This window comes from Drosophila kikkawai, chromosome 2L, assembly GCF_030179895.1.
Source record: "Drosophila kikkawai strain 14028-0561.14 chromosome 2L, DkikHiC1v2, whole genome shotgun sequence".
Lineage (NCBI taxonomy): Eukaryota > Metazoa > Arthropoda > Insecta > Diptera > Drosophilidae > Drosophila > Drosophila kikkawai.
The window spans coordinates 28399126-28525232 of NC_091728.1; the positions used below are offsets into that span (position 1 = coordinate 28399126).

Here is a 126107-nt window from a genome sequence, read left to right on the forward strand (position 1 = left end):
GACTATATGCAAAGTTTTATTCAGATAGCTTTAAAACTGAGGGACTAGTTTGCGTAGAAACAGACAGACGGACAGACGGACAGATGGACAGACGGACATGGCTAGATCGACTCGGCTGTGGATGCTGATCAAGAATATATACACTTTATAAGGTCGGTAATGTCTCCTTCACTGCGTTGCAAACTTCTGACGGAAATTATAATACCCTGCAAAAAAGCTTTACCTCTCCTCCTGCCTTCTGCATAACATAAACTTTATCACTCTCTCGCTCTATTTGCATAGCTGCCCTTGGCCGTCCGCTAACTGCAGCAAAAATTATTTTCTCAGTTCGTCTTCGTTTGTCTTCGCCTATGCTTGATAGCGATCAACTCAAATATTTGCCTATAACTATTTTCGGACCAATTCGGGTCATAAATATCCGCAGCGGCAATTCGGCTCGCCTGCGCTGATAAATAATAGAAACTTCGTGGCTTAATAAATATTGCATTTAATTTATAACGTTTAAAACAAGTGCGTATTTTTGGGTCAAAAGAAATTGGACAATTCGACAGCTATTGAAAAAGCTCAGTAGCTCAACATTTGGTGACCCCGACGTGATTGGCTATTAAAAACATTAAACATTTCGGTTTAACAATTGTGCCAAGCGCGTAAACAATTTCGTTTAGTGCATTGCTTGTGACTGTACTTTGCCGCGCCGCGCTAGGCAAACGTACATACATATATATATATGCACCGGTACTTTGGCGTGTACTCTTTGCTCTCGTTCGCCTGCTTGCTGTTCATTTGCCGTCGGCAACAGCTATTCGAATTCGCTTCCCGCTTATTTTGTGCAGTAACTCTGACAAAATAATTTCGTTTGTGTGCGGGCATTGTTGCGGTACAAAGAAAAAATCTGCAGTGCATGTCAAACTGTTGACTGCAGTTTCTATTGTGAAGTAATAAAATAAAAATGTCGACTCCAGAAACTCCTCAGTCGCCCAATCGAGTTACGTTTTTTAAGCGTAAGGCAAACGCAATAGCTGCCCATGCTAAAAAAATTGCTTCTGGCCTTACTGCCGATAGGGTTAAGGCCGTTCCTGAGGAGGAGCTCACACTGAAACTTGAGCTTATAAATAAAACCGAAGCCTCTTTCTCATTGGCTCATGATTCGTTGGAGGAACTCGATTATGAGGAAATTGGCAGCAAAGCGCGGGACGACTTCGAGGAGTTGGTGTTCTCCATGAGATCGTTGGTGCTGCAAGAGCTGGGGAAGCGCAAATTCCCAGGAGTTCCGTGTTCAACCATGCATCCAAAGGTGGCCATGGAGGCCGCTGCGCCTGCTCCAAGAAGATCGTGCCTTCCTGAGCTTAAGTTGCCAACCGTCAGCGGCGGCTACACTGAGTACGCCGATTTTATTTCGATGTTCCTGACAATCATTGATAGGAATAGTGATCTGGCTCCAATTGAGAAGCTGCAGCACCTGAAATCATGCCTGAAAGGTCCAGCTTTAGATGCCGTTCGTTCGCTGGAGATCACTGACTCTAACTATGGAGTAGCTCTGGAATTACTTGACAATCGCTTCAATAATAAACGCCTTATTTTTCAGGCTCACATAACAGATATTTATACCCTTGCAGGGTATTATAATTTCAGTCAGAAGTTTGCAACGCAGTGAAGGAGACCTTTCCGACCCTATAAAGTATATATATTCTTGATCAGCATCAACAGCCGAGTCGATCTAGCCATGTCCGTCTGTCCGTCTGTCCGTCCGTCTGTCCGTCCGTCTGTCCGTTTCTACGCAAACTAGTCTCTCAGTTTTAAAGCTATCTGAATGAAACTTTGCATATAGTCTTCTATATACTCTCACTGCTATATATGTCGGAACGGGCCGGATCGGACGACTATATCATATAGCTCCCATACAAATGATCGATAAATTTTTAGAAAAAAAATTATAACTTGGCTGTTTATCAACATTTTTGCACAATTTTTTTGATATGGTCATTTTATATTATTTCTGAATCTTTTGTAAAAGTTTTATGAAAATCGGACGACTATATCATATAGCTGCCATAGGAACGATCGGGAAATTAATAGAAAAAACATTATAACTTCGTTGTTTTTCAACCTATTTTTATCTACTCTGAGATATAAGCTTATTTTATTAGTTCAGAATTTTGGTATAAATTTTGTGAAAATCGGACAACTATATAATATAGCTGCCGTATAAACCGATCGGTAGATGTAGAGAAAATGTAAAACTGGGAATGTAAAACTGTAACTGTCAAACTCTAAACAATAAGTATAGGTAAAATTTAATGAAATAATATCTGCAAGGGTATACAAACTTCGGCGTGCCGAAGTTAGCTTCCTTTCTTGTTTTGGTTTGTCAAAGGTGGAAAGTGCATCAGCTGTGAAGCTTCGGGAGCTCTCCGACAAGCTCAATGCCAATCTTCGAGCGCTTCAGAGCTTGGGTACCTTGGAGGAGATAGCTGGATGCATTCTTGTTCATACGCTGCTGCAAAAGGTTGACCCGACTACCCAGGCTAAATGGGAAGAGTCTGCCTCGCTGGACAAAATACCCACCTGCACAGAATTTACTAAATTTCTGGAGAAGCGATGCCAGAAACTTGAAAATGTGGAGCATGCTGCTGTATACAATGGTGGCAATCCGCAAGCGTCAAGGACCAGGAGGTTCAGCAGTCATGGGAGAAGTTCGTTCGTCGCCACTAGCATCACAGCCTCGACCAGATCGTGCGTTATGTGCCAGGGTGCAAATCATGGCATTTATAATTGCGCTTAATTCGCCAGCCTTTCTCCTCACGCTCGTCTGCGTGAAGCTAAACGGCTAGCCTTATGCCTAAACTGTCTCAAATCTGGACATCAAATGAGGAATTGTAGTTCGGGCTCCTGTCGAGAATGTGGATCTAAACATCATAGCCTTCTACACTTTCCCGCACCGCCTGTAACAGCGCCCCAACAACCTGCTCCACCTAACGTGCCATCTTCGTCAAATGCTGTTCCAAATGGATCGTCAAAATCTTCGCTCGCTTCGTCGTCATCGCAATCCGCTGCTTTGGTCGCTCAGAATCTTGATACGGATTGTCTTTTGCTTGCCACTGCAGTCATCAGTGTGCAAAATCGCTCTGGTTCGTGGGTTCCTTGCCGCGCCCTGCTCGACTCGGGATCTCAATTGCATATCATTACTTCTCGCCTCGCACACTCGCTTCAGTTGTCGAAAGTCAAATCCACGGCCACTGTATCTGGACTTGGGGACTCTAAATTTTGCTCGGATGGTTTTTCGGTAAATATTACTCTAAAGTCTCAAGCTTCAGATTTCGTCTCCAGTATCTCGGCTATGATTGCGCCTGCCATCACGGACGACCAGCCTAGCTTCACCGTCAGCCCAGAGGACTGGAACATACCCTCCAACATTCGCCTGGCCGATCAACAGTTCTTCAGATCGCAAAGAATTGACTTATTAATTGGAGCAAGCTGTTATGTGTTGGCCAAATTAAGTTGTCTGATGGGCTCTCTCTGTTGCAAAAAACCCGACTGGGATGGGTTGTCACTGGCGGAGGATCAGCGCCACGCCAGTCAGCGGCCTTGGCTCTCCAATCTATTGCAGGGACGTTAGTCGGAGATGACGCTGGTCTGGAGAGCGTTGTGCGGAAGTTTTGGGAAGTGGAAAACGTTGGAGAGTCTGGATCTCAACGTACCAAAGAGGAACTCGATTGTGAAGCTCATTTCAACGACAGCTTTACTCGGCTGCCGTCAGGAGAATACTCGGTTCGCCTGCCAACTAAGCATAGTGTTGAAATCCTGGGAGATTCATATCAACAAGCTTATCGTCGTTTCGTCAACCTGGAGAACAAACTTGATCGTCATCCTCATCTCAAAGCGCAGTACTCGGCATTTATTCGTGAGTACCTCGATCTGAATCATATGTCTCTTGTGGATTTAGACTCACGGAATTTATGCAAGTTTTATTTGCCACATTACTGCGTCATTAAAGAGGATAGCACAACTACTAAGCTGCGTGTTGTTATTGATGGGTCTGCCAAATCGTCGTCTGGATACTCATTGAATGAGGTGCTCATGTCGCTCTAACCGGCGATATTTGCAAAATGTATAAATGCGTTCGGATTGCTGAGCCGGATAGCTACTTGCAATGCATTTTGTGGCGTGACTCACGGCAAGAGGAAATTCGTGTTTATAGGATGGACACTGTCACCTATGGAACTAAACCTGCCTCGTTTCTGTCAGTTCGAGCCATGCATCAGTTGGCATAGGATGAGAAGGCATCGTTTCCCCTTGGCGCCAAAATACTTTTGCGAGACTTCTACGTGGATGATCTCATCACAGGAGGCAACTCGACACAAGACGTCTTGGAGATCATGCGGCAGACCACTGGACTTCTCGAAAGGGGCAATTTCAAGTTGAGAAAATGGTGCTCAAACGATCCTGCGTTGCTGCAACAAATCTCAGAGGCCGAAAGGGATTCATTCTTGAAGTTCGACGATGGCAGCGACATTACAAAAATGCTTGGACTTGTTTGGGATTCGTCGTCTGACGTTTTGCTGTTCTTGTCTACGATCGCTTGCTTTTATGATCCTCTAGGTCTTATTTGTCCTGTAATTACTAAAGCCAAAATATTTTTACAGAAGATCTGGAGAAAGAGACTCGACTGGGACGAAAGCTTGCCGGCAGCGCTAAATTCTTCGTGGCTAAGTTTGTCGGCCAATATTTGTGAGACGCAAAAGCTCCAGTTTCCTTGGCTAGCACTGAACCCAAACAACGTGATCGAAGTCCACGGATTCAGTGATGCCAGTATTGACGCATACGGAGGCTGCATTTACGTCGTTTCCATGAAGGATGACCGAAGGATTGCCCATCTCCTCTGCGCTAAATCTCGTGTGGCGCCACTGAAGGCTCTCACGGTTCCTAAGTTGGAGTTGTCTGCTGCCGTGCTGCTGGCTCAACTCATTCAAGAAGTACAACGAATGGGGTTATTCTCGTGCTCCTACTACTGCTGGTCGGATTCTGCAGTTGTTTTGTCCTGGATTAGAGATGAGTCGTCACGTTTTCAAATATTTACTGCTAACCGAATCTCTTTAATTCAGTCGATTACAAACAGAATGGAGTGGCGCTACGTCCCTACGATCTGCAATCCCGCAGATATCCTGTCAAGAGGTGCTCTTCCCAGTGAACTGGTAGCTTCTAACCTATGGGCTCATGGACCTGACTATCTTCGAAAGGAAAAATCTCAATGGCAAGAGTTTGCCACATCGCGGCAATCATTAATTCTCGTCCTTTAGTCTCACTTTCAGAACACCCTGGCGATCTTGATGTGTTGACACCGTCGCATTTCTTGGGTACTGCTCTTCTGGCTTTGTTTCCTGAGCCTGACTACACTAACTTGAACCTCAATCGGTTGGATCGCTGGCAGAAAATTTCGTTCTACCAGCAACTGTTCTGGTCCCGCTGGAAAAAGGAGTACCTGACGCTCCTTCAACAGCGCTCCAAGTGGCGCACACAGAAGACGGATATTCAACTCGGTGATGTCGTTCTGGTTAAGGACGAAAACCTGCCCTCCCTCAAGTGGCCACTAGGTCGAGTGGTCAACCTCGTCGCTGGATCCGACAATGTGGCTCGAGTCGCTGTGCTGAAGACCGCCACTGGCCTCATCAATCGCGCAGTTGCTAAGCTGTGTGTGCTGCCGAAGCAGGATGAAGTTGAAAGCCCGTGTCTTCCAACGGGGGGAGAATGTCTGGTTATGCAGCCCGCACCTGATGACCTAGCGGCCAAACGACAACAATAAATTTGCTCTGCGTAGCAAAGCTTTACCTCTCCTCCTGCCTTCTGCATAACATAAACTTTATCACTCTCTCGCTGCCCTTGGCCGTCCGCTAACTGCAGCAAGAACTCTTTTCTCAGTTCGACTTCGTTTGTCTTCGCCTATGCTTGATAGCGATCAACTCAAATATTTGCCTATAACTATTTTCGGACCAATTCGGGTCATAAATATCCGCAGCGGCAATTCGGCTCGCCTGCGCTGATAAATAATAGAAACTTCGTGGCTTAATTAACGTTTAAAACAAGTGCGTATTTTTGGGTCAAAAGAAATTGGACAATTCGACAGCTATTGAAAAAGCTCAGAAGCTCAACAGAAACCTTGTTGCGATGCTGCCGAAAGTTTGCTGCCCGCGCTAGATGCCCAATTTGAAAAGGCGGTAATTTGAATTTGTTTAGCGTTGTATAACAGTGAAATTGTTTTGACCAACACTAAATTAGTATTGTAAAACACCTTTTTTTGCGAGAATGAGACCGCTATATATGTAAGCGTCACTTTGTGAATTGAAGAGCGGCAAACCACAAGTGTAAGATCAGAGAAAATGTAAAACTTCTTTATTTTTTAACAAGATTAAATAAAGATTTCAGCGCTGTTGCTATCAGTATACTACAACCAGGCGCTTGTTGTACGTGGTGAAACCCGGGACCCAGGGGCGTCCCAACAATCTCAAATACTTTGCCATCCGGAATTCTGTGCCAAGGATGCACAGCGTCTGGAAAGCGCTCCTTACCAAGGGTGTGAAGGAGTGAGGAGAAGTATACAGGATAGCTTCAATTGGAGTCCAGATTCGGACGTTTGTAGCCAGTGAATCGCACAAGGGTTGCGATTTTCTGGCCTGTGGAGAGTGACGTCATGGATGACGTAATGGATCGCGAGAGTGGCGATCAGAATGCCGAAGCTATGGGCATTGAGGACGGTTCTGTTGGAAGCTCTAATTGTAGCTTCACAGGACCATTTGCGGGCTTCTACGATGAAAGCTCGACTGCACAGACCGTGATGGGGTCGAATCGGTGTGTGCCACTTCGAAGTGCGAGCACGCCGATCAGTGTGAACCAAGCGAGTCACGACATGTTGCAACCAAATGCTGCTACACAGTCTTCTGCGCAGCAAATGAACACAGTGAACACAGATGGCTGCACGTGGTCCAATCTTGCCGTCTGTTCCCTATGCACGAGTCCAAGGGAACAACGTAGCCCAAGCCGCACCGCCACACGGCGCGTGGCCGGTTCCACAACGAAATGAGGTTGGATTCATGGCAAATAATGGAGCACAGGCCGCACCACCAATGGGCGCGGCAGGATTCATACCAAACAGAGCAGAGCAACCAGTACTGCCAGGAAATGCTGCTGGATTCATGGCGAATAACGCAGCCATGTTTGGATTCCAAGGCGGTTCGGCGGGATTTGCCCCGCCATTCAGTGGAGTGGGTTTCATGCCACAATGTAACCTCAACATGGCGAACTTTTCCCAGCCCTACAATTCTGGAGTTAATGCCGGTGGAGCAGGTGGATATATGCCGCAGTTTGCCAGCACAGAGTTCCAGCAGGCAGGGAACAATGCAGTTATGCTGACGCCGACTCAGATAGCTGCGCGTCAACTCATATCGAGAGAATTACCTGTTTTCTCCGGTAAGCCCGAGGCTGTTATTCATAAGCAACTATGAGCAGTCAACAGAAAGATGCGGATTCAGCAACGAGGAGAATCTCATCCGACTTCAGAAGTGCCTTAGAGGATCAGCTTTAGATGCTGTACGAGGTAAGCTTATGGTTCCAGCTATGGTTCCATATGCTATTGGAACGTTGAGAATGCTATATGGACGTTCGGAAATAGTGCACGCTAGTCTGCAGCGTAAACTAAAGGAGGAACCAGCAATCAAACCGAACCATTTGGAGTCCGTAATTCGTTTGGCACTTGCGGTGCAGAATTATGTCGCGACCATGTTGTCGATGGGTCTACATGATTACCTAAACGATTCAGCCCTGCTAAGTGATTTAGTAGCTAAGCTGTCGAGCGATTTGAAGCTAGATTGGGGCAGACATCGTTTGGCAGCAGGCGGCGGAAATTTGCCCGCCTTTGATAATTGGCTATTTGGCGTAGCTATGTGCGCTACGATGGTGACACCGTATGATTATCAACCAACAGAGAAAGAAAAAGGTGGCAGACACGTGAAGGAACGCCTATTAGTCCACAATACGGTGGATTCTGCAGGATGTACAAGAATCATCGTGCCCAGGATGTGACGGTAACCATGAACTTGTAAAATGCAAAGTATTTTTGGCCATCAAGTCTAGATTTGACATAATTAAGGCAAAACGACTATGCTTCTGTTGCTTTGGGAAGCATTTTGCTCGAAACTGTAAAGTAAAGAAGACTTGCAATGTCAATGGATGCAAGTTACATCACAATAAGCTTATACACTTTGAGCGAATTGTGAACGAGGACGAGATTGAATCAGAGAAGAAAACCAGCGATATAATAACGAGTGAGTTAACTGTTTTCTTCCATGATAAGTCGACAAAGAAGGCACTGTTTCGATATATACCGGTAACTTTGCACAATGGATCAAGAGCCGTAGATGTCTTGGCCCTTATCGACGAGGGATCATCCTGTACGCTAATGGAGCGCAAGTTAGCTGATGAGCTGGGCTTAGATGGACCAGAAGAGGAGCTCTGTTTGAAGTGGACCGGCGATATGACGCAGACTGAAGCCAAATCCAAGCTCGTCTGTATCAATGCTTCCGCTGCCGGTTGCCTTGATATGAAATATGTACTGAAAGGAGTGCGCACTGTGAGCAAATTGGATCTGCCATAGCAATGTATTGATGATCAAATGCTTAATCATCACAATCACCTAAGATCCGTTCCTGTCTCAAATGCTATAGCCCAATTGGACGAAGCCATGCCGCCACGTGTGCTGCATGTTTGCCAGTGCACTCAACGAGGCTGTGAAGGCGCATTTTTCGTTGGAAGCTATTGGTGTGAGCTGAAGATTATGAACCAAACTACGAAGTACATTTCCAATGACAGTCGATGGGAAACTGGATTATTGTGGAGATACGAGAATGTTGAGCTGCCTGATTCCTATCACATGACTCTTAGACGCCTCAAATGTCTCGAGTCAAAAATGCTTAAGGATCCGGAGCTGAATGAGTATCTGACTGATACCATGCCGAACTACGAGAAGAAGGGTTACATTCGAAAACTGCAAAAACGAGAGCGTACTCATAACAAACGTTCTTGGTATCTGCCTGTTTTTGTAGTGGAAAACCCCAAGAAAAGAAAGAAACGTTTGGTCTGTGACGCCGCAGCACAGGTCGATGGCGTGTCTTTGAACGATACACTTTTAAAAGGACCGGATTTGTTGGTATAATTGATGGGAGTACTGCTGCGCTTCCGCGAGCGACCTGTGGCTGTAACAGGTGACATACGAGAGATGTTTCACCAGATTAAAGTTAGCGCCTCTGATCAATCTTCGCAGAAGTTCTTATGGGGAAATGGAGAAATTGATCGTCCGCCGGATACATATGTAATGCAAATGATGACCTTTGGCGCTTCTTGTTCGCCGTCGCTTGCCAACTTCGTATTGAGGCGCAATGCGGAGCAATTCGGCGAGAAACATCCATGCGCGATAAAGGCGATCTTCCGAAACACGTTTGTTGACGACTGGCTGGAGTCGGTAGATACGGAAGATCAGATGATTGAACTGGCAACAAATGTGAAAGATATCCACACCAAAGGACGATTTGAAATGAGGAATTGGCTTTCAAACTGGAAAAGCGTCCTTCAATCCCTGAATAACTCACGGGAGGCTTCACCGAAATATCTTGGCGTGGAGCAAGAACTCCAGGAGAAAGTTTTAGGCAGGTGGTGGCTACCGGAGTCAGACATGCTAACGTTCGTCATCAGGCCCGAGTTGTTGCAGAGGTCGGCAACTCACACAAAGCGTCGAGTGTTGAGTATTGTAATGTCCATATTTGATCCGCTTGGGATACTTGGATTTTTCAACATCCGCCCAAAAATCATCCTGCAAAATATATGGAGATCAGGAGTGACCTGGGATGACGCCATTAAAGAACCGGATGAGAATGACTGGATGGCATGGAAGGCTTTACTGATCAAACTAGGAGATCTCCGTCAAAGGGGTGCAGTTGCATGTATTTGTCGATGCCAGCCTGGATGCCTATGCTGCAGTAGCATACCTGCGTGTTGAACATGGCGGCGAGATCCGATGATCTTTGGTGGCGTCGAAAAATAGAGTAGCTCCATTAAAACCAATATCAGTGCCTCGAATGGAATTGATGGCAGCTGTTTTAGGTCTGCGCCTGGCCAAATTTTTGGAATCGGAGCTGTCAATAAAAATTGAGAAGCGTATATTTTGGACTGATGCGCGAGACGTTCTGTACTGGATAAAATCCGACGCCCGTAAGTACCCTCAATTCGTGGCCTTACGTATTGGAGAGATTCTTGAAGGATCTGAGATTGAAGATTGGCGCTGGGTACCTTCGGAACAGAATGTGGCGGATGAAGGGACAAAATGGACCAAGAAATGCGAAATAAACAGCTCAGCAAGATGGTTTACTGGCCCGGAATTTTTATTGCAAGGCGAGTCGCAGTGGCCATCGCGAGCAGGAGTTGACATTAGCAGCGAGTGTGAACTAATGTACCATGATGAGGAAACGCGGGTGAACAAGTCACCCATTGATTCGATTATGCCGGATCTTGAGCGTATGCGTGCTGCCCAAAAACGAGTACTGGATTTCCTACGCTATATATGCAAGGAACCGCGTGGGCCTGAACTGGTGAGACTATTCAAACTAAAATGCTATGTGGAAATGGATACTGTCTTTTTACGAGCATGCCAAGAAGAAGCCTTTGCTGATGAAATACGTTCTCTAAAGAAAGGAGACTGCGTAACTAACCGGAAAAGTACAATTCTGGCGCATGCCGGACTGCGAGAAGAAGTACTACGAGCGGCGCTGGCTGATGCCGAATGTACGTTAAATTCCAGACCTTTAACGTATATTCCGTTGGAATCTGAGAACTCCGAAGCTCTGACTCCAAACCATTTTTTGGTCAGTAATTCGAGTGGACTACGCGAACGAGGCACGATGGAGAGCACTGGACTTGGATTGACTAAAAACTTCCGGATAGCTGGCCAATTAGCGGATCGCTTCTGGAAAAGATGGGTTCGAGAGTATCTACCGACACTTACGAGAAGGACCAAATGGTTCCAGCCGAACCCAAAACCAATTGCTGTGAACGACGTGGTCATCGTCGTGGATGAGACGAGCACGCGGAACTCCTGGCCGAAAGGAATCGTTGCTGAGGTTCATTGCGGAAAGGATGGGCAAGTAAGGAGCGCTGTAGTACGAACAACTGAAGAATTCGTAACTTACCCTGCGATTAAGTTGGCTAAATTGAACATCGTCATGGATGGTAATAGTCAGCGTAGCCACGCAGAAGAATTACAAGGTGGGGAATGTCGCGATGCTGGCGAAGGTTCGCTGGCCGCGCTAGATGCCCAAGAAAAGGCGGTAATTTCAATTTGTTTAACGTTGTATAACACCGAAACTGTTCTGACCAACACCGAATTAGTATTATAAAACACCTTTTTTTGCGAGAACGAGACCGCTATATATGTAAGCGTTACCTTTCGAATTGAAGAGCGGCAAACCACAAGTGTAAGATCAGAGAAAATGTAAAACTTCTTTATTTTTTAACAAGATTAAATAAAGATTTCAGCGCTTGTTGTACGTGGTGAAACCCGGGACCCAGGGGCGTCCCAACAAGCCTCTTAGAAAGAAGTTATAACACATTGAGTTAAATGATTATTTTATGAGTCAGTAAAACTCACAAATTAATAATTAAAGGTGGTTTAATATATAAAAATCTAGAGTTCAGCAATTATCTTGAAAGAGCATCGAAATTGTACCCGATTGGTATAATTCGTTATTTTTTTTCCCTGTTTGAAACATATAAAAAAAAAGACAGGGCAGCTGCGAGACTAAACCTTACTTTAAAAACCTAGGAACCAAATCAAATCAGAATTACCTAGTGATACCTAACTTAAACCTAACATAGGTTAGGTTGAACCGGACGGCCCCCATGGGGAAAGGCATAGGTCATTATGGCCCTTAGTTTTCCGGGAAATATAGTCCTAGAGACTATGCGAGTTTCGAGGTCCTTGAAGATCAAGATGTTTTTTGTAAAGAAAAGGAGTTCGCCTGGCTTCCTCCTGCAAGCATCATAAAGAGATGCCAGAACCGTGAGCCTTGGTATCTCATCCTTGCCCTCGATAGGGCCGGACATTTGCAAATGAGATGCTCCAAGGTTTCGGACACATGAAGTACACGCTTTAGTTATTAACAACACCACAAAAAGTCACGTTCCTTATTATTGTATATAAAAACATAGATTAAGAATAAAAACAAACAACGAAAACAAACAAACAACACTAAACGACCAGATTCAAAGTATGGCGGGCGCGGGAAAAGAGAAGAAGTAGGGGCACACTGGCACCAGGTAGCAACGCCAACCGAATCATGGTGCACCCAACCCTGAACAGCTGACAATAATCGAGTGGATACGGTCGTTCTGGCAACGCTCTGCCTATCGACCATAAGGGAGTTATCGATTATCGATCAGGGGAAAACTGCTGTCGGCCGGCTATATAAAGCGACGCACCGGCCAGTGCGAGTTCACTTTTGCGGAGCATCCGAACAGACAACTGGTAAGTGAATAAATAATACTAACCCTAGATCAAGCAATAGAACAAGGTTTGGCCCTGGCGGCGAACCTTAATAGCAAAGAGATATATGAAAAGGTATAGGTAGCAGTAGGACTAGGTCTGGCCCCTGCAGGCGGATCTAATGAAGTAGACGGGAGGAGCGGAGTCTGGCCCTAGTCGGCGGGCTTCGCATAGCTAGTCAGGTGTGGGACGAGGTCTTGCCCTTGCTGGCAGATCCCGCGGAAACAGGGTGTCGAGTGCGGTCCGTATGACCACACCGTACGGATAATCTAGATGTAGGTTCTGATCTGGCCCTTGGATGGCGGATCAGGACTAGGGGAGGGCGTCGAGAGAGGTTCACCACATTCGCAAAGCAAGCGTAGGAGGGGAGAAGATCTGGCCCTTGCCGGCGGATTTTGATGACTATAGGGTAGCAGGAAAGCGTTAGGAACGGTGCGAGCTTAGGCACGACGGTCGCTCACTTCGAGAGACGTCACCCGGACCCACCTACCGTGACCACGAGAGCGGCCCCCGAACAGGGTATCAACAAGTCGACTACAAGACAGTCGCATCACCCAAATAGGGTATTCTTAAGCCGACTCACCGCACACTCGTAGCGGAGTCGCACCACTCAAACAGAGTGCCGTCAAGCCGATCACCGACGATCGCGTCACCCGAACAGGGTATCAACAAGTCGACTACAAGACAGTCGCATCACCCGAATAGGGTATTCTCAAGCCGACTCACCGCACACTCGTCGCGGAGTCGCAACACTCAGCCAGAGAATCCCCAAGCCGACTATCGACAGTCGCATCGCCCGAACGGGGTAACTTCAAGTCGACCCACTGTACACTCGTCGCAGTGTCGCATCACCCACCACAGGGTGCCATCATCAGCCAGCCGGCTGATCTTCAACGAAGACCGGGACACGGATCTACCCGCAACCAGGGTAGCAACAAAACATCACAACAACAGCAACAACACTGTATTCTTTCCCACAGGTTTCTCTATATCATAATCAATAAAGACTGTATTAAATTACCGTATTCTCTTCCCTATTTACTGGTTATTTGGGACACGAGGGACTCGGACATTACAAATTTCTGTACGAATCCCAACTCCGGCAAGCTAGGCCGAGCACCCCAAAAGAGGGTCGTTACAGCGTGCTTGGCGATTTTGAAGAATTCTTTGAGTTTGTTGCGTCGGAGTGAAAGGTCCTTATTCCACCATGGTGGCCTGGTTCTCTTTCTCGAGTCCGATGTTGGGCATGATGCGTGGTACGCATCTAGCAGTTCTTTGGAGAGGGTCTCTAGGGACTTTTCTATGTCTTATTGTACTTATGATCTGAGAAGGATGTTCTCTCAAGGACTCTCCATTCTGATACCAAAGTACCTTGTCCCCTTACAAGAGTAAGATCTAGCACGTTCGAGGAGGTAGAACCTACAAAGGCGTGGGCTCCCCAATACGCAGTGGTGCGCGCCATCAGTCCGGCGATGGCATTGCCTGAGGCGATCCATGGCTCCTGGACCAAAGCTATCTATCCATGAAAGCTATCCGTCCTCTCCTTCATCGGACTCATTCAGCGTCATTCCCTGGGCGGCATCCACGATGGTTTCCACATCTAGGTCCTTCTGGGATAGAGGATCTCTTCTGCCTCCTTGTTTATCTGAAGGACTTCACTTTGCCCCCCTCCTTTGGTGATGGGTTCGCAACGTGCAGAACCTTCCAGTCCGCGTCTTCCAGTACAGCTTCAGCGCCCGTTCCGCTTGGATTGCGATGGGGAAGAGTACCTTCGCCTTTGGAATGGATGGAATTAGCTCCCTGTCCAGCACCTCCAGCTCCTCCTCCCACAGCGCCTCCAACTGGCAGACATCTTGTGTCAGCTACTTTCTAGTCGGGTTATCCATGCACTTCAGGATATTGACCCCATTTAGCCACCTGGCACCATCAAAGGTGGGCATGGGAGCGTCCTCCATCTGTGCATACAATGACTTAACGAGCCGCGCATGCACCATCTTCCACCGTGCCTCGATCATCTTGACGGCTTCATCTCTTCTGTCAATGAGTGCCACGATCAAATGTTGTTTGCTCACCTCACTGACTTTTTCAGTCTTGATGGGCTATTTCGCCATTTGGGGAGGGCCTGCCTCTTTAGGCCCGCTTTGCCGCTATATATATACATATATACATATATACAAATATACATATATACATATATACATATATACATATATACATATATACATATATACATATATACATATATACATATATACATATATACATATATACATATATACATATATACATATATACATATATACATATATACATATATACATATATACATATATACATATATACATATATACATATATACATATATACATATATACATATATACATATATACATATATACATATATACATATATACATATATACATATATACATATATACATATATACATATATACATATATACATATATACATATATACATATATACATATATACATATATACATATATACATATATACATATATACATATATACATATATACATATATACATATATACATATATACATATATACATATATACATATATACATATATACATATATACATATCTACATATATACATATATACATATATACATATATACATATATACATATATACATATATACATATATACATATATACATATATACATATATACATATATACATATATACATATATACATATATACATATATACATATATACATATATACATATATACATATATACATATATACATATATACAGATATACATATATACATATATACATATATACATATATACATATATACATATATACATATATACATATATACATATATACATATATACATATATACATATATACATATATACATATATACATATATACATATATACATATATACATATATACATATATACATATATACATATATACATATATACATATATACATATATACATATATACATATATACATATATACATATATACATATATACATATATACATATATACATATATACATATATACATATATACATATATACATATATACATATATACATATATACATATATACATATATACATATATACATATATACATTTATATATACATATATACATACATTTATATGTACATAAAGAATGTGTCAACGAAAAAAGTATTATTTTTAAAGACATGTATTTATCCGTACACGCTAATGAATATATAAATGTATGTATGTATGCATGTACATATGTTAAACACATTTGTATGTACATCCATGCTTATACAAGATTTTGTGTTACGCAAGCTTTTTATCTATACATGTACATATGTATGTAAGTCTGTATATTGTAGCCATTTACATACGAACATACATATTTACATACATATGTATACACATAGACGAACATACTCTATACAACAAATGTTAGGCACTCTAGTTTTGACATCGATTCAGCAATTTAATGAATGTCGGGTTTACTTTTTCTATTTTAATTTTTTTTGTTTTTTTTTTTTGACGCTTTTCCAAGCTTTTGTAAGTTAACCGACTCCGACGTCTGTTGGAGTTGCTCTGAGATCTTGATCAAGTTGGCTGCTGCAATTTCTTGCGCTCTTTCAGCCATGGCATGATTCATTCAGCTATTCCTTTCATTAAGTTGTTCGTAAGCTTGTTTTGCAGTAACTTTTCTGTTTTAAAGATTTTATATAGCCAAACATACGCAGATACGGCTTCAGTTTGGTGCCTTAACGCGGTGCGCGTACTTCAAACCGCTTTTACCTATTCAGCTGAACTTTCGCTTCTTATATACATACATACATACATATGTGCATATAGCCATATGTGCATATATATAACATACTTACATATATAAACGATATTTCTACGGTTTTAGGACCTATTCTTATTGTCCTTCTATTGAACCAAGCAATACATACATACATATTCTTCCAAATTTTGTATTGCGTTAGGGCTGTGTAGTAGTTCGAATAATTAAATAACATTTAAATATTACGTTGTGCCATGGAGAGGAAAGGATTTCACAAAAATATTATATTTTCCCTGGCTATAATAACTTTCTTGGATTGTCGTGAAGTTCATGGAGTACGTATTAAAGGTAAGAAAACACTTAATGATACATATAAAATATATATATAAATATATATGTATATATATATGTATATATATATGTATATATATACATATTTGTATAATTACATTTACAAATACATATACATATACTCCATGTGACCTTTCCTAATAAAAAAGATTGTACTTTCATATGATGTACATACATACATACATTTTAATTTCAGTAAAAAATATATGTACATACATATGTCCGCATTTACTTACATACATTTACATATACATATGTATGTATTGTATGTATATGTATGTATGTACATCGGCTGTGCTGACATACATATGTATGTTTATATGTATAAATGTATTTATGAGAATACCAATATATAATAAATTAAATTAAATACATATATACATATAAACAGTTATGTACATACATATTTACATATATACAAATGTATAAATTTAAAGAATGCGAAATTAAGACTGGCTGACAACAAAATAACCGGTACCTACATATGTACATATGTACATACATACGTATGAACATATAAATATACATAGATACAAACATATGTATGTACATAAATACATACATACAAACATGCATAGTTACGAATCACGTTAAGCAATGGGACATCATAAGATTAATGAACCCTCAACACCCTAACTGTTCCATTTACATGTACATACATATGTACATACAAACGTATGTATGTCAAAATGGCAATACTGTAAATTTTTTATTTTTGATTTATAAATTTGCTCTATTATCGCATACATGGATGTATACATATGTACATATGTAAATAAAGACATACAAATATAGGTGTTTGAGTACATACATAAGTATAACTCAAACGCACACATTGTATGTACATATGTACATACATATATGTACATACATATCACTATTAAGACTTAAAACCGGTACAACTCTAAGCGAACATATGTATATATGTATGTACATATGTATGTATGTACATGTGTCTGGTGCATGTGCTTGCAAGCTCACATCCGCTGATTAACAAGTGTGCAATTTTTATGCACTGCTACTAATACGAGACTAAGTGGTAACTTTCATTATACATACATATGTACTATGTATGTATTCTTAGGTGCATAAGTTATGAACTAGATTCCATTTGGCAAATACCAAACAACTTTTTGCTGTTCTGTTTTACTGGTCTACTGTATAAATATTAATGTATAAGAAACATTAATTTAAAAAAAAATGTAGACATCCGTATGCATATTTCTTAGATTGATCGGGTTTAAAACCGGTCCGTAACTGGTATGTATAAAATGGTCCAGTTAAAAAAAAAAAAAAAACATTCAAGGCAATTCAGTCGCACAGCATCTAAATAAAAACTAAAACAAACTAAATAGAATTGAACGCATTTATTAATTTTTAAAAGTATTATTTAAAATACATATATAAATACATACATACATACACATACATGTATGTACATACATACATATGTATGTACACATAATTACGCTGCATTGTTTTTTAATTCCAAACCATTCTAAGAACATAAATTACTTTCATACATGCATATGTATGTATGTATGTATGTATGTACATATCGACGCATTTCCGCGAAAGTATCTTATGTTGATTTTCTTCGAAATGGAGATTTTAATGCAAAATTGTTAGCCACCTAATGTCTCACTACCCTGTGAAATATTATAACTGAAAACCCTATAGTTCCGATAAAAATTAAGTTTCAATTTTATCGTATGTTCAGTGCTTCCTAAGAGATTAAATAAAAAAAAGCTTCTTCTGTCAAATGGGATTTTTCAACATACGATACATTCGCGGAAATGCGTCGATAGGTAAGGGGTAAGGTTAATTCGGTGCAAAACCGGCCACTTTTCAAAAATTTATTGCGGCGAAACTTCTAAAGTTTGTTTAATGAATTAAAAATCGTATATTAACACAACTTTTGAAAAGTTTTTGATAAATTTTGTATTGAAAAATATTTAGAGGTAGAGGAGTTATTGGAAATCTCCCGAGTCGCCTCCAAAAAAAGTTGGTTTGCGGTGTACATCCTAACTGTCCAGAGATCCGATAAAAAAATTAAACCTCATTCGTTAAAGAATAAATGTCCCGAGGTATTCACGAAGCGTTTTTATTTTTAAAATTTTTTTCCCGATTTTGTATCCAAATTTGAAGTCAAAACCCCGATTTTTGACTAAAAAATTTGTTAATTTGTTAAATAAAAAATATAATAAAATTTAAAATTTAAAATTTAAAAAAAGCTCGACGTGAGTACCTGTAGAATTATCTGAAGAAGTTATGTTCAAAATTTCAGTAGATTTTGAGTTATCGTGTACACCGATTTTCAAAATGGCATTTTTCAGGAGAGCGCTTTAAACTTTGTGACTATAGTCATACCAAGGTTTTGTCAAAATAATTGCGCCGACAAGTGTACATATGTATTCACGTTCCCGACATTAGTGTTTAATTTGCTTCAGTGGCCTAGTTCGAATCCATGCCCGGGATCAAGAAATGGAAGTTGCTTTTATATACTGATTTAAGTTATTTAACCATTTATAGCTTTATAATTACAAAATTAACAAAAAAAAATTATTTTACAATTTTTAAGAAAAATCAAAACCTAATTTTATAATGTTTGGTATTAACAATGTTTAGTAGTTACTAAGGTTGGTCATAATAAGACTAAAATTTTTTTTTTAGAAAAATTAAGAATTAATCAAAAATTGTTGAGATTACATCTTGACTCTTTTAAATCTTTAACTAGGTTGAAAAAATTCTTGAATAAAGAACAAAATACAAAATTGTCACGATTTTATGACTAAATTCTTTTTTTTTATTAGTGTGTAGGGTTTTTATATGTTTGTATTTTTTGAGACATGACATTCTGTAGGGAGGAGTCGTTGGATTGCAGAGTGAATTTGCAGGTTATTTTTCTACAAATGTGCAAATGCTTGCACTTTTTGCTTAAAAGAGGAGTATTATCGTTAAGTAATGTCGTTAAGTAGTGGGTATAGGATAAGTTTCTTAAATTATTCCCATAGTTTATTTGATGTCGTCAACGTAATCAATTTTTTTTGAGCTAAGCTAGTATTTTGTTTAGTTGGTTAAAAGCAATTTTAAAGAGTATCACGGACAAGAGAGATCTTTGCGGTATTCTGTTGTATGGTGGTTGTAAGTTGAAGTTGTTGGGCTTGGAAAGTGCAGTTCAGTTTATTAGTATATGTTTAATGTCTATGGTTGCAATGTCGCAGAAAGGGCAGGTGTTTTGGGGTGATTTAGGTGTGGCCTAATCGTAGGTTATTTATAATTATTTGTTGTTGTCTGTTGAGGGTTGTGCTTTTAAGTTAGTAGTTTGTCGGGGTATTTTGTAGGATCTGTTTGTACCATTGGGTGGTTTGGTCTTGCATTTCTTTTTGTATATTTTAGGTGTTGTGTGATGTCATTGGTATTGTTGTTTACAGTGTAAATGTGTGTGTATTTTTCTGTTTCCCTGGCTGCAGTGCACTATGGGGAATTTGACCATTTTTATGGTATTTACTCATTTTATCAAACTTTTAATATATGATTTTTTTTATGTAAACATCTTAAATATATATGGCTCTATAAAATGTAGTACCAGAAATGTTAATGTTTTAAGTCTATCCACTGTTAAAGTCGGTTGTTGTAGCCAAAATGCACGTGCTTGAAAATAGCTATTTTTTATTCGGTTACTTTAAAAGTGAAAAACTTAAAAGTAGAACCAATTTTTGATTAAAGTTTTGTTGGAGACCAATCGTATGGGTAATTATTATGTGTTGTGTGTACTAATATATTGATCTGTACGTGTCTTAATGATATATTGCCATTTTTCTAAGTGTTCCTCTAATTCTTTATTTTTTTTCAAGTTAATTACGTATAAATATTATTGTTTCAAATCATTTTAGCTATAAAAAAGGGCAAAATCTAATTGCTTTGCAATAATGTTAGTGTCAAATGGAAGTTATTAGCGAATTTGAAGGCCTGGACCTCTTTTATGAAGAAATTGAATATGATAACGACGTTTTTTACTTTATATCTGACGAAGAGCTTGAAAATGAAGACAATGTATTTTTTTATTATGTTTATAAAATATATTGTTTAAAAAAAAATCACCTTATAGACTTAAAAAAAAAGAAAATAAAAACTCGTCAAGCGAGGGCGGAACCACGCCCATTTTTTCAAAAAAACTTTCTTGTGGAGTCCAAAACTATAATAAAAAAACCGTTTCGAAATATATTTCTTAGTTTAAAAATACCATAAAAATTGCCAAATTCCCCATAGTGCAGTGTCCGCTTTTTCGTTACCCTTTATGCCGATGTTGCTTGGGATCCACATTAGTTTGATTTTAGGAAAGTAGTTGGTGACTAGATTTCCTATTGCTGTGTTGGAGTTATTGTTGTTCTTAATTTTATAGAGGATTGGAAAACGAAGCATATAGGACGTTTGTCTAATGTTTAAGAGCACATTTGTATGGCTTCGTGAATAGCTATAATTTCGCTTGAGAGGACGGAGGAGTGCTGTGGTAGGAGAAGCTAGAATAAGCTAAAATTAAAAAAAACAAGAAAGGAAGCTAACTTCGGCACACCGAAGTTTGTATAAAATAATTAAATTAATTAAAATTAATTAAATAATTAACAAAAAAATAAAATATTTAAAGTTGTATATTTATATATAGCATAATGAAATGCTGAAAACACACACAAAACAAAGTTTCATAACATTTTACTTATACTTATTATGTTTACAGTTAGACAGTTACAGTTTTACATTCCCAGCTTAACATTTTCTCTACATCTACCGATCGCTTCTATTGCAGCTATATGATATAGTTGTCTGATTTTCATAAAATGTATACCAAAATTCTGAAATAATTAAATAAGCTCGTATCTGAGAGTAGATGAAAATACGTTGAAAAACAACAAAATTATATATTTTTTTTATTAATTTCCCGATCATTCCTATGGCAGCTATAAGATATAGTCGTCCGATTTTCATAAAATTAAAACCGAAAATCTGAAATAATATAATTTGGCCATATCTCAAAAATTGAAATATTGAAAATATATATTCCTATAAGCATAAAGTATTTTCCAGGCAAGGTGTACGGCAACATTTCTCACTCCAAATGATTGGTGGTAACACTTCAGACAACATATTGTAAACCCCTAAATTTTCATATGGCGCGCCCTAGTGTGACCAACCATTGTATAGTTATCGATAAGAAACCGATCATAGATTTAAGTTGGATTTTGTAAAAGAGAAAGAACGGTCACTTTTGATCTGGGCTAAAAGCGACGACAACGTGATTCAGATCTACAATTTGAAAATCATTTAAAATAAAAGCAATCCGTTGGTAATATTATTCAAAAAGAACCTAGGAGTTTACAAATCAGGTGTGGGGTTCGCCCAAAACATTATTTCGTCAAGAAATATGCCGACATACTCAACCTGACGATGGAGGAGTTATCTAAACGGCTTTCTGGGAAGCACGTGCCGCTGACCGGGAAGGAGACCATTCACCAGTTGCGGGGAATGGTAAAGACTGTGGTCGACCAGGATGATGCCGCCTTGATGGAAGTCCGAGAGCTGAACGACGACATTGGCGTGGCGGAGAGCGCTGCGAATAGCGTGGTAGAGAGCAGAGCGGAGAGCGTCGTGGGAAGAGAGTGCGAGCAGGAGGATCGAGGGCCAAACGAGATGGCCGAAATCCTGAGGCAGATGGCGCTGTATGCAGCACGAAAGGATCTTGCGGAGCTAAAGGCGAAGGTTGCTGCCTTGGAAGGCAACTCGCTGGACGGCAGGCCCGTTGTTGATGCCAGGGACCTTGAGACTAGTTTGCGCAAATTTTCTGGAGACGATAACATGTCTGTGCACGTTTGGATTCGTGACCTCGAGCTTGCTGCAGTTATGCACGGATTAAGCAACTCCCAACTTTGGCTGTTGGGCAACCGAATGCTGGAGGGCTCGGCCCGCTCGTACGTGATGCTCGAGAAGCCCGCTACTTCGAAGGAGCTATGCGAAAGCCTACTAAAAACCTTCGGATTCCGGATGACCAATCACCAGGTGGCAAAGCAGTTACAGAGTCGTTCAATTCTGGAGAACGAATCGTTGTTACAGTATTTTATTGCGATGCGTCACATTGCGGAGCAAGGAACCTTTGAGGAAACAGACATCATAAAATACATTGTGGATGGTCTGCAGGACAAATCCGGATGCGCAGCGCCATTGTATTATTGCGTTTCCCTAGACGAGCTGCGCGAGAAGATGATGCGTTACCAGATGGTACACCCGGAGGACAGGCAGAAGACATCGGAAGTGGTACGTCCAGTTGCACCTTTGCGGCAGGTGCCTGCAACAAAACCTACACATGCCGGAGGAGACGTCGAAAACGTAAGGTGCTTTAATTGCCGAGCGATGGGGCACTTCAGCAGCCAGTGCGAAAAACCGAAGCGACCGGAGGGAGCTTGTTTTCATTGTTTCGAGACTGGACACCACTATCGGCGGTGCCCTAAGCGTGTGCGAACAGCCGCCCTCAGTGCTGGCGACGGGCAAGACGAGAAGGAAGACGACGACGACGCCAGGGATGGAAACCCATACATTCAATTAGTAAGCCTAAGAATACTTAGTGAAGAGGGATGCATTGATGTTGATAACATTTTTGCGTTACTAGATACCGGAAGCCCCGTGAGTTTTGTTAGTAAAGGAGTTATTCCACAAGCAATAAAGAATGAACACCTAGTAAAGAGTAGATTTCGCGGCCTAAGCGGCCAAAATATTTTGACATTTGGAAAAATTAAGATAGTCCTTTTGTTTCAAGAAGAATATTACAGTATTGAAGCTTTTGTTATTCCTAATTTTATTTTACCTACGCCGATACTTCTAGGCAGAGATGTACTAAAACTTTTATCGCTTAAATTAGTCAAACGCAAAAATGTTATAAAAACAGATCTTAATAAGTTATCATTAAACAAAACTATTGCATTATCTACCGATTTAATTTGTGCATCCCTATTTACTAGTACATATAATTTAGATAACAACATAATGACAAGTAGAGAAAATTATTTACGTGTAAACGCACCTGCAACCCCGGCAAAGCCTCAGATCTTTCAGGAATGGATGCAAGATTTTGCGAATTGTAGGGTACCGAATGAAGATGACGTAGTTAATGTAGGCAGTGAGTTTGGTGGTGCCTCAATGCGAGAGTGTCGTGAAATAATTTATAAACAATACATTGGTTTTCTAAAAGCTATGGTGTACCAAAATGCAAAATGTGCATTCGACTTATTGATTCTACACCATTTTATTGTGCCCCTAGAAGGTTGTCATATCGTGAGAGAGAAATAGTTTCCGAAACAGTTAGTGATCTTTTGGCTAATAGAATCATCCGACCTAGTAATTCGCCATATGCTTCAGCCGTGGTTTTAGTTAAGAAAAAAGATGGAAATGTGAGGATGTGTGTTGATTATCGTGGATTGAATAAGAAGACCGCTAGAGATAATTTTCCGCTACCCCTTATTGAAGACTGTCTAGAATATCTGGAAGGTAAATCGGTGTTCTCCGTCATTGACCTTAAGAGTGGCTTTCACCATATAGGTGTTGAAGAAGAATCTGTGAAATACACCGCCTTCGTGACTCCGGACGGGCAGTTCGAATACTTGAGGATGCCTTTTGGACTTAAAAATGGGCCCGCTGTTTTCCAAAGATTTATTTCCGACGCCTTGAGAGACTTTGTAAGAAACCGACAGATTGTTGTTTATATGGATGATATTATTTTAGCATCGTATTCCGTAGAAGAGCATAAAAAGGTATTATCTAGGTTGTTAGATCGACTTGTGGAGTTTAACCTTGAGATAAATTTTAAGAAAAGTAGTTTCCTGCGGCAGCGAATAGATTACCTAGGTTATGATGTTAGTGTTCCAGGAATTTTGCCTAATGATACGCATTTAACTGATATAAAACAATATCCGGAACCAATTAATAGCAAGACGTTACATTCCTGTCTTGGTTTATTTTCCTATTTTAGGAAGTTCGTCCCCAATTTTTCGCGTGTAGCAAAGCCTTTGACCGACCTTCTTAAAAAAGGGGGACCGTTTCCCATGTCGGATTCCGAAAAAGGAGCATTCCTGCAGCTAAGGACAGCGTTGTCGAGTCCCCCTGTGCTGTCTATCTTCAATCCGCAGTATGAAACCGAATTGCACACGGACGCAAGCTCTCACGGGTTTGGTGCTGTTTTGATGCAGCGACAGCCGGATAAGAAACTGCACCCTGTTTTCTTCTACTCGAGAAAGGCCACTGCAGCCGAGTCTCGCTATCACAGTTTTGAACTCGAAACCTTGGCAATCATATACGCCTTGCGTCGTTTCCGAATATACTTAGAGCATAAACCCTTTTTAATAGTAACTGACTGTAGTTCCTTGGTCCAAACCTTAAGTAAAAAGTCTATAAATCCTCGTATTGCCCGTTGGTCCCTTGAGTTAGAAAGTTTCAATTATTCGATAGCCCATAGGCCAGGGTCAAACATGGCCCATGTAGATGCGCTTAGTAGGCAAACAGAGATGCTGAGAGAAGTGGAAGGAATTTCTGATCCGTGTCCTAGTTCGTCAAGAGATGTTCCACCTCTTCGACCTTGTAGCCCTATTCAATCTCGTGTTTTCTCTGAGTCTTGTGATCCTAGTGCACCTTGTGTAGTTTCCGAACCCGTAAAATCGTGTGAGCCGTGTGAAACTTTTAAATCTCGTAGATCTACTGATTCTTGTGAATCTAGGGAACATGATGTACCCTGTGGTCCTGAGAAACGAGTTAAATCCGTTAGGTTTTCCCCTGAGGTTGAAGAGATTGTTGGAATTGTAGGTGCATCCCCATATGATGTTGATTTACTTTTGCAGACCGAACAGATAAGAGATCCGGAAATCCGTCGAGTGCGAGAGAAGTTAGAGATTGGTGAAATGGAAAATTTCGTGTTGTTAGATGGGATAGTGTATAGAGCGAAGGATAGTGAGAAACTGTGTATGTATGTCCCGAGCCGAATGCAGGAAGATCTAATTAGAAAATTCCACGAGAAGTTGGGCCATTTTGCAACAGATAAGTGTGTGAATAAACTGAGAGAAAAATATTGGTTTCCTGGTATGAGGAGTAAGGTCGATCTATTTATAAAGAACTGCTTACCGTGTATCCTACATTCAGTTCCGAGAAGTATTCACAATAGGACGCTTCATAGTATCCCTAAAGCCCCGGTCCCGTTTGATACAATCCATATCGACCATCTAGGTCCCCTTCCGTCTATTAGCTCGAAGAGAAAGCACATGTTGGTAGTCATTGATGCGTTCACCAAATTCGTTAAGTTATATCCCGTCAATTCAACCAGTACTAAGGAAGTTAATTGCTCTCTAGAAAAATATTTCGAATATTATAGCCGGCCTCGTAGAATCATCTCCGATAGAGGCACCTGTTTTACTTCTTTTGAGTTTAAAGAATTCCTCGAGTGTAGAAATATTGATCATATTAAAGTGGCCACGGCGGCCCCGCAGGCAAATGGACAAGTCGAGCGTGTGAACCGGGTACTGACACCGATGTTGGGAAAGCTATCAGAGCCTTTGAACCAGGCTGATTGGTATAAATTGCTTAGCCGTGTTGAATTCGCCATAAACAACTCCGTTCAGTGTAGTACCGGGAAGACCCCCAGTTCTTTGTTATTTGGTTGTGAACAACGTGGTCCAGTGGTGGATGAGCTCACCGAGTATTTGGAAGAAAAATTTGATCAGGAGAAACCGCGATGTTTGGATACAGTAAGGGACGAAGCACTTGAGAATATATGTCAGTCACAGGTCCGAAATGAAACCGCATACGGCTTGAAGCATAAGGCACCTACGTTGTACCAGGTCGATGATTTTGTTGCTATTCGTAACGTTGATGTTACCCCAGGGCATTGTAAGAAGCACCCAAGTATCGTGGCCCATATAGAGTAAACCGTGTTTTCCCGAACGACCGTTATGAGATTACAGATATAGACAATTGTCAGCTTACGCAACTCCCATATAAGGGAATCCTTGAGGCTGCTAGGCTAAAACCGTGGTTGCAAGTGTGTAATAAAACCATAGGAATGTGTATATGATCGAGGTCGATCAAATGTCAGGTTGCCCGAATGTAAACCCCTAAATTTTCATATGGCGCGCCCTAGTGTGACCAACCATTGTATAGTTATCGATAAGAAACCGATCATAGATTTAAGTTGGATTTTGTAAAAGAGAAAGAACGGTCACTTTTGATCTGGGCTAAAAGCGACGACAACGTGATTCAGATCTACAATTTGAAAATCATTTAAAATAAAAGCAATCCGTTGGAAATATTATTCAAAAAGAACCTAGGAGTTTACAATATAGATCTTCGATGACACTATCAATTAGAAATTAATTCACGATCATACGAAATTATATGAACAAGCTCCGGTATTTTCATGCCATAAAGTATTTTTTTTCTTACAAAACAAACCTTTGATGTCGTAAATATATTTAAAGCTAGAATATGCTAGATGAATTTTAAAATAAGCTATATTTCAAGCTATAAGCCTAGTACCCTGACGAGAAAAGCCCGCTGTCTAAATTAGGCAAATCGCTGTTTATATCGCTACCGAGCTTGTGTGACCAAAAAAAATTAAGGAAAATCCTGAAACGCCATGAAAATGTACTTTTTATGGCGTTTAAGGATTTTCTTTGGTCACACTGGACTGCTGTTTGTAAACAAATATTCAAAAAAAAAATATTAATAAATATGGCATTAAAATGTCCTTTGTGGGTTAAATTCCATATTATGGGCTTTCCCTTGACAGCCCCTATCAATGCCACCTTTTTCCTTCAACTTTCCCTCCATTAGGGGTGTCTAAATAAATCAAATGAATTATTTAGACAGCGCGATATCAGCTGTTTACTATCTTGATCTGGCAACGCCATTCAATTTTCGCAGGCTTCATTTTCGTCGTCAGAGTACCGGAAAAAACGACGTGGCTAAAAGTTCTTCTTCTTCTTTTTTCGACACCGTTTTTTTTATATGGAGTTTGGCCGCTGTCTAAATTTATACAGCGGATTTTTCTCGTCAGAGTATTAGGCTTTAAGCTAAGTGAAAATTTTACAAGCTTTACCAGTTTCAAATATGCTAGAACTAGCTTACATTAAGGGGTTATCCGGGTTTAGAACCACAAAAAAAGGCCTGTTTTCCAGAATTTTTTTAAAAGATCCTATGACAATTTTGCAAATTTCATTTATTCTACATTAATACATAAGGTTTGAACTAAATTCTGTAAAATTTTGAACAAAAAATATTCACAAATGAGCCGTTGAGGGAGGGTTGAACTTAACCCTAAAAAAAATTATGTCCTTGCGGTAGGCAGGATTTCTCCGTCAATTTTTATTTGAAATCAAAAAACCAAAATTTTTCTGTTAGCTTATGTGTCTGGCTTGTCTCTGAACGAAGGATTTTTTTAAAAATTAAAAATTGAATTTTTGGGAGCGTTTTTCATGAAAAATTACACTTTTTACGTCAATTTTGGCCATATTTGGGGTTATAAAATCGGTTCTAATTAAAGATATAAAAAATCCTTCGTTCAGAGACAAGAAAAACATGTCTAGAAGAAGTGTGGAAAATCTTAAGTCGATCGGTCTATTAGTTTTCGAGAAATCTTGACTACCGACTTCAAGAAAGTGGTTTTGAGAAAAACATGTTTAAAGTTTTAATTGCCAGTTGTGACTCATACGACGCGCAGGGCTTTAAATTTCTCCCATTCCTACAGTTTTGCTTCGATCGACTTGAAATTTTCGGACAACATTTCTGACACTTTGTACTATTATATAAAAAAGTTTGAAAAAAATGAATTTTTTGAAATTTCAAAACCCGGATAACCCCTTAAGCTAAACTGGCAATACTGTTTGAGTCATCTGTGTGTAGGTGGTTATGCAGGCGGTTTTTTTATTTTATTTATTGTAGTCTATCCGTCGTTTTTTGTGGCTTTAAGGATTATTTCAGGGCTGTTTTTTTTGTTAAGTTGTTTTTAGCCGGGGAGTATGGAATTGATAAGGTTTTGAAGGAGTCGATAATTCTGTCTGTCGTGCCAGTATTTTTCCTATTTGGGAAACCTGGGACAGGATTAATAGTTAACTCCATCCTCATCTCAAAAATCGATTACTGTCTGTCTACCCATTTACAGAAAAGCTTCCATAATTCGGTACAAATCGGTACAAAACTCTACAATAAGAGCAGCCCTTATAGCTAAAGCTGAAATCAAAATTAACTCTTATAGGGTCTTCCCACACACCGTCAAAGCGCATCTACCGTCCGTTGAACAAACGGTCCATAAGGTTTTGCCGTTCCGAATTTTCTCAATTGGACCTGCATCAAAGCGCATCAAAATGTAACGACCGTTTGTTTGGCGATAGTTAGGCGATAGTTTTTCGGTGCAACTCTGAAAATTTGACCATCACTACGAAAGTGTATACACACTTGGCGAGAAACAAATGAGATATGGAATTTAAAAAGTGGCGCCAAAGCTACAAGCATGCCCAAAATAGTTGTTGGCGTTTTTTCTGTATATTCTTGCCCCAATATGTCCCCAATTGTTATTATTTAATATAAACCGCCTACCTCTACCTTATTTTGAAGATTTTGGAGGCCTATACCACCTATAGACACTCTTCGGGGAATTTGCTCTTTGTTAGAGAAAAATCATTAGAAAAACTAAAATTCCTTGTCATTGAATTCATTTAAATTTAGTGCGGATAAATTCTGACGCAATCTGTGCCTTTTCCTGTTGTACAACAGCCAAAATAGTTGGTAAATGCTTTATTTCAAATTTGCAACTGCCAATTCGACAGTCTTTGTTTACGTTGTCATGAGCCACAGCTGATCGATCAGCTGTTCGGATGCCAGATGCACTTTGACGCTCTGTTGGAACACGAGTTTCGCATCTGCGAAAAATCCCAAACGTTCCCCACGAATGCGCTGTGTGGGAAGGCCGTATTAGAAAACAGATGAAAACTTGTAACAGTCGCCATCGCATCCTGTTAGAAGTTTTTATTTGTTTTCTTATGATTTTCTTATACCCTTGCAGGGTATTGCAATTTCAGTCCGAAGTTTGTAACGCAGTGAAGGAGACATTTCCGACCCTATAAAGTATATATTCTTGATCAGCATCAACAGCCGAGTCGATCTACCCATGCACACCCCATTTGACCTATTTTTGTGGCATTAATTAATAGCTCGGTTAGATTTAGAGATATCGACATGAAACTTTACCTATCGTCCTTATTTGTCCTTAGGCACATATACTATGAAAATCGTTCGGATCAGGAAACTATATCCTATAGCTCCCATAGAAACGATCGGGTAAAACTTTAGATACGATACAGCAATTTTGAACTAATTTAGACAACACTTTCCCTAGGAACTAAAATAACTAAAAGACTGGAATTCAGTGTTTTTCCATACAAACAGCAACCAAATTGGAGTTGGAGACAGTTAGGTTATCTAAGAAAAATTCAAATTGCACCAATAGTGCGCAAATGTGCAAAATAAGACTAACACATTTTTTTCTTAGAATTGACCACGCTTCAACATACACTTGGACTTGAAAACTAATGCAAACTTCTATTTCAAAACTCTTCCCAAATTCGAAATTTGTTCCTCAAAAGTCAGCTTAAGGTGCAAAATGACAAAATGTCAGTATAAACAAGCACATTTTAAACAATTAATACATTTAAAATGTAGTTTAAACCTGTGAAATTAGTGCAAATTAGTTTTTTCCTTTTCAAATGGTATCATACACGAATAGATTAATTTCATTAGAATAATGCATTAGCTACTTCATTGCCGCGATAATCGATAGATCTACATAAAATATACCAGATACTCGATAACAAAATACGGGTTTAATGAAGAAAATTGTAATTGAAAAATGTTAGCCAGCTCATTGACAGTATGGTCTCACAATGAGAAGTTTATTTTTATATCATTTCGCTGGTTTTTGAACTGAAAAAATATTAGAAAATTAGCAAAAATAATATGTTTTGCGGTAGCAAGGTTCTTGTGCTGTAAAATTAATTAAAATTATTTTTTTTTTTGTAATAATTAAAAAAATTTTAAGCATTATAGATTAAAAACATAAATTTAAAGGATTCTGCATTTATTTATGCAAGAATACTTCGACGAGGAATTCAGAAATTCATAGTAACACGCCGCAAATAGCGGCCGTTTTTTTTTTGTTTACCTTTTACGGTCGGTGTGACCGTAGTCGTATTACCAAAATATTCCAAGCAAAATGACACATTTAGTGGACTTTTTCAAGGTTCTAATGTAGTAGCTAATTAATGATAACTGCATTAGAGTATCATATGGCTATAATTATCAACTTGTAGAGTATGAGGCATAATAGTTGTTAGTACAATCCCACTATTTTTTTTTAATTAGACCATTTTTATAAAATGACTGAATGCCACATAAAGCGGTCAAAAACCCCATAGTGCCATGTCCGTCTGTCCGTCCTTCTGTGCGTTTCTATGCAAACTTGCCCTCAGTTTCAAAGCTATCTAAACGAAATTTTGCATATAGTATAGTATTTTAGAAAATAAATTAAAATTTACTTGTTTTCCAAAAATTTTGAGATATGGTCATATTTTATTAGTTCAGAATTTCGTTTTCGATTTTATGAAAATCGGACGACTATATCTTAGCTGCCATAGGAATGATCGGAAAGGTATTAGAAAACAAGAAAGGAAGCTAACTTCGGCACGCCGAAGTTTGTATACCCTTGCAGATATTATTTCATTACATTTTACCTATACTTATTATGTTTACAGTTTGACAGTTACAGTTTTACATTCCCAACTTTACATTTTCTCTACATTTACGGATCGTTTATATTGCAGCTATATGATATAGTTGTCTGATTTCTATGAAATTTATACCAAAATTCTAGAATAATAAAATAAGCTTATATCTCAGAGTAGATAAAAATACGTTGAAAAACAACGAATCTATAATTTTTTTTCTATTAATTTCCAGATCGTTCCTATGGCAGCTATATGATATAGTCGTCCGATTTAAATAAAATTTTTAACAAAATTCTGAAATATAATATAAAATGGACATATCTGAAAAATAGTGCAAAAATGTTGAAAAACAGCAACGTTATAATTTTTTTTATAGGAATATATCGAACATTTGTATGGCAGCTATATGATATAGTCGTGCGATCCGGCCCGTTCCGACATATGTATATAGCAGTGAGAGCATAAAGAAGACTATATGCAAAGTTTCATTCAGATAGCTTTAAAACTGAGGGACTAGTTTGCGTAGAAACAGACAGACAGACAGACGGACAGACAGACAGACAGACAGACAGACAGACAGACGGACAGACGGACAGACGGACATGGCTAGATCGACTCGGCTGTTGATGCTGATCAAGAATATATATACTTTATAGGGTCGGAAACGTCTCCTTCACTGCGTTGCAAACTTCTGACTGAAATTATAATACCCTGCAAGGGTATAAAAATTATAACTTCGGTGTTTTTCAACCTATTTTCATCATTTTAGAGATATGAGCTTTTTTTATTATTTCAGAAATTTTGTATAAATTTTATGAAAGTCGGACAACTATATCATATAGCTGCAATAGAAACGATCGATAGATGTAGAGAAAATGTAGAGCTGGGAATGTAAAACTATAATGTCAAAATGTAAGCATAATTAGTATTGGTAAAATGTAATGAAACTCTCTTCTGAGTGTGTTTTCAACATTTAAATTTATAATATAAATTTTAAAACCAAGTTATTATATGCTATGTATATATGTATATTCAACTTTTATATATTTCCTTTAATTTTTTTTTCATTTAACCAGAATGGCTCGATTCTTAATGATACAATTGCAATCTGCAAGGGTATACAAACTTCGGCGTGCCGAAGTTAGCTTCCTTTCTTGTTTTATTAAATTTTATTAAAACTAAATTGTTATATGCTATGTATAAATATAAAACTTTTATATATTTCCTATTATTTTTTTCTTAATGATCCAATTGCATACTTGAAGGGTATACACAACTCGGCGGACTTTTAAATGATATATCGTAGTAAATTGCAAGGGTTTACAAACTTTAAGGCACGATACAATTGTAATTGTATCCTGCTGTAAGGTATTTCTTTTTTTTTTTGTCGTTTTTTTTTTGCGTATTATTAAGGCTCAATATGTAAAGAATATTTAGGCCTGCTCCGGTTTTCGTTTTTGAAATCAAAAAATCGTTGCTCCGGTTTTCGAAATCGTAAGATTTTCGATTGGTAAAACGGGCACCTTTGTCTGGCTGGAATGAAAAGTAAATGGCTTTTTTTATATGAAATCAGATCTTATTTACAAAAGAAAAAAAATAGTTTACTCAGTGGTCTATTGAGGTTTGTTCCACACCACCACAAGATCATTCTGTCAGGTAGTTATTTTATAAAAAATGTATTTTTGACCCCACCTCAGATTTTTCAACAAAATTTTTGCCGTGTTCAACAAGTTTTCTCGTTTCAGCGATAAAGCCTAGTACTCTGACGACGAAAATCCGCTGTAACGCGTGTTATAGCGGCCAAACTCCATATAAAAAAAACGGTGTGAAAAAAGGAAGAAGAAGAAATTTGTGCCTCGTCGATTTTGCCGGCACTCTGACGACGAAAATGAGTCCTGCGCAAATTGAATGGCGTTGCCAGATCAAGATAGTAAACAGCTGATCTCGGGGTGTAACAATAATTCATTTGATTTTTTCTTACACCCAAAAGATGGATCGAAATTGAAAAAAAAAGTATAATTGTCGGACCGACAAATTTTCTGCCCGCGAGGATAAAGTGACATTAATAAGTGCGGTCAAGGCGAAGTCCATAATATGAGATTTTACCCACAAAGGGCATTTTAATGTCATATTCCTTAACAATGCCTGGGAGGCTGTTGCCGCGGAGTTACAGAAAGTTAAAAAAGTTTCTCCTAAGCAAGTAATCGTTTGTATGGGGGCGACGACCAGTTTTTTTTTTCCTTCAGCTCTTTAGCGGCGAAATACATTAAGAACACACCTAAATCCAATCCGTTTGAATTCATCTTTATTTGTTTAAGCCTAGTACTCGGACGACAAAAATCCGTTGTAACATGTAATACAGCGGCCAAACTCCATATAAAACAAGAAAGGAAGCTAACTTCGGCACGCCGAAGTTTGTATACCCTTGCAGATTGGTTTCGATGTTTATATTATAGATTTAAATGCTGAAAACACTCACAAAACTGAGTTTCATTACATTTTACCTATACTTATTATGTTTACAGTTTGACAGTTACAGTTTTACATTCCCAGTTTTACATTTTCTCTACATCTACCGATCGGTTTATATGGCAGCTATATGATATAGTTGTCCGATTTGTATGAAATTTATACCATAATTCTAGAATAATAAAAAAAAGCTTATATCTCAGAGTAGATAAACATACGTTGAAAAACAAGGAAACTATAATTTTTTTTCCTATTTATTTCTCGACCGTTCCTATGGCAGCTATATCATATAGTCGTCCGATTTTCATACAATTTTTACAGAAATTCTAAAATAATATAAAATGGCCATATCTAAAAAATGGTGCAAAAATGTTGAAAAACAGCAAAGTTATAATTTTGTTCTACAAATATATCGAACATTTGTATGGCAGCTATATGATATAGTCGTCCGATCCGGCCCGTTCCGACATATATAGCAGTGAGAGTATATAGAAGACTAAATGCAAAGTTTCATTCAGATAGCTTTAAAACTGAGGGACTAGTTTGCGTAGAAACGGACAGACGGACGGACAGACGGACAGACGGACATGGCTAAATCGACTCGGCTGTTGATGCTGATCAAGAATATATATACTTTATAGGGTCGGAAAGGTCTCCTTCACTGCGTTGCAAACTTCTGACTGAAATTATAATACCCTGCAAGGGTATAAAAACGGTGTCGAAAAAGCAAGAAGAACTTTTTGCCTCGTCGTTTTTGCTAGTACTCTGACGACGAAAATGATACCTGCGAAAATTGAATGGCGTTGGCAGATCAAAAAAAATTCATTTGATTTATTTTTACACCCCTAATGGAGGGAAAGTTGAAGAAAATAGTGGCAATGATAGGGGCTGTCAAGGCGAAGCACATAATATGGAATTTAACCCACAAAGGACATTTTAATGCCATATTTATTAATATTTTAAATATTTTTTTTTAATATTTGTTTACAAACAGCTGTCCAGTGTGACCAAAGAAAAGCCTTAAACGCCATAGAAGGTACATTTTCATGGCGCTTCATGGCTTTTCCTTTATTTTTGGTCACACTGGTTACCGAGCCAAATAAACAGCGATTCCTCTGTATTACGTGTTACAGCGGATTTTGGTCATATTTTATTAGTTCAGAATTTCGTTTTCGATTTTATGAAAATCGGACGACTATATCTTAGCTGCCATAGGAATGATCGGAAAGGTATTAGAAAACAAGAAAGGAAGCTAACTTCGGCACGCCGAAGTTTGTATACCCTTGCAGATATTATTTCATTACATTTTACCTATACTTATTATGTTTACAGTTTGACAGTTACAGTTTTACATTCCCAACTTTACATTTTCTCTACATTTACGGATCGTTTATATTGCAGCTATATGATATAGTTGTCTGATTTCTATGAAATTTATACCAAAATTCTAGAATAATAAAATAAGCTTATATCTCAGAGTAGATAAAAATACGTTGAAAAACAACGAATCTATAATTTTTTTTCTATTAATTTCCAGATCGTTCCTATGGCAGCTATATGATATAGTCGTCCGATTTAAATAAAATTTTTAACAAAATTCTGAAATATAATATAAAATGGACATATCTGAAAAATAGTGCAAAAATGTTGAAAAACAGCAACGTTATAATTTTTTTTATAGGAATATATCGAACATTTGTATGGCAGCTATATGATATAGTCGTGCGATCCGGCCCGTTCCGACATATGTATATAGCAGTGAGAGCATAAAGAAGACTATATGCAAAGTTTCATTCAGATAGCTTTAAAACTGAGGGACTAGTTTGCGTAGAAACAGACAGACAGACAGACGGACAGACAGACAGACAGACAGGCAGACAGACAGACGGACAGACGGACAGACGGACATGGCTAGATCGACTCGGCTGTTGATGCTGATCAAGAATATATATACTTTATAGGGTCGGAAACGTCTCCTTCACTGCGTTGCAAACTTCTGACTGAAATTATAATACCCTGCAAGGGTATAAAAATTATAACTTCGGTGTTTTTCAACCTATTTTCATCATTTTAGAGATATGAGCTTTTTTTATTATTTCAGAAATTTTGTATAAATTTTATGAAAGTCGGACAACTATATCATATAGCTGCAATAGAAACGATCGATAGATGTAGAGAAAATGTAGAGCTGGGAATGTAAAACTATAATGTCAAAATGTAAGCATAATTAGTATTGGTAAAATGTAATGAAACTCTCTTCTGAGTGTGTTTTCAACATTTAAATTTATAATATAAATTTTAAAACCAAGTTATTATATGCTATGTATATATGTATATTCAACTTTTATATATTTCCTTTAATTTTTTTTTCATTTAACCAGAATGGCTCGATTCTTAATGATACAATTGCAATCTGCAAGGGTATACAAACTTCGGCGTGCCGAAGTTAGCTTCCTTTCTTGTTTTATTAAATTTTATTAAAACTAAATTGTTATATGCTATGTATAAATATAAAACTTTTATATATTTCCTATTATTTTTTTCTTAATGATCCAATTGCATACTTGAAGGGTATACACAACTCGGCGGACTTTTAAATGATATATCGTAGTAAATTGCAAGGGTTTACAAACTTTAAGGCACGATACAATTGTAATTGTATCATGCTGTAAGGTATTTCTTTTTTTTTTTTGTCGTTTTTTTTTTGCGTATTATTAAGGCTCAATATGTAAAGAATATTTAGGCCTGCTCCGGTTTTCGTTTTTGAAATCAAAAAATCGTTGCTCCGGTTTTCGAAATCGTAAGATTTTCGATTGGTAAAACGGGCACCTTTGTCTGGCTGGAATGAAAAGTAAATGGCTTCTTTTATATGAAATCAGATCTTATTTACAAAAGAAAAAAAATAGTTTACTCAGTGGTCTATTGAGGTTTGTTCCACACCACCACAAGATCATTCTGTCAGGTAGTTATTTTATAAAAAATGTATTTTTGACCCCACCTCAGATTTTTCAACAAAATTTTTGCCGTGTTCAACAAGTTTTCTCGTTTCAGCGATAAAGCCTAGTACTCTGACGACGAAAATCCGCTGTAACGCGTGTTATAGCGGCCAAACTCCATATAAAAACAAGAAAGGAAGCTAACTTCGGCACGCCGAAGTTTGTATACCCTTGCAGATTGGTTTTCATATTTATATTATAAATTATAATGCCGAAAACAGACACTAAACGGAGTTTCATAACATTTTACCTATACTTAATATGTTTACAGTTTGACAGTTACAGTTATACATTCCCAGCTTTACATTTTCTCTACATCTACGGATCACTTATATGGCAGCTATATTATATAGTTCTCCGATTTTCATAATATTGTTACCAAAATTCTGAAAAAATACTAAAAGCTCATGTCTCAAAGTAGATGAAAATACGTTGAAAAACAACGAAGTTATAATTTTTTCTATCGCTTTCCCTATCGTTCCTATGGCAGCTATAAGATATAGTCGTCCGATTTTCATTAAATTTATACCAAAATTTTGAAATAATACCAGAAGCTCATGTCTCAAAGTAGATGAAAATACGTTGAAAAAGAACGAAGTTATAATTTTTTCTATTACCTTCCCTATCGTTCCTATGGCAGCTATAAGATATAGTGGTCCGATTTTCATAAAATTTTTACCAAAATTCAAAAGTAATATATAATGGCCATGTCTTAAAAATTGTGCAAAAATGTTAAAAAACATCCAAGTTATAATTTTTTTTCTAAAAATTTATCGAACATTTGTATGACAGCTATATGATATAGTCGTCCGATCCGGCCCGTTCCGACATATATAGCAGTGAGAGTATATAGAAGACTATATGTAAAGTTTCATTCAGATAGCTTTAAAACTGAGGGACTAGTTTGCGTAGAAACGGACAGACGGACAGACGGACAGACGGACGGACAGACGGACAGACGGACGGACAGACGGACATGGCTAGATCGACTCGGCTGGTGATGCTGATCAATAATATATATACTTTATAGGGTCGGAAACGTCTCCTTCACTGCGTTGCAAACTTCTGACTGAAATTATAATACCCTGCAAGGGTATAAAAACGGTGTGAAAAAAGGAAGAAGAAGAAATTTGTGCCTCGTCGATTTTGCCGGCACTCTGACGACGAAAATGAGTCCTGCGCAAATTGAATGGCGTTGCCAGATCAAGATAGTAAACAGCTGATCTCGGGGTGTAACAATAATTCATTTGATTTTTTCTTACACCCAAAAGATGGATCGAAATTGAAAAAAAAAGTATAATTGTCGGACCGACAAATTTTCTGCCCGCGAGGATAAAGTGACATTAATAAGTGCGGTCAAGGCGAAGTCCATAATATGAGATTTTACCCACAAAGGGCATTTTAATGTCATATTCCTTAACAATGCCTGGGAGGCTGTTGCCGCGGAGTTACAGAAAGTTAAAAAAGTTTCTCCTAAGCAAGTAATCGTTTGTATGGGGGCGACGACCAGTTTTTTTTTTCCTTCAGCTCTTTAGCGGCGAAATACATTAAGAACACACCTAAATCCAATCCGTTTGAATTCATCTTTATTTGTTTAAGCCTAGTACTCGGACGACAAAAATCCGTTGTAACATGTAATACAGCGGCCAAACTCCATATAAAACAAGAAAGGAAGCTAACTTCGGCACGCCGAAGTTTGTATACCCTTGCAGATTGGTTTCGATGTTTATATTATAGATTTAAATGCTGAAAACACTCACAAAACTGAGTTTCATTACATTTTACCTATACTTATTATGTTTACAGTTTGACAGTTACAGTTTTACATTCCCAGTTTTACATTTTCTCTACATCTACCGATCGGTTTATATGGCAGCTATATGATATAGTTGTCCGATTTGTATGAAATTTATACCATAATTCTAGAATAATAAAAAAAGCTTATATCTCAGAGTAGATAAACATACGTTGAAAAACAAGGAAACTATAATTTTTGTTCCTATTTATTTCTCGACCGTTCCTATGGCAGCTATATCATATAGTCGTCCGATTTTCATACAATTTTTACAGAAATTCTAAAATAATATAAAATGGCCATATCTAAAAAATGGTGCAAAAATGTTGAAAAACAGCAAAGTTATAATTTTGTTCTACAAATATATCGAACATTTGTATGGCAGCTATATGATATAGTCGTCCGATCCGGCCCGTTCCGACATATATAGCAGTGAGAGTATATAGAAGACTAAATGCAAAGTTTCATTCAGATAGCTTTAAAACTGAGGGACTAGTTTGCGTAGAAACGGACAGACGGACGGACAGACGGACAGACGGACATGGCTAAATCGACTCGGCTGTTGATGCTGATCAAGAATATATATACTTTATAGGGTCGGAAAGGTCTCCTTCACTGCGTTGCAAACTTCTGACTGAAATTATAATACCCTGCAATGGTATAAAAACGGTGTCGAAAAAGCAAGAAGAACTTTTTGCCTCGTCGTTTTTGCTAGTACTCTGACGACGAAAATGATACCTGCGAAAATTGAATGGCGTTGGCAGATCAAAAAAAATTCATTTGATTTATTTTTACACCCCTAATGGAGGGAAAGTTGAAGAAAATAGTGGCAATGATAGGGGCTGTCAAGGCGAAGCACATAATATGGAATTTAACCCACAAAGGACATTTTAATGCCATATTTATTAATATTTTAAATATTTTTTTTTAATATTTGTTTACAAACAGCTGTCCAGTGTGACCAAAGAAAAGCCTTAAACGCCATAGAAGGTACATTTTCATGGCGCTTCATGGCTTTTCCTTTATTTTTGGTCACACTGGTTACCGAGCCAAATAAACAGCGATTCCTCTGTATTACGTGTTACAGCGGATTTTCGTCGTCAGAGTACTAGGCTTAAGTCGATAAGTCCATCGCAACAAGTTATCGCCAAGGTTGCCATATTGTTGGTGGAACAAACCAGCCAGTTAAAAATACTTATAAAATATAAATGAATACATTAATAACCAAAATTGTTGTTTATAAATAATGCTATTTAATTTGATTACTTAAATGGTCAAAATTAACCAAAAATCTTTGAGGGCACTGGAATAAAAATTGTGAAAAGTGTGGCAGCATCTTAGATGCCTACATTTGCTTAACTCCAGCATTTTTTCCTTTTCCTGGCTTCGAAATAAGCAATTGTAAATTATTGCTTATTACCAAAAAATAAAGTCAATTGCTTGAGCAGTAAGAAACGATGAGAAAACGATGAGAAAAACATACGGATAGCAAAAATTTGTCGAAAACCGGAGCAGCTAAAAACGAATACGAACGATTTCGCCCATAACAAAAAAATTTTACGATTACCGGAGCAGGCCTGAATGTGTTTAAGTTTTACATCGATCATAACAAAATTGACGAAGTTATACTTACTCTTCAGTTCCAAAATACCTTTTCCGTCCGATTCCTCGCGGCATGGTCGGGAAACAAAAACAAACTACACGGGTCTCGTTCAGCGAAGTTCGAAACAAAATAGCCGAAACAAATTCTACCTACGTTTGGCTACTGCCGAATGATTCGCGAAGTTCGGATTTCATATTTGTTGTTTTCGATCTGCGTTCGGAGCAGCGGTTGCGAGAGTTCGTAAATTAGAGAGATGGAGATGGAAGAAAGGGAGGAAAAAAATTGGTGTCAAAAAGAGGCGCTACTGTGCCACGTCAGAGTGACCTTTTTAAAATAAGTTGGATTATTTAAAAATATTTAAGATTAGCCTAAACGGACAAATTTTTTTTTTGAGAAGTGCAGCGTTTTGCGACATAAGTCCGACTATCTCCGCCCGGCGTTTTCAAGCGACATATCTCTGCCGAACTAATATATATTTCATATAATTTCACAAGTAGCCGTAACATACACATGGGCATTTTCTTTCTTGATTTCTTTTTTTTAACATAGTTACATTATGTAATGTTCCAATTGATCGAATTGGAAAGACTAGCATATTCAGTTTTATTAACCTTATGAATACGAACTCAGAAACTGTTCTGATATATGTCGTTTGAAAACGACATAACTCGGAGAGGAGATATGTCGCTTGAAAAGACATAACTCATTCATTCACAACAAGAAAAGAAATTAACTTCGGCCCGCCGAACTTGGTATACCCTTGCAGTTTGCAAGGAAAAGATTAACTAACAGAAAACTATTTACATTTATATATAGCATATAACTATTTGTTTTTAAAAAAATTTCGAAAGCACATTTTTTAAGTCGTATAAAATAACATATTTTAAATTTGAAATATTTAATATAACAAAAATTATAAATGTTTATGTTGAAAAATATAATCAAAGTAATATCAACATTCATTACATTTACATTTACATATTACAGTTTTGCAATGTTATAAGCTTTTCTATATTAAAATATGTGTGCTAAGTCTAGTATGAAATATACAATTTGGGTTTTACGTAATATGTTCCTAGTAATATGTCTCCTAATATGTCTCCTAACTTTTTTCAACACTGATTAAAAGAAGTTTGCCATATGCTTTGGGTATTTCCCAGAGGATTATACTCAACTGCAGCTTTCCTACTGGTGAAACTTATAAGCAATTCACTTATTTGTTTTAAGCACGCAATCCAATTAATATCTACATGCATATACATACATATCTTAATTGTAAGTTCATAAGTTAAATGACAAGACGCAAATGTATGTATAAACTGTTGTGAAACTTGCAACACTAATGCTTTGTTTTTATTTTTGGCACAACAAACTTGACTGTCAACGGATCCAGTCCCTTTGATTAAGTCAGTAAAAAGAAATTTAGATTGCAACGAAACAGTCAAAATAAGCAGACCGTAACGATTTTCCCCTTAAGGCTGGTAATAACATAAATAAAATTAATTTGCTTTCGAAATATTACGAGCGAAATTGCTATATATTTTGATCGGGAAACAGTATGACCAATTAATTTAAGGAAAAGGCTGAAAAGGGGTTACACTGGCACGTATGTATATAATCAAACTGTTATTTGTAAACAGCAGAACTTTGCAAATTCAAACTTTTTAAAGCAAAATGAAAATGGGTTTCAACCAATGAAATGTTGGAATATTATTTATTGATGTATTCGCCGCTGTGATGGTGAAGGATAATATCCGGAAGCACCAAAGCCGTCGCCTCCCAAAAACGGATTATTTTTTTGCTCATTTAAAATGTATTTTGTGAACTAGATATCATATAATGGACCTTATCATTATGACATTTATTATATTAACCTTTTCCTGCCAGCTAGACAAGGGTTCCATGCGATCAATTGCTAATTTTTTTATTTCCCTACATAAAAGCTTTTATAATAATGCAATTATGCAAAATCACAGCTGTTTGTTTAGATATGTTGCTATCGCAACATGTTAGTAAAAGCCATATGACACTCTAATGCAGTTTTCATTAATTAGCTACTTCATTAGAACCTTAAAAGAGTCCACTATATGTGTCATTTTGCTTGGATTATTTTGGTAATACGACTACGGTCACACCGACTGTAAAAGGTAAACAAAAAAAACGGCCTCCATTCGCGGCGTATTATTATGAATTTCTGAATTCTTCGTCGAAGTATTATTGCATAAATAAATGCAGAATCCTTTAAATTTATGTTTTTAACCTACAATGCTTAACATTTTTTGAATTATTACAAAAAAAAAAAATTTTAATTAATTTTACAGCACAAGAACCTTGCTACCGCAAAACATATTATTTTTGCTAATTTTCTAATATTTTTTCAGTTCAAAAACCAGCGAAATGATATAAAAATAAACTTCTCATTGTGAGACCATACTGTCAATGAGCTGGCTAACATTTTTCAATTACAATTTTCTTCATTAAACCCGTATTTTGTTATCGAGTATCTGGTATATTTTATGTAGATCTATCGATTATCGCGGCAATGAAGTAGCTAATGCATTATTCTAATGCATTAGAGCGCCATATAGTCGTCTTGCTCGCACATGTGTAAAACGCTACAGCGCTGTCAAATCTTTAATGAAGTCTCTAATACTGGCATGACACTGCCGCATTAATTAGAGACTTCATTAAAGATTTGACAGCGCTATAGCGTTTTACACAAGTGCGAGCAAGACGACTATATGGCGCTCTAATGCATTAGAATAATGCATTAGCTACTTCATTGACGCGATAATCGATAGATCTACATATTATATACTAGATACTCGATAACAAAATACGGGTTTAATGAAGAAAATTGTAATTGAAAAATGTATTAGCCAGCTCATTGACAGTATGGTCTCACAATGAGAATTTTATTTTTATATCATTTCGCTGGTTTTTTGAACTGAAAAAATATTAAAAAATTAGGAAAAATAATATGTTTTGCGAGGGCAAGGTTCTTACGCTGTAAAATTAATTTAAACATTTTTTTTGGTAATAATTAAAAAAAATTTAAGCATTATACGTTAAAAACATAAATTTAAAGGATTCTGCATTTATTTATGCAAGAATACTTCGACGAGGAATTCAGAAATTCATAGTAATACGCCTCGAATGGCGGCCGTTTTTTTTTGTTTACCTTTTACGGTCGGTGTGACCGTAGTCGTATTACCAAAATAATCCAAGCAAAATTCAAGCCAAATTACACAAAATTACACATATAGTGGTCTCTTTCAAGGTTCTAATGAAGTAGCTAATTAATGAAAACTGCATTAGTGTATCATATGGGCATAATTAATGCGCCTGTGTCATATGGCTATAACCGGGAAAGCTAAAACTCATACTGTTCTTTTTTCTCTCTTTTTGCTGGTTTTGTTTGTACGGAGCTTTGCTGCTTTCAGAAAATTTAACTTATGTTAGGACTAAGCTTACAGTTAAAGACGCCATTTTCTTCTATTGTTTTAATAGTTTATACAAAAACTGCAAGCGTTATAAATAGAATCAAATCTTCAGTAGAATATAGGGGCAGATAAAGTTGGCAGATACATTCGAAAAAGTCTTTAAAACAATGAAGAAAATAAAGTCACTTTTAAAAAAGGAAAAAAACCTTTTTAAATTGCAAGGTGATTTTTCTGAAACTAAAAAAATACCACACAAGTACCCCTTATTATAAACCAGCTTTTTTCCTAAAATAAAACCACATACATATATAAAGAAAATGTTTTCTTTTTTCTGTTTGTTTTTTCCCTAGGTGTACACTTTGTCAAATATTCCGAATACAAAATTACTTATTTAAATAAAAAATTTATTTTAGTTCGAAATTAGGTAATTGTTTGCGTTATTCGTTTGTATGCAAGCTAGCTATTCCTTTCCACAAACGGTAATGAGTATACTGAACGACGAATTAAATTTTGTGAACGTAATACTAATGGCACGTTTTAGAAAAGTGAAAGGTCCATTGAGGTTCAATCTCTTTGAACCTGTTTGCCTAATAAGTCAACATACATATAATTGTAAGCATGTGTGTCAGACATAATTTAACCTTGAACAAAAGTATTTCAGTTGGGAAAGCTTACATCCTATAAAACATACATAAGTAACGCATACATACATATAAGTAGATTTTTTAAAATTATTTTTAATTAAAATCTTTTAAAAGGACATAAAGTATTCCGATTGAATATTTTATTTACTTTGAACTTCAATAAAGGTTCATTGTAGTTCACACCTTTGATGATGTGATGGAGACTTTTCGTCGTATTATCAAAGTATAGAGCAAGATCTTTCAGTATCAGTCGCGTTTTGTCTTCGGATTAAAAAGTTCAAGTTTTGTCGACGTTTGAAATTGACTGGATATTCTCTTGTTTCGGCGATAGTTAGCTGTTATTTTTAATTGAAACGAGCTGTTTCCATAGAAACTGCTGAAAATATCGGTGAATTATCGCGATACTTTTGTCGATATACTCTGTAAGGCTGCAAACATTGTGCGCGCTAAGACGAAGATGAAGATGAAGACGATGCTGAAGACGAATTGCTTGCGATGGGACTTAGCTAAATGGTTGCATAGTGCAAGACGAATTTGTTGCGATTTTGTGATATTAGTCGAAATGGATTTCTCATCAGATGAGAACCTGCTGTTAGAGGAAAGTTAATTTTTTGAATTAACAAAAAACAAAAAACTGAACTGAAGATTCACCCATTTAATTTGGAAAGAAATGTGGCAAATCACAACTAAATTGCAGTGTTGCCAGATGAAAAATTGACTCTCCCCCTAAAAAATCTCAAAATAGCAAGCGATTCGTCTTCAAAAACAGTACTGCACCGTTTGAAGGGCGCGCTATGTTTGCGGGCGAGCGAATTCATATGAATTGTTCTGCACTGTTTTTCGTCTTCAGCTTCGTCTTCATCTTCATCTTCGTTTCAGCGCGCACTATGTTTGCAGCCTAATTCAGTCATTTAGTCGTAAAGGGAATACCCAGTGTAATTTAAAAATGTATTGGAGGTCATATTATAGGTCGAATAGTAATAATGGTATCACAGTACGACATTTTTTTTTTTGCTGGTTTCTTGCAATTAACTGAAAAATAACTTAACTAAAAAATAATTTGTTTTTGATGGTTTCGAGGCTTCTGCGCTGCAAATTTAACAAATTCATTTTTTGGGTGTTAATTTTAAAATTTGTATGCTTTAGAAGGTTACAAAAAGTATTTAAAGATAATTGCAGGATTATATTTTTATATCGGATATTGGATATTCGTTGTAGTCGCATAACAAAATAAATTTGGTAACAAGAAAGGAACCTAACTTCGACACGCCGAAGTTTGTATACCCTTGCAGATTGCAATTGGATCATTAAGAATCGGGCCATTCTGGCTAAATAATTAAAAAGAAAATATATAAAATCTATATATTTATACATAGCATAAATAAAATGCTGAAAACACAAACAAAACAGAGTTTCAAAACATTTTACCTATACTTATTATGTTTACAGTTTGACAGTTAAAGTTTTACATTCCTAGCTTTACATTTTCTCTACATTTACCAATCGCTTGTATGGCAGCTATATGATGCTGATCAAGAATATATATACTTTATAGGGTCGGAAACGTCTCCTTCACTGCGTTGCAAACTTCTGACTGAAATTATAATACCCTGCAAGGGTATAATGATGTAAAACTGTTGAAAAACAATTATAATTTTTTTTTTTTAATTTATCGGATATTTGTATGGCAGCTATATGAGACCTTTCCGACCCTATAAAGTATATATATTCTTGATCAGCATCAACAGCCGAGTCGATCTAGCCAAGTCCGTCTGTCCGTCTCTCCGTTTCTACGCAAACTAGTCCCTCAGTTTTAAAGCTATCTGAATGAAACTTTGCATATAGTCTTCTATATACTCTCACTGCTATACATGTCGGAACGGGCCGGATCGGACGACTATATCATATATCTGCCAAGCAAATGTTCGATTCATTTTTAGAAAAAAAATTTAACTTGGCTGTTTATCAACATTTTTGCACAATTTTTTAGATATAGCCATTTTATATTATTTCAGAATTTCGGTAAAAATTTCATGAAAATCGGACGTCTATATCTTATAGTTGCCATAGGAACGATCGGGAAATTAACAGAAAAAAATTATAACTTCGTTGTTTTTCAACGTATTTTCATCTACTCTGAGATATGCGCTTTTGTAAATATTTCAGAATTTTGGTATAAATTTTATGAAAATCGGAAAACTATATCATGTAGCTGCCATATAAACCGATCGGTAGATCGGTAAAATGTAAAGCAGGTATATGCAACTGTAGCTGTCAAAAGTAAAATGTTATGAAACTCTGTTTTGTATGTGTTTTCAGCATTAAAATTTTGAATATAAATATCAAAACCAATCTGCAAGGGTATACAAACTTCGGCGTGCCGAAGTATCGATAAAAATCCATCAGTGATCATGTTCTGCTAAACGCAACCAATAACTATTCTATTCCTTCAGTTGAACGGATTTGTGTAGAATTTGCCTATAAAACCACCGGTGTTTATTAATATTTTTGTACTCCACTTTGTGCCTTCTGCGTTTGTTGTTTGCGACGTCGCGACTGTTTAATTACTGCTTAATCCTTCGCTCTGCCGCTCTTTTTCACCATCGGCTGTGTGACAACATAGTGCTAGTATTACACGATGAAGATCCAAACTACGGGAGCTTTCTTTAAAAATAAGACTGAAGATAGCAAGATTATGTCTGATTTTATCGGTTGAGGGAGAGTAGGTAGTTTTAAAAAACTCACCAAAAAGATCGGCAATGGCGATGTAGTTTTATTAAATATAAAGCGTGGAAGAACTATTTCGGCTCCTACGTGAACTGAACCCTACAGCGAGTTAAATCTTGATTCTTTAAAATAGTCCCCGTATCGATGGTCACTTCGAAAGTAAGATGGTAAGGGTCTTTAGATAGCATTAATGGATCAACTCTAGTAAAGTATATACCTACAGGATCGGATGGGTTACTGGGGTTCACCCAGTGGTTGCCGACCAGAAGCTGATTGTTTACGCTTTGGCAACTCATTTAACATTCCGTTGCCCGGTTTTCGAGGTCTTTGAACATCACGTGTTTTTCGCAAAGGCAATTAGGTCGCCTGGCTTACTCCTGAAAGCATCTTCTAGGGATGCCAGAACCGGAGAGCCTAGGTATCATATCCTTGCCCTCGTTTGGGTAGGCCATTTGCATATGAGATGCTCCTAGGTTTTGTTTGCCTCGGATTCATCACATTTCCGGCATTTGCCGTTGCTGGGTATCACCCAGCTTGATTGCTATGCTGCAGAATTCCCACTAACATTCTGCAATCCTTTCGTGGAATATGCAGCACTTAGTGACTGAGTTGAGCTCTTTGCACATGATTTTTGATATTTTGCAGGTTGTGGAATTACTCCTCTTACGGCTTTTTGCGCTTGCTTCAGCCCGTATCTCTAGCTCGCTTTGGAGCGTTCTTAGGGAGACAGGAACGCTTTCCATTCTTTCACTCGCCAGTCAGGCCTCGTTACCATCTATGCCCTGGAACCTAGTAGATCCTCACTGACTTAGTCGTGTTTAGTATATCTGGGAAAAAATCGATTCTCAGCAAATCGGTTTTTTTTTCGATTTTTTAGAAAATAAAATCGATTAAATCGAAAACCAAATTTTTTTATTTCTTACTTCAAATAAATTCAGAGAAAAACCAAAACTTAAATTTATTTACATAATCATTCATAAAACAATGAACCAAAAATGTGTTCATAATAAATCAAATAGGCATTCGTAATTGCAGGCTTGAGGACTCAGTCGGCTTCGATTTTATAAAAATCAAAGGCTCGACTATAGCTAAAAACAACGGGTCCGGGCAGTAGACAAAATTGCGGAATCCCGCGTCTTCCATAATCCTAAAAGGCTGAAGATCAGTAGCGATCATGCTTATCAAAGCCTTATCCAGCGTAGTTTTTAGCGATGAGCCACTTTCATAGGATTTCGCCTGTTTAGTTTCGAAAACTGTTTCAATGTTTCGTACGGCATTAGGAACGCTAAGTACAGTTGGATGAAATCGCTTCAATTAAGTAAGTAAGTAAGTTAGTTTGTCGTGTTTCCACACGTTTTGTAAATTTGGCCGCAGATAAGGACTCGCCAGGTCTAAAATTTTGCCAAACGTTGGACCTTGCACATTTTCGCTTGGGCTCATTAAGTTCGCCCGAATCCCAATGGTTTCCTACAAATTGAAAATAATAATAAATAATATGTATATATGTATAAACTTTACAACACATGTATGTACTAGACTTCTGCATGAATGCATCAAAAACGACAAATGAATAGCTTATTCTAGAAACGGGCACACTCTTTTTTCTGCACAGTATACTTGGGTGTGAGGGAGTAGGGTAGTATTGTCTGTTTTGACAGACAGTGTTCTCACTCATTCCATAGTTGTACAGCTGTTTATGAGTACAGCAAAAATTGTGTGCAGTAGTCAAGGCACTGTACAGTGTTTTGGTGTGCAGTTGACTTATTGTACAGTGAGTGAAACTTCATGACTTGTACATGCACACATATAGAGTTCTCGTGTGTACTATGTATTTCTTATAAAGAATTTTATTTTATTAAAGAATTTATATTTAATTATTATTCATTTCACGAGCGTCGTTTTCTTTGCAATCCATTTTTATGCACTTATTAAAGAATACTGAACTCATCTGCACAGTTGTACACAGACAACTAACAAGCTGTACAACTGTTTAAAAAAAGGACAAATATAGTACTCACTCCCGAAGAGTACAACCATATACTGCACTCACTCAAAGTGGGCACACTAAAATTGTTGTGCTATCTTCTTCTGGCCTATAAAGTATACTGTACAGTAAAGAACGGGTGCAGTATTTTTAAGAACTCTACACTACTGTACAGATCTGTTATGCTACAAATGAGTACACTCATGCAGAAGTCTAGTATGTACTATGTACGTATTGGCAAACATGTGAAATGAAAAACTTGAGCTTCGCGAAACACGTGTCTAAAACTAAACGTAAGAATATTTACCTGAGAGTCGCAAAAGCTTGTTCATTTTGCTCCAATTCACAGATCCACCAACACACACAATCCTAACGAAATCTAAAAAAATGTATTAAAAATTAGAATTTTAACTCAATTACTCTTATGTTCACGTCCTCTTCTTGCTAAACCGAATGCATCGATGCATCGACCAAAAAGAACGAATCGATGTTGTCATCGATTTTTTCCCAGCTCTAGGATATAGCCCGTGCTTTGGCAAGGTGTATATATTGCGTAGAGCCATGGGGTGATCACTTCTTTCGTTACTTGTAAAATAGCTGTCAATATTCCATCTAGTCCCGGTGCTATTATCCCCGGAAAGGAGTCTGTAGCCCAGTTGATTCTACTAATATATCTTTTGGGAGATGCTCTTCTCCAGTTGCTAGGTCCTGCTGATTATTCGCATCGGTTACCTCAGTGCATCCTGGGAAATGCGCGTGCATTAGTGCTGTTAGGGCCTCTTCGCTGCGCTCAGTCCACTGTCCGTCGTCGCGTTTGAGCTGGCTCTGTATGGTTGGCTGCTTCGATAGCAGCTTCCGGAGTCTAGCCGTTTCCGGGGCAGTCTCTATATTGGAGTATTTCCTTCTTTTAGTCCCTTAGTAGGACTAAAAGGTGAAAGGTCCTTATTCCACCAGAGTGGCCTGTTCCTCTTTCTCGTGTCCAATATAGGGCATGATGCGTGGTACGCATCTAGCAGTTCTTTCGAGAGGGTCTCTAGGGACTTTTCTATGTCTCCCGCGAATTCTACTATGCCCGGAGAGATCCCGAGCCGTGTCGCGATAGTCTTCTTGAACTTTCCCCAGTTAGTATTCCGGGGGTTCCTGAAGACTGATTGTTTTGGGGGGTGTTCGAATGCGTATTGGAACCGTATGTACTTATGATCTGAGAAGGATGGTCTCTCAAGGACTCTCCATTCTGATACCAAAGTACCTTGTCTTCTTACAAGAGTTATATATAGCACGTTTGAGGAGACGGGACCTACAAAGGTGTGTTCCTCCCCCACGTTTGCTATACTTAATTTGGTTGAGAGTATAAAGTCTAAGTGTGACTGTCGTTTAAGTCGGGGCTCCCCCACACGCAGTGGTGCGCGTTGGCGTCTGCACCCACGAGTAGTTCCTAGTCTTTCGGTCTGGTTTCGCCATCTTCCCGTATCTGGGCTAGATGATGTCCTCTGCTTCCTTGCTTATCTGGAAGACTGCACTTTGGCACCCCTCCTTGGGTAACGCAGAACCTTCCAGTCCGCGGTTGGTATGTCAGTCACCTTGGATTACGATGGGGAAGAGTACCTTCGCCTATGGAATGGATGGGATTAGCTCTCTGTCCACCACCTCTAGCTTGGCCCTCTCCCACAGCGCCTCCAACTGGCAAACCGCTTACCAAACCATTTAGCCACCTATCACTATCAATGGTGTGCTTGGGAGCCTCGGGCCTTCCTCCATCCGTGTAAACATAGACTCAACGAGCCGCGCATTCACCATCGTCCACCGCGCCTCGGTCATCTTGCCGGTCTCATCGCTTTTGTCAATGAATGCCAGGATCAAATGTCGTTTGGTCACCTTACTGTTTTTTGCGGTTTTGATGGACTTCTTCGCTTTTTGGGTAGGGCCTGCCTCCTTAGGCCCGCGTTGCAGCTTGCTCTCCGGTGCGTCCTTACAGGCGCTCTCGGCTGAGCCTTTTGTTGACAAGCATCTGCTCCACCTTGTTGGCGAAACCGCCTGACGAGGTCGTATGGGGGAATTTGGCGAAGTGAAGCCTGCCCTCAGCGGTCCTTTCACCGGCCCAGGTAAGCTTTACCTTCTCATCTGGGGATAGGGCGGCTTTTTCTGGATCCGACTCTGAATGCGAAGGGCAGCCTTGTACTGCGCGTTAGCCTTCATTCCCTGGCTTGAACATTTTGGTCCGTCCCTACGCGGGGAGCTGGTGCTTGGTTTCGCCGAGCGGCTTAGGCTTTCCTCCTCCTCTGTGGAGAGCTGGACGTTCTTCAGATCCGAGTCTGTGTCGACTATGGCACCCAGCCACCCTAATTAATGACTCTTTTGAAAGGACCCACGATTTTAGAAATATTTACAAAGAGAACTAATGCCTAACAACATTCCGTAAGCAAAGTAATTTCAATTATATATTAAAATTATTTTTTTTTCAGAAAATCATCCGGATTTAACACCATCGAGCTCTTTTTGGCAACAACATGTGGCCAATCCTAGTAGTTCAACACCCTTCGAACCGCCCTTCTATTCGGCAACACATGGCCTTGTCCAGACACACCCCTCTTTAAATGGGAATAATGTAGGCCCCGTGCCGCTTAATAGCAACATCCTTGGAAGTGGATCGTCTGCGTCAGGCACAGTAAATAGTAAATCATCTTTAACCGCTGGAAGTGGCTATCTAAATTCACGCGGAAGTCTGCCGAGTTCTGCACGTTATCCAGCTAATAAGATAACAGGCACCGTAGTCGAGCCTAATCCAAAATCACCATTCCGTCACTTGGATTTCTCAACTAGTGCAACTGCGGAATTGAGACGCAATCCTGCTCTGTCTGCCCCAGATGAATGTGCACGCGCTTGCCGGGAAGGCGAGCCGCCAAGAATTTGCTATTATCATTTTACCTTGGAATACTATACCGTGCTAGGCGCGTAAGTATAATATAAATATATATATATATGTATATTAAAAATCGTAGCTACTGGTTACATATTGTTGATAGCAATGTACCAGAACAGATAGAAAACTCCTTTATCGGGATGGACCCCACTTAAAACGACTTAACCTTGCGTTCATCGCATGCACTAGGATCTTTTGGATACGTCAAGTAATTCAATCATTCACGAAAATATCTCATCGCCAAATAAAAGTAACAACGACAACACATTCAACAGACAGCGTTAAACTGTAGTTATAGTCACTCTAAAGCCTCTTCGTACAGTGTGTTTTCCCAGCTGCAGTTCTTTGTCATTGGATCCCATATGAGTGTGTTGACAAAGCCCAAAGTCGTTTATATATTAATATATATAGATTATATATTTTGCATAACTATTGACAGCCTCGAAAGAATAACAACGCAGCCACAAAACAAATATAAATCCGGAGTATCACTTTTCTTCACTCCAAACTTCTGGGCCTCTTCAGGTGGGATTTTGTTTTGTTGCTTCCCAAAATGTTTAGTTAAAATTCTCAACAAGAAGGTACAAGAATCAACGTTCCACTGCCTTTGCGATTTATAATCAGAGAGCTTTGTCTTCAGTTTGAATTGTAGTTTTTGGGGTCTGAGAAGTTTTTACTCTAGTCTATACGCATATATACAAAACATATATATATTTATAAAACCTTTATTAATGCAAAATTAAACGAAAAGTGAATAATTAGTAAAAACAGAGTCAAATCAGTATAGATTACATCTATCTGAAAGTTTTTCGGCAGCCCCTTATAATAAAGAAACTGAGCTCCAAAATATTGGTTGTAATTGATCTTCGCTTAAGAGGGGATATACATGTAATCGGTCAAAATTTTGCAATTTTTTGTGAATTTTTTTTATAGGAAATAGTCAAGCAATCGTCGTGAAACTTTGGGAATAGTTAAATGTAGAATCGGAGATGATAAAAAAAATTAGTTATAAACAATATTTTACAAAATGGCGGACCTATGGAACATATGCCGCAGCGCCTCGAGCTTTAAGTTGCCCTGCTATGGACACGATGGAGCTCGTAATTTGTGTCGGAAATCCGCCAACAAAAATTTTTTTTTTTTTTTTTTAAAACCAAAAAGAAATTGTGACAAAAAAATTAAATTTTGTTTTGAATGAAAAAATGCCATTTTTAGTTAATCAGATTTCACTTCCCACCCTCTTAAAAAATACTAATACTAATTTTTATTACCCCCATTTTGATTCACTCCGATATGTTACATAGTTTTTTGTGAATAGTGTCCAAAGCATAGGTAAATATGCAAATATTGAAAGCTGAGAAAAATACGTATTACGTTTTGGATGCGCCCATTTTAACACTTCCCAAAAAATTTTGGTTTTATGTATATCCCCCTTAATAAATGCATGTTGACATGGAGAAATAATTGACTTACACAGGTGCTGAAAATGAGGAACAGTTTTGGGATGGCCGACAACTTAGAGATTTCTCTATACTTGTTGGCCTTCAATTTGCTACCTTTTTTATGGAGAGGAATAACAAATGATTTCTTCCAAATAAGGGCGAAGTGGGAGGTTTCTAAGGATAAAGTAAACAATTTTAGAAAGGAATTGAAAAGGCGTCGGCACAATACGGAAGCCCACAGCCAGGTATTCCTTCGGGACCTGGTAAAAACCTGGCTTAACACGATGAAGATCTAAAAGAAGAGAGCTTTCGTTTAAGGGAGGACTGAAGATTTGGTTCGATTTGGGGATGATGTAAGAATAAGCCTGATTTGAGTCTATTAAGTTGTAGTAAGTGGTTTGAAAAAACTGAGCAAATAGATCGGCTATTGCCTAATCATTATCTGTTGTTCTATTTTCAAAAGAGAGCGAGGAAGGATGAGTGGGTTTACGTCTAGTCTTAACAAAATTATAAAACCGTTTTGGGTCCTCGGAAAACTGGGCCCTGCAACGAGTCAAATAATTATTGTAACACTGCGTTATGCACGGTAAAAGTGAACCGAGCTTATAAATAACTAGATATGACAGTTCGAGAACCGGTACGTTTAAATTTAGCATACAGATTTGATTTTATATTTTTGAGTCGGGTCAACTCTTTGGTAAACCAAGGAGGCTTATTTGATGTTGACGGATAGTATAACGGAACACGTTTAATAAAAATGAATTCATAGCACTGTAAAAAATATCCAAGGCTTCCGCCATGTCAGTGCATATGTATAGATCGGACCAATTATGATAAATTATGAAATTATTCAGCCGTATGAAGTCCGTTTTGAAGAAAGAATAGGAAGTAGATCGGGCGCAGGTCATTTTTGTATGCATACATTTATTATGGGTGTCCAAAAAGACAACCTAAACAAGAAAGTATAGGTAAATTGTTATGAAACTCTGTTTGTGTGAGTTTTCAGCATTTTATTTAGGTTGACTTAGTCCGGACAGCCCTCGAGGGGCCACACATAGGCCAATATGGCCCATAGCTATCCGGGAAATTCCTGGATGGACCTAGAGACTATTTATACGGGTTTCGAGATCCTTGAATATCAAGGTGTTTTTCGCAAAGGCAAGGAGTTCGCCTGGTTTCCTCCTGGAGGCATCTTCTAGCGATGCCAGAACTGGAGAGCCTAGGAATGTCATTCCCTCGTTAGGGCCGGACATTTGCAAATGAGATGTTTCAATGTTTCGGTTGCCTCGGATTCATCACATTTCCGGCATTTGGCGTTGTCGGTAATACCAGGCTTGACTGCATGTGCAGCAGACAGGCAGTGACCTGTAAGAATACCCACTAATATTCTGCAGTCCTTCCGCGGAAGATGCAGCACGTAGTGGGTGAGTTTCTCGTTGTGTTCTTTGAACATGATTTTTGATATTCTGCAGGTTGCGGAATTACTCCTCCACCTGCTTTTTGCGCTTGCGTCAGCCCGTCTCTTTAGCTCGCTTTGGAGCGTTCTTAGGGAGATAGGGACGTTTTCTGTTCTTTCACTCGCCAGTCCAACGCCTTCCTTTGCAAGTTCGTCCGCGGTTTCGTTACCGTCTATGCCTTGGTGGCTGAGAACCCAGTAGATCCTCACTGACTTAGTCGTGCTTAGGCTATCTAGTGACTCCCTGCTTTCCAGTACATTTTTGGAACTGACCGCTGATGATTGCATGGATCTTATCGCCGCTTGACTGTCTTCGAACAAATTGACCGCCTCATGTGGACGGTTTATGCTCTGCGCAAACTCTGCTGCTTTCCTGATGGCGAATACTTCTGCCTGGAATATACTGCAGTAGCTTGGTAGCTTATACGACAGCCTTGTTTCAGGGTCTGAACAGTATATGCCCGCTCCAACTCCTCCATCCATCTTGGAGCCGTCGGTGTATATATTAAGGTGTTGAGCAGAGTCCTGGCCTGACTTCCAGTCATTTGGTCCCATGAATACTGTTGTGTTTACATCCGAGCACGTTCTGGGTATCATGTAGTCAGATGTACTGCTCGTCTCGACCAATTGAACTGTGCCCGAATCCTTGTAGCGACCAGTTTCCTGATGCAACCAGACGTTGTGCCGCCTTTCCTGCTGTCAGTTGCGCTTGGATATCTAGGGGATATATACCGATTATGGTTTCGAGTGCTTTGGTGGGGGTTGACCTCAGCGCCCCTGATATGCAGAGCAGTGCCTGCCGCTGGGTTCTCTCCATAAGCTTATTATACGTTTTCTTCTCCGTGGCTTGCCACCACACTAAGACTCCATACAGCAGAGTAGGACGCACCACCGATATGTAGACCCAATGCATTAGAGCGGGTGAGAGGCCCCATGTGCTGCTAAGCATCTTCTTGGATGCATATAGCGCTATGGTGGCCTTTTTTTACCCTCTCTACTACATTGGCCTTCCACGTCAGCTTGCTGTCAAGTACAATGCCGGGGTATTTTACTTGTGTTTTCGGGGTCAGCCTGGTTTTGTTAATTTTTGGGGGGATCCATTGCGGCACCTTGTATCTCTTGATGAAGAGAATAAGGTCCGTCTTATCCGCATTGATATTGAGTCCTACCTTCTCCGCCCACTCACATATCTCCCTGAGCGTTGTTTTCATGATCGAGCTGAGGGTCGATGGACAGACTCCCGTGATAATTATGCTTACGTCATCCGCATAAGCTGTTATCTTTGGTGCTTTCCTCTCGAATTTTTTGATTAGGTCGTCTACCACCAGATTCCATAGGAGGGGCGACAGAACCCCACCTTGCGGCGTGTCTCTGTGCGCTCGTGTCACCATGGAAGCGGTGCCCCAATCTGATTGTACCCGCCGGCAACTTAGAAGATTCCTTTTCCACAAGTTGATGGCGGGGGACGAGGTGGTCCCTTCTAGGCGATCCATTATTGCGTCCGTGCTAACGTTGTTAAATGCCCCGGATATGTCATATACATGCATATTCCTTATTGTTTAGGGCTCTCTCAATGGTGGCAACGAATGTAGTGCCGTCTCCAATGATTTCCCCTTCGTGTAGGCGTGATGGTTGGTCGACAGTTGTTTCCCTACATCGTTCCTGATGTATAGGTCCAGCAGCTTTTCCAGCGTTTTAAGTAGGAATGAGGTGAGGCTTATCGGTCTGTAATCCTTGGGGCTCATGTGGCTGCACTTTCCTGCTTTGGGCAGGAAGACAATCCGAGAGGTCCTCCATTGGATAGGGATAGTCCGTGCTTAAACAAGCTGTATATATTGCATGGAGCCATGGGGTGAACACTTCCTTGGTCACCTGCAGCATGGTTGGGAATATTCCATCTAGTCCTGGTGCTTTTATCGTCGCAAAGGAGTCTATAGCCCAGTGGATTCCACTAGAGGATATTAGATATTTTGGTAAATGCTGTTCTCTAGTTGCTAGGTCCTGGCGCTTATTCGCATCGGGTACAGTGCACCCTGAGAAATGCGCATGCATTAGTGCTGTTAGAGCCTCTTTGATGCCCTCAGTCTACTGTCCGTCGTCGCGTTTGAGCTGGCTCTGTATGGTTGGCTGCTTCGATAGCAGCTTCCGGAGTCTAGCCGTTTCCGGGGCAGTCTTTATATTGGAACAGAAGTTTCTCAATAAGTTTCTCTGCGCCTTGCGTATTTCCTCCTTGTAGTCCCTTAGTAGAACTTTGTATTCCTCATTGATGATATCCTCTTTCGCCTGCTTGGCGATTTTGAAGAATTCTTTGACTTTGTTGCGTCGGAGTGAAAGGTCCTTATTCCACCAGAGTGGCCTGTTTCTCTTTCTCGTGTCCGGTATAGGGCTTGATGCGTGGTTCGCATCTAGCAGTTCTTTCGAGAGGGTCTCTAGGGACTTTTCTATGTCTTCCGCGGATTCTACTATGCCCGGAGAGATCCCGAGCCGTGTCGCGATAGAGTTCTTGAACTTTCCCCAGTTAGTATTCCGGGGGTTCCTGAAGACTGATTGTTTTGGGGAGTGTTCGAATGCGTATTGGAACCGTATGTACTTATGATCTGAGATGGATGGGCTCTCAAGGACTCTCCATTCTGATACCAAAGTACCTTGTCCCCTTACAAGAGTAATATCTAGCACGTTTGAGGAGGTTGGTTCTACAAAGGTATGTTCCTCCCCCACGTTTGCTTTACTCAGGTTGGTTGAGAGTATAAAGTCTAAGAGGGACTCACCTCTGTCGTTTTTGTCGAGCTTCCCCATACGCAGTGGTGCGCGTTGGCGTCTGCACCCACGAGCAGTTGCTGGTCCTTCGGGCTGGCTTCTACCAAGCTCATGAGTTCTTCTGGTGGGCCCGTCCTGTCGTGTGCCATGTAGGAGGAAGATACCAAAAGGCGCTTTTTCCCGCTCTCTAGCATCACCACGGTCAGATCATCAGAGCTGTAATAAGACATAAGGTTAGCGTGTAGACCCTTCCGTACAAGTTTGGCGGTTCTATTCCTGCTTACCGTTGATGGAGGGAGCAAATTGTAATTTGGGGGCTTCAGTCCGGCGATGTCATTGCCTGAGGCGATCCATGGCTCCTGGACCAAAGCTATGTCGGCGGATCCTTGCTCCATGTCTATGAGGAGTTCCGCCGACGCGACCTTGCTCTTATGGTGGTTGAGCTGCAGCAGCCTGAGTGTCATGGGTACTGGCCTCACCTCCATACGACGGGTTGACTACTACGGTCAGGTCACCGTCCTCTCCTTCGTCGGACTCATCCAGCGTCATTTCCCGGTCGGCATCCACGATGGTTTCCAGACCTAGGTCCTTCTCCACCACATCTGCCTTCAGGGTGTGAGCAACCTTATCCCCGGGGTGGCGCTTTTTGAGGCGCAGGTATACGCTACCCATTCCCCACGCCATCTTACCGTATCTGCGATAAAGGATGTCCTCTGCCTCCTTGTTTATCTGGAGGACTGCACTTTGCCCCCCCTCCTTGGGTGATTGGGCCGCAAAGTGCAGAACCTTCCAGTCCGCGGTTGGGATATCCGGGTTCTGACGCTGCAGCAGCTTCAGCGCCCGGTCCGCTTGGATTGCGATGGGGAAGAGTACCTTCGCTTTTGGAGTGGATGGAATTAGCTCCCGGTCCACCACCTCTAGCTTGGCTCCCTCCCACAGCGCCTCCAACTGGCAGACCGCTTGCGTCAGCCACTTTCTCGTCGGGTCATCCATGCACTTTAGGATTTTGACCCCATTTAGCCACTCAGCGCCATCGAAGGTGGGCATGGGAGCTTCGGGTTCATCCTCCATCCGTGCGTACAATGATTTAACGAGCCGCGCATGCACCATCTTCCACTGCGCCTCGGTCATTTTGCCGGCTTCATCGCTTCTGTCAATGAGGGCCACGATCAGGTGTCGTTTGGTCGCCTCACTGACTTTTGCGGTGTCTTTGGGCTTTTTCGCCATTTGAGGAGGGCCTGCCTCCTTAGGCCCGCGTTGCCGCTTGCTCCCCGGTGCGTCCATAGAGGCGTTTTCGGTTGAGCGTTGCCTTTTGTTGGCAAGCGTCTCCTCCACTTTGTTGGCGCCAGTCGAACTCATGTGGGGGAATTTGGCGAAGTGAAGCCTCCCCTCAGCGATCTTCTCCTCACCCAGGTAAGCTTTGCCTTCTCCTCTGGGGATATGGCGGCTTTTCCTGGAGCCGATCCTGGATGCGGAGGGCAGCCTTGTACAGCGCCTTGGCCTTCATCCCCTCGCTTGACCGTTTTGGCCCATCCCTGCGCTGGGAGCTGGTGCCTGGTTCCGGTGAGTGGAGAAGCTGCACGCTCTCAAGGTCCGAGTCTGTATCGACTATGGCACGTGAGCGGCTCAACACCTCCCCTGCGCAGTTTTTTCGGCAGTAGCGTTGCAACTGACATGACCTGCTCCCGTCACATCAGAGGTGTAACCGCTGCCGACACGCAGAGAGGATTGCTCCCCCCCGTGCCCGCCGGTGGTAGCGGTCACGCCTTCCGACATTTGGGCTGACATCCGAGCTCTGGTTTCTTCCTTTAAACCCTCCAGAATGATTTCTTTTTCAGGGGTACCACCCACTTGCGTTTTATGCCTTCCGCCAGGCACCTCCACCCATGGCTAACGGCTCACTTTCTTAGGCTTTTTAGGGCAGAAGGAGTTGAGCCGTGACCTTTGCTAGACACTGTATTATCGCGGACGGGGCAAGCAGCGATGCATTACCCGTGTCCGGGCTAATATATAGTGCCCATTCCCAGCCGGCTCCCTCTGGGAGGGTTCAGATGAAGGATTTTTGTCAGGCCAAACGAATAAGAACGTCAGCTATGAATTTTTATGCGTACCGATTGATGATTCGACTAGATGTTGACAATCATCTGTTAAGATACCGCCGTTTGTTTCAACAGTACTGTGTCGACATGTACGTCAAAGTAGAAACGGAACGTCTCAATGTCATTCGTTTTAATCAGTCGAAGTTGCGCTCAGACGAGTACATCCACAGCTGAAGGACACGCGGCCAACATCGGTTGTTTGACCATTCTCCCAGCTACTTATGTTGGAAGCCCGCGCCATATGCATGAGTACTCGCAAGATGCGATGACGTATGTCCGGAATTACGGGCGCCCGGATTTATTCATCATGTTCACATGCAATCCGAGATTATGCAAAGGTACGCGGTTGCCCGTTAAGAAACTAATGAACAACGTGATTTAAGCGACGATCATCAAGGGCAAATTTAAAGGAGAGGAAGTTCTTATGCCACGAATTCCGATTATTCCAACAGATCTTCCATTCCAATTCAAGAGGATTCAGTTCCCAGTTCGATTGGCATTTGCGATGTCAATCAATAAATCGCAAGGCAAGTCTGCGGGATAAATCTGGACTTAAAATATTTTTCACATGGGCAGTTTATACGTAGCCTGTTCTAGTGTTGTAAAGCCATCATTATTTATTTTTGCACCGGATAAAAAAAAAATATTGTTTATCACATCGCTCTCCACTGATTTCGAGTCGAAAAAATTCCACAACAAATTTAAATTTCCAGTGTTCTGTTATTACTCTGGGGTTATATAAAGTCGTGAAATTGGGGTGAGACAAAGTTCGCCGGGTCCTCTAGTAGTATATATAATAGATCGCCATTCAGATCCAAATCAGAGCATTAAATAATATTTCATATAATTGGTTAGGAAATTAATGAATGAATGAAAATATAAAGCTATATATATAAAGTTCTTTTTTCTAATATTCAAGAGCTGCCAGGATCTAACATATTCCGCGCATTTTTGAATGATACACGTACATGTAAGAGTCAATTTCAGATGACTTCGTTTGGGGCGAAAGACGTTGGAAAGGGAAATTAGTTTTTTCCCGTGCCCAGTACCGAGACGGGACGTTAATGTATATATATTCTTGATCACCATTAACCGTTGAGTCAATCTAGCCACGTTTCTCTGCCGGACTGTTAACTGATTGATTTCTTCCACACGACATACTTTCAATTTTGTTTTTTTTTTATATATGTATGTATTGTGTAATAGAGGTTTACGCCGATGGTTAAAGGCATCGGCGGCGGCGTAAAGGTCAAAATGACTCGGCGGCGGCGGCGGCGTAGTAGTCAGAAAGAACCGGCGGAGGCGGCGCGTCAACTAAGGCAAAAATCGGCGGCGTGGCGGCGGCGTATATGTCTATTCTAGAGATGGGACATAGGGATATGTGAGATGAGACAATCTCAACGATTAATCGATTATTTATATGAGTATTTGGCCATTTTAATGAGTTATTTATTTTTTTTAAAGTTTTATAAAGAATAATAACACCGCAGGCCGCGCCGGTGCCGCACCAGCGGCGCGCCGTTATTTTCATAATTTGGCGGCGGCGCGTCAAATAAGGCAAAAATCGGCGGCGGCGGCGGCGTGGCGCGGCGCGGCGGCGTATATGTCTATTGTGTATACATTGCGCAATATCAGAAATATTTTATTTTTGAACCATCCTTTGTTCTTACATTTTAGTGCCTGTCAGGTGTGCACTCCGAACGCTACTAATACTGTTTGGAGTCATTGTCAGTGTGTTTTAGCTGATGGAGTTGAACGGGGAATTCTGACCGCAAATCGAATGATACCTGGACCCAGCATCCAGGTTTGCGAAAATGACAAGGTTGTTATTGACGTGGAAAACCATATGGAGGGAATGGAAGTAACCATACACTGGCACGGTATTTGGCAGAGGGGTTCGCAGTACTACGATGGAGTTCCCTTTGTTACCCAGTGTCCTATTCAACAGGGTAACACTTTTCGTTACCAATGGACAGGAAACGCCGGCACTCACTTTTGGCATGCCCATACTGGCCTTCAGAAACTAGATGGACTTTACGGAAGCGTTGTTGTTCGTCAACCACCGTCAAGAGATCCTAATTCTCATTTATATGACTTTGATTTGACCACCCATATAATGCTTATTAGTGACTGGTTGCATGAAGATGCTGCAGAGCGCTATCCAGGGCGTCTAGCAGTAAACACCGGCCAAGACCCTGAATCAATGCTGATCAACGGCAAAGGCCAATTCCGCGATCCTAATACTGGATTTATGACAAATACGCCATTAGAAATTTTTACAATTACACCTGGACGCCGATACCGATTCCGCATGATAAATGCATTCGCTTCCGTCTGCCCTGCACAAGTAACCATAGAGGGCCACGGAATGACGGTAATTGCAACTGATGGAGAGCCCGTGCATCCTGTCAATGTCAACACAATAATCTCATTTTCAGGTATGTCGCTAAAAGATTATTTTATATATATATATATATATTAAACACCAAATATGACATTTTATGGTTTTTGCCTTGTTCAAGGTAATAATATTTTAAAAATACAACTTTAAACTTCCAGAATACCTAGGGCTTAAACATTGCTGTTGAAAAATATATTGTCCTACATATGAGAACTTTCGATCTGCTTAAACCAATAAGATCTATATATGTCAGAGAGCTGCATTGAGTATGATCGGTCCGGATCGATCAACAACGCTCAAGCCGATCTCAACTCAGCACAGAAGATCGCCACAACATGTTCGATCGATCTTCGCGCACAATACGAACGATCTCGTTCAGTTAGCTTGATTGCTCTGCTTCCTGATTAAAACGGTTTTTTTGGTACCGGTATGATGATCGGAACTGATTGTGCAGAAAAAGAACGATCAAGTCCAACGATTCAAAAGAGCTCAGGCTTCACTCATGTTGCGCATGATTTGATTGTGAATGATGCAATCAGATTGAGAATTGCCTTGCGAAATGTGTTAAATTTTTTTTTTAACATATGTACATATATAATTATTTAAATGTTTTAAAGGAAACAAGTTGCGTTTCAACTAACTGATACAAATGACTTCAGTTATTTCTTCATAATTTACTCGTATAACTAAAATTTATGTAATGCAGAAAAAACTTAATATTTATAATTAATAATTTATAATTAATAAACAAACAGTTTGCGTCCGAGATTCTGCTAAATTTCGTCAGACTGAACCGAACCACTCGGCATGAGCAAATCAAAACCGGTGTGACCGAACGGTATGATTGCGATCGGCCTGAATGGAAGCAGCCGGTCTCGATCATTCTTTGTTGCTCATACAACGCGTACGATCAAAAAAAATCATTCCGAACCAAGTCAAGAGTGATCGGAACTGAATGTTCGCTTCGATCACGCTCGCTAACGATCATTCAATTTTGTTGATGCAAAGTTTTACGTCACAAAAAATCCGAGTCAATGATTGGGTATGATCGAAAAAAGTTTGATTGTTGCAGCTCTCTGATATATGTATACCTCCGTGTCTCCTTGCTGTTAAAACTACCTTGACATTTGAAGATGGTTTTTTGCAGAAATGCTCCTCAGATAAACGAGAAAACTGCAGACAAGAAATTCAATTGGATAATATAATTTATAATTTATTTTAAATTTATTTCCTCACCTTGGTTCAAAACACTGATTTATATGAATTGATTTATATGTCGTGACTACACCTGGCAGTTTCGCTTGGATTTCAAAATTAATAACATGCATATAAATCTATCTATCTATCGTAACCATTCACGCTTTCTTAAGTTCTGAATATGTTATGAAAATCAATTTATCTATCAGGGGAGCATTTCTTCAAAAATTGTTTGGTACAGCGATCAATCCGTTATTATTATTTTTATTTATTTACATATTTATTTTTTTCGCGCTTCCACCTCTCACCGCCCAACCGACCGAGGGGCGCAGCCGTGTGACGTACGGCACGAATCGCGAACTAAATAGACGCGTTAGAATGAAAGATGAAATTAACGAGGAAAGATTAGGAGAGAACAAAAAAATATAACAAAAAATATATAATATTATATAAATATACAAATAAATAAAAACACATGCAAAATTAGGAGAGAATAATATAAATATAAAAACAAGAAATGAAGATAACTTCGGCACGCCGAAGTTTGTATACCCTTGCAGATTGGTTTTGATATTTATATTATAAATTTAAATGCTGAAGACACACACAAAACAGAGTTTCATTATATTTTACCTATACTTATTATGTTTACAGTTTGACAGTTACAGTTTCACATTCCCAGCATTACATTTTCTCTGCATTTACCGATCGCGTCTATTGCAGCTATATGATATAATTGTCCGATTTTCAAAATATTTATACCAAAATTCTGAAATAATAACAGAAGCTCATATCTCAGAGTAGATGAAAATACGTTGAAAAAACGAAAATATAATTTTTTTCCTATTAATTTCCCGATCGTTCCTATGGCAGCTATATGATATAGTCGTCTGATTTTCATAAAATTTTTACCAAAATTCTGGAATAATATAAAATGGCCATATCCCAAAAATGATGCAATAATTTTGAAAAACAGTCAAGTTATAATTTTTTTCTAAAAATTTATCAAACATTTGTATGGCAGGTATATGATATAGTCGTCCGATCCGGCCCGTTCCGACATATATAGCAGTGAGAGAGAAGACTATATGCAAAGTTTCATTCAGATAGCTTTAAAACTGAGGGACTAGTTTGCGTAGAAACGGACAGACGGACAGACGGACGGACGGACAGACGGACATGGCTAGATCGACTCGACTGTTTATGCTGATCAAGAATATATATACTTTATAGGGTCGGAAAGGTCTCCTTCTCTGCGTTGCAAACTTCTGACTGAAATTATAATACCCTGCAAGGGTATAAAAATATAATATAATATAAATATATAAATAAATAAAAACGCATGCAAAATTAGACTACGGTGCTACACTACGAGCTAACTCTAGATATATTAAAGTTTTTAGTATAGAAGGGTTATCACTGCGAATAATAATATCAGAGAGGCGGTTGTAATCCCTACATAAAACCCGAAATAGTTCATGTGCTTCAAACTCCCGCCTACAGTGATTTATTACTAAGGGGATATGGGTTCTAGATGCTTATTAACCATGCACGAAATATGTTCAGAGAACGAAAGTTTAGGGTCTAAGCGAACACCCAAATCATGAACAAGAGATATTCTTTCCAGAGCGCAATCCTTAAGGGGGGGGGGGGTTGGGTTTTTATTTTTTTTTTTCGTAAATTTTTTTTTATTTTTTATTTTTAAAGTTCAACATCTTAAGAATGTGACCAAGTTTTAAATCGATCAGAGTAAAATTGACGAAGCTATGCGGAGTTGAACGAAGGTCGGTTGGTGTTCAATGCATGAGAATCACAAAGTTTAAAGCGCTCTCCTGAAAAATTCAATTCAATGGCCTTTTTTGCACCGAATTTACCTTACCCCCCCCCCCCCCCCCCCCCCTTAAGCGTATAAGTGGCAAACTGTGGAGTGACACGTGAAAATGTCATCAGCTTGCATTTGGAGCTATTGAGATGAATTAAATTAGCAAGACACCATGCTTGAAAGTTATTAAAATCCGATTGCAGGTCTGACTGGCAAGAGCTGTCCCTATACTGTAAGCATAGTTTAAAGTCATCAGCATACATAAGTATGGTGCAAAACTGTAACATTTGACTTTTTTTACATTTGGCTTAAGCATATGTTTCTCCCTCTATCAAATGACTTCAAATTTTTATGAAACATAGGGTATACGCATACCAACAAAAATTAGAACAGAAGATACAGACCTTTGAATTTCGAGTATTGAACTCGTGTTACAGTTTTGCTCGTCAGTGTAAGTACTCTGGAGTTAGTCAAAACTTTGTGCAGATCGTTGATAATGACTCCCTTACGGAACGCCAGATGTAAACCTAAGAAGTCCTGCCATTCAGATAACAAGATCCAATTAAGAAGATCAATCGAAAATCCCATTAAGTCCAGTTTCCGAACAAGAAGAGAATGATTAACAGCGTCGAATGCTTTCTGAAAGTTATTTCGGTACCTCCTTATAACAAAGGAAATGAGCTCCAATAGGTTGGTTGTTATTGATCTTCGCTTAATAAAACCATGTTGACATGGATAAATAATTGACCTACACAGGTGCTGCAAATGAGAAGTAATGACATTTTCGAACAGTTTTGGAATGACCGACAACTTAGAGATTCCTGTATAGTTGTTGGCCTCCAATTTGCTACCTTTTTTATGGAGGGGAATAACAAATGATTCCTTCCAAATAAGAAGAAAGTGGGATGTTTCTAAAATAAAGTAAACAATTTTAGAAGGGGATTACACAATATCTAAGCACACAGCCTGGTATACCTTCGGGACCTGGCAAAAAAACTGGCTTAACACGATAAAGGTCTAAAATAAGATAGCTCTCTACCTATCTGTGTATGTAAAACTGTAGGTGTACACTGTATATACAATATGTGAAATGTTAGTTAATGAAAGTTAACACTTGTTTTTAAGCATATATATTTTTAATTGCAAACTGCAGGGGTATAATAATTTCGGCGTGCCGAATTTAGCTTCCATTCGCGTTTTAAATTCGGTCCGTCAACTCGTCTCGATTATAACATGCTCCCATTCTATAGCGGACATCCTTCAAACAAAATTAAGCCTTCTTTATGCATCTAGTCGCTAATTTAAATTTTAAAAGTTGCCCTCTAAACTGGTCGCCAAATATCGAATGACAAAATGTCTCTCGTCATTGCTGTCGTGATCATACACGATCGAAAATTAACATGATCTTAATCAAATTTAACAAACTTCTACAAGCTGGTATGCAACCCTAACATACAGTGGCGAGCACAACTGAGTGTATGTTCACGATTCTGACTTTGGCCATCAATAAAAACCAAACCACACAAGCAAATCCAACAATTTTTTTGTATAATGTTTCTTAATTAATTTTTAGTTATTTTAAGAAAGAAACAGCAACTTATCAAATAAATTCAAATTCTTAGAATAAAAAAACGAAATAAACTCACATAAACTCAATTTTGCACGTTTTACCTACTTGTACCATTTTTCGCTTTCCATATCTTTTATAAACTAAATTTTATGTTTTTTGTAAAAGATCTAACTCTATAATTGTTCAGTTCTATTTTTGGTAGTTGTAGATCAGTTTAAAACGTGTTTTTGATGGCCAAAGCTGTATTTGGAAAAATATTATAAAAATATTTTAATAAAAGCCCAAAATTTTCCAAATTTTTTGTGATAAATTGAAAATAATGTTGTGAATCTAACAAAAAGTAGCAGTTATACTCGTAAAAGTGACAAAAGGACTTGGTATTTTCCAATTTCCATTCAGAAAAGTCGAAAGCTGACCCCCAAGCCTGAAGTCGTTGGCCGGAAATAATTATTAAAGTACTCAGGTGCTCATCTAATATTGTCCCAAATGCTAAATAACAAGCTTTTAATGCCAAAGGGTGCTTGTCTGACCATAAACAAAAATGTGTGTACATGTAATTTTCCAATATGCCACTATGCAAACTATTATATTTCCTTTACATGGTTTCTTTGAGTTCGATCGCCTGGTCGAATTAAACAATACTGTTTTTCATCACTGTGAAAACGGTAAAACATTAACTCATCAGACTAGTCAACTTGTTTTTAATCGTCAATGATCCAATTTAGGTGATTTTTAGTTAATTTTAAACGATCTTTGGCATTCTTATTGGAAAACGCAGGCTTATTATTTTTACGCTCGATATGTATCCGATGTCCTGCAATGCTCTTCTAGCAGTCCACTTGCTGACATTTTTGTTTATGGTCAGAAAAGCACCCTTTGTCATTAAAAGGTTGTTTTTTTGTATTTTAGACAATATTAGACGAGCACCTGAGTACTTTAATAATTATTTCCGGCTAACGACTTCAGGCTTGGGGGTCAGCTTTCGACTTTTCTGAATGGAAATTGGAAAATACCAAGTCCTTTGGCGATTTTATGAGTAGAACCGTCACTTTTGTCAGGTTTACAACATTATTTTCAATTTATCACGAAAATTTTGCAATTTTTGAGCTTTTATTAAAATATTTTTATAATATTTTTCCAAATACAGCTTTGGCCATCAAAAACACGTTTTAAACTGATCTACAACCACCAAAAATATAACTGAACAATTATAGAGTTAGATCTTTTACAAAAAACATAAAATTTAGTTTATAAAAGATGTGGAAAGCGAAAAAAGGTACAAGTAGGTAAAACGTGCAAAATTGAGTTTATGTGAGTTTATTTCGTTTTTTTATTCTAAGAATTTGAATTTATTTGATAAGTTGGTGTTTCTTTCTTAAAATAACTAAAAATTAATTAAGAAACATTATACAAAAAAAATTGTTGGATTTGCTTGTGTAGTTTGGTTTTTATTGATGGCCAAAGTCAAAATCGTGAACATACACTCAGTTGTGCTCGCCACTGTATATCGCTTTTAAGCTAAATCAAACGTTAGCAAACCTTCCGATAATGATGAGAATATGCTCAAAAACAGATTTACTAGTTCGCATAGCAAAGAGACAATCGGATATTCATATACAGATAGGCAAGTGGACGGGCCCCTAAGGGTCACACGTGGATCAAGAATATTATTTATTACAAAATATTATTATTATTTCGTAGTCATTAACTAAATAGCTTCAGTAGATGCAAATTATATATATAAAATGTTTTAGGTGAGCGTTATGATTTCGTTATTACCGCGGATCAACCTGTTGGAGCTTATTGGATCCAATTGCGGGGGCTTGGTGAGTGTGGTATTCGTCGAGCTCAGCAACTTGCAATCCTGCGTTATGCACGTGGGCCCTATCAGCCAACTTCTCCACCACCAACGTACGACGTCGGAATACCGCAAGGTGTGGTAAGTTGAAATCACGTAATTTACAAGTATTATTCAACATTTGGTTCCTGTATGAGCACTAAATTTATAAACGTACGTTCAGTTATATAAAGCAAATTTAAAAACCAGTGTCTAAGAGGTAAAAGGTTATATTCGTATTCACTGAATGCTAAATGATTTTCTACTTACACTTATCTCGTGAACTATTGTCTATAATGGTCATTCTTTTAAAAACAAATCAACAACAAAAATAAATCAAATATATACATTTCCAAAGGCAAGGGGACTTATGCTTTTGATTCTGACAGGAGTTACCTTTACCGTAGACTACTAATTCGACTAGAAAACTTTCTATTACTTACAAAAAATTTGGACAAAGTTTGAAATATAGGTTGTTTTGACACTTTTCAAGACTTAAAAACAAAAATGTTATTTAACGGTTTTACTGTTACTATTACTCTTTTTACGACGCCGTTTTCATGTTAGTATATTATTGGTATTTCTGAACACACAAAAGTTTACTCTGAATTCGGAGTTAATACGTGAAAAAAGTGGTGCAAATGAATTCTGCTTGAATATGATTATAACGCCGAGCGAAAATTAATTTACCGTGACGTTATGGACGCTTAAGGCCACTTTAAATACCATTTGAATAGGCACGATAATAAGCTAATTTATGATATTTTTCGAGACTTATAATAATTCATTTTGTTTTCCATTTTCTTGGGTATTGCTAAGAATTATTTCCGATTGCATATTTGATTTTACTTACTAGTATAGTGATTAAAAACAAAAGAAGTTTGTGGTAGTAGACCGTCCTGGCATAAATCCATGCTGGTTAGGGCTTATGGCGCTACCAGTGAAAAAGGCGAGCATGATAAAATTCCATCAAACATTACTGTCCTCCAGATGTAGTGGGTAAAGGAGTCATTTTTGATCAACATCAACAGCCGAATTGATCTAGCCATGTCCGTCTGTCCGTCGGCTTGTCCGTTCCACGCTATCTTGTCTTTTAGTTCTTAAGCTATCTGAATAAACCTTGGCATATAGTCTTCTGACTACTCTCTCTATTATATAAATCGGAAAGGGACTGATTGGATTAAATGCTCGGCAAAACTAGGAGCAACTAGCAACAACACAGTCATCGACCTACCACAAAAATGTAGGGTTTAGTAAAAGTTGGATTGCATTAGCTGGCAACTCCATGCAGGCATTTAAAAATAGCCGACGAAAGAGAGAAGAGCAGCGAACCGCCTTCGTCGAGCTGCACACTACGTAGCGAAATAGCACGTCGGAACGCTTTGAAGACGACTGAGGTTTAGAGGTTACTGAATGAGGCTTCGCAGATATTCTCCTTCTATTCTCAGTAGTATATAAGTCTTAACCGGCAGTTCTGCAGTCAGCACATACACTCTTTTGATATTGAGAAATCGATTCTTTGTCGTGTCTAAATGAAAACAACAAAGTTTTGGAAATTTTTGTAAATTAAAAACTGAAATTGTATACAGTCAAAGACCCCACATTAGATATTCTAATTCAAGTTATCATTTAAAACGAAATACTTCAATCGCAATAGCTTTTCGAAAGTTTTTAAAGCTTTTTATATCCGAGCTATCTATTTACAACGTTTTTTTTTGTTTCTATCGCCCCGGTTAGGTAACAAAAAAAAGTGAAAATTTTTTTAGAAAAGTCTGAAGTTAAACAAATTTTTTTGATTTATGAAAGAATGACCAAAAAGAGATATTTGAAATAAGTTACGCTTCAGCGATTAAACTTAAGTTTTTTTTGTAATGTCTTGAAACCCGGTATTTAATTTGAAAATGCCGGTTTTTATGTTTTCATTTGGTTTTATTTTGTTTGCTTAAAACGCGATTTAAGTCTAATTAGATACAAAATTATCAACAAACACAAAGCAAAAAAAAAAAAATTATTTTCACAAACATTTAGTTGTTACAATCCTTTGTAAGATTACTTTATCTTTCACTATTATAAGTTACAAAATTGTATAAAATAACATGTATATTTCTCTTATTTTTGTTTTAATTTCCGACCTGTAAAATATTACATATCGCAAAACCACTTAAATTTGAACATTCGCACCTGTAAATAAAACTACACAATATATAATTTTGAAACGACCGACAAAAACGTACAAAACTAATAAAAAGGTTATGAACCCATTGGACGCTCAATGCAATCGTCAACGCAACGATGCAATTTGTGTAAGTCAACTGAAAAACGCTCTTGAAATAGATCGAGGAATATTGGCAGAGAAGCCAGATGTGAAAATTTTCCTACCGTTCCGCTTTTTTGTATATCGAGCCGAAGATCTTTTCCAACCAAACACTTATAATCGATTTTTAGGTAAGTTTTTAAAGTTATCTATAATATTCCGCGGTTAATCAAACTTAATTTCAGTGGCACCTACTGGCGACCATGTCATTTCACTTATTGATGAAATTTCATACTTATCGGCACCGGCACCTCTAACATCTCAGTATAACGATATTAATCCAGAACAGTTTTGCAACGGAGATAATCGGCCTGCGGATTGCGGACCAAACTGCATGTGTACGCATAAGATTGATATACCACTCAATGCTGTTGTGGAAGTAGTTTTAGTAGATGAAGGTAAGCATGTCTGAATTTTATTTTATTTAATAGAATATTGGGTTTTAAGGTAATACAATTTCTTATGTAAGATAATGCCTTCACATAAATATGAAATCTTGAAAGACACCGTATAAGCGGCAAAGGCCAATGCTCCGTACTTGCTTGCTCAAGTTAAAAGCCGTAAGCATGTGTTGCAAAACATCCACAGGGACGATGTTACCGGTTTTTAACTTCCCCTTAATATTTTTATATAGGTAGAGAAAAAAAAAGCAAAGGGCGTAGAGCTCTTTACTGGTGCACACGGGCCGATGCGAGTTTCTGTTAAGAACAAAATTAGCGAGGAGTTGATACTCTTTTTATCGTTGCAATACAATTCTTTTCATGATTTAAGTCGGAAGGCAAATACGCCCAAATCAATTTCAAGTTTTTTTTTTAATTTAGTTTGTAGTCCTCGATAAAGTGTTATTCAATGTCTATTGTACGCAATCTACATGCTTCTGTCAGCATCATGGATTACCATGACTCAGTTTCGATAATTCCGACCACTATTTGGTGTATGCGCTTTACCTGGCCATTACCCCTGTATATTCTTTTCGCTTGGCAAGAGATTTTCTTTCTCTCTCTCACAATACTCTTTAAACAAGTGCAAAGTGAACTGCAATCACAATACGATTCATATATTATGTCAATAAAGGTTGGTTACATTTGTCGGTTGGTGTGTGCTCTACCAGCTTTTGCATTTACTAAGATATCGAACTATATAGCTGTTAAGAGATCGTAGTATTTGTTTTCATTTCATCATTTGGATGTCAAATAGCCTTGCCTTTAAGCATTACGGATGGTGCCTAATTCAAACTACCGGTCACCACAGAACAATAGACCCTACCGAATTCAACCGTAGTGAGGCTTTCGCCTCACTGGACACTGTTTTGCTCTACGCGGTCATCCAGCTAATGATAACAGATATGAAGCAGGGTCCATAATCGACTTCATTTACGCAATGCAATAGTCTCTCAAGCCAGATGGAGGATTAGCTGCATCTATAGAGCCAGCGACCACGAGGCCATCCAGGTCACTATCGGTGAAAAACTACTTTAGGGAACGGCACCGCTTAGTAAGGAATTGGTAAATCACTATTTTGATGATCTCCTTCTTCAATCTATATCCACGGTTTATATTTATATTGTTTCTCCTTACACCTTCAAAAATCGGTTTATATTCTGCATGTCTTCCTGGACACTTGCTAGCATAGTAAATTCCACAGGACTACATGGTGAGCACCGTTAATACAAAAAGCAATGAACTCACTCCTGCTCACTAATCGAAGGAATTATACTTTTGAAACTGAATATGAGAGAATCCGTTTGTTAAGACCAGAGTGGTTGGAATATTTCTACCATAAAGTTTCATAATAACTTAATCCATGCGTTCTGACTGAAAGTTATTTTTAACAATCTTTGATTCGTTAAAATAAAAAATTAAAACAAAGTGTATGATGAAAAAATTGAATTAATTAAAGTGCGAGAGGTTGTCTATTGCAAGCCAATCATAGAAACTGGTAAACTGGTACGAGATCCAAGATTATTCAATATATTCTATAGTTGTTTCCGATTTGTATTTTATTTTTGCTGATTTACACTTATTTCTACTAGTTGTCAAAAAGGACAAGATAAACTTATAAGCAGGACACGTAATCATTATAAATAAAAAAAAAAATAAAAATCAATGTTTAATGATTATCAATTGATTTTAGTATATTTGGCTTACCATTAATAAATAAAATGTTATATTTATTTTATCGCTCAAAGAATAATTATTATTATATTGAGCAAAAAAATAACACTCAAATCATGATGACTATTTTTTTGCGATATTTTTTCGTGTTTACATCTACTTTGATATATGAGCCCTTTTTAATATTACAGAGTTTTGGTATATATATTATGCAAATCGGCAACTATATCATATAGCTGCCATAAAAACGATCGGAAGATGTAGAGAAAATTTAAAGCTGGGAATGTAAAACTGTAACTGTCATAAGTAAAATATAATGGAACTCTGTTTTGTGTGTTTTTTGAGACAAAGATGAGGGCTAAGACGTTACTACTGCAGTTCCTAACGAAGTTTGTCCAATGAGTGGTCATGAATTAAATCGTGGGGTTAGGTGGGAACAAGAACATTTGAATCAGGTAAGGGCACCCAAGAAATGGATGGCAGTTTGAAATGTGACAATAAGGTGGTCATTAACACCAAGGGAAGAATGAATTTCTTGAATTAAGGATAAATGCTGCATATATATATCATTGTAGGACCTGCGAACATGAAATGTAGATAGAATAATCGTAAACTTGGATATAAACCGCAACAAACTCTAGATCAATGTCAGTTTTGAAATGATATTAGAAACCAGATCGGATTTAACCGCAATGAGAACACCACCGCCTGTCCGTATAGGACGATCACGTCTAAAGATGGTATAGTTCCCTGAAAAAATCTCAGAGTCAGACACAGAGGAGTTGATCCATGTTTCTGTAAAGACAATAACATTGGCATCGGAACAGCTGTTTTCAGTTGCCGATATGTTCAGTAATACAGTCGTCAATAGAATAAACCAGATTAATGGATTAATGTTTTCAATTTAACATTCGTAATTGCAGACTTGAGGTCTCAGTCGGCTTCGACTTTATAAAAATCAAAGACTCGACAGTAGCTAAAAACAACAAAAAGAACTTCTCAATAGACAAGTAGCAGCTGTGGTGACAATCGTTTCGTTGGCGCTACCCAACTCATCAAACCACTTGCTAACTATTGCTAATTTTCTTGGTTTTCAATTTAATAGAATTCATTAAGCGGGTAATAAAAAGGAAATTAAAAGCGCTAAAAGTATTAAATATATTTTAACTAAGGTATATAATATATATCAAGATATCTTGATTTAATTTATTTATATAATGCTAAACAATTAGTTAAAACTTAAAGGTAACAGAATTAACGAGCATTGGCTGCTGTGGCTTACCGCTCAATTGTGTTTTAACAAAAGAAGTATATTATTTTGTTGGAGATTGATTCTGTTGGATTCCCTAGGCGATGGATTGGGTTTTCGTGGGAAAAGCAAGAGGTTCTGGTATGGGAAAGTGCAGTGCAGTCTATTAAACTGTGCTGGATATCAATCACTGAGGTGTTGCAAAAGGGGCAGATATTTGTAAGGGAACCATTCATATAATAGGCGTTTGTGCCTTGTGTGTGTCCTAGTCGTAGCCTATTAATTATAATTTGTTATTGTCTGTTGAGGTTTGTGGTTTTGAAAGAAAAGTTTGATGGGGTGCTTAGTGAGATCTTTTTATACCATTGGCTAGTTTGTCTTTTGTCTGTGAATATAAGAGGGTATTTGTGTGTTTCTTTTGCTGCTGTGTCCACTCTCTCGTTGCCTTTATACCTATATGGCTGGGGATCCAAATTAGTCTGATTTTGGGAAAGAGTTTGGTAATAAGGGATCTTATTATATTGGGGTAGTAAGAGTAGTTGTTTATGTTTGATGTGGATTTAATGGAGGATAGGGAGTCCGATTATATATCATATTTGCCAGGTGATCCTGAGCAAATTTTTACAGCTTCATGGATTGCAATAAACTCGCTAAAGAGGACGGAAGAGTATTGGGGAAGGAGTCCAGATTTGATTATATCAGTATTATTGGTTACACTGTAGCCCACAGTGCCATTTTGAGTTAATAAATACATCCCCCGTTTTCGTGGAGAGGAAAAATTGTTTGTTTAATAATAGGCTTTGAGACTTAATTAAAAATAATAATAAATAAAATATGGTATTAAATTAGATATTTCAGAGAAAAGTATTTGTTTGTTTAATAATAGTTTTTAGGCTTTAAGACTTAATTAAAAACAATCATAAATAAACAAAAAAAAATATATACATATATATATAATAATAGTTTTTAGTATATATATAGTAATATATATATATAATATTTTTCTATATTCCCCTTTAGTTTTTCTTGAACATGTGAACATAGTAGATCATTTATTATGGATCCTATTGCAAACTGCGGCGTGCCGAAGTTAGCTTCCTTTTGTGTTTTATACAGAAAATGTATAAAAACTAAAAAAAAAAATTTTTTTATTATTTATACAGTTCAACAACCTAACTTGTCACACCCATTCCATTTGCACGGATACGGGTTTAGTGTCATTGGCATAGGGCGATCGCCAGACTCTTCTGTTAAGAAAATCAATTTAAAGCACGCTTTGGACCTTGATCGTCGTGGACTTTTACATCGACAGTATAATTTGCCACCGACTAAGGACACTATTGCAGTTCCCAATAATGGTTACGTAGTGCTGCGATTTAGAGCTGACAATCCTGGTATGTTTGAAGACAAATTAGTATTTGTATAATTTACTGATATTATAATTGTAATCTATCTTAGGTTTTTGGCTGTTCCATTGTCATTTCCTATTCCACATCGTTATTGGAATGAATTTGATTTTACAGGTTGGCACAAACGCTGATCTGCCACCTGTGCCTCCAGGTTTTCCGACATGCGGTGACCACACTCCACCCATACCGATAAATTAAGTAAAACAAGAAAAACGCAACACAAATTGAGCCACGTTAAAAGGAAGCAAAGCATTTTTAATAACAGAACAAGACCTACATACTTATTAATTAGTTTGTACAAAGCTTGGTACAGCACATAATACATATGTGCAATTAATGTATATATTTTTGTATAAATAGCACAAAGCAACCTATGCCTATTTAAATAATGCCAATATTGCCAACTTTTCAATCAGAATTAATACTCATAAATAATTAATATAAATAGCATCTTTCCCCTCTCCTTGACACTTACGTACTTATTATCAAATGTATATATTCTCAGACGAAAAATTTAATAGAATCCAACCAAAAATGTATGATTTTTTATGCGTTTTTTGCAATTGATAATATAAATACATTTAAATTTTCTGTAAATAACGTTTTTATCGTGTTAATTTGGTTGCAGGTTTATTTACTTGCATATAGATGAATAATTTAAAAACACATAAAATATGGCAAATTTTTTGAACATTTTTCTTTTACTAAATCATCGAATGATAGTTGAGACGTACATTTATATCCGCCAGTTTCGAGTTTTTTTGTGCTAAATTTAGATTTACTCAATATTTAATTATCCCAAAATTTATTTCTCTATTGCAAACACAATTTTAATGTATAAATGTAATATACATAAAAATCACGTAAATGTATGTAGTAAATTGAGAACTCCATGCTCACAAAGGCGAAACAAAAAATATTTAATAAAGACTAATCAACTATTTTTCGAACTTTTTGTAGTTTATTAAGTTCGTTTTTAGGATCATGCAAAATAGGCATTGAAGTTGGGTATAGGTATATGTATATAAGTAAAAATTCATCGTCAGCCTGCCCTCAATCTTATATTACAAATTAATTGCGTATACATTGCACTTTACGTTTTATCATTTATGTAAAATTTATTTATGTATGTAAATATACAAATAATGCATGCTTACATGTTACCTTCTTAATAATGCATTTAAATATTAGTGTAAATAACATGAAAATAAAAATATATATATATGTATGTTTATATATTAATAAATATATATGTTTATAAATATATAAATATATATTATATATGTGTATGTATGTATTGTTGTATGTATATTGAAAATCCTAATAATAAATACACGTTTTACTAAAAGGTGCAACTTTGACCTTTATACCAACTCTATTTTTTTTAGGTATTATGTTTTAGATTATTTTATTCTCGCAATAAAATTGGAAGTTACTATCTTAACAAAAACTGAAACATTGAAGTATTGATGTAAATAACATCAATATTAAAAACTTACTAAATAAATATATATGTATATTTGATTTGGATGATATATATATATGTATAATATATGAAATTTAAATAAAAGTAGCTACTTTGGCGTTTTCAATGACTTAAATTTTTAAAAGTATTATTTTACATAATTTTATTCTTGAAATAAAGTTGAAAATGACCATCTCAACAATAACTGAGCACATTCTAACCAAGTCTCTTATTCGCAGATTCTCAACCCTCTGGATGCCATTTGTGACCGCAAACGACCAGATGCTGTTTGCGTTTCCAATTTAAAAAATGCAAAAAAAATCGACAAGGGAGTGTTAGTTGAACGTCCTGATGTAAAAATTTTTTTACCTTTCAGATTTTATGTTTATGAGCCAAAAGCTTTATTTATACCAAACACATACAACCGCTTTTTAGGTATGTTTACTTAAATTGGTTACTAAATAACTAATCATTTTTGTGACTAACAATGTCCTTTTATTTATGACGCTTTAATCGGGTTTTCCCATACAACGACACCATTATACATTTTCCTATACTAAAAGTTGTGCCAAGTGGGGATCATCTGACATCTTTGGTCGATGAAATATCATACATTTCACCACCGGCTCCTCCTCTATCACAAATTGATGACATACCACCCGAATTTTTCTGCAATGGAGACAATCGACCGCCTAATTGTGGACCCAACTGTGAATGTACTCATATGGTTGATATACCGCTTGGAGCAATTGTTGAAGTGGTTCTGGTCGATGAAGTACAACAAGTGAATCTCAGTCACCCATTTCATTTGCACGGAACCGCTTTTTATGTAGTAGGACTGGGTCGCTCACCGGATAAGTCAATAAAAAAAATCAACTTAAAACATGCTTTGGAGTTGGATCAAAGGGGCATGCTGGAGCGGGATTTTTCTAAGCCCCCACTTAAGGACACAATAGCTGTACCTAACAATGGATACGTAGTTATACGGTTTCGCGCAGACAATCCCGGTTATTGGCTGTTTCACTGCCATTTTCTTTTCCATATAGTCATAGGAATGAATCTTATTTTCCATATCGGCACACAATCTGACCTTCCAGCAGTTCCACCCCGATTTCCGACATGCGGCGATCATGTGCCACCTGTCACTTGGTACTAGCACACTATACTAAAAATGTAAAAAAATGTTAATGTATTTCTCATTTTGAGTAATCAATTGATGCAATATTTACGTAACATAAGATAACATTATAAAATAGCGTTTTAGACCAAACAACGAATGTAAAAAACCTACATAGAAATGATAAATTTCCGTTTGTTGTGGCCTAAGTTTTATTTGTTATTTTTTAAGTAGCCTAACTTTATTATAACATATTTATTATTCACGTATGCATATGAGTTCAACTTTGGTATAAGAAGACATTTACTTGTGCAGCTGCTCAAGGATTAAATTATGCTGTGGTATTTGATTGTTAAAACTAAAAACTATACAACTGCATTAATATACTATAAAAAGAAAATAAATAAAACCAAACACTAAGATAAAGATCCTTATTGCACATTTCCATTTTATAGTCGCCTCGGATGCAGACCATCTCGTATCACTTATCGATGAGATATCATACATATCGCCACCTTCCCCAATGCTTTCACAGTATAATGACATACCGCAGAGCTATTACTGTAATGGGGACAATAGACCAGCAGACTGTGGTGAAAACTGCCAATGTACTCATAAAATCGATATACCTCTTAACTCAATTGTTGAGGTTGTGCTGGTCGATGAAGTTCAACAGATAAATATCAGTCATCCGTTTCATTTGCACGGTACATCTTTTTATGTACTAGGACTTGGACGATCACCAGACGTAAATATCGAGCATATGAACTTAAAACATGCTCTGGAACTAGATCAACGCGGTTTGCTGAAAAGACAATACCTGCAACCTTCACTTAAGGACACTGTTGCGGTACCAAATAATGGCTATGCAATTTTACGTTTTCGAGCAGATAATCCAGGATTTTGGTTATTTCATTGTCATTTCCAATACCATATTGTAATAGGGATGAACTTGGTATTTCAAATTGGTACTCTTACTGATCTGCCTCCTGTACCTCCAAATTTTCCGCGCTGTGGCAACCATTTACCTCCCATAACGCCAATAAGCTTAACCATGGGGGGTAAGTTTTAACTTATTTAAATAAAAAAATATACAATAAAAATCAACAACCAAAATATAATTATTTATATAAGCTCCATATTAAATAAAATTTACTTTATCATTTCCGTGGTATTCAGCTCTATGCATATTATTAACGAATATATTTATAAAATATGATTAAATTATGAGCGAAATTTGGGAATTTATTTTAAGCGAAAAGATAATAAAACAATACATCTTAACGATCGCGAGGCGTTTAAATATTCAAATATTACTTAGACCAAATATCTAGTGATTACTTTTTACGTTATTACTTTTTTAGGCGTATTTCTAAAAAAAAAAAAACAAAAAAAGAAAGCTAACTTCGCCATGCCGAAGTTTGTATACCCTTGCAGATTGCAATTGCAATCATTAAGAATCGAGCAATTCTGGTTAAACATATAAAAAAAATTTATATAAAAGTTGTGTATTTATCAGAGCTTGCAAATAACTGTCGACGGGGTTTTTCCTGTGCTCTCGTTGCGAGCAAAACCGAAAAAGATCATTCTATCTCGCTCTCGCTCAGAGCAAGGGAGTTTCGCTGTCTTCATTTCGGTTTTTTGTTGAACGCTTTTCGTTGAGCTCTTTTTACTTCGGCCTTTCAATGAGCCGTGCATAAAGAGCGGGACGAGAAACGTTCGCACACAGAGAGCCAAAGACCAAGTGACCGAACAGCTCAGCGCGAACGGTCTTCACCTTTGTTTGTTTTTTGTTTTATTTATTTATTTTTGTGAACAAGTGTCCATATAACAAAATGCTATTAAAAAGAAAAGAAAAAGTTTCAGACAATGTTGTTTTTAAATCGCAACTAAACTTTTAACGATTTGCTTGCCTATGCGTGTAATGTATACCAATACATACGCAAAAGACTTTTGTTCACTGACCACGGTTCATGGGACAACCAAAACAAAACAGAATAGAAAAAAACGAGTTCGCTCTGAACGCGCGCGAGCTCATTCCAAGAACTCATGAACGGGTGCTCTCTGAGTCTTTTCGTAAAGAGTGAGGGAGAGACACATATATGCAGACAGCTAGAAACTGTCGACAGTTTTTTGCAAGCTCTGGTATTTATACATAGCATAAATGAAATGCTGAAAACACACATAACAGGGTTTTATAACATTTTACCTATACTTATTATGTTTACAGTTTTACAGTTACAGTTTTACTTGTATGGCAGCTATATGATATAGTCGTCCGATCCGACATATATAGCAGTGAGAGTATATAGAAGACTATATGCATAGTTTCATTCAGATAGTTTTAAAACTGAGGGACTAGTTTGCGTAGAAACGGACAGACGGACGGACATGGCTAGATCGACTCGGCTGTTGATCTGTTGATCAAGAAATAATATATACTTTATAGGATCGAAAAAGTCTCCTCCACTGCGTTGCAAGCTTCTGACTGAAATTATAATAACCTGCAACGGTATAAAAAGAAACAATCATAAATTTCTAAAGCTGATGTTTATGCTCTAAAGCAGCGATGGGCACGCAGTGGCTCAATTTGCTCACGCTGCTCAAACCGTTATCTTTTTTCGGAGGCGCCAGCATGTCGCACAATTGCAGACGCACAAGTGCAGTGCTCGCGACCAGCGAACCGTGAAGATTTACAAAAACAACCACACTGACCTTTGGCGCAGGTAGCGAGCCCATCGCCGCGATCCCGAGTTTGCAACAACAAAACACAAGCGACCCGAACTCGCACATCGTCCCAAAAACAAGAACAATTTTAAAGGGAACTGTGCGGCTAGCGTTGACTTCTGCACTAAAGAAAAAAGTTTGGATTTCTTTTGCAGTCGTTTTTCTTAGGCGGACATAAATGCACGTAAAAATGGCTGAAGATATTGATCTACTCAAAAAGTTTTTGTCAGTGTATTTTCTCGGCTCGCACATTCTGTGTGTCGCGTGGGTGCGACGGTTCGCAACGCTGGGGGTTGTTGTTGTTTTTTTTTTTCAGCGAGCTGCTGCTCAAACCGTTAGATCTCGTGCCCATCGCTGCTCTAAAGAAAAAGTGTGAGTGCCGGCGGATGCCGAGTCAGTCCCTAAAACTGAACTTCATTCGCACACTAGAAGAGTTTAACAAGAAAACGATAGTTTTCACTGGAACTGCCAAAAAGTGTACAGTCTTACACACTTTCAACCCTAAAACCATGATATTCAATTAAAAATGTATCCCGCTAAACTCAAAAATCCAGGAAAAAAAAAATTAATGGTGAATGGAATAGAACAATATAGAATAGAATAACGTAAATATTGTTTTATACAACCGACTTGCAATAATGAAATTAATGATTCCGCGGTTCTGCGCTGTTCATCTTCTCAAGATACTGGACTCTCTTGAAAGTTTACCCTCTAGGTGGGTGGTCGTCTTTCGTTCGATTTATTTCATCGTTAACCCTCTAGTGCCCAAATTTTTTTTTTCAAAAAAAAAAATTATTTTTGGATTCAGTATGTATCAAAAGTGAATGTTTGTTTTGGAAAAAATTTTACTTCTGCTCGGATCGAGTTTTATATGACTAAAACCTTGGACCGCATGAAGGCAGTTCTGGGAAGATAGGCCAACAAAAAATTAGGTAAAAAATTTTTTTTGTTTAAATGTTTATTATAAATGTCATTGGGACTGTCAGCAACACAGTACAATTTTTTGTTCTAATTTTTTTCCAATTTTTAAAAAAAGTATTTACATGTTGTATTTCCTACAAAATAATTATTTTGTCCGATTTGCACAAATTTTCAACTTCAAATGAATACAGCAGCTTGCACTAGCTCTAGTATGTATTCCAAACGCAACGAACTTAATTTTTGGACTTTCCTGAATTAGAAAAAACGGAAAACCGTGTGAAAAGGAATGAAAATAATAAAATAACGGTGTTTTTAACATTGCCCGTCTAGAGGCGGTCTTGGGCACTAGAGGGTTAACTTCGGTCTTTCGGGGCCCGGTCCTTTTCGTGTGCGGGTTCAGTATGTCTTATTGCTGCTCCTCCCACTCCCCTTTACGTTTACGTATTGTTATAGCGGATGCTGGCTTGATTGCGCTTGCGAGTCCTGTCACTATCGGCTTTCGGCGCTTCTGCGTATGTGCTAGCCTCTTCGGCCTGTCTCTCCGTCTTCTTTTGTATTGACGGCTGCGGGTCGCAGGGTGTCTAACTTTTTGTGTATTGGTACTTTCCTCGCCACTGGTGCTGCTGTGGTGCTTACCAGAGAACTGCAAGGGTGGCATTTTTTTGCACTCAACTCACTACCCAACTAAATTCGGGTGCCAGTGCCACACACCACCGAGCATCAAAGTAATAGACAAACACCCACAAAAAAACATCTGTGTGTTGAAAGTACTCTGTGAGTTGAGCACTCGATCATTGCGGTACTATTCGTCAGCGGGTGCCGATCACACTCGCACTCAAAAAGGACACGAGAAAAACAACTATGCAAAAAGAGTTGCAAGAAAGAAACGCATTTATGACCTGGGTGTTATGGCCACTTAAAATAATCGGGGTAGAGCTAAGCGGTGCCTGCCGATATATCGTGTAACAACGCACTATGGTTTTTTTCGCGTTTTTTTTGGCATAAAGTCAATTTTTTTTTTTATGTACATATCTTAAATTTTTTTTTATTTTTAATTTTTAAATACCCTAGACAAATAAAAAAATATGTTACTTTAACATATGGAGCAACACTGTTCTGCTGGCCAGCTGTTAAAGTCAGCTGATTATGTAGCAGCTGTTTTGTATGAAATTGGCGCGAAAAATTGTGCGACTTTGATAGTTTGTTGTGGCAAAAGTTTACGAAGAAGTTAAATGAATAAATATGGAAAACGATTGTCCAGGTATATAAAACTAAAGTTTACTAATGTTTCTGTCGTTATTATGTGTTTTTGTCCAATTGTACCGTCTTTTGTTTACGTGTATTTTTAGAGCGAGCTTAACAAGTGTAGCTGTGTTTCGTGGATCAGTACTTTTGCATGGCAAAGAGTTGCAAAAAGTTGTAAATGAGAAACTATTAACAAAAGTGTGCAGATTAATGAGAAACTAACCGTTTTTGTCCGAATCCACACGTTTTCGAAAAAATCAACATTTTCTAGTACCATATCAGTATGGTTTTTTTCCGTTTTTTTTTTTTTTGCTATAAACTCCAATTTTAGGTCTATTGTATTGAAATTTCGTTTGAATACCTTTTTTAAGCTTTCAAGAAGACCTACCAAGTTTCAAATGATTTGGGGCACTATTTCATATAGCTGCCATATAACAGATCTGGCCCATTCGCCCAAAAAAAATTTTTTTTTTTTAAATATACCCAAATCATGAAACTTGGTAGGTCATCTTGGGAGCTTAAAAAATGTATACAAACCAAATTTCAAAGCAATAGCTTGAAAAACAAAAAAGTTGGTGCAAATCGGCCAGATCGGTTATATGGCAGCTATATGAAATAGTGCCCCAAATCATTTGAAATTTGGTAGGCTATCAAAAAATGTATACATACCAAATTTCAGATCAATAGGTTTAAAATTAGAGTTTATGCCAAAAAAAACGCGAAAAAAACCATAGTGCAACGTAAGCAATATCGGACAGGGATGCCACCCCGTTCCGAAGAGAATATCTGAGCTCCACCAAGGTTCTTGACCCGGAATGGTTTGAAGCTGGAACATCGGGGTTCGTGCTAAAAGAAAGAGGGAGAAAGAGAAGGAGAAAGGAAGAAGGGTGATAGCACATTTAAATCAGTTCAGCGGGAACGAATATGCGCAGTGCGTACGGCCGAAAATTTGAAAATTTTCGCGGGTGCGCGGAAAATTTAATAATATCTCCAACCACCAACCCAGGGACAAGAAAGGAAGCGAGGACGGGAAGCCGGATCGAGGAAACCGAAAGGTGAGTCGTCGTGGTCGACCAGACCCAGTCCTCGCAGGACGAGATTGGCCAGGTCATTAAACGGACCTGGCCCAGTTTTTGAGGATTCTTGAGGATTGGAGTGACTCCAACCCCAACGGCGGCGAAACCGACAATTTACTTTGGAGGCATAGATGCCCCTAGAGCGGTCTCCAGTACTTTTCATGTTGCAAGAGGGCCTATAGAGTAGACCTTTATTCGTTTCTTTCGTCGTGGAAGCCCGACACGCCTCCCAAGTTTCGGCACCGGGAGCCAGAAGGCTTCAGAATTTTTTTGTATAGTTTTAGGTCTAGTTTTAGTGTGTAGATATTTTTTTTGTGTTTTTCATCAAATATTTTTTATATATATATTTATTCGCAACAGTTTTTAATTAATATTTTATTCAATTATTCATTGTGAATATAGTATTTAGTTGCGTATTTATTTATCAACTTTTATTTATTTATTTTTTTATTTGTCCATATTTATTTACTTAATTATATTTTTGTTATTTGTCCATATTTATTTATTTATTTATGTTAATTTATATTCTTGCCAGATTTATTTATTTATTTAATTGGTATGCAAACAACCAGTGTATAATTTTTTGTTGGTGAAATTTTGTGTGGCATATTTATTTCTCGTCTTCTATGTATGTATATTTCGTATATTTTTCCCCGCGAACCCCCCTTGAAAGCTCTTACGGGTAGGTCGGCATATCTTTACAGTGGGAATTTGATTAATTTACAAAGTGCACCGTATGAAATGAACAATTAAATATATATACACAGAAATCAACAGTTAAATTCTAAAAGCAAACCATACTTGGCACCGAGAATACAAAATTTAAAAATTATGATTGTTAACATAAATATAAGCTGAAATAGAAAACATGAACATGGAATAGAATTTATTTTGGGTGGAAGAGGGTGAACCGGGGGAATGAGTTTTTTTGTATTCAATATAATTTATTTATTATTTACAACTATAAGTAAGTATTACAACTATAGTATATAGTGTGCAATCCTCTCTCGCGGACGAAACCGTGGCCCTCACTGTGCGGTACGGCCGCAAAGCATTGCTTCGCACAGTGGCAGGCCACTTAGCTCGTCAGCTCGTTCCTGCCCCTCTCCAGAAGCCTAAGTGTCTGTAGATTTGTGTGTGTGTGTGTTTTTCAAGGGGCAGCTGTTAAAAACATTAAAGTAACATGCGAACAGACTGCACGGTAGGGAAGGGATGAGCATGTGGCCTCCAGTCCAGCAGGAGGAGTATTTATGTCAGAGTGTGTGAGGCTATTGAATTGGTTTTGTGTGTTTAAATGTAAACCGCGCGTGTTATAGTGTTGTCAAACGTCGACTCTCGATGTTTATTGTTGTGTGTGTTACGGGCAAGGGTTAGGGAACCTACGGCCCGAGGACAGAGCTAGCCGGAGCTAGCCCAGATGTCACACAGGTCCTTCAAGGGACATAACAAAAAACGAAATTGTAAAAAAAATACACGCTCACGACAATCGGGCGGGCGCAAGTCATTTTTTGTATGTACACTACTGGCCGAAATAATAAGTACATGCGTATGAGGTTTGTTTCAAGTCCTATAAAATTTGTTTAATAAACTTAAGGAAAAAACCCACTTTATTTTTAGTTTCCGTACTTATTCTAGATAATAAAAATAACTGCCTGAAGGATTTTACATTTCAAATTTAGAGACAGGGTTCAATTTTATCCAAACAGCATGAAAATGAGTTGGCCAAAATAATAAGTACACCCATTCTTCTAAGCCTAGAACTCGCAAAGTATTAGATATTTTTCACTTTCTTCTTCTTATAAGTAAACTTAGATTAATATCCAATAAAACCAAACTTGTTTCAGGTAACATATGCTTTTATTTTTGACATTCTAGCAGGAAGTCTGTGGCAAGTCAGTACTAGAAACTGAGACCAGATTTCTTCAGCAAATCTTCACAAATCTTCAAAATTTTAAAATGTTTTGGTTACAATACGACGGTTTATGTTAGGAGACTGACTTGACTAGCTCATAACGGTTACCTCTCTCTTGCCAAAAAGGACCTGTTTGGTCATCTAAGGCCAATTCCGGCGAAATTGACATTTAAATTTGAGCTCGAACAGTTTGTCGTAGATTGCATGAGACAAAATTACAAGGACATACACCCCAAAAGGTTCTATTACTTCGAGGAAAAAATTTTCAGATGAGGCAAAACTTTAGCACAAATTTTTTGGTGTGGTTTGAACCGGAGGGGTCAAAAAGGTGGAAACAAAATACTTTGGGGTAATGAAACAAAAATAATTTTATTTGAAAACGATTCTAGACGCTTTGTACGACAACCCAAAAAAAAAATCAGCTTTGAGACTCAACAAAAAAAAGTTAAGCCCAGAGGCAGATGCATAAAGATCAGGGGTGTTTTTCTTGGCAGGGCGTTGTGCAAATACATCTCATAAATGGTTTTACGACCGAATTCGAACATAGAACTTTTTTAACGGACATCTTCTAACCATATTCTAAGGGAAACATGCCCTTCCGATAGATTTTTCAACGGGATAACGATCCAAAGTATACCTCAAAAGTCATCATGGCCTGGCTTAATGACAAAATAGTAACCATCATCAGTTGGAAAAGTCAGTTTCCGAACTCATACTTCATCGAAAATGTATGGGGAAACTTAAAACGTCGTATTGTAACCAAAACATTTTAAAATTTTGAAGATTTGTGAAGATTTGCTGAAGAAATCTGGTCTCAGTTTCTAGTACTGACTTGCCACAGACTTCCTGCTAGAATGTCAAAAATAAAAGCATATGTTACCTGAAACAAGTTTGGTTTTATTGGATACTAATCTAAGTTTACTTATAAGAAGAAGAAAGTGAAAAATATCTAATACTTTCCGAGTTCTAGGCTTAGAAGAATGGGTGTACTTATTATTTTGGCCAACTCATTTTCATGCTGTTTGGATAAAATTGACCCCTGTCTCTAAATTTGAAATGTAAAATCCTTCAGACAGTTATTTTTATTATCTAGAATAAGTACGGAAACTAAAAATAAAGTGGGTTTTTTCCTTAAGTTTATTAAACAAATTTTATAGGACCTGAAACAAACCTCATACGCATGTACTTATTACAGTAGTGTATACATTTTTTATGGGTGTCCGAAAAGACAACCTAAAAAAAGAAGAGTGAAACCATTTTCACCCTTCCTTTTTTAGCTTGCCTTTTCAGACATCCATAACAAATGTATGGGTACAAAAAATGACCTGCGCCCGATCCATGCTTGGGTGTGGGATCACCCGAAGCATTTTTTGAATCACTCCCTCGCACCCTTTTGGCAGAAACAAAAAACCATCGGGTGCCAAATACACCCGGGTGTTTCCTATTGCAGCAAATAGGGTGCCATAAACACCCGGGTGTCTGAGACACCCGGTGTTTGGCCGGTGCACTTGTAGTTCCGGTGGCATGCTGCAGTTCTCTGGTGCTTACGCGCTTACGCGCTTATGGTATTTCGGTTTTACCTCTGCCGTCTGTATCATGGTGTCTGGTAATTTTTGGGTAATCATCGTTTGAAAGTCGTTAGCTGTCTTCTAACTTGTTTATAGTCGATAGTGTTTTTTACCTGACGAGTGTGGTGTGTTTTAGTTGACTGTATTTTGTTGGGTGTTAATATTCCCTCCCTTCCCCTTAAACATGTGGTTGAGGTATATTCTCTATGTTTTTCCATAGCTATTACTAGACAAATTAGCGATATTACCTTTAACGGACCATCGAATTTTAGTAAAAGCTGTCCCGTTTGCGTTGGTTGTACGTTTGCGCTTTCTCTTGCTTCAAGTGAGCATTTTTGTTAGGGTTTCCATTTTCCATTTGTGGTTTTAAGTCTTGGTTTTGTTATTATCGATATAAAACTTGGACACAATATTCTTATTCTTATTGAGCCCTTTAAATAAAAAATAAAGATTGTAAAAAAAAGAAAGAGTGTCTGTTTTCTGTTTATCGCTTTCTGTACTGTAAGGAAGTTCGACGGCTGGGGTAGGCCTCAGTCACGTCCAGGGTCTCTTTAACAGAAAAATTTATAAAGAAATGGGACAACAGGCGTTTTGACGCGCGGTGAGCTGACGTGAGGTGTTGGTTGTCAGCCACCGGGATACGCAGCCAGAAAATGGCTGATTCGGTCTTTGCCGTAGAGCAAAAAGAATCGGCGGAGACGCGCCTTGGGTCGGGCTTATAGCAGGCGCTATAAGGAGACCGAAAGAGACGGAATCGATTATGGGGACCACCGCTTCCTAGGGCAGAATTTATGGCCTAAAATCTAGGCATTTGATTTAATAAAAAATATTTATTTAATTTGCCGCAATACATTTTTCTGTAGTTAGGGTCCACCCTTTTCGCTGGAGTTAAATATTTTGAGGAAAAATATGTATTTATAAATTTCTGCAACGTAGTTCGGAGAAGCTTGGGTCCACCCCTTTTGACTCGGCTTAAATATTTTCAAGGAATATATTTATTTATAAATTGGCAACGTATTTTTAAATCGAAGGAGTCGGGGAAGAGCGAAATATTTCATTTATAAATTTCTCAACGTAGCACAGTAGAGCCTCTCGAGCAATTAGCGTTGCTGTCGGGAGCAGCCGCAGCAATCAACTTAATATCAATTTAAAATCATTTATTGTTTGCCATTTGGTCAGCATCTCTGACAACAACAATGTAAACAAAAGCTCCCAATTATCTATTTTGCAAAAGATAAGCCGAGATAAGCGACTGCGCTCGCTGCTCTCTCGGACTTACGCACTCTCATCATTTACATCCGCTTTTGATCGCTGGTACGGAGCAGCTCGTTCGCTCTTGCTACCATAATAAACGCATTTAAAATCGAACCACATTCTCGGCTTTCCTTTTAACACCGTTCTGCCACACGCATAATTCTCTCTCGTTAATTATTCGAAAAAAAGGTGGCATAAATTAATGCCTCCTCTAAACATTTGGTGACCCCGACGTCATCGTGAACGTGTGTTAAAGTTAAGCAATTATTAAATATCGTTTTAATAATTCTACGCGCCCTTTGCATGTGTCGCTGCAGGGCCACACACACACAAACTCTTTTCGCATCGCTTCGCCCGGTATTCGTACATACCGTCATACATACATACATACATTGTACAGTTAGAATCGGCTGCTGTACAGTTTGAATTTTTCTGCATTACGGCAGAGGTCGCTGCCCGTTGTTTTCGGCTCCTTCATTACCCTCAAATTCGTTCTTTGGTTTTCGCTGGCCCAAGTGCAGGTGCAGCGGAAATTTCGTGCGGTGACTTTCGTATACCCTGCAAGCGGCAAATAAAAATTAAAAATGCCAGCCAAACATACGAAAAAACCTGAGCTCGCGCCTCACGCACCAAACGGCGAGGAGTTTTATCGGGCTAAGGCAGATTCTATGGTACGCCAGCTGGCGGCCCTAAATTCTTTTTTGACAGAGGAGCAGTTGGCCAAGTTCGACGAAAGTGAGTTGCAGGTGCGGTTGGACCTAATCGAGCGCATGTACTCTGACTTCGACAGCTCTCGACTTAACCTCGAACAACTTGTGCTTGAGGAGTTGGAGTCAGATGCGCGCTTAACCTTTACCACGGCATATTGTGAGACAAAAGGAAAAATCTGCCGCCATCTCAACAGCGAGAAGAGAAAGTCATTGGCAAATTCAACTGAGTTGCATGGCATCCTCGGTGGACACGCAGCCGCCTTCAAGTGCAATTCGCGGCCCACCAGGCTACCGGAATTTCAGCTTCCGCGATTTGGCGGAGCATACATCGATTGGCCTGATTTCTACGCCATGTTCAACACTGTGGTGGGAAAGAACGAAGATCTAACAAAAGTGGAAAAGTTTCAGCATCTTCGCGCATGTTTGGACGGCATTGCACTGGACGCAATTCGCTCGCTGGAGCCCACGGAAAATAATTACGACAGGGCTTTGGAATTGTTAACGTCGAGATTCGATAATAAATTATGGCACTTTCAGGCACATGTTCGGTCTTTATTCAAGCTACCCGGAGTGGAGAAGGGCTCCGCAAGTAGTCTGCGGCAGTTAAGCGACAAGGCAAATTCTCATTTGCGCGCCCTGGCTACTATGGCCTCTACACAGGAAATATATGACGGCCTCTTAATTCATCTCATCGCTTCAAAACTGGACGTTCAGACCCAGGAGAGGTGGGAAGAAGGATTACCTTCCAAGGAGCTGCCAAGTTGGGATAAATTTTCATCGTTCTTGGACCTTAGATGCAGCATGATGGAAAATTTGGAATACGCTATGGTAAACCAAGCACCTAGCAAGCAGGTTGGAAAAGAAGCTAACAAATTCTGTCGTAGCACCCTCGTTGCTTCATCATCAGCTATGCCATCATGTACCTTGTGCGAGTCTAGGGAACATTATTTGACAAAATGCCCACAGTTCTTAGGATTGAACCCCAATCAGCGGTATAGAGAGTCAAAAAGGCTACATCTTTGTCTCAATTGCCTACGAAAGGGACACAGCCTACAGCAATGCAAGTCTGGCAACTGTAGACACTGCCACCAGAGGCATCATAGTCTTCTTCATTTGGAAACAAATCCCGTTCCAACCCTGGCCCAGCCTGTTCCAGAAATACTTCCGCAAGGATCATCTCACGTCTCTGTAGCCTTGTCCAAAACGCCGCCGTTAGCTTCATCGTCGACTAGAACCGAATACGTCTTGCTTGCCACCGCCATAGTCTACGTAAAAAATCGCTCTGGCGTGTTCGTGCCATGCAGGGCCTTGCTCGATTTGGCTTCTCAAATCAATTTCGTCACATCTCGTTTCGCCAATCAGCTTCAGCTCAAAATCCATCGTTCAGTCATCTCCATATCAGGAATCGGTGAATCCTCGCTCGCTTCGGATAAATCGGTTCATATTTTCGCTCAGTCGAGCAACGCAAAGTATAGCACTTCGCTCTCAGCTTGTGTCACCCAATCAATCACCGATTACCACCCGCATTTCGATCTCAATGCGTCTGAATGGAAAATACCGGAAAATCTCGAGCTCGCCGACCCGCTCTTCTACAAAAGTCAACGCATCGACTTGCTTATTGGAGCAAGCATATTCTTCGATTTACTTTGTATGGGACAAATTCGATTAGGCAGCAATTTACCCACTCTGCAGAAAACCAGACTTGGCTGGATCGTCTCAGGGGGTCTATCGGTAGGATCTTCCATTCGCTCATCGTTAGTTTCTTTATCTCAAGAGCCCAGCACTCATTCGGAGTCGGAATCGATCTCTGAGATACTAAAGAGATTTTGGGAAATAGACAACTGCGCAGATTCCACAAAAACCATTTCAAAAGAAGAAGCTCTATGCGAGCAGCTATTTCAGCAGGAATACACTCGGCTTGAATCTGGCCAATATTCGGTACTACTTCCTGCCAAAACTAGTTTCGATGCTCTAGGAGATTCGTATGATCGTGCACTTATTCGTTTTAAATCACTCGAGACCAAATTAGCTAGAAATTTAGAGCTAAAGTCGCAGTATAAAGCCTTTATAGAGGAGTACCTGAACCTTGGTCACATGTCTCTAACAACTAAAAATGCTGCGCCTTATCAGTATTACCTACCTCACCACTGCGTCCAAAAATTGGAAAGTACAACAACAAAACTGCGAGTTGTTTTCGACGGCTCGGCGAAGTCCACTTCGGGATATTCGTTGAACGATTTGTTGTACGCCGGTCATTCTATTCAACCAAAAATCTTCACTACCCTGCTTCGTTTTCGATTTTTCAAGGTTGCTTTGTGTGGAGATATTTGCAAAATGTATCGCTGCGTTCGGGTTACGCATCCCCATCAGTTTCTGCAATGTATTCTATGGCGCGATCGGCCAGAAGACGAGATTCAAGTTTACTCGCTTGACACCGTAACCTATGGCAGGAAGCCTGCTGCTTTTTTGGCAATTCGTGCAATGCAGCAGCTATCCTACGATGAAGAAGCGGAATTTCCAGTAGCAGCTAAAATCATACGCACAAACTTCTACGTGGATGATCTAATCGCAGGAGGAGACACCATTGAGGAGGTCGTTGAAATTCGTCAACAAATCAAGGCGCTCCTGGAAAGAGGACACTTTCCAATTCGCAAATGGTGTTCCAACGAACCTGCTGCGCTAGAAGGAGTGGATGACTGGGATCGGGAGAAAACTTTAAAGTTCCACGACGGAACCGACGTTACAAAGGCGTTAGGTTTATCTTGGGACACGCTATCGGATAGCTTGCTTTTCAGCTTCTCAAACGAATGGACAGAAAAACCCTCAACCAAGCGCAGCATCCTGTCGGCTATCGCTAAGTTTTACGATCCCCTTGGACTAATAGCCCCAATCATAACCAAGCTTAAAATTTTCATGCAGGTCTTATGGAAGGATAAGCTCGACTGGGATGAATCCCTGCCGCAATCTTTGCATTCCGCTTGGTTGGAGCACATAACTCATCGTGCGAAATACATGGATTTTGCGATGCAAGCATGGCAGCTTACGGAGCTTGCATCTATGTTCGATCAGAGAACCAAGGTATCGTTTCGTCGAACCTACTTTGCTCGAAATCAAGAGTCGCACCCTTGAAGACCCTCACGATTCCGAAGCTAGAGTTATCTGCAGCTCTTTTACTCTCTGAGCTTGTCTCTCAAGTGGCACAAATCGCACCTCGATCTTGCACCTTTCATTGTTGGTCAGATTCGACAATAGTCTTGGCTTGGATCCGACAACCTCCATCAGATTTTAACATTTTCGTTTCGAACAGGATTTCGTAGATACAGGAAAGAACTAAGGCAATGGCTTGGAGGCACGTACCGTCACGGCAGAATCCGGCGGACATCTTATCTCGTGGATGTACCCCTATTGAGCTGATGGAATCAAAACTTTGGAGTAAAGGACCGCAGTTCGTACTCACTGATTCTTCTACATGGCCCGATGACTCGCCCCCTGTCAAGGAGCTTCCTGAGCGTCGACGCAGCGCATTGGTGCTGTCGCAGGAAATGGACATCTCACACAGTTGCAAGTTTGGAAACTCGTTTTGGAGAATGCAGAGAGTCTTCGGATATATATATCGGTTCCTTCAAAGGGTCAGCAAGGATCGAGTACGGCATAAAGGAGAGCTTACAGTCGAGGAAATCAAAAGTGGGACTCATCTACTTATTAAAGGAATTCAGCGTGTGCACTTTGCCGAGGATCACAAAGCATTAACCTTGAAGATGAAGCTGTCGCCGAGAAGTAAACTTCTGTCCTTAAACCCATTTATAGATGCAGGAGGTCTAATGCGCGTCGGCGGACGCCTTCAAAATTCGCAGCTGGATTTCGATGCCAAGCACCCTATGATTCTTCCCAAGTCTCATCATATAACCTCAGCTATCAGCTATATCATTTTTCCATAGCTATTACTAGACAAATTAGCGATATTACCTTTAACGGACCATCGAATTTTAGTAAAAGCTGTCCCGTTTGCGTTGGTTGTACGTTTGCGCTTTCTCTTGCTTCAAGTGAGCATTTTTGTTAGGGTTTCCATTTTCCATTTGTGGTTTTAAGTCTTGGTTTTGTTATTATCGATATAAAACTTGGACACAATATTCTTATTCTTATTGAGCCCTTTAAATAAAAAATAAAGATTGTAAAAAAAAGAAAGAGTGTCTGTTTTCTGTTTATCGCTTTCTGTACTGTAAGGAAGTTCGACGGCTGGGGTAGGCCTCAGTCACGTCCAGGGTCTCTTTAACAGAAAAATTTATAAAGAAATGGGACAACAGGCGTTTTGACGCGCGGTGAGCTGACGTGAGGTGTTGGTTGTCAGCCACCGGGATACGCAGCCAGAAAATGGCTGATTCGGTCTTTGCCGTAGAGCAAAAAGAATCGGCGGAGACGCGCCTTGGGTCGGGCTTATAGCAGGCGCTATAAGGAGACCGAAAGAGACGGAATCGATTATGGGGACCACCGCTTCCTAGGGCAGAATTTATGGCCTAAAATCTAGGCATTTGATTTAATAAAAAATATTTATTTAATTTGCCGCAATACATTTTTCTGTAGTTAGGGTCCACCCTTTTCGCTGGAGTTAAATATTTTGAGGAAAAATATGTATTTATAAATTTCTGCAACGTAGTTCGGAGAAGCTTGGGTCCACCCCTTTTGACTCGGCTTAAATATTTTCAAGGAATATATTTATTTATAAATTGGCAACGTATTTTTAAATCGAAGGAGTCGGGGAAGAGCGAAATATTTCATTTATAAATTTCTCAACGTAGCACAGTAGAGCCTCTCGAGCAATTAGCGTTGCTGTCGGGAGCAGCCGCAGCAATCAACTTAATATCAATTTAAAATCATTTATTGTTTGCCATTTGGTCAGCATCTCTGACAACAACAATGTAAACAAAAGCTCCCAATTATCTATTTTGCAAAAGATAAGCCGAGATAAGCGACTGCGCTCGCTGCTCTCTCGGACTTACGCACTCTCATCATTTACATCCGCTTTTGATCGCTGGTACGGAGCAGCTCGTTCGCTCTTGCTACCATAATAAACGCATTTAAAATCGAACCACATTCTCGGCTTTCCTTTTAACACCGTTCTGCCACACGCATAATTCTCTCTCGTTAATTATTCGAAAAAAAGGTGGCATAAATTAATGCCTCCTCTAAACATTTGGTGACCCCGACGTCATCGTGAACGTGTGTTAAAGTTAAGCAATTATTAAATATCGTTTTAATAATTCTACGCGCCCTTTGCATGTGTCGCTGCAGGGCCACACACACACAAACTCTTTTCGCATCGCTTCGCCCGGTATTCGTACATACCGTCATACATACATACATACATTGTACAGTTAGAATCGGCTGCTGTACAGTTTGAATTTTTCTGCATTACGGCAGAGGTCGCTGCCCGTTGTTTTCGGCTCCTTCATTACCCTCAAATTCGTTCTTTGGTTTTCGCTGGCCCAAGTGCAGGTGCAGCGGAAATTTCGTGCGGTGACTTTCGTATACCCTACAAGCGGCAAATAAAAATTAAAAATGCCAGCCAAACATACGAAAAAACCTGAGCTCGCGCCTCACGCACCAAACGGCGAGGAGTTTTATCGGGCTAAGGCAGATTCTATGGTACGCCAGCTGGCGGCCCTAAATTCTTTTTTGACAGAGGAGCAGTTGGCCAAGTTCGACGAAAGTGAGTTGCAGGTGCGGTTGGACCTAATCGAGCGCATGTACTCTGACTTCGACAGCTCTCGACTTAACCTCGAACAACTTGTGCTTGAGGAGTTGGAGTCAGATGCGCGCTTAACCTTTACCACGGCATATTGTGAGACAAAAGGAAAAATCTGCCGCCATCTCAACAGCGAGAAGAGAAAGTCATTGGCAAATTCAACTGAGTTGCATGGCATCCTCGGTGGACACGCAGCCGCCTTCAAGTGCAATTCGCGGCCCACCAGGCTACCGGAATTTCAGCTTCCGCGATTTGGCGGAGCATACATCGATTGGCCTGATTTCTACGCCATGTTCAACACTGTGGTGGGAAAGAACGAAGATCTAACAAAAGTGGAAAAGTTTCAGCATCTTCGCGCATGTTTGGACGGCATTGCACTGGACGCAATTCGCTCGCTGGAGCCCACGGAAAATAATTACGACAGGGCTTTGGAATTGTTAACGTCGAGATTCGATAATAAATTATGGCACTTTCAGGCACATGTTCGGTCTTTATTCAAGCTACCCGGAGTGGAGAAGGGCTCCGCAAGTAGTCTGCGGCAGTTAAGCGACAAGGCCAATTCTCATTTGCGCGCCCTGGCTACTATGGCCTCTACACAGGAAATATATGACGGCCTCTTAATTCATCTCATCGCTTCAAAACTGGACGTTCAGACCCAGGAGAGGTGGGAAGAAGGATTACCTTCCAAGGAGCTGCCAAGTTGGGATAAATTTTCATCGTTCTTGGACCTTAGATGCAGCATGATGGAAAATTTGGAATACGCTATGGTAAACCAAGCACCTAGCAAGCAGGTTGGAAAAGAAGCTAACAAATTCTGTCGTAGCACCCTCGTTGCTTCATCATCAGCTATGCCATCATGTACCTTGTGCGAGTCTAGGGAACATTATTTGACAAAATGCCCACAGTTCTTAGGATTGAACCCCAATCAGCGGTATAGAGAGTCAAAAAGGCTACATCTTTGTCTCAATTGCCTACGAAAGGGACACAGCCTACAGCAATGCAAGTCTGGCAACTGTAGACACTGCCACCAGAGGCATCATAGTCTTCTTCATTTGGAAACAAATCCCGTTCCAACCCTGGCCCAGCCTGTTCCAGAAATACTTCCGCAAGGATCATCTCACGTCTCTGTAGCCTTGTCCAAAACGCCGCCGTTAGCTTCATCGTCGACTAGAACCGAATACGTCTTGCTTGCCACCGCCATAGTCTACGTAAAAAATCGCTCTGGCGTGTTCGTGCCATGCAGGGCCTTGCTCGATTTGGCTTCTCAAATCAATTTCGTCACATCTCGTTTCGCCAATCAGCTTCAGCTCAAAATCCATCGTTCAGTCATCTCCATATCAGGAATCGGTGAATCCTCGCTCGCTTCGGATAAATCGGTTCATATTTTCGCTCAGTCGAGCAACGCAAAGTATAGCACTTCGCTCTCAGCTTGTGTCACCCAATCAATCACCGATTACCACCCGCATTTCGATCTCAACGCGTCTGAATGGAAAATACCGGAAAATCTCGAGCTCGCCGACCCGCTCTTCTACAAAAGTCAACGCATCGACTTGCTTATTGGAGCAAGCATATTCTTCGATTTACTTTGTATGGGACAAATTCGATTAGGCAGCAATTTACCCACTCTGCAGAAAACCAGACTTGGCTGGATCGTCTCAGGGGGTCTATCGGTAGGATCTTCCATTCGCTCATCGTTAGTTTCTTTATCTCAAGAGCCCAGCACTCATTCGGAGTCGGAATCGATCTCTGAGATACTAAAGAGATTTTGGGAAATAGACAACTGCGCAGATTCCACAAAAACCATTTCAAAAGAAGAAGCTCTATGCGAGCAGCTATTTCAGCAGGAATACACTCGGCTTGAATCTGGCCAATATTCGGTACTACTTCCTGCCAAAACTAGTTTCGATGCTCTAGGAGATTCGTATGATCGTGCACTTATTCGTTTTAAATCACTCGAGACCAAATTAGCTAGAAATTTAGAGCTAAAGTCGCAGTATAAAGCCTTTATAGAGGAGTACCTGAACCTTGGTCACATGTCTCTAACAACTAAAAATGCTGCGCCTTATCAGTATTACCTACCTCACCACTGCGTCCAAAAATTGGAAAGTACAACAACAAAACTGCGAGTTGTTTTCGACGGCTCGGCGAAGTCCACTTCGGGATATTCGTTGAACGATTTGTTGTACGCCGGTCATTCTATTCAACCAAAAATCTTCACTACCCTGCTTCGTTTTCGATTTTTCAAGGTTGCTTTGTGTGGAGATATTTGCAAAATGTATCGCTGCGTTCGGGTTACGCATCCCCATCAGTTTCTGCAATGTATTCTATGGCGCGATCGGCCAGAAGACGAGATTCAAGTTTACTCGCTTGACACCGTAACCTATGGCAGGAAGCCTGCTGCTTTTTTGGCAATTCGTGCAATGCAGCAGCTATCCTACGATGAAGAAGCGGAATTTCCAGTAGCAGCTAAAATCATACGCACAAACTTCTACGTGGATGATCTAATCGCAGGAGGAGACACCATTGAGGAGGTCGTTGAAATTCGTCAACAAATCAAGGCGCTCCTGGAAAGAGGACACTTTCCAATTCGCAAATGGTGTTCCAACGAACCTGCTGCGCTAGAAGGAGTGGATGACTGGGATCGGGAGAAAACTTTAAAGTTCCACGACGGAACCGACGTTACAAAGGCGTTAGGTTTATCTTGGGACACGCTATCGGATAGCTTGCTTTTCAGCTTCTCAAACGAATGGACAGAAAAACCCTCAACCAAGCGCAGCATCCTGTCGGCTATCGCTAAGTTTTACGATCCCCTTGGACTAATAGCCCCAATCATAACCAAGCTTAAAATTTTCATGCAGGTCTTATGGAAGGATAAGCTCGACTGGGATGAATCCCTGCCGCAATCTTTGCATTCCGCTTGGTTGGAGCACATAACTCATCGTGCGAAATACATGGATTTTGCGATGCAAGCATGGCAGCTTACGGAGCTTGCATCTATGTTCGATCAGAGAACCAAGGTATCGTTTCGTCGAACCTACTTTGCTCGAAATCAAGAGTCGCACCCTTGAAGACCCTCACGATTCCGAAGCTAGAGTTATCTGCAGCTCTTTTACTCTCTGAGCTTGTCTCTCAAGTGGCACAAATCGCACCTCGATCTTGCACCTTTCATTGTTGGTCAGATTCGACAATAGTCTTGGCTTGGATCCGACAACCTCCATCAGATTTTAACATTTTCGTTTCGAACAGGATTTCGTAGATACAGGAAAGAACTAAGGCAATGGCTTGGAGGCACGTACCGTCACGGCAGAATCCGGCGGACATCTTATCTCGTGGATGTACCCCTATTGAGCTGATGGAATCAAAACTTTGGAGTAAAGGACCGCAGTTCGTACTCACTGATTCTTCTACATGGCCCGATGACTCGCCCCCTGTCAAGGAGCTTCCTGAGCGTCGACGCAGCGCATTGGTGCTGTCGCAGGAAATGGACATCTCACACAGTTGCAAGTTTGGAAACTCGTTTTGGAGAATGCAGAGAGTCTTCGGATATATATATCGGTTCCTTCAAAGGGTCAGCAAGGATCGAGTACGGCATAAAGGAGAGCTTACAGTCGAGGAAATCAAAAGTGGGACTCATCTACTTATTAAAGGAATTCAGCGTGTGCACTTTGCCGAGGATCACAAAGCATTAACCTTGAAGATGAAGCTGTCGCCGAGAAGTAAACTTCTGTCCTTAAACCCATTTATAGATGCAGGAGGTCTAATGCGCGTCGGCGGACGCCTTCAAAATTCGCAGCTGGATTTCGATGCCAAGCACCCTATGATTCTTCCCAAGTCTCATCATATAACCTCAGCTATCATTGATCATTTTCATCGCAAGTTCCTTCATGCAGGAGCGCAGAGCTTGTTAGCCGCTTTACGACAGAGATTCTGGCCCATTGGAGGGCGCAAAACGGTTTCTGCTGTCATCAACAAGTGCATTCAATGTTTCAGATTAAAGCCCAAGCTAGTAGAACACATCATGGCGCCGCTCCCGGAGGACCGAGTGCAGCCGAATCGCCCATTCGTCATCTCTGGAGTGGACTTTTGTGGCCCCTTTTATTCGAAGTCAGAGGTCAGAAACAGGCCCCCTACGAAGTGCTACATAGCCATATTCGTTTGCTTCGTCAGCAAGGCCACACACTTGGAAGTCGTCGAAGACCTTTCAACGCAATCGTTCATAGCAGCCCTGAAGCGATTTATAAGCCTGAGGGGAAAACCTCAAACTATTTGGTCAGACAACGCAACGAACTTCGTGGGAGCCAAAAACGAGCTAATTGAGCTTCGGCAGCTGTTTCTGAGCGATCCTCAAAACATGGAGCTATGGAATTCCCTTACGTCGATGGAGATCCGCTGGAATTTCATCCCACCTCGTTCTCCGCACTTCGGTGGCCTGTGGGAAGCCGCGGTCAAATCCGCAAAATATCATCTCGTCCGTGTTGTTGGAAAATCAATTCTCACATTTCATGAACTGCGCACTTTAGTTTGTGAAATTTCCGCAATTTTAAACTCACGACCGCTCTGTCCCATTTCAGAAAACCCAGATGACATTAGTGTTCTTACTCCTGCACACTTTCTCATTGGATCTACATTTACTGCAATGGATGAGCCTGATGTCACCCATCTGAACATCGATCGCTTGAGCCGGTGGCAGCGCTTATGCCAAATGCAGCAAACCTTCTGGCGCAAATGGAGCGCCGACTACCTTTCGCTGCTGCAGGAGCGGACTAAATGGCGCCTTCCTGTGAGCAACGTACCGGCAGGCAGCATGGTCCTCATCAAGGAGGACAACGTACCCCCTTTGCGGTGGCGCCTCGGCAGGGTCGAGAGCACCGTCGCCGGAGAGGACGGCGTCGAACGAGTTGCAGTCATCCGAACCGACTCTGGACTATGCAAGCGGGCAATGAGGAAGCTTGCGGTACTGCCCCTGGCCCAGCCTGTTCCAGAAATACTTCCGCAAGGATCATCTCACGTCTCTGTAGCCTTGTCCAAAACGCCGCCGTTAGCTTCATCGTCGACTAGAACCGAATACGTCTTGCTTGCCACCGCCATAGTCTACGTGAAAAATCGCTCTGGCGTGTTCGTGCCATGCAGGGCCTTGCTCGATTCGGCTTCTCAAATCAATTTCGTCACATCTCGTTTCGCCAATCAGCTTCAGCTCAAAATCCATCGTTCAGTCATCTCCATATCAGGAATCGGTGAAACCTCGCTCGCTTCGGATAAATCGGTTCATATTTTCGCTCAGTCGAGCAACGCAAAGTATAGCACTTCGCTCTCTGCTGCTGTCACCCAATCAATCACCGATTACCACCCGCATTTCGATCTCAACGCGTCTGAATGGAAAATACCGGAAAATCTCGAGCTCGCCGACCCGCTCTTCTACAAAAGTCAACGCATCGACTTGCTTATTGGAGCAAGCATATTCTTCGATTTACTTTGTATTGGACAAATTCGATTAGGCAGCAATTTACCCACTCTGCAGAAAACCAGACTTGGCTGGATCGTCTCAGGGGGTCTATCGGTAGGATCTTCCATTCGCTCATCGTTAGTTTCTTTATCTCAAGAGCCCAGCACTCATTCGGAGTCGGAATCGATCTCTGAGATACTAAAGAGATTTTGGGAAATAGACAACTGCGCAGATTCCACAAAAACCATTTCAAAAGAAGAAGCTCTATGCGAGCAGCTATTTCAGCAGGAATACACTCGGCTTGAATCTGGCCAATATTCGGTACTACTTCCTGCCAAAACTAGTTTCGATGCTCTAGGAGATTCGTATGATCGTGCACTTATTCGTTTTAAATCACTCGAGACCAAATTAGCTAGAAATTTAGAGCTAAAGTCGCAGTATAAAGCCTTTATAGAGGAGTACCTGAACCTTGGTCACATGTCTCTAACAACTAAAAATGCTGCGCCTTATCAGTATTACCTACCTCACCACTGCGTCCAAAAATTGGAAAGTACAACAACAAAACTGCGAGTTGTTTTCGACGGCTCGGCGAAGTCCACTTCGGGATATTCGTTGAACGATTTGTTGTACGCCGGTCATTCTATTCAACCAAAAATCTTCACTACCCTGCTTCGTTTTCGATTTTTCAAGGTTGCTTTGTGTGGAGATATTTGCAAAATGTATCGCTGCGTTCGGGTTACGCATCCCCATCAGTTTCTGCAATGTATTCTATGGCGCGATCGGCCAGAAGACGAGATTCAAGTTTACTCGCTTGACACCGTAACCTATGGCAGGAAGCCTGCTGCTTTTTTGGCAATTCGTGCAATGCAGCAGCTATCCTACGATGAAGAAGCGGAATTTCCAGTAGCAGCTAAAATCATACGCACAAACTTCTACGTGGATGATCTAATCGCAGGAGGAGACACCATTGAGGAGGTCGTTGAAATTCGTCAACAAATCAAGGCGCTCCTGGAAAGAGGACACTTTCCAATTCGCAAATGGTGTTCCAACGAACCTGCTGCGCTAGAAAGAGTGGATGACTCGGATCGGGAGAAAACTTTAAAGTTCCACGACGGAACCGACGTTACAAAGGCGTTAGGTTTATCTTGGGACACGCTATCGGATAGCTTGCTTTTCAGCTTCTCAAACGAATGGACAGAAAAACCCTCAACCAAGCGCAGCATCCTGTCGGCTATCGCTAAGTTTTACGATCCCCTTGGACTAATAGCCCCAATCATAACCAAGCTTAAAATTTTCATGCAGGTCTTATGGAAGGATAAGCTCGACTGGGATGAATCCCTGCCGCAATCTTTGCATTCCGCTTGGTTGGAGCACATAACTCATCGTGCGAAATACATGGATTTTGCGATGCAAGCATGGCAGCTTACGGAGCTTGCATCTATGTTCGATCAGAGAACCAAGGTATCGTTTCGTCGAACCTACTTTGCTCGAAATCAAGAGTCGCACCCTTGAAGACCCTCACGATTCCGAAGCTAGAGTTATCTGCAGCTCTTTTACTCTCTGAGCTTGTCTCTCAAGTGGCACAAATCGCACCTCGATCTTGCACCTTTCATTGTTGGTCAGATTCGACAATAGTCTTGGCTTGGATCCGACAACCTCCATCAGATTTTAACATTTTCGTTTCGAACAGGATTTCGCAGATACAGGAAAGAACTAAGGCAATGGCTTGGAGGCACGTACCGTCACGGCAGACTCCGGCGGACATCTTATCTCGTGGATGTACCCCTATTGAGCTGATGGAATCAAAACTTTGGAGTAAAGGACCGCAGTTCGTACTCACTGATTCTTCTACATGGCCCGATGACTCGCCCCCTGTCAAGGAGCTTCCTGAGCGTCGACGCAGCGCATTGGTGCTGTCGCAGGAAATGGACATCTCACACAGTTGCAAGTTTGGAAACTCGTTTTGGAGAATGCAGAGAGTCTTCGGATATATATATCGGTTCCTTCAAAGGGTCAGCAAGGATCGAGTACGGCATAAAGGAGAGCTTACAGTCGAGGAAATCAAAAGTGGGACTCATCTACTTATTAAAGGAATTCAGCGTGTGCACTTTGCCGAGGATCACAAAGCATTAACCTTGAAGATGAAGCTGTCGCCGAGAAGTAAACTTCTGTCCTTAAACCCATTTATAGATGCAGGAGGTCTAATGCGCGTCGGCGGACGCCTTCAAAATTCGCAAGCACCCTATGATTCTTCCCAAGTCTCATCATATAACCTCAGCTATCATTGATCATTTTCATCGCAAGTTCCTTCATGCAGGAGCGCAGAGCTTGTTAGCCGCTTTACGACAGTTGTTTCCCTACATCGTTCCTGATGTATAGGTCCAGCAGCTTTTCCAGCGTTTTAAGTAGGAATGAGGGGAGGCTTATCGGTCTGTAATCCTTGGGGCTCATGTGGCTGCACTTTCCTGCTTTGGGCAGGAAGACAATCCGAGAGGTCCTCCATTGGATAGGGATAGTCCATGCTTAAACAAGCTGTATATATTGCATGGAGCCATGGGGTGAACACTTCCTTGGTCACCTGCAGCATGGTTGGGAATATTCCATCTAGTCCTGGTGCTTTTATCGTCGCAAAGGAGTCTATAGCCCAGTGGATTCCACTAGAGGATATTAGATCTTTTGGGAGATGCTCTTCTCCAGTTGCTAGGTCCTGGTGCTTATTTGCATCGGGTACCTCAGTGCATCCGGGGAAATGCGCATGCATTAATGCTGTTAGGTCCTCTTCGCTGCCCCCAGTCCACTGTCCGTCGTCGCGTTTGAGCTGACTCTGTATGGTTGGCTGCTTCGATAGCAGCTTCCGGAGTCTAGCCGTTTCCGGAGCAGTGTTTATATTGGAGCAGAAGTTTCTCCATGAGTTTCTCTGCGCCTTGCGTATTTCCTTCTTGTAGTCCCTAAGTAGGACTTTGTATTCCTCATTGATGATATCCTCTTTCGCCTGCTTGGCGATTTTGAAGAATTCTTTGACTTTGTTGCGTCGGAGTGAAAGGTCGTTATTTCACCAGAGTGGCCTGTTCCTTTTTTTCGTGTCCGGTATAGGGCTTGATGCGTGGTTCGCATCTAGCAGTTCTTTTGAGAGGGTCTCTAGGGACTTTTCTATGTCTTCCGCGGATTCTACTATGCCCGGAGAGATCCCGAGCCGTGTCGCGATAGTCTTCTTGAGCTTTCCCCAGTTAGTATTCCGGCGGTTCCTGAAGACTGATTGTTTTGGGGAGTGTTCGAATGCGTATTGGAACCGTATGTACTTATGATCTGAGATGGATGGTCTCTCAAGGACTCTCCATTCTGATACCAAAGTACCTTGTCCCCTTACAAGAGTAATATCTAGCACGTTTGAGGAGGTGGGTTCTACAAAGGTGTGTTCCTCCCCCACGTTTGCTATACTCAGGTTGGTTGAGAGTATAAAGTCTAAGAGGGACTCACCTCTGTCGTTTTTGTCGGGGCTTCCCCATACGCAGTGGTGCGCGTTGGCGTCTGCACCCACGAGCAGTTGCTGGTCCTTCGGGCTGGCTTCTACCAAGCTCATGAGTTCTTCTGGTGGGGCCATCCTGACGTGTGCCATGTAGGAGGAAAATACCAAAAGGCGCTTTTTCCCGCTCTCTAGCATCACCACGGTCAGATCATCAGAGCTGTAATAAGACATAAGGTTAGCGTGTAGACCCTTCCGTACAAGTATGGCGGTTCTATTCCTGCTTACCGTTGATGGAGGGAGCAAATTGTAATTTGCGGACTTCAGTCCGGCGATGTCATTGCCTGAGGCGATCCATGGCTCCTGGACCAAAGCTATGTCGGCGGATCCTTGCTCCATGGCTATGAGGAGTTCCGCCGATGCGACCTTGCTCTTATGGAGGTTGAGCTGCAGCACCCTGAGTGTCATGGGTACTGGCCTCACCTCCATACGACGGGTTGACTACTACGGTCAGGTCACCGTCCTCTCCTTTGTCGGACTCATCCAGCGTCATTTCCCGGTCGGCATCCACGATGGTTTCCAGACCTAGGTCCTTCTCCACCACATCTGCCTTCAGGGTGTGAGCAACCTTATCCCCGGGGTGGCGCTTTTTGAGGCGCAGGTATACGCTACCCATGCCCCACGCCATCTTACCGTATCTGCGATAAAAGATGTCCTCTGCCTTCTTGTTTATCTGGAGGACTGCACTTTGCCCCCCCTCCTTGGGTGATGGGGCCGCAACGGGCAGAACCTTCCAGTCCGCGGTTGGGATATCCGGGTTCTGACGCTGCACAGTAGCGCCTTTTCTCATTAAGCGTTGCAAAAATCATATCTTTTGAACCAAATAACGTAATCGAATAATTTAAACGGCATTGGACAGGTAATTGTTGAAAAATATATATATGTACTGTATAAAGTACCACGCCCACAAATACGCCTTTTTAAAGGGTATCAAAGTGAAAAAATAATTTTTTTTCAATGAAATCAATTTTTAAACAAAAAATTTTATTTCATTTTTTATGTTTATTTTTATGTATTTGCTCAAATAAAATAATAATTAATAATAAAAAACTGAAAAAAAATTTTTTTTTTTTAATTCGAAATGTAACCGCCACGCGCTACAGTTAGTATATTTCTTGAAATGTATGAAATTGTGTCGGTATTTCGGTATATTTTACCCTGAGCTGTTTTGGTTTTTTGCGTTGCATTTCCGCAGACGCAGCTCGACGCAGCCGATGAAAGTTAATTCTGGTCCAGGAAAGATCCACGTAACTTGTAGACATAGTGTATTCGGTGGCTTTCATCGGCTTCAGAAGTTATAGACCACTTTAGGCAGAAAAAGGTGAAAAAAATGGACACCTGGCAGGTAGCGATTTACCTGTACAAGCCCAAATCAAAATGCCGTTTTTTTTGGGTTCCTTAATAGTTTATGAATGTATCTATCATTTAAAGTAAAAACCATGACCATTGGCTTTATGGTTTTTGTGTAATATTACCTGAAAGTCGACCATTTTACCAATTTTTTAGGTATGATGCAAAAAACGAAAGAAAGTTCAACTTTGAATGCTCATATCTTCTACAAAAAAGATCTTAAAATAGATTTTATTGCAGATTCTGAATCCTTGGGAAATTTTCTGTCGAATAAGTATGGTTAAAATCGTTTTTGCGAACATGACTTTTAAGATTTTTGCAACGCTAATGGTTCGAGAGACGCTACTGTGCGCTGCAGCAGCTTCAGCGCCCGGTCCGCTTGGATTGCGATGGGGAAGAGTACCTTCGCTTTTGGAGTGGATTGAATTAGCTCCCGGTCCTCCACCTCTAGCTTGGCACCCTCCCACAGCGCCTCCAACTGGCAGACCGCTTGCGTCAGCCACTTTCTCGTCGGGTCATCCATGCACTTTAGGATTTTGACCCCATTTCGCCACTCAGCGCCATCGAAGGTGGGCATGGGAGCTTCGGAATCATCCTCCATCCGTGCGTACAATGACTCAACGAGCCGCGCATGCACCATCTTCCACTGCGCCTCGGTCATTTTGCCGGCTTCATCGCTTCTGTCAATGAGGGCCACGATCAGGTGTCGTTTGGTCGCCTCACTGACTTTTGCGGTGTTTTTGGGCTTTTTCGCCATTTGAGGAGGGCCTGCCTCCTTAGGCCCGCGTTGCCGCTTGCTCCCCGGTGCGTCCATAGAGGCGCTTTCGGTTGAGCGTTGCCTTTTGTTGGCAAGCGTCTCCTCCACCTTATTGGCGAATCCGCGAGTCGAACTCATATGGGGGAGTTTGGCGAAGTGAAGCCTCCCCTCAGCGATTTTCTCCTCAGCCCAGGTAAGCTTTGCCTTCTCCTCTGAAGCCGATCCTGGATGCGGAGGGCAGCCTTGTACAGCGCCTTGGCCTTCATTCCCTCGCTTGACCGTTTTGGCCCGTCCCTGCGCTGGGAGCTGGTGCCTGGTTTCGGTGAGAAGCTGCACGCTCTCAAGGTCCGAGTCTGTATCGACTATGGCACGTGAGCGGCTCAACTTTCCCTGCGTAGTTTTTTCGGCAGTAGCGTTGCAACTGACATGACCTGCTCCCGTCACATCAGAGGTGTAACCGCTGGTGACACGCAGAGAGGATTGCTCCCCCCCGTGCCCGCCGGTGGTAGCGGTCACGCCTTCCACCGACGTTTGGGCTGACATCCCAGCCCTGGTTTCTTTCTTTAAACCCTCCAGAATGGTTTCTTTTTCAGGGGTACCACCCACTTGCGTTTTATGCCTTCCGCCTGGCACCTCCACCCATGGCTAACGGCTCACTTTCTTAGGCTTTTTAGGGCAGAAGGAGTTGAGCCGTGACCTTTGCTAGACACTGTATTATCGCGGACGGGGCAAGCAGCGATGCATTAGCCGGCACCCTCGGGGAGGGTTCAGATGGAGGATTTTTGCCAGGCCGATTAGAGTGAAGGGCGAAAACAAAATGGCTGCGCTGTGGGGAATTTATGTTAGCTTTTCCCTACCTCTTGCTTTTGAAACTCTCGCGACCTGACTTGGCTACCTAGAGGGCTCTCGCTCTCTCTCTTTTACTCTGCTCTGTTTCGGTTTATTCGCCTGTGTGCGTTTCCTCACGTGTTTTTGCTGGCCACGTGATCTCGTAACTAATAACCTCTGGTTTCTAGGTTATGTTCTCCGCTTTGCTTAGAAATATGTGTCTGTGAGTCTACGTGTGCTAGAAATTTTCGCGAGTGTGGGTATACTTTTTTTTCTAAAGTTCTCCCGAAGATGCCATGTGCTTCGCTTAAATTCTAAGTTTTTCGACTTTGAGGTTATGTAATATGCTCTGGATATATTTTATCAAAATATATATCCATATTTCCCTAGTTTTCGGCCTTAGAAATTTCGGTGTCCCTCGACATCCGACTCTCCTTACGTTCCGACTTAAAAATTGTTCTCTAAGTGGCGGAACCGAAAATTTTTCGAACTTTACGTATCCGGATAGGCCATATTTTCGTCGTCTAAAATTCGTAAACCTCATGTCCCTGCTCGGGCGCCATTCTGTAAGGAAGTTCGACGGCTGGGGTAGGCCTCAGTCACGTCCAGGGTCTCTTTAACAGAAAAATTTATAAAGAAATGGGACAACAGGCGTTTTGACGCGCGGTGAGCTGACGTGAGGTGTTGGTTGTCAGCCACCGGGATACGCAGCCAGAAAATGGCTGATTCGGTCTTTGCCGTAGAGCAAAAGAATCGGCGGAGACGCGCCTTGGGTCGGGCTTATAGCAGGCGCTATAAGGAGACCGAAAGAGACGGAATCGATTATGGGGACCACCGCTTCCTAGGGCAGAATTTATGGCCTAAAATCTAGGCATTTGTTTAAAAAAAAAAATATTTATTTAATTTGCCGCAATACATTTTTCTGTAGTTAGGGTCCACCCTTTTCGCTGGATTTAAATATTTTGAGGAAAAATATGTATTTATAAATTTCTGCAACGTAGTTCGGAGAAGCTTGGGTCCACCCCTTTTGACTCGGCTTAAATATTTTCCAGGAATATATTTATTTATAAATTGGCAACGTATTTTTTAATCGAAGGAGTCGGGGAAGAGCGAAATATTTCATTTATAAATTTCTCAACGTAGTTCGGAGAAAGTTGGGTCCACCCTGTTTCTCGCGGTGACTCGCTTGGCGAAAGTTGGTGTAGGTCAAGAGAATAAACATGGCGACAGCAAGTGGAATTTTAGTTTCAAACGAAATATATATATAAATTTTATTATTTAACTCAGATTTCAGCGAAGGGGTTTTAACTTCTATTTATTTACATTTTTCTGCGCTTTGGTTTCATTATTTTCTCATTTTTCATTGCTGGGCTTAATTTATAAAGATCTTTCGCAGGGTTAGAGGTTAAGTTATTTAATTTTCATAGCCTACTCTAGTGACACCGCATCGAGGTCTTTGAGAGATTTTTCATTGCACGTATTCTCGCTGGCCAGAATGCGGTTCACCCTAATCACTCACCCGTCTCAAACTCCCCGCACACACACACGCGCGATGTCTCCAAGTGCTCCGCCGCTGGTCCTGGGCCGGGCACACGCTCTCCGAGACCGCCTAGTTGATCTCCTCCTAGGTTGGCAGCCGGTGGCTGAAATTGGGCGCTCCTGATCGCCGCCGCTGTTGGCCTCGCGCGTCGAAGCTGGCTCTTGCTGGCCGCTGGTTGCAGCGCATCCCTCCTGGTGGTCTCCTTGGTCACTTGGGACTTCCTCGTCGTCACTCGCTGCTCACTGTCAACCGCACTTAGCAATCGCAAAATCTGGCTCGAAGTTTTACATATTTTTCCGCTCGCACTTCTGATTTAGTTCGCCGCCTGAGAGCAGAGCAAAAGAAGTTTCGTCATATGCTACGGCTGTCGTTGCAGCAGAAAATAAAAACAAAACACAGGACAGAAAGAGAGAGAAACGGGGGCACGCGACAGCAGGTAGCATATGACGAAACTCCTTTTGCTCTGCTTTCATCTCGCTCTCAATTTTTTGCTACGGCTACGGCTACGCAGAGCACTGCTATTTATTTTTTGCTATAGCTATAGCCGTAGTTTTTGATCCGAGAAAACTACGAGCAGAGCAGAGCATAGGCTTTGCCTTTCTTCTGCTACGGCTCTGTTACGGCTCTCGTCAAAGTGAGAGCGGTAGCAATAGCATAGCAATATTTTTATGAATTTGGCTGCTATGTAGTAGTAAATGCAAACCCTGCTGTTTGTATGAGTGTTTGTTAGTGTGAGTAGGCTTCGATGCCTGGCAAAATAGCACATAAACTAATTGCCTTATTTGTGTCGCACCCAGCACTTGAACTAGGTGGACTGCAGTTGGAGGAGTAAAGATCTCTTTGAATTGCATATGATTACTGACTTTATTGATTCAAACTTAACGATATTTATAGCTAACAAATGTGATTGCATTTACGAATATTAATGATAAAGAATAATGTAGGTTGCTAGTGCATGCGGAAACAAATATGCTTCTGGTTACAAATGTTGATGTGCAAGAATAATGTAGGTTGTAATGGTATATGCAGAATGAGGCTATTGCTCCATTCTACTTCATCGCGTCAGCAGAATCTACATATGCGCTTGACCTGGTAATCTATACTTTATTTTGGCTGCATATGAGAGTGCTGCGACTGACGAATTACAGATTATCTAATGTTATGATTATGAATTATATATATATTGCAGCGACTGAACATTCTCCCGGCCGTTGAACGGGGGTTCAACCTTCAGTAATGTCGAACGAAAAACTCCGTGAGGTAGGTTCGGGTACTGGCTGTTCACTTGTTGTCCGGGGATTGGGACTGCATTGTGGTGTTCTCCAACTGATTCGTCGATATCGTAGACTCAGGGTCACGATCAGTAGTATTGATATTGATAGTGCCACATAGGCGGCTACTTGATGATGGTGTACAACGCTGACTTGATTTTCGTACTTCGCATCTTTTAGTTTGGCCAGTTGTTGTTGTAGGGCATCTAATTCGCCTAATTCGGCGTCAGTTATCTTGGTTGTCGATTCTCCGACTGGTTTCGGTGTCTCTTCTATGTCTATCTTGGTGATGTTGCCAAAACGAACATATGCTGCTTTTGTCTCGCTGCGACTTGTGCTAAATGTACTAACACTGATTTTTGAGTTGCGCGCCGTGCAACCTGCGGTGAGTGATAGTAAGCCTGTTCCTTCCATTTGTACCGTGGAGGGAACTCCCTTGCATACCGCCTGCAGTTCGATCGGACTGTGGGTTGCAAACATCCATCTGTTTCGTTGATGTGTTGCTGACCATATTAAATCGAACTTCGATTTAGCAGTCTCACATTCCGTCTCAGTCTTGTTATTGAACAACTGAAATTCACATCGATTATCTACGCTAAACGTAGCTTGATGATTGACGCATATGTGTTCATCCATTTTGGTGACCCCAACAGTTCACGTCCTGCCGACAATTCACGTCCTGACGTCCTGCCGACAATTCACGTCCTGACGACAATTCACATCCTAACGATCAAATCCTAAGGACAATTCAGGTCCTGACGATCAAGTCCTAAGGAAAATTCAAGTCCCACGAGTCAAGTTCCCCAACTCTTGGAACAATCCTGGGCATCCTTTGAAAAAATCCTTCCACTAGAACTTAGAGTCTAGTGTGTTCTCCAAGTCAAGTGAACAAGTGCTAATTTTTTAGACCACTGAAACGGTTGCGAATAGGAGCGTATCCAGCTTAAAAAGCGAATAAAACACTCCCAACGGGTCAAGAATATAGCACTTTTCAACATGACTAGCGTGGAGGAGCAAGCAGCCACAGAGGCGTTAGACTTGCAGGAAGAGATCAGTCAAGAGATCTCAAAACTGATCCGCAATTTCAAGAAAGATTCTGCGGAGAGGAAACAAAACCCCACATACTTTCAATCTAAGTTGGCCGCAATCGATGAAGCGTGGAATCGATTTGCGGAAAATGACCGTAATGTTCTGGAGAAATATAGAACCTCGGAATATTTAAGTTTTTACAAAGACTATCGTGACTCATACGACAAGTATCGAAGCGCCATAACTGACGCAATGGCTCAAACTACGAGCCATGCCCAAAGAAACGCATACGCTGCAAGCATACAGCAGCCTGTGGGCAAACTCATGTCGGCATGTCGCCGACAAAGAGCCATATCAGACTCTATCCATCGGGCTCTGAAAGAATTTTCAGAGACTGGAAAAACCATTACAAGTGATTTGATAAAATCACTATGGTCACAAGTTCAAGAGATCCACTTCGCTGTTCATGAAGAACACGAAGACCCGGTCAAGTGAGGATACGACATGCAGTCATTTCTCCGACTGGAAATGGACATCCAAAAGGTGTTAGGGGCAAAAACTAATGCATCGAGCAATGAAGATGTACACTTGCCCAGAGTTAGCATCCCCAAATTCGATGGGGATCTACTCAAATGGACGCAGTTTTTTGATTTATTCAAATGCATGGTCCATGACACCAACATGCCGACAGTACGGAAAATGTGGTATCTAAAAACCACCGTAACTGGAGAGGCAGAGAGATTGATAAGACACATCGAACTAAAAGAAGAAAACTACACAAGCGCATGGGGCATATTGGTTGACGAATACAACAATCCCCGACACGTAGCCGACACGATTCTTAATCGTCTCTTGCAACACCACACATATAGTGACGGTCCGAAATCACTGAAAGAGTTGTAGATAACAACTATCGAGTCCCTGGCATCATTAAGGGGACTGGGAATCGATGTATCCAGCTGGGATACAATATTGATTGCTATCATCAAGCAAAAATTGGATATTACTAATAGAGCCTTGTACGAACAGTCGTTGGATGGTTCTCGACAACTGCAAGGTCTCGACACAATACTTAACTTCCTTGACCAGAGAATTCGCGTACTGGGAACAGGAAAAAGAAGTCAACAAGCAAAAAGTTATCAGAAGGGACCAACATGCACTTCTGCCAGCGCTGGAAAATTACCAAGCTGTCCATTTTGCAAACGGAATCATTGGCTATACAAATGTGATGACTTCCGTAATAAACCAATACCCGAACGACACCAGGCTTTTGTGTTACCACACATTATAGCCGATCAACCGGCTCATCAGCTAGATCCAACAAATCTACGACTCCCTCAAAATATCGCTCTGGCAGACGCAAACTTTGATAAGCCAGGAAAGATTGACATGCTTATCGGAGCTGAGCACTACTATTCGTTACTACTGCCAAACCAGATGATGTTAAAACCCGGCGGCCCAGTCTTACAAAATACTAAACTTGGTTGGATTGTCGCCGGAAAAGTATCTGTAGAAAACAATCAAGCAGCAATTTGCGCGCCTGTAACCACAGAGGACCAAATCGACACGTTTTTGGAACGTTTCTGGACTTTGGAAAACCTAGAAACGGAAGAGAAACCAAAATCACCGATAGAGGCTCATTGCGAAAGACACTTCCTAGGAAATCTCCAAAAAGCTTCCCTTTTCTGAGCAATCATCAGCCCTGGGGGCATCGCAGAAAACTGCAACTAACAGGTTCCTGGCACTAGAGTGCAGAACATCACCTGAAGTCTGGAAAGGTTACGTAGATTTTATGGACGAGCATGAAAGCCTTGGACACATGAAAGAAGTAGCTCCCACAAGGATACCTACGGATCACTACTTTATCCCGCACCACTGTGTGCTAAAGCCCGAAAGCAGCACTACAAAACTACGGGTAGTGTTCGATGCTTCCTGCAAGACCACCAGCAACAAGTCGTTAAATGATATTTTGTATGCTGGACCCACCGTACAGAGCGAACTGTTTGCAATTTTGCTACGGTTCCGCACTCACAAGTACGTGTTCACAGCCGATATAGAGAAAATGTATCGCCAGGTATGGATACATCCTGATCATCAATTTCATCAATTAATCGTCTGGCGAAAGAATCCATCAGACGAACTCAAGTATTATCGACTTAAAACCGTAACATACGGTACAACATCAGCTCCATTCCTAGCTACAAAATGCTTGGATTACTTGGCTGAGAAAACCGCCAAGAATTTACCGCTTGGAGCATCCGTGCTCAAGCATGACTTTTATGTCGACGACTGTCTCACAGGAGCAAATAGCATCCCAGAAGCAGTTCAGATTCAACAAGAGCTAAACAAAATACTGGTACCAGCCGGATTCAAGCTCCGAAAGTGGTGCTCCAACAATGGCGAAGTTCTCGCACAAATTCCAAAGGAAGACATTGTCAACCACGTCAAATTAGACGAAACCCTTCAACACTACAGTGTGAAAACATTGGGTTTGATCTGGGTACCACATAAGGATCAGCTATGTGGGCGATCCCAAAAAAGTGAAGCGTCAACCATCACCAAACGAGTGGTGAGCTCAGAGGCGTCACAAATTTTCGATCCACTAGGACTATTCGCTCCTGTGGTGGTAAAGGCTAAGATATTCATGCAAAGCCTGTGGCAGCTGAAGATGGGCTGGGACGACGAGCTTTCTCAACTTCTGCAAACTGAGTGGAAAAATTATCGTGCTGATCTACAAGCATTGAACAATCTACAAATTTCACGGCACATCTTTGACGGAAAGGTGCCCATTAACCAGGAAATTCACACGTTTGTCGATGCGTCAGAGCGGGCATATGGAGCAGCAATCTATGTCCGAGCCACATATAAGAACAATCTGTTCGGCTACTGTGCTCAAAGTCAAGAGTAGCGCCGACAGCAAAAGAGACGCTGCCTCGCCTGGAACTATGCGCCGCAGTATTGGGAGCAGAGCTAACCCACAGGGTGAGGAAGGATTTACGCATACCAAACGATAAGGTACCTGGATACTTATGGTCAGATTCAACTGTGGTGCTGTCCTGGATAAACGCATCAGCATCATCATATCACACGTTTGTGGCAAATCGAATCGCAAAAATCCAAGCTGTTTCAGACCAATCTCAGTGGCGTCACGTGTCATCAGCTAACAATCCAGCAGATGTACTATCAAGAGGAATTGCCGCCAGCAAGTTAGCAGAACACAATCTATGGCTATATGGACCTCTATTTCTACATGGCTCTCGCGACAAGTGGGCTCAGGTACCAACTACCACCCCCAGCGATCTAGAACGCAGGCTCAATCACATAAGCTTGCCCACATGTCAAAATGAAATTGGCAGTGTACTCTACAAGTGCAACCACAGCAACTCCTTCAATAAGCTACAACGTATTGTAGCATATATGATACGGTTCTGTAACAAGAAAAACAGATCACCCACAACTACATTGTGTGTCGGTGAGTTAACCAATGCAAGGACCATCATCCTGCGAACTATCCAGCAAATTGATTTTAGCGCTTAATACAAACAACTCCGAATCCCTATGTCCTATAATCGGAACCGACGGACTGATCAGAGTCGGAGGTAGATTAGAAGAATCTAGCCTTCCATATAGCGCGAAGCATCAAATTTTGCTTCCATACAACGATCCACTTGTGAAAATGCTACTGCGAGAGATGCATGAAGAGAACATGCATTGCGGGGCTCAAGCTCTAAGAGCCATTGCCAGACAACAATATTGGATTCTCAATGATAAAACAATGGCAAGAAGCATAATTCACAGCTGTGTCAGATGTACAAAGGCACGGCCCAAGTTGATGCAACAAATCATGGGCAACCTACCAGCTGACCGAGTAACACAAGCTCGGCCATTCTTTAACTCTGGTGTTGACTACTGTGGACCGATTTGGATTCATCACAAACTACGTGGAAAAAGACCTGATTAGGCTTACATTGCAGTCTTCTGCTGTTGTGCAACAAAGGCAGTTCATCTGGAGTTAGTAAGTGATTTGACAACAGATGCATTTTTAGCTGCACTTCGACGATTTTTGGGTCGACGCGGAAAATGTCAGACTATTCACTGTGACAACGCAACAAACTTTGTCGGTGCCAACAATCAATTGAAGGCCTTAGAGGAAGCTATATTCACCGACAAGGCTCAAGAACAGATTATAAACCATTGCAATAAAAAGCAAGTGGAGTTTAAGTTCATACCGCCCCGAGCACCATCGTTTGGCGGGCTTTGGGAAGCTGCGGTGAAATCCGCGAAGCGGCTGCTAGTATCAGTCACAGCCACAGCTTCATTAACATTTGAGGAGCTTAACACCGTAATCGTGGAAGTCGAAGCAATCCTCAATTCCCGACCGCTGACACCGCTGTCATCTGATCCAACAGATACATCAGCTCTGACTCCTGGCCATTTTTTGATTGGTGAACCGTTGACCGCCGCTCCCGATGCAAATCTAGCCTCACCAGGGAAAACGTTGGTGAAAAGATGGGAATTAGTGTCCAGATTAAAGCAAATGTTCTGGGACCAATGGTCTATGGAGTATCTACAAGAGCTTCAGATGCGCAACAAGTGGAAAACCGCATTACAAAACGTGAAGGAGGGACTACTTGTGCTAGTCAAGGAAGACAACGTGCCTGTGATGAGTTGGCCAATGGGACGAATAGTGAAGACTTATCCCGGTAAGGACAACCATGTCCGAGTAGTAGATGTAAAGACTGCACCTGGGATCTTCAAACGGTCAGTAACTCGTCTCGCGCCACTGTTGAAAGAAGAAACCGCCGTCAAACGTCCGCACAGTTCCGTCGAAGATACAACGTCAAAGGATGAAATGCCAACTCAGAGGAAGGAAGGTGTCACCTTCAATCCTTCCAACCTTGCTGGCAATGTTACTCATGCTGCCACTAGCGATGGGACAACAAACAAGGGTCACGCATTTCACAAATCAGCCCGGACTATTCTATGAAAGAATCGGGACCTCTAGAATGGCAATTTCAGAATGGACCATCATCGTATATTACGACTTGCAACCATATTGGAGTGACATGAGAATATTGGCTGCCGGGATAACTGAACTCAAACACAAGTGTTCAGAATTACAAAACGTCAATGCATGTAACTCTATATATGCGCACTTCCAACACGTACATGCCGAGTTACAAGCCGGAAATGAGCTTATTAATCACTCACGGCAGCGAAGATCACCGCTAGATATAGTCGGTAATGTGGCGAACTCATTATTTGGCGTGCTGGATTCCAAATATGCTGAAGATATGTCCAAGGTCATAAACGATGTCAAATCAAACGAGGACGTATTAATGATGCTACTGAAGAACCAAACATCAATCTTGGATTCCACTATATATGTGGTAAGGAAAAGCAATTCAGCTACCAACGACCGCATATGAAACATAGAACGACAAATAGATGCTCTCACCAGAGAACGAGGAAAATATCAAGGCAACTATCTGCAACAAGCATTCATGATCCTGACAGCCAACTCACTCTACTGGCAAATGGAATGCAGCGAATGCAAAATGAGATAACCAACGTTCTTACCGACATTCGCCACCGAACAATTAGGCCCATGCTAGTTTCTCCCCAACAATTAAGGGATCAACTTGATCAGATTAGGGAGCACATCCCACCGGATCAACAGCTGCCAGTCTCTTCAAATGACGTAATACAACTCTATCGAATCATGCATGCCGAGGGAACAACAACCACTGACCATGTTATCTTCAAAATAACGCTGCCATTAGTATCCACAGCGCAGCAAGAAGTTTTCAGCGTCTTCCCCATCCCTGCATGGAAGGCAGGAAGCTGGCATGAATTCAAGCTCAAAACAAGGATCATAACTGTCAATGCCCATAGAGATCAATTCATGGGACTAACTACTGACGAGTTTGATCAATGTCTACAATTGCCAAAGGATGAACACATATGGGTCAATCATCAAGCTACATTTAGCGTAGATAATCGATGTGAATTTCAGTTGTTCAATAACAAGACTGAGACGGAATGTGAGACTGCTAAATCGAAGTTCGATTTAATATGGTCAGCAACACATCAACGAAACAGATGGATGTTTGCAACCCACAGTCCGATCGAACTGCAGGCGGTATGCAAGGGAGTTCCCTCCACGGTACAAATGGAAGGAACAGGCTTACTATCACTCACCGCAGGTTGCACGGCGCGCAACTCAAAAATCAGTGTTAGTACATTTAGCACAAGTCGCAGCGAGACAAAAGCAGCATATGTTCGTTTTGGCAACATCACCAAGATAGACATAGAAGAGACACCGAAACCAGTCGGAGAATCGACAACCAAGATAACTGACGCCGAATTAGGCTAATTAGATGCCCTACAACAAAAACTGGCCAAACTAAAAGATGCGAAGTACGAAAATCAAGTCAGCGTTGTACACCATCATCAAGTAGCCGCCTATGTGGCACTATCAATATCAATACTACTGATCGTGATCCTGAGTCTACGATATCGACGAATCAGTTGGAGAACACCACAATGCAGTCCCAATCCCCGGACAACAAGTGAACAGCCAGTACCCGAACCTACCCCACGGAGTTTTTCGTTCGACATTACTGAAGGTTGAACACCCGTTCAACGGCCGGGAGAATGTTCAGTCGCTGCAATATATATATAATTCATAATCATAACATTAGATAATCTGTAATTCGTCAGTCGCAGCACTCTCATATGCAGCCAAAATAAAGTATAGATTACCAGGTCAAGCGCATATGTAGATTCTGCTGACGCGATGAAGTAGAATGGAGCAATAGCCTCATTCTGCATATACCATTACAACCTACATTATTCTTGCACATCAACATTTGTAACCAGAAGCATATTTGTTTCCGCATGCACTAGCAACCTACATTATTCTTTATCATTAATATTCGTAAATGCAAGCACATTTGTTAGCTATAAATATCGTTAAGTTTGAATCAATAAAGTCAGTAATCATCTGCAATTCAAAAAGATTTTTACTCCTCCAACTGCAGTCCACCTAGTTCAAGTGCTGGGTGCGACACAAATAAGGCAATTAGTTTATGTGCTATTTTGCCAGGCATCGAAGCCTACTCACACTAACAAACACTCATACAAACATTTTGGTGACCCCGACGTGATCAAAAAGATTTTTTCGTTTTCGTTTTTCTAGGTTATGTTCTCCGCTTTGCTTAGAAATATGTGTCTGTGAGTCTACGTGTGCTAGAAATTTTCGCAGGTGTGGGTATACTTTTTTTTTCTAAAGTTCTCCCGAAGATGCCATGTGCTTCGCTTAAATTCTAAGTTTTTCGACTTTGAGGTTATGTAATATGCTCTGGATATATTTTATCAAAATATATATCTATATTTCCCTAGTTTTCGGCCTTAGAAATTTCGGTGTCTCTCGACATCCGACTCTCCTTACGTTCCGACTTAAAAATTTTTCTCTAAGTGGCGGAACCGAAAATTTTTCGAACTTTACGTATCCGGATAGGCCATATTTTCGTCGTCTAAAATTCGTAAACCTCATGTCCCTGCTCGGGCGCCATTCTGTAAGGAAGTTCGACGGCTGGGGTAGGCCTCAGTCACGTCCAGGGTCTCTTTAATAGAAAAATTTATAAAGAAATGGGACAACAGGCGTTTTGACGCGCGGTGAGCTGACGTGAGGTGTTGGTTGTCAGCCACCGGGATACGCAGCCAGAAAATGGCTGATTCGGTCTTTGCCGTAGAGCAAAAGAATCGGAGGAGACGCGCCTTGGGTCGGGCTTATAGCAGGCGCTATAAGGAGACCGAAAGAGACGGCAGAATTTATGGCCTAAAATCTAGGCATTTGTTAAAAAAAAAAAATATTTATTTAATTTGCCGCAATACATTTTTCTGTAGTTAGGGTCCACCCTTTTCGCTGGATTTAAATATTTTGAGGAAAAATTTGTATTTATAAATTTCTGCAACGTAGTTCGGAGAAGCTTGGGTCCACCCCTTTTGACTCGGCTTAAATATTTTCCAGGAATATATTTATTTATAAATTGGCAACGTATTTTTAAATCGAAGGAGTCGGGGAAGAGCGAAATATTTCATTTATAAATTTCTCAACGTAGTTCGGAGAAAGTTGGGTCCACCCTTTTTCTCGCGGTGACTCGCTTGGCGAAAGTTGGTGTAGGTCAAGAGAATAAACATGGCGACAGCAAGTGGAATTTTAGTTTCAAACGAAATATATATATAAATTTTATTATTTAACTCAGATTTCAGCGAAGGGGTTTTAACTTCTATTTATTTACATTTTTCTGCGCTTTGGTTTCATTATTTTCTCATTTTTCATTGCTGGGCTTAATTTATAAAGATCTTTCGCAGGGTTAGAGGTTAAGTTATTTAATTTTCATAGCCTACTCTAGTGACACCGCATCGAGGCCTTTGAGAGATTTTTCATTGCACGTATTCTCGCTGGCCAGAATGCGGTTCACCCTAATCACTCACCCGTCTCAAACTCCCCACACACACACACGCGCGATGTCTCCAAGTGCTCCGCCGCTGGTCCTGGGCCGGGCACACGCTCTCCGAGACCGCCTAGTTGATCTCCTCCTAGGTTGGCAGCCGGTGGCTGAAATTGGGCGCTCCTGATCGCCGCCGCTGTTGGCCTCGCGCGTCGAAGCTGGCTCTTGCTGGCCGCTGGCTGCAGCGCATCCCTTCTGGTGGTCTCCTTGGTCACTTGGGACTTCCTCGTCGTCACTCGCTGCTCACTGTCAACCGCACTTAGCAATCGCAAAATCTGGCTCGAAGTTTTACATATTTTTCCGCTCGCACTTCTGATTTAGTTCGCCGCCTGAGAGCAGAGCAAAAGAAGTTTCGTCATATGCTACGGCTGTCGTTGCAGCAGAAAATAAAAACAAAACACAGGACAGAAAGAGAGGGAAACGGGGGCACGCGACAGCAGGTAGCATATGACGAAACTCCTTTTGCTCTGCTTTCATCTCGCTCTCAATTTTTTGCTACGGCTACGGCTACGCAGAGCACTGCTATTTATTTTTTGCTATAGCTATAGCCGTAGTTTTTGATCCGAGAAAACTACGAGCAGAGCAGAGCATAGGCTTTGCCGTTCTTCTGCTACGGCTCTGTTACGGCTCTCGTCAAAGTGAGAGCGGTAGCAATAGCATAGCAATATTTTTATGAATTTGGCTGCTATGTAGTAGTAAATGCAAACCCTGCTGTTTGTATGAGTGTTTGTTAGTGTGAGTAGGCTTCGATGCCTGGCAAAATAGCACATAAACTAATTGCCTTATTTGTGTCGCACCCAGCACTTGAACTAGGTGGACTGCAGTTGGAGGAGTAAAGATCTCTTTGAATTGCATAACTGACTTTATTGATTCAAACTTAACGATATTTATAGCTAACAAATGTGATTGCATTTACGAATATTAATGATAAAGAATAATGTAGGTTGCTAGTGCATGCGGAAACAAATATGCTTCTGGTTACAAATGTTGATGTGCAAGAATAATGTAGGTTGTAATGGTATATGCAGAATGAGGCTATTGCTCCATTCTACTTCATCGCGTCAGCAGAATCTACATATGCGCTTGACCTGGTAATCTATACTTTATTTTGGCTGCATATGAGAGTGCTGCGACTGACGAATTACAGATTATCTAATGTTATGATTATGAATTATATATATATTGCAGCGACTGAACATTCTCCCGGCCGTTGAACGGGTGTTCAACCTTCAGTAATGTCGAACGAAAAACTCCGTGGGGTAGGTTCGGGTACTGGCTGTTCACTTGTTGTCCGGGGATTGGGACTGCATTGTGGTGTTCTCCAATTGATTCGTCGATATTGTAGACTCAGGGTCACGATCAGTAGTAGTGATATTGATAGTGCCACATAGGCGGCTACTTGATGATGGTGTACAACGCTGACTTGATTTTCGTACTTCGCATCTTTTAGTTTGGCCAGTTGTTGTTGTAGGGCATCTAATTCGCCTAATTCGGCGTCAGTTATCTTGGTTGTCGATTCTCCGACTGGTTTCGGTGTCTCTTCTATGTCTATCTTGGTGATGTTGCCAAAACGAACATATGCTGCTTTTGTCTCGCTGCGACTTGTGCTAAATGTACTAACACTGATTTTTGAGATCAGTAGTAGTGATATTGATAGTGCCACATAGGCGGCTACTTGATGATGGTGTACAACGCTGACTTGATTTTCGTACTTCGCATCTTTTAGTTTGGCCAGTTGTTGTTGTAGGGCATCTAATTCGCCTAATTCGGCGTCAGTTATCTTGGTTGTCGATTCTCCGACTGGTTTCGGTGTCTCTTCTATGTCTATCTTGGTGATGTTGCCAAAACGAACATATGCTGCTTTTGTCTCGCTGCGACTTGTGCTAAATGTACTAACACTGATTTTTGAGTTGCGCGCCGTGCAACCTGCGGTGAGTGATAGTAAGCCTGTTCCTTCCATTTGTACCATGGAGGGAACTCCCTTGCATACCGCCTGCAGTTCGATCGGACTGTGGGTTGCAAACATCCATATGTTTCGTTGATGTGTTGCTGACCATATTAAATCGAACTTCGATTTAGCAGTCTCACATTCCGTCTCAGTCTTGTTATTGAACAACTGAAATTCACATCGATTATCTACGCTAAACGTAGCTTGATGATTGACGCATATGTGTTCATCCATTTTGGTGACCCCAACAGTTCACGTCCTGCCGACAATTCACGTCCTGACGTCCTGCCGACAATTCACGTCCTGACGACAATTCACGTCCTGACGACAATTCACATCCTAACGATCAAATCCTAAGGACAATTCAGGTCCTGACGATCAAGTCCTAAGGAAAATTCAAGTCCCACGAGTCAAGTTCCCCAACTCTTGGAACAATCCTGGGCATCCTTTGAAAAAATCCTTCCACTAGAACTTAGAGTCTAGTGTGTTCTCCAAGTCAAGTGAACAAGTGCTAATTTTTTAGACCACTGAAACGGTTGCGAATAGGAGCGTATCCAGCTTAAAAAGCGAATAAAACACTCCCAACGGGTCAAGAATATAGCACTTTTTAACATGACTAGCGTGGAGGAGCAAGCAGCCACAGAGGCGTTAGACTTGCAGGAGGAGATCAGTCAAGAGATCTCAAAACTGATCCGCAATTTCAAGAAAGATTCTGCGGAGAGGAAACAAAACCCCACATACTTTCAATCTAAGTTGGCCGCAATCGATGAAGCGTGGAATCGATTTGCGGAAAATGACCGTAATGTTCTGGAGAAATATAGAACCTCGGAATATTTAAGTTTTTACAAAGACTGTCGTGACTCATACGACAAGTATCGAAGCGCCATAACTGACGCAATGGCTCAAACTACGAGCCATGCCCAAGGAAACGCATACGCTGCAAGCATACAGCAGCCTGTGGGCAAACTCATGTCGGCATGTCGCCGACAAAGAGCCATATCAGACTCTATCCATCGGGCTCTGAAAGAATTTTCAGAGACTGGAAAAACCATTACAAGTGATTTGATAAAATCACTATGGTCACAAGTTCAAGAGATCCACTTCGCTGTTCATGAAGAACACGAAGACCCGGTCAAGTGAGGATACGACATGCAGTCATTTCTCCAACTGGAAATGGACATCCAAAAGGTGTTAGGGGCAAAAACTAATGCATCGAGCAATGAAGATGTACACTTGCCCAGAGTTAGCATCCCCAAATTCGATGGGGATCTACTCAAATGGACGCAGTTTTTTGATTTATTCAAATGCATGGTCCATGACACCAACATGCCGACAGTACGGAAAATGTGGTATCTAAAAACCACCGTAACTGGAGAGGCAGAGAGATTGATAAGACACATCGAACTAAAAGAAGAAAACTACACAAGCGCATGGGGCATATTGGTTGACGAATACAACAATCCCCGACACGTAGCCAACACGATTCTTAATCGTCTCTTGCAACACCACACATATAGTGACGATCCGAAATCACTGAAAGAGTTGTAGATAACAACTATCGAGTCCCTGGCATCATTAAGGGGACTGGGAATCGATGTATCCAGCTGGGATACAATATTGATTGCTATCATCAAGCAAAAATTGGATATTACTAATAGAGCCTTGTACGAACAGTCGTTGGATGGTTCTCGACAACTGCAAGGTCTCGACACAATACTTAACTTCCTTGACCAGAGAATTCGCGTACTGGGAACAGGAAAAAGAAGTCAACAAGCAAAAAGTTATCAGAAGGGACCAACATGCACTTCTGCCAGCGCTGGAAAATTACCAAGCTGTCCATTTTGCAAACGGAATCATTGGCTATACAAATGTGATGACTTCCGTAATAAACCAATACCCGAACGACTCCAGGCTTTTGTGTTACCACACATTATAGCCGATCAACCGGCTCATCAGCTAGATCCAACAAATCTACGACTCCCTCAAAATATCGCTCTGGCAGACGCAAACTTTGATAAGCCAGGAAAGATTGACATGCTTATCGGAGCTGAGCACTACTATTCGTTACTACTGCCAAACCAGATGATGTTAAAACCCGGCGGCCCAGTCTTACAAAATACTAAACTTGGTTGGATTGTCGCCGGAAAAGTATCTGTAGAAAACAATCAAGCAGCAATTTGCGCGCCTGTAACCACAGAGGACCAAATCGACACGTTTTTGGAACGTTTCTGGTCTTTGGAAAACCTAGAAACGGAAGAGAAACCAAAATCACCGATAGAGGCTCATTACGAAAGACACTTCCTAGGAAATCTCCAAAAAGCTTCCCTTTTCTGAGCAATCATCAGCCCTGGGGGCATCGCAGAAAACTGCAACTAACAGGTTCCTGGCACTAGAGTGCAGAACATCACCTGAAGTCTGGAAAGGTTACGTAGATTTTATGGACAAGTATGAAAGCCTTGGACACATGAAAGAAGTAGCTCCCACAAGGATACCTACGGATCACTACTTTATCCCGCACCACTGTGTGCTAAAGCCCGAAAGCAGCACTACAAAACTACGGGTAGTGTTCGATGTTTCCTGCAAGACCACCAGCAATAAGTCGTTTAATGATATTTTGTATGCTGGACCCACCGTACAGAGCGAACTGTTTGCAATTTTGCTACGGTTCCGCACTCACAAGTACGTGTTCACAGCCGATATAGAGAAAATGTATCGCCAGGTATGGATACATCCTGATCATCAATTTCATCAATTAATCGTCTGGCAAAAGAATCCATCAGACGAACTCAAGTATTATCGACTTAAAACCGTAACATACGGTACAACATCAGCTCCATTCCTAGCTACAAAATGCTTGGATTACTTGGCTGAGAAAACCGTCAAGAATTTACCGCTTGGAGCATCCGTGCTCAAGCATGACTTTTATGTCGACGACTGTCTCACAGGAGCAAATAGCATCCCAGAAGCAGTTCAGATTCAACAAGAGCTAAACAAAATACTGGTACCAGCCGGATTCAAGCTCCGAAAGTGGTGCTCCAACAATGGCGAAGTTCTCGCACAAATTCCAAAGGAAGACATTGTCAACCACGTCAAATTAGACGAAACCCTTCAACACTACAGTGTGAAAACATTGGGTTTGATCTGGGTACCACATAAGGATCAGCTATGTGGGCGATCCCAAAAAAGTGAAGCGTCAACCATCACCAAACGAGTGGTGAGCTCAGAGGCGTCACAAATTTTCGATCCACTAGGACTATTCGCTCCTGTGGTGGTAAAGGCTAAGATATTCATGCAAAGCCTGTGGCAGCTGAAGATGGGCTGGGACGACGAGCTTCCTCAACTTCTGCAAACTGAGTGGAAAAATTATCGTGCTGATCTACAAGCATTGAACAATCTACAAATTTCACGGCACATCTTTGACGGAAAGGTGCCCATTAACCAGGAAATTCACACGTTTGTCGATGCGTCAGAGCGGGCATATGGAGCAGCAATCTATGTCGAGCCACATATAAGAACAATCTGTTCGGCTACTGTGCTCAAAGTCAAGAGTAGCGCCGACAGCAAAAGAGACGCTGCCTCGCCTGGAACTATGCGCCGCAGTATTGGGAGCAGAGCTAACCCACAGGGTGAGGAAGGATTTACGCATACCAAACGATAAGGTACCTGGATACTTATGGTCAGATTCGACTGTGGTGCTGTCCTGGATAAAGGCATCAGCATCATCATATCACACGTTTGTGGCAAATCGAATCGCAAAAATCCAAGCTGTTTCAGACCAATCTCAGTGGCGTCACGTGTCATCAGCTAACAATCCAGCAGATGTACTATCAAGAGGAATTGCCGCCAGCAAGTTAGCAGAACACAATCTATGGCTATACGGACCTCTATTTCTACATGGCTCTCGCGACAAGTGGGCTCAGGTACCAACTACCACCCCCAGCGATCTAGAACGCAGGCTCAATCACATAAGCTTGCCCACATGTCAAAATGAAATTGGCAGTGTACTCTACAAGTGCAACCACAGCAACTCCTTCAATAAGCTACAACGTATTGTAGCATATATGATACGGTTCTGTAACAAGAAAAACAGATCACCCACAACTACATTGTGTGTCGGTGAGTTAACCAATGCAAGGACCATCATCCTGCGAACTATCCAGCAAATTGATTTTAGTGCTTAATACAAACAACTCCGAATCCACAAAACATTGGACAAAAAGAGCTCGATTGTCTCCCTATGTCCTATAATCGGAACCGACGGACTGATCAGAGTCGGAGGTAGATTAGAAGAATCTAGCCTTCCATATAGCGCGAAGCATCAAATTTTGCTTCCATACAACGATCCACTTGTGAAAATGCTACTGCGAGAGATGCATGAAGAGAACATG

The 126107-nt window shown here is 40.3% G+C and overlaps 7 protein-coding genes and 1 long non-coding RNA gene across 9 annotated transcripts; 7 read left to right on the top strand and 1 right to left on the bottom strand.

The window, feature by feature from the left end:
• Positions 1-949: 949 nt before the first annotated feature.
• LOC138928504 (uncharacterized) lies at positions 950-5800 on the top strand. Its single transcript, XM_070285644.1, has 6 exons — positions 950-1531; positions 2375-2733; positions 2881-3476; positions 3608-3901; positions 4345-4973; positions 5429-5800. Exons 1-6 carry the CDS (start codon positions 950-952, stop codon positions 5798-5800), a joined length of 2832 nt encoding a protein of 943 aa, XP_070141745.1.
• Positions 5801-9205: 3405 nt separating this feature from the next.
• On the top strand, positions 9206-13577 carry LOC138928505 (uncharacterized). Its single transcript, XM_070285648.1, has 3 exons — positions 9206-9974; positions 10114-11366; positions 13242-13577. Exons 1-3 carry the CDS (start codon positions 9206-9208, stop codon positions 13575-13577), a joined length of 2358 nt encoding a protein of 785 aa, XP_070141749.1.
• Positions 13578-16332: 2755 nt separating this feature from the next.
• On the top strand, positions 16333-78394 carry stw (straw). Of its 2 annotated transcripts, XM_041775885.2 has the most exons (8): positions 16350-16715; positions 51649-52138; positions 61538-62298; positions 68605-68789; positions 70937-71132; positions 71187-71399; positions 75528-75758; positions 75823-76723. In XM_041775885.2, the coding sequence occupies exons 1-8, from the start codon at positions 16622-16624 to the stop codon at positions 75969-75971; spliced, it is 2319 nt and encodes a 772-aa protein (XP_041631819.1). In that variant the 5' UTR covers positions 16350-16621; the 3' UTR covers positions 75972-76723. The 2 variants fall into 2 exon arrangements, with proteins under 2 accessions (XP_070145203.1, XP_041631819.1); XM_070289102.1 differs by lacking the exons at positions 70937-71132; positions 71187-71399; positions 75528-75758; positions 75823-76723 and adding exons at positions 77478-77673; positions 77802-78394 and having other exon boundaries at positions 16333-16715.
• LOC138929662 (uncharacterized) lies at positions 68505-69120 on the bottom strand. The gene is made up of 2 exons (XR_011445888.1): positions 68958-69120; positions 68505-68900 (listed from the first exon to the last, which is right to left on the bottom strand). It is a non-coding gene; the product is annotated as an uncharacterized lncRNA (long non-coding RNA).
• Positions 78395-89642: 11248 nt separating the features above from the next.
• LOC121502494 (uncharacterized) lies at positions 89643-92897 on the top strand. The gene has a single exon (XM_041776178.1). It carries the CDS (start codon positions 89643-89645, stop codon positions 92895-92897), a length of 3255 nt encoding a protein of 1084 aa, XP_041632112.1.
• Positions 92898-95324: 2427 nt separating this feature from the next.
• Positions 95325-98579, top strand: LOC121502493 (uncharacterized). The gene has a single exon (XM_041776177.1). It carries the CDS (start codon positions 95325-95327, stop codon positions 98577-98579), a length of 3255 nt encoding a protein of 1084 aa, XP_041632111.1.
• Positions 98580-113071: 14492 nt separating this feature from the next.
• Positions 113072-114160, top strand: LOC138928509 (uncharacterized). The gene has a single exon (XM_070285659.1). The coding sequence runs from the start codon at positions 113072-113074 to the stop codon at positions 114158-114160; it is 1089 nt and encodes a 362-aa protein (XP_070141760.1).
• A 10023-nt stretch (positions 114161-124183) lies between these two features.
• On the top strand, positions 124184-125377 carry LOC138928511 (uncharacterized). Its single transcript, XM_070285665.1, has one exon. The coding sequence runs from the start codon at positions 124184-124186 to the stop codon at positions 125375-125377; it is 1194 nt and encodes a 397-aa protein (XP_070141766.1).
• Positions 125378-126107: the final 730 nt, after the last annotated feature.

Coding starts and splice junctions, on each gene's coding strand:
- LOC121502494 (XM_041776178.1), top strand. CDS start 89,643: ATGCCAGCCAAACATACGAAAAAACCTGAGCTCGCGCCTCACGCACCA.
- stw (XM_070289102.1), top strand. CDS start 16,622: ATGGAGAGGAAAGGATTTCACAAAAATATTATATTTTCCCTGGCTATA. Junction 52,139..61,537: donor TACTATACCGTGCTAGGCGC/GTAAGTATAATA, acceptor CTTACATTTTAG/TGCCTGTCAGGTGTGCACTC. Junction 77,674..77,801: donor CACATACAACCGCTTTTTAG/GTATGTTTACTT, acceptor CTATACTAAAAG/TTGTGCCAAGTGGGGATCAT.
- LOC138928504 (XM_070285644.1), top strand. CDS start 950: ATGTCGACTCCAGAAACTCCTCAGTCGCCCAATCGAGTTACGTTTTTT. Junction 1,532..2,374: donor TCACTGACTCTAACTATGGA/GTAGCTCTGGAA, acceptor GGTTTGTCAAAG/GTGGAAAGTGCATCAGCTGT. Junction 4,974..5,428: donor TGGCTCAACTCATTCAAGAA/GTACAACGAATG, acceptor GATCGCTGGCAG/AAAATTTCGTTCTACCAGCA.
- LOC121502493 (XM_041776177.1), top strand. CDS start 95,325: ATGCCAGCCAAACATACGAAAAAACCTGAGCTCGCGCCTCACGCACCA.
- LOC138928509 (XM_070285659.1), top strand. CDS start 113,072: ATGAAAGAAGTAGCTCCCACAAGGATACCTACGGATCACTACTTTATC.
- LOC138928505 (XM_070285648.1), top strand. CDS start 9,206: ATGGGAGTACTGCTGCGCTTCCGCGAGCGACCTGTGGCTGTAACAGGT. Junction 9,975..10,113: donor AGGAGATCTCCGTCAAAGGG/GTGCAGTTGCAT, acceptor AACCAATATCAG/TGCCTCGAATGGAATTGATG. Junction 11,367..13,241: donor TAGATGCCCAAGAAAAGGCG/GTAATTTCAATT, acceptor TCACCCGAACAG/GGTATCAACAAGTCGACTAC.
- LOC138928511 (XM_070285665.1), top strand. CDS start 124,184: ATGAAAGAAGTAGCTCCCACAAGGATACCTACGGATCACTACTTTATC.